Below are 134631 nucleotides of genomic sequence, written 5' to 3' on the forward strand. Positions count from 1 at the left end.
CCTCTCATTTCTGCCAGACCCATCACTGAGTGGTTTTATAGGAGGGTGGAGAATGGCCTGAGAGTTTTCAGCTGCAGTCCAGTTTGCAGTCTTTCTTGGAAGTTATGCTGCAGGACTGTACTGGGCACACAGAGTAAGACAGGGTACGGCTGCATCCATACCTTCTTCTTGTTTCTTAAGCTGTGCCTCTGGGTTTCTCTTAGAGACAATTCACTCGTTTGTTCTCAGAGAGACCTCAGACACAAACTGTCCTATGTACAGCATGGTGAATCAGTGGAGTAGAACCCAAGGGCAAACTGGGAAGTGATGGTGTTTGTTCATGTGGATCCACCCTTTTTCTAGGTGAACAAATCCAAAGGATCTTAGACCTGTAATATTTGAGGGTTGCAGTGTCCCAGGAATGGTGACTGTTTTTGCCACTATTGAGATGCATCTGCTCCCATTTTTGTTAGGATGTGAGGAGATGCCTCTGGTGTGTCTATGAAAGGTTGTCTTAATGAAATTTGAATTTTTAGTAGAAGCTGACTAATAGTATAAGCTTCATCCACTCTCCCAGCTGAGTTCTGCAGACATGTACAGTTCCAATGTAAAAACATTTTAAAATGTAATTAATCCTAACCAGAATAGCTCAATGTTAGCTGCTGTTGCTTCAGACATGCATAAAAGCATTGCGCTCCTCGGTTACCTAGATGCTTGCCTATAATTAGACTATCATACCCGAGATGTAATACTGAGATCGTTTTCTGCAAGCCACATGAACAATGTTTTGTGTATTGCATCAGAAATATTTTCTGCTTGCTTCTGGTGCAGTCTCAGACAGAGTATGACCTTCACTGTTGTGCAACCAGACTACAAGGAGAATGTAAACCCATACCAGGGAGAATTCAGAGAGCAACAGGCATGAACAGAGGTCTTGAAAATATGACCTATGAGACAAAATTGAACAAACTGAGGTTGTTTAGTGTAAGTTGAGATAAACTGAAGGGATACATCTCAATGAAATAAACAACAAAGTAAAACTGCAGAGCGGAAGGTAATAAAATGCTTTCCATGTCCACAATGGATTGAAGAGAAACAATGAGCTTAAACTGCAATAACAGAAACAGTCTAAATGTTAGGAAAACTTTCCCAGCAATAGAGTGTCCTGGTTTTGACTGGGTCAGAGTTAGTTCTTCTTTTTAGCAGCTAGAAGAGTTCTGTGTTTTGGTTTTAGTCTGAGACTCGTTATGAGAAGAATGTTGATAGCGCACTGATGTTTATAGTTGGTGCTGAGACCTCAAGGACTTTTCAGCTTGGCGTGTTCTTGCCAGTGTGCAGGAGCACAACAGGCTGGGGGGGAGAATGGCCGGGACAGAGGGTCCACAATTCCTCTTATGATTCAAACTTAGACTTAGGGTTGATTGCTAACTTGGCCAATGAAGTATTCCATATCATCTAACATCATGCCCCGTACAAAGCTGAGGGTTGACCGGAAAGAAGGGGTTTTTCATCTTCTGGCAGCTCTCACTCTTGGACTCTTGGAGTGCTCTCTCTCTCTCACTCTCTTTTCGGGCCTCTCCCTCATCCGGGATTGTGGTGTCGGGATTTATCTGTTTCAGGATTGTTAGTCTAGGGTGAGATGGGTCTTGGTCACCGGGTGGTGAGCAATTACACTGTGCATCACTTGTTTGCATTTATATTTATCATTGTACATATATATTAATATATTATTATCATTATTATTATTAAATTGTTCTTATCTCAACCTATGGGTCTCTTTCCCTTTTCCCCTTTAATTCTCTTCCCTGTCTCCAGGGGATGGAGTGGGGTAAGCCAGCGGCTATGTGGAGTTTAGTTGCTGGCTGGGCTAAACAATGACATAGTGACAGACTCATAAAATAAGGACTTAGAAAGGTTATCTAAGCCAAATATCCCCGTCTCAAAGCAGAACTGGCAGACGCTTGCCCTCTCCTGACTCAAGAAATTTGCAGTGTCCGAGATGCCATCCCATCTTTCGACAGCCTGCTCTAACACTTCACTGTCAGTGCAGTTTGCAGAAAGCTAAGCCTAATTCTTTACTTTTTATCCACGGTAAATGATTCATCTGCCCTTTTTCCCTCACTTTTGTGACATTTAGGCGCACTGTGATGTTTTGACCCTTTTCTTCAGAGCTGCTCCCCCCGGTCTGCCATTTCCCACCTGCATGGCAGAGCTGAGTCATGGTGGCATCTCCTCTCTCCACACTACTCCACTTTTTCTGGCTCATTTTGCATGCTCTTGCCGTTCTCCAGCGTGCTGGGATAGGATAACCCTTCCCATACGGGAAGAAAATAATGTTTCGCGGCCGCCACGTCGAAAGTTCCCCCCCAACGCTGCGCGCGGCCGCGCGGGGACTCGAACCCGCGATTCCAGCTCCATACAGGCCCACCGTCCCGCCGCTCGCCCACTGCGCGCCGCGAGCGGAGGAAGTTTGTCCGCCGCGGGCTGCCGTCTGCCGGCGGTGCTCTGCCGTACGGGTCCGGGTGGGTACAGTGGCCGCGGGAGCAGGAAGAGCCGCCCGCGTGCGCTGTCCGTCCCTCCGTCCCGTCCTCCCGCCTCGGCCCGGCCACCTGCCCTGCCATGAGTGAGAAGGGCGAGCTGGACCTCACCGGGGCCAAGCAGAACACGGGCATGTGGCTGGTGAAGGTGAGCAGCCGCCGCCGCCGCTCCCCCGGGCCTTGCCCGGCGCGGCCTGTGGCGGCCGGGCCTTCCCTCTGCGGCCGCATCCCGCCGCGCCCGGGGTGGCGGCGGCGGCCGCGGCGGGTCCGAGCGGCAGCGGGGAGCGGGGCCGTGCCCGGGGCGCGGGGGGAGCCGGCCCACGCTGTGGGGCCGGGGTTGCCCGCCCAGGTGTTTCCGGGCAGCGGCTGTGCCCGTTTTCCTTCTCGTGGGAGCGGGGGCTGGGCGAGCGGCGACGTGTGGCGCCTGCCCGCGTAGCTGCTGGGGTACATTACACAAAATAGCGAAAATCCTGTTACCTGAGAGCTGTCCCTGGCTCGTGCTTTATTAGAGGTAACAAACATAGTAGCATAACTTTTATTTTCTCAATTCTCTGAGAGCCTGAGAAAGTTTGAGCACTTCCATAGAATCATAGAATCATAGAATGGTTAGAGTTGGAAGGGACCTTAAAGATCATCTAGTTCCAACCCCCTGCCATGGGCAGGGAAATCCTCCACTACACCAAGTTGCCCAAAGCCTCATCCAACCTGGCCTTGAACACCTCCAGGGATGGGGCATCCACAACTTCTCTGGGCAACCTGTTCCAGTACCTCACCACCCTCAATGTCAAGGATTTCTTTCTTATATCTAACCTAAATCTGCCCTCTTTCAGTTTAAATCCATTACCCCTTGTCCACATGAATCCTTCCAGATTCGTGTCATTGTTTAAAAAAAAACCAACAACAACCAAACAACCACACAGTAAGGAAAATGAGCACCCGTGTCTGGTCGCTACAGCTCAGCTTAGTGCTAGAATAGCACAGCTATAACAAAGGTGCTATGTAATGTATAAAGATCATCAAATCAAACCCAAGCACACGTCGGTGCAGGGCCCTTCTGTCCACATGTCTTGGCTGCTTCTGCTGGCAGCAACAAGCATTGGCTCGGGAAAGAGGAGACTCGCAGCCAGTGGGGGAGTATGTGTCCTGGCCCCCTTCTAGTCCCCTCTGGGTGTGCCCCTGTTTTTCTAGACTTGTATTTGTTCTGTCTGGGAAGAAACAGTAGTGGCCTCCTTTTCCTCCTTTAGGGACACAGATCAGGCTCAGACCATCAATTTGAAAACCTGCAGGGGCAGGGGAGAACCTAAATACTGATCCTGGGTGGTGAGGGGGTGTGACACCATCATACTTGAACTAACAAAACATCTTATTGTGGCACTTGAAAATGGTGGGGAACTTCAGGAAATTCTACACAGCAAAGCGAGTCTGATGGTGGGTAGGTCACTGCATCTGGCTTCCTCTTTCGTACTGACACCTGAATGTCTGGTTTCATGAAACCTTACTGAAAACTGCCTGGTGTTCTAATTGTAATAGTTTATCCAGAACAGTAAAAATGAAAGCTGACAGCAGAAAGCTGCAGAAGTGTAGCGTGATCCTGAGTGACAAGATAACAAAATGGCAATTGAAGTTCAAAATGGAAAAATCTAATCTGATGTGAACAGAGAAAATGTATCTTAATACTTACACAGTGGTTTGGTCTTTGCTGGTTGTTGTCATTAGAAAGGACGTTGAATTTCACAGTAGATGTGGATAACCATGAGAATGTCATGTCAAAAAAGCAGATTCAACATTGGACATGATTACAAAAGATACAGAGAACAAAAAATATTACTATACCATCATATTCCTTGTGTCCTGAATACTGTGTGTAGTTATGATCTCATCCTCTATCGTGGAAAGTATACAGTAGACCTAAAAACAGTACAGAGAAGAGCACCAGGGATGATCCGGGGAACAAGAAATGGTGGCCATGGAGGAAACTCCTAAATACATTGTTATCGTTCAGGCTGGCAAGATGATTGATTTGGAAATCTTGTAGAGGTCTGTGAAGTAATGAGTAACATCACAGGTGCATAGAGAAGAAATGAGTAGGGAAGAGTCAGTTCTAACACAAGAATTAAGGGTGTATCAAATTAATTCATCTGGTGGGGCTCAGAGAAAACAAAGCACGTACCATTTTGCACAATATGTAGTTAAGTTTTGGAACTTCCTGCAATAAGAATTTGTGAATGTCGATGCTTCACAGAAGCTCAAAAAGCCATTAGACAAATTCAGGCAAGAAAATCAGATTGAGATGAATAATAATGAATATACTCCCATACCTCATGGCTGCTGAGTCAAAGATCACAGTAATTAGAATAGTATGCTGGGGAAATACCTTTTGTTCTTATGTTCTCCTGCCCTTCTGTCACTACTGCTGTTCGTGGCATTTGGAGACAGGACACTGAACTTACTTGTCCTTTAGTCTGATACAGCTTGGTGGTTCTTGAAGCAAGCCAGGAATTTTCATTCACATCTGTGCTTCTAGTTGATGCCACTCTGTCTGCATAGGGTGCTGCCTGGTTTAATGGGAAAACTAGACTGAAAGGAATGCTTGAATATTCCTCTTACAAGTAAGTGTTAATGTAATCTTTCATGCACATGATCTGAATTTATAATTTGACTGTCTTCTTGTATAATAAAAATTTAAAAGCATTACAAAGTTGCTAATGTTGGTAGACCATAGCAAGAGATGTGCAGGATTTTATCCTGAACTTGGAAACAACCATCCTTGTTACTAGGACCTTCAACACACTCAGAGACATGACAGTGTGTAGTACCTGTACTTTTTATCTTCACTAGCTAGGATAATGAGGCTGAATTTATTCTTCCATTGAGGGAGAGAGCAATCTCTTCGGCTGGAATAAAAAACCTGACTTATTTAATTTCCTTTTAGCAGGTATTGTGCTAGCACAGGAAATATTCCAGAGAGATTAAGAAAAAGTAGTGATGAGTGCTTTAGAAGCCTGAGCAGTAAGGGGAGGTACCATAAATCGAGTGAGTCGCTTTACTACAAACCCAGACAGCAACTGAAATAATTTCTTCTGTGTTTTCAGTGATAGCTAAGATAGGGAAATGTTGTAAGAACTGTTGGTTATGTACCTGTGGTAAAGCAAAGCCTATTTAGTGTTAGCCATTAGAATTATTAATTTCTTGTTTCCTGTGTGATGGTTTGTTTTTTTTTTTCATTTAATCTGCTGCATTGTTCTATATTTAGAACAATTATATCTTTATATAATTTCTTTTTTGCATATTCAGAGGAAAACGAAAACATGGAACCTCACATCAGTCTTATCAGTTTCTGATGTACGTACTGCATACATATTGCTAAGTAGAGAAAGAGCTAATTTAATTTCATACAGAAAATTGGGAGTAGTTTATTACAGCTAGGGGCTGTTTATCTGTTTTGTTCTAAAGGCAGACAGGAAGCTGTGAATAAGCTGAAAGACACATGGAGCAGGGGCCCTTGTGTCGTACACTACCCGCAGGGTGCGTGTGTACTGGAGCCTGGGTGTTTGTGTGATGTGAGTAGCCAGAAGAAAACGGCAGTGTGAAGAGGTCTTGAAGTGATGCTACTTAGTATGTCAGATTTCTTCTCCTGATGAAATTGTATGTTCTTTGGAGAGAAGAGTATTTTTGCCTACGAATCCCAGAGTAAATGCCACTTGTCTTGAAAACGTTCAGTAGCCTTTCAGTATGGCAGATAGTCTGTCCATAAATCAGTCTTTCTGCGGATGTATATTTTCCAAATCCTGCTGTGGGATCTTTGAAAGTTCTTTCTGGTCTATAAAAGCAGATTCCTCTTGTTTTCTGTACATTCTTTCAAGGAGTGTTAAGAGTTTGAAAACTGACTGTTCACTGTAAGTTAAACTTTTATTATGCTAAAGTTAAAAGAAAGTGACAAATTAAGACATCTACAGTGTGTAAGACTTTATTTAATCTTTCCTGTGATTGTTTGTGCCATTAGCATGGAGATACAGCGTTTAGCATGAGTACCACCTGGTTTTAACTGAAGTAACTGTGTATAGCTAGAAGTAATCCTTTGATCACAGTCCTTCATAACCCTTTTTCTTTCTCTGCATAGCCCCTAACTGCAGAGAGGCGAGCAGAAAGATAATTAATTGCACTCTTTGAGACTGTTTCCCATGCAGCTGAAAGAAGTGTGATTGATCTGCAACCTCTTAATCTGAATAAATTCCCTGTCTGATTATATTAGATCGCAAGTCAGTGATTTTAACAGCATGAGAGTCCTTCACTCCTTGTCCACTCATACTGAATGTGTGTCTACCTTATTACCTGGCAATATAAATTAGATACGGATTAGCTGTGAGCACGTAAATAATATTTCTATCAAGTCACCTGGGGCACATGTCATAGCATTTATCTTGGCTTTAGAAAGAAAATTATATCTGGTCTGGCATGAATAGAAAACTACCACTTTGAAAAGCATGGAAAAAAATATATATAAGTAGATTGTAGCAATTATTGGCTTTCTGTTGTGCATTGTGGCATTTGTGACCCAGTGTTAGGACTTCAGGGAAAGCTGGACTGTCATTTAGTTTGGCTGAGCAGTTGGAGGATATCTGGATATTCTAGCCATTCCTAGTACTTGATGAAGTGCTTTGAAACTAAAGGAAAGTGCTAAGCACCAGTACCAAGGTGTTTTCTGTTTGTTTGTTGTTTTTTTTTTTAAGAAAAGGTAAATACAAGGTTAATGTTAAATTCATTTGAGCTTTAGGAAGTTGACAGGTTGCTGTTTGTCAGCAAGTTCCTGCAAGAGGCCCTTTGCCTTCTCAGCTGTGCAGTGAAACTTGGCTTAGTTTTATTCTATGCAAGGCAAAAATGAGACTACAGAGTGCCTCTGTGCTTCTTGAAACGGAAAATGCCACAGGCGCTTAATACATTTCTCACTGGCTGCCCTTTGTTCCAGCCGTGCTCCCCCCAGCCTGTCGTGCTCCTGCACACTGGAAAAACAAGAGAAGCTGAAAAGTCCTTGATGTCTCAGCAGCAGCTATAAACATCAGTGTGCTATCAACGTTCTTCTCATAATAAATCCCATACTAAATCCAAAACACAGAGCTCTTCTAGCTGCTAAAAAGAAAACTAACTCTGTCCCAGTCAAAACCAGGACAGTCTCGCACCATTTTTGTACGTGGCCGCAGATGTTTTCAGTAGCTGTGGATTGTGTGAGCTAGAATAAATTTTACTGTACCAGTAAAGAACATTGCTGCAAAATTAAAGAATGAAGATTTGTCCTGATGTGTCATGAGCATATGAAGAGAAAAAGATATAAAATTCCTATATCAGAATACTTTAGTACGTGACACTGGAACAGTAGATGATTTTTCCTTTAACAAACCACTGTTTTGCTAGACACTGAGTCTGTAAGTCTTTAAGATGATGTTCTCCCCGCGACTGCTGCATCCTTATTAGGAAGAAAGCGATTTATAGGAAGTAGTAGCTTCTATTAGACTGCTTTCAGCTCTTTCCTTTTGAAAAAAAATTGATAATTTTCATGTCACTTGAGCATCTCATGGTTAAATAGTTGGATGTGAGATTGTCCTTATTGCCTTGGGTCGGTATTCCATCTCTTGATGTGCCACAGTACTTCTACTTCTCGTGTGTAGGGGGGAAATTGCTCCAGTTTCACATTTGTTGTATTAATGTGTCATGTTGAGTCTGTATAAAAAGCCATCACAGAAAAGACAGTCGTGATTGCTGAATGGTGGGGGGAAAAAACCCCTGTGATCTGCAAAACATTGCACTCTGCGCTTCTAACCGATTGAGTTGGCTTCTTGCAAGAAAAGGTAGATATGTCTGGAACAGATGCCACGTGGTGGGGCAGAGAAAGTAGAGAAGTTTTTTATTCCTCTGGGGCTAAACTGAGAAGCTCAAAGTACCTCACTGGGGCTGAATGGACGGGCTGGGCTGGGAGCCTCTGAGGCAGGGCAGTGGCAGCCACCAGTGTTGTCCACCTTTTGAAGTCCTGGGAAACTGTGCCCTCATACGAGTGCTCAGATGTATAGGTGTTCATCGGCAATAGCACTATATATCGAGATAAACACTTAACCTGTTGATTCTGCAGAATAAATGTTGTTTGTTGTCTTTAAGCTTGCTTTGTGTTTAGGGAGAACTGAGCTAACTCTGCTGAGAACTGGACACCTTCTCCTGGCATTACTCTCTCCAGAAAATGAAGTGCTGTTGCTGCTGCACACAAGCGTGCATGCATCGTCACATCTGGGACACGTTCTGGGAGCCTGAAGAGCGTGGGTGTGCAGCACAGCACCAGCAGTGAGGTGTTGAGACTGGCCATGGAAGTGCCAGCTGTTGGGGTCTAGTTTACCTGGCAGTAGTTAGCTCGTACTTCTTTGGCCAGAGAGTGGAGAGGCAGGCTGTGATTTCAGCTACATCTGTGGGAAAAGAGGAAAAATGGGTCTACTTGGAAAGCCATCTTCAGCTTGTTGGTCAGTACGTAGGTACCTTTACTGTCCATTGTAAGCCCAGGCCACCTGAGTTTGCAGATACTAAAACCTTTGTAACTGAAGGAATGGTACATAGGTGAGTCAGCATCACTGAAGCAGCTTTTATTCCTTGGATGTATCAGGTTGAGCACGGCTGCATGTTCCTATCCCTGCACTGGCCTTTGCTTTGTGCAGTTGTTCGGGAAGCTGGCTTGGGAACCCGGTTTGGTTGTTGCGTGTGTCAAATATAAAATCAGCACAGCTAAACCATAGAAGTCCCCCACACCTCCCAGCCAGTTCGGTTTGCTCTTTCTGTGTACTGACCAGCTGCACAAAAACCCTTCTCAATAGAGTGGAGGGGTGGGAATGAGTGATGGAGGTAGATCTGCGTCGGGTAGTTCTGCTGTTGAAGAAGTGGACGTCTGGTGGGAGTAGAGCTACGATTTGCTGCTGAATGTGTCTGAGATTCCCAGATTCTAAGCCTTCCCTTCACAGCATCTTTTGGTCTCTGAGTTTTTGTTGCCTGACTTCTCGTTGTTGGGTCTGTTGTGGGTTTTTTTTGTTTGTTTGTTTTTTTGTCTTCATAGAGAGATGAGGATTTCTCATGAGTATTTGAAAGTATAGTATTACTTGATAAAGTTATTTGGACTCCTTAGTTTAAAAATATGATCCTGATCTTTTTTACCTTTCATAATTGGATAAGTATTTGAGATTAAAGATATTCTAAGATTTTTTCCTTATTGCAAATTTGGGACTCTACACTGGCCTTATTTTTGTGCTACATTGTACTCTTTGCTCTCTCTAATAAAACATATTGTTTTCTGTATTTAGACGGCACCGTATTTTGAAATGGTCAGGGTAAACACATTTAAAGTATACACATCTACATGATTTATGTAGAATTTTAAAACCTGCTTTTCTTGAAATCTGTCTTCTTTTTTTAGGTCCCCAAGTACTTGTCACAACAATGGAATAAAGCTTCAGGAAGGGGTGAAGTGGGAAAACTAAGGATCGCCAAGTAAGCCTTTACTGTACCTTTATTGGTTGCAACTCTTAGAAGAAATTGCCTGCAGTAACACAGATTATGTTACACCTTTTATAATACATAATCCAGTTTCTTGCAAACATTGTGCATATTTCTCTGAAACGTGAAAGGTTCTTGCTTGTATAGTGATTATCAATATAAATTATATGAAATTATACTGGGGATTGGCTGTATCGCGTTACATGATGTTTGATTTCTTCAACCCAAGAAACATGCACGTCTAACTGGAGAATGTTCTGTAACTTACCTATGTGCTATTTTGCTGCTTCTGTTCTCACCTGCTGACTTTTCCCATTTATTCTTGGGCATCAGCATCAAAAAAATTTGAGCAGCTCAGGAGTGAAGATGAGTAACAAAATTAGAATTTGAATTTGAATTTTTATCAGGAAAGCTAAACTTGTGGAATTAGATTATGGAAACTAAAACATTAAATATTTTCTTTTGCAGAAATCAAGGAAGAACAGAAGTAAGTAATTATTAAATACAAAGGCTGTGAATGTATTACATTTTGAATTCTAGAAATTGTTTAGAACATGTTGATTTCTAATGTCACAGATTTTTTTGTTACACCGGTAGTGAAGCATTGTACTGCAGAATGAGGAGGAGAGAATTCTGGTCATAGTTCTGCCCATAGGCTTACTGTGGGACTTTAATCAAGTCTCTTAGTTTGTTTACGCATCTGTAAGCATCAATCATAGTAGCAACCTTCTCTCTAAACGTTTTGAGATGTGTTAGTGCAAAAGGCTGTCTGAGAACTAAGGAGGATGATGATAAAGCAAAAGAACTTGGAGATGGAGGGTTACAATTTCAGAAGGTACTCTGTCTTATATTTGGAATTTGATTCTACTAAATATAAAGCAACTTGAAGGTTTTTCTGTGTGCAAAGGTAACTGCTTTTATTAGCAGCATCAGTGAATGATAGTAGCTTCCTGTATCTTTTACAGGAGATAAGGAAAGTTAGTTAGAATTACTTCAAATACCACATAGGTCTTTCACTGAATTGGAAGAAACTCTGGACCAAAAAATGGCAGGGAAGCAAGCTGCGTTTGCCGTTTGATCAGCTGGCCTAACTCCTTTTACAATAAGTGGAGAGCCTTCTACTGGAGGTTTGGATGTTTCATTAAACTCTTCTATGCTGGAATATGAGACAACCTCCCTGATTTTGTGAGCCCCACACCAAAATCTTGATGCTAATGAGAGCTTTGGCACATTTTGCAGGCCATGTAGAGCCAAGCAGTGAGGAACCCTGTGAGAAGGGGTGGCTTCCTGGGAGCCCTGTTGCTGCATGACAGAATGAGGCTAAGCAGACTGTATGGGACAAGCACACAGTGCAGCTCTGAAATGTCCATCTTCAGGTTTCCTGCTGTGCCGTGCAGCGAGGGATTCTGATCACTTAGTCCCCACCAGTACCTCCTCAGCTCCTGTATTGAGCATACAATGTAAACCCAGCAAAGGAGCTGTATTTGAACATCTTTTGAGCTGCAGGCAGTTCAGGAGTCCCCTGGCCAATGACACTTCTTGTGGTACATTAGCACTTTCTCTGGAACTAAACTGGCTGTGTGAAACATTGTAAAGCACTCCTACTGAACAGTGTCTGAAAACCTATTGTGCCTTACATTTTAATAAGTAAAGTCAAATTGTTCTCTAATTTCTAGAGGAGGTAATTTACAATTTTTTAAAAGATGAGCATGTTTTATTAAGTACATGAAAGCTTTGAGTTCTGTATTTCGACAACAATATAGTAAGACACCTATCTCACTCTTTATGTTTTTGAAATGGAAATGTGCTATACTTCTTGTGTTTTGTCTCCTTTTGTTTCCCCATAACTCGTAAAGCTGTGTAGTTGAGTCTGTTTAGTAACACTGTGGTAATTGTGACTGTTAGGTGTCATTTACTTTGAATGAAGAGCTTGCAAGCATCAGTGATATTGGAGGAAAACCTGCTTCAGTCAGTGCACCAAGGGAACATCCATTTCTTTTGCAAAGCGTGGGAGGACAGACCTTAACAGTGTTCACAGAAAGTTCAGTAGGTAAGTTGGAATTAAAGTTATTTGTTACCAGTCCAGTATACATGATTTCAATAAACTGAATGTTGTAAAGGCCAGAAGATTCGGAAGTCAGATTTTGGCTCTGCTGTGTTGTTATCTGTGTACATATCACTGTTGTACTTTTTTTGTGTCTGTCTCTTTTCTTCATATGATTGAACCACAAATTTAGGTTCTCCACATAGGGTTATCATGTGCATTTCAGCTGTGGGTCTGCTGAAGAGAACAGAGAGCGCATGGGGTGCAGTACATTGTACATTCCTTTTTAGGGTTTTCACTGAAAAAATGTTTTTATGTTCCCATGGACTTTGGGATCAACTAATTTTTTTTTTTTTCTGCTTGAATTGGTCTCTGCTGTGAATATAGTTTTATAAGAATGCTGATTCTTCCTCTGCCCAGTTGAACAGATCCATTTTAGCAATAAACACATCTGTTCACCACGTTTTCTTGAAGTGTATGTATGGCTTAAGTGTATTAAAGCTTAATAAGGTCATAATACTAAACAGTGCAGCAGTAAGGTTATCCTTTTTCTCACTGGATTTCAGCTGTTTGGCCTGCCTTAAGTTCAGCTCAGTAGCTGCATGAGTGATTAGGATATTCAAGATCGATCATATGTCCTAAATTGCATGTTAGTCTTAAGGTACATGGTAGTGTACACTGTACAATAAGTTCAGCAAACTGCCTTGCAGGTAACTCCCGTGTGCTGTAAGGTTTTCTACTAAGGTTAGAGTGTCATGTTCTGGATGTTAGAGAGAGAAGGAAGGTGTCTGCGGAGCATATCTCATTGTCTGCAGAAGGTATCTCAGTTTCAAGCACCTAGGTTTTCGTGTTCCCAGAAGACCAATAATAGTAAATTTTTTTTGATACCTCTACCTTCTGTGGGGCAGAAAACTACAGTGTGACCAGCTACTGATGTTTTGGTGTTCATATGCTGGCAAGTAATTGCTGTGATGGCAGTGTGATGCTTTATCGAGTAAATGAAAGAGGGAGAATCATAACTCGCAGGACAGAGTTAGAACACTTAGTAAGTTTGATCACCTCCTTTTTAAAATCTATTTAAAGATTTAATGGCCGAACGTTGAGATACCAAGGTATAAGTGGCCTCACTGTCACAGTTGTGTTTAGAAATACAAGCTCTTACAGTACAACTCGGGCGCTTTTCAGTTATTATCCCTTTCTCTGAAACTGATGTAGTCATGATATCGTTTTTTCGCTGTCATGGTTTAGCCCCAGGCAGCAACTAAGCACCACGCAACCACTTGGTCACCTCTTTCCCCCGGTGGGATGGAGAGGAGAAAATATAACAAAAGGCTCAAGGATCAAGACAAGGACAAAGAGGGATCACCTGCTAATTATAGTCATGGGCAAAACAGACTTGACTTGGGGACAAAGCAATGTAATTCATCACCAATCACATTCAGAGGGGGTAATGAGATACAAAGCCAGATCTTAAAGACACCTTTCCCCACTCCTCAGTTCTTCCCAGCTCTACCTCCTCCTCTGAGTGGTACAAGGGGACAGGGAATGGGGGTTGTGGTCAGTTTGTCACGCATTGTTTTTGCAGCTCCTTTGTTAAAGGGGGAGGACTCACACTCTTCCCCAGCTCCAACCTGGGGTCCCTTCCCACGGGAGACAGTTCCCCAACCAACTTCTCCAACATGAGTCCTTCCCATGGAATCCAGTCTTTACCCATCAGACTGCTCCAGCACAGGCTTTTCCCATGGAGTCACGGCTTCTTTAGATACAGCCACCTGCTCTGGCTTGGAGTCCTCCATGGACTGCAGATGCTTCTCTGCTCCACTGTCAGTCTTCAGCAGCGTGGAGACCTTTCCCATCGGAGAGAGTCCTCTATGAACTCTCTGGGCACAGCCATCCACTCTGGTGTGGGATCTTCCACAGGCTGCTCCACTGTTAATCTCCATGGGCTGCAGGGGAATCTCAGCTCTGGCACACCTCCTCCTGCTCCATCTTTGCTGACCTTGGTGTCTGTGTAGTTGTTTTTCTCACTCCTGTCTCCGGGCCTGACATACCTCAGCAGTCTTGGCAGATGAACTCCACCCAGCAGGCACACTGGGAGCGGCATGTGTTGGGGTGCTCCAAGCCACTGTGCCGTGGCCGTCTCCAGTCGAGTGGTGGGGGCCCAGCGTGGGCAGCTGCCCGCCTGGGGGTGGGCCAGGCCCCCACCTTCCCCCTCTCTTCACTGCAGGTCCTTCTTGATTAAATCCTTCATAGAGGCTCTGATGGGCTCAGCCCAGGGCAGAAGCGGGTCCAGCCTGGAGCCAGGGAAGCTTCTAGCAGCTCCTTACAGGGACTATCCCTGTAGCCCCTCCTCTGCTACCAAAACTCACCACATAAACCCAGCACACTTGCTTGAAATAAGCTGTTGTGTTTTCATGTGTGTGACTTGCAACACTTTTAAAAAATACTTGGTTTTGTCATCCATAGATTTAAAATGTGGAAAGAAATAGGGAGCAAGTTTTCAAGAATGTCGTAAGTGTTTTAGCAGTACCTCATCCTTTTTCATTTCTCGGTGCTTCAACCTCAGAGTGCTCGACAGAAGAGAGAGATTTCAGATATGAAGATGTGTTTAGAATATACATTCAGTGATTTTTGCATGTTTGCTGCAAATCCCATGTGGTTTTGCTTCCCAAGACACCTCTTTCTACAAAATATTGTTTCAAAAACCTCTAATGGTAATTTAAGCTGCAGTGAATGCAGATGCTTAACTTGAATATGGAGTATTTGTCATCACTTAGAATGGAAGTCATTAGAACGTGATAGCTAGAAGATGCCCATTTATTTCTGTTTTACTATCTGTAATACCAGTGTCTTGAAACATTTAGGTACTTAGAAGCTGTCCTATTTTTATTTAGTCAATTAAAAATTTGGCATTTCTTAATAACTACAAATGTTATTTGAGGACCATGGATCTATTGAATAGATATTAATGATATTAATCAGGAGCAAAGGGTAGTTACTGAAATGAGAAATGTTTGGAGTGAAGCACTGAATAAGCATAGACTCTGTCAAAATTGTTTTTGCTTGAGATTAGCAAGCATAACATGCAGTCAGTGAGCTTTCATGATACTCACTTAAATGCAAAATGGCTAAAATATGTTGCTTGTTAAAGCTGGTGTTGGCAGTGCAACCAAAAATAAACTTCAGTGTGCTTTTCTTGCATGACTTTTTTTGGTTGTAAAGATGAATGTGACACAAATATTCCACATTCCAGCCAGATTTCTTACAGACACCATGTTCCCACAGCCACACTCTTGTGTTTGGACGTGTATCACCAATATGTTTTGAGCTCCAGGGACAATTTCAGCAAATTTCGTAGTGAATTATGGCTAGTGTGAAAACAGGTGTCTGAAGAGTGGAATGAATTATACGGATACCCCAACCAAAAGAAAGGTTGCTACCCTATTTGATGCCAGAAGGTCCAGAGGAAAAAAAACACTACATGAACCATGGAAAAAGACTCAGTAAAAGCTTACATATTTGCACATCTCTCAGTCTGCGTTAAGACACAATCATAGGAAATTGAAATTCATTCATTCTTATGGTCACAGACTGGTATTTGTCTTCAAATTATAATTGGCATATTTTTGTGAAAGGCTTTGGTGATCTTGTTCCTTTTTCTTTTGCAAAATGCACCACATAACAGAATTGATATGCTGGTTTGAACTGTGGGCCAAAGATTAAGCTGCTATGGAACTACAGATGGTGTTTCTAATGTTGCATCTGGAAGGATGCATTTGAGGAATTACGCAAATGAAATATGAGTAAAAGAAGTGCTTCATGCACTGTTGCTCTCAGTCACTACCTTTCTTGAGGACTGAACTTACCTAAAGTGGAGCAAATTGCATAAAGTAGTTGGGTTTCTTTTATAAAGGGTGGGTTTTTGTTGTGAGTTTTGTGGTTGTTTTTTTTTTTTTAATTTGATTTTTATTATGTTTCTGGAGCACATTAAAAGCCCTAAGATCTATTCTGTGTGCTGTCCTCTATTACTGGGATCCTTATGTTGTAGTGATCATCTTTTTGATGATCTTTCAGAAAATGAATGCGGAATGACAAAGCTGCCTCTGAAATATTTTATAATCTTGGAAGATGCTGCAGGGAGTTTACATACTTTGGATAATTCAGCACTTCACATTGACATATCAGGTCACTTAGAGCAAGCAAAGAGATGAAACTTAACTTTACAAGTAATTTAATAGTTTCTGCATGATGTAATTTCTAGACTTCCGAATGGATTTTCTGTGGTTTTGTTTTGTTTTATCTTAACTAAACTTGCTTCTAATACCTGTTGTAGTGGGAAGAAATCCTTTAGTTCTTACATGATAAACCTCTGCATCTCTGTCTCTGGTAGCCCCATATTAGTTAATGGACAGCGGTAGGCTCTTCTGAGGTGCCATTTATTATGTCCAAAGTCTAATTAATTGCAGTTTCTTATTCTTCTGCAGTGTGTGTACTAGATCTGAGCTAATATAAAATTTGAGTTTATCTAGTTTGAAGAAAAGGAAGCTGAGGGCAACCTTGTTGCTCCCTTACAGCTTCCTGAAGAGAGGAAGTGGAGAGGGAGCTGCTGAGCTCTTCTCTCTGGTGTCCAGACACATGGGAATGGCTTAAAGCTGCACCAAGGGAGGTTTAACTGGACGTTAGGAAGCATTTATTTACTGAGAGGGTGGTCCAACACTGTAATAGGCTTCCTAGCAAGGTGGTTGATGCCCCAAGTCTGTCAGTGTTTAAGAGGTATTTGGACAATGCCCTTAACAGCATACTTTAACTTTTGGTTGACCCTGAATTGGTCAGGCAGTTGGACTAGTAGGTCCCTTCCAACTGAACTCCTCTACTCTACTCTACTCTACTCTACTCTACTCTACTCTACTCTACTCTACTCTACTCTACTCTACTCTACTCTACATGTTCAATACAGCTAATACATAAATTCAAACACAAATTAAACCCTCTTCTAATAGAAAGCTGGATAAAGTGAATCTCATCCTAGATACTAATTAAAAATCTTGTCTATACTGGCTTTCACACATGGTGTACTTTTTATTTAGACTAACTCCGAGGTTTCTTCTGTTTCTTTTCTTATTTCTGTGTTTTGATATAGCTCTAATGAATAATACGGAGTAGTACAGAGCACTCGACAGTCCTAGTTGCAAAATACCTCCCTGCTTCCTTTGCAAAGCTGATTGCATGTGTGAGACATTGCATCGTCTTCATTGCTGGGCAAATCACTAAGACCTGCGGTGGTCTTCCTGAATGTCAGTTTAGCAAAGCTGGCAAGAAGTGTGGCTTCTCTGATGACTGCAGAGGGATCCAAAGGATGGTCGTCTCTTGCTGTCTAGGTCTTGCTGTCTAGGCTGGTTTCAGTATTATTGCTACATTAAATATGAACTACATTCTGTTCCATAAACATAACCATATGTACATCAACAGTTGCTATGCAACAATGCTATTTGTGCTTCCAGTCATTTTATCCTATCTTTGTCATCAGCTATCATAGCTGTAATTTTTTGGGCGGGAGGAAAGGAGAGCATTTTGCATATATTTCAATGTGTTGTATTGAACAAAATGAATTTTGCTTATGCTTGTATAGCTAAGAACTATCTAGGGGCAAGTCATAGGCTTGATATAGGGTGTGTTTGGTTGAAATTGGTTTTTTCTGAGCTTGCTACTGGCAGACAGCCTGGCGTAAGGAAGTGATATAATTGGACAGTTTCTTTCTTGGTTGAAAGAATGGGAACATGCTTTTGTTAAACATTTAACAGCAAACTTTTCTGATTCTGAATATAAATTAATTCCCTTTCTGCTTAAATTGCCTGTTGCTTAGTTTTTCTGCCAGTGGGTAGTTTAGGATTGCTGGCTCTAAATATTAATAAAAAAATGCAGCTATGTTATGGATAACAATAGAAGTTTCTTACTGAGCTAGTTCTTGGAAAAATGTGCTACTAATCAGACGTGGGAAAACACAGACCTTGGCAGACAATTGCATCTCTGACTGTAAAGGACTGATGGGTGGAAAGGAAGATTTTACACTGTAGGTACAAATAAAGTAGAAGATATTTCTGTAAAGTTGGGTGAGATGACTCATTTTACTAAAATTTTGAATATATCTTCACAACACCCTCTTCATAAGTGGGATTGCCTTAATGCCTATTTTAGTGACTTTAAGTTCCTTCATGCCCGTTCCATCTTGCTGAAAGTAAGTGTTTAGAGAATTCCACTGACAGAATGACTACCAGACCTTTGTCTCTGAGCATCATTCATGCATGGATCATTTCACTGTTTCATGCTTCACAGAAGATTGCTGGCTCTCAGCATTGCGTTCTTCTCCACTTTTCTGAGTCTTCTCTTTCAGAATCTCAGTTCATGAAATCTCAATTCCTGTTCAAGAATACACGTAACTCTGCCTATGTACCTTAGAACAGCTCCTTTATTCCCCTACTCCTTGAATATTCTCCCCTTGTTTTGGTTTTTTATTTTTTTTCTCTATACAGCTTCTCATATATGAAAGGACCTTTTCTGAGTTTGTACGTGAATCACGCCTGCTGTATAACTTCCAGTGCTTGATTGTATTCCAGTGAAAATGAATATTCAGAGGTTTGTATTTTGTGTATTTATATTTTGAAGTATCAGAAATATCAGCCATTTAAAGACATGTGAAGGGAGGAAACACTAATAAAAATCCTACAAAGATGTTTGTTTCTTTCATTAAAGCAGGTAGTCCTATAATTACATTTAATTATTTCCAGTAAAATACATAGTGCTCAGAATCTTGATGCCTTGTGATACTGTTTCTGATCTTATTAGATGAATGTTTGACTTCTCAAATATTTCGTCAAACTCTTATTTAGGAAATAAACGCCCTCCGTCATCGTTCTGCTGTCTTAGCTCTGCCTGCTGAGGAGTTTTGACGTATACCTGTCTACTTTAACAGTACTTTCCAATTGTCTCTATTTGTTCAGGCTGTCACTTAACCACACATTCTAGTCTCCAAAATGCTTTGAGGTTTTACTTAATGCTTCTTTGTTCCTTTCTGTACTTCAGTCTTTTATGGACTGCTGTTAGCAGAAGAGGAAAACCTATCAGCAGCCTCACGATCAAACGAAATAGAAGCAACAGCAGCCTTTCAGATCTCTGGCATTTACGCAAATTTCCAAATATTTGTAAGGATCGTAAAGAAGATGCAACCCCTGATCAGAAAAGCAGACTGTGTGACTCAAGCTAGTCTAATTACAGACAGCATTTTGACGGGTCAAGATTTCATATGTATTATTGTGACATACAGTCCATTTAGAAATCAACTGCTACTGCTTACTTCACCTCTCTTCTCCATCTCTAAGAAATGGAAATTATGTTTATTTACTTACTTCATATGAGTGTTGTGAGGATTAACAAATTACTGAAAAGTGGGTTCAGCTGGCCGACGGGGTTAAGCTCCTAATTTTCTTTTCATTCTTGTTATTAAAACTATAGACTCTTAATTCCTGTACAGATTTAAACAATTGAGGATATAATGCACAAAATAGATGAGATGTTAGAAAGGGCTCGGTGTTATTGGAATAGAATCGGATTTCTACCTACTTCAGTGACTTTAAATTTCTTTGTTTTTTCCAGTCTCACTGATGTATGTGTAAAAAAACAACAAAAAAACCCCAAACTTAGCCTCCCGCTCCGAAAAAAAAAAACCACAACAAAAAACCAACCAGACAAAAAAGACAAAACCCAACCAACCAAAGAATCCCAACCTGTTGATATTTACCTGTGAATCTTGCGTATTGTGGAGGAGGCTCGGTAGCTGTAGTCAGCATTGGTAAAACATACTGAGTAGTTATAGTGCAACTTCCTTTACCACCTTCATGATATTAGTAATGAGAAGATTTTTGAAGCAGAGACTTGTGACCTACTCATAACAATAACAAATTGTCTAATGATGAGGAAAAAAATGCCACTTTTTTGCAAGGCTTGAATTTTGTCTGGTTTTTTGTCTCTGCTGTTGAGGGCAGATTCTGCTACACACAACACACACACACTCACCTTGTAGACATGATACACATTTATTGTTATTTGAATCAGAGATGCCATTAACAATTTTTAAGTGTGGTGTGTTATGCAGTAGTTTTGGCTAGGCATCTAGTCTTTGTGTTGAAACAGAGTTAAAAAGAAACAGCTTTAAATCCAACTGCTCCTTACGTTTCAGTCCAGGCAGGGATTGATATCTTAGTATGTTTGCACGTTCTTCATTACATCTTCTTTGCTTCTTGTATGTGTACTGAATGTTTCCTTAATTAGGTTACAACGCAGGGTACTGGTTGGGTAATAACATTGTGCTGTAAATGTGCTAAATACACACAAAAAATGTCAATGAGAAAATACAGGTTTTTCTGCAAACAGACTATCTTGGATGTATATCTGAAAGTTGACAGGGATCTTAACTCACTTTGTTCATGGGTGGAAAGAGACCGTCCAATGATGTTTTCTCAGTGAGAAGGCACATGCCTTCAGCTGCTAAGACTAAGGACAGCCACTGGGAAAGAAAGAAGGATCTATGAGATACTGCTTTTTCCATTTGCATTAGTCCTCAGGCTGTCAGCCATCTCAGTGAGTAAACAGGGACATCAGCTGTGGAAGAGAGCGAGAATCAGTGGCAAGAAAAAGGTTTTGTAAAATATTTCATGTTTTCGATTCTGTTGATACCAAGCCTGTAAATGGCAGAAATGATCAAACTAACTGAACTCAAAAATTACTCTCTGAGTTATAGCAGTAATTCACTCTTGCCTGTAAGCAAATAGTCTGTAATGATAGCTGTGACATGTCCGAGTTGAAAGCTAAGGACAAGTGTATTTTACCATTTTTAACTGTATTTCAGATAAGTGAAAATGTGCTTTTTATTCTCTACCTTAGAAAATGCGTAAAAAGGAGAAATGCAGGAGGAGCAGTCAAATTTTAGGTTGACAGTTTTATGTAGGGTTTTAATTTCATAGGACTTTGTAAGTGTTAGAACTCGGTTTACCGAAATACATCCACCCGCTGCCATTTCTTGAAATATGGGATTGAAATTTCATGCAGAAAGCTGTTTCTGTATCTGACACTGCCCTTCGCATGAGTGATAATTTCTTGGCAAGTCACTTTGCAACACTTGTGTCTAGGTTTTTTTCTTTGTACATGCTTTGATTCTCTTGCTCTGTGGAACAGGAGGTGTCTTTCTGATTATGTGTATTTTTTGTACCTAACAAATTGTGCTATAGTGCTGTTTGAGGGCCAATGGTCAGAAAGGGAAAAGACTGAAGAAATAAATCCTTGCATGATCTGCAGAAAGGGTAGAGAAGAGGTTGCTCAGCTTCAAAAATTTACCTAATGCCAATTAAGAGCATTCTTTTGCAGAACATCGATTATTTTTTTAAATATAAGAAAATAATATTCATTAGTCTAGAGTGACCAGTGAGATAAATGGACACTGTTCATTGTTTAAGTATAATCCTACTACTGATTTTCTATAAACATGTAACTTCATTCCTTCAGAGCTCAATCAGAGGTGTAATGGAGTTGTCTCATTTAAGCTGTGAGTTTGGGCACTAAAGGAGATACTTTTTGTTGCTCCCTGTGGCAAATGATTCTTCAGAAAGTAGATTTATAAGCATTAATCAAACCTAGTGATTGTGGGTTTTATCATAATTTATCATTCTTTGCTTTGCAACCCACTTTTTAGATGTAATTTCAAATAATCAACACAGAAACATTACGTTTCCTTTTTTTGCTCATTTGTTGTTTTTTTTTTCCAGAAAGCCAACCAGAAGAAAAATCTGAAAGCAGCAGCACTGGTGAGTGTGGACACTTTCTTTGAAACACTTAAGAAATTACTTATGACTGCAGCTTTTCAGTTTTACTTTTCAAAAAATTGGTAGATTAAAAATAAAAAGGAGTCTTTTTTGTTCTATGTCTAGGGTGGAATATCATAAAATTGAAAAATTACTTCATAAACTGCAAACAAAAGCTTAAATTATTCATATTTTCTGTTTAAATGAAGGGGGAAAAATGATGAGGGAGAGCTTTAGAAATGTAATGAAATGTTATTTTAGAATTTTTTTTTTTATTTCTCAGCTCTTTTTTGTAGGTTCATTGTATCTTTTAGTTTGAATTCTTCTTGATTGGAAAATTTGTAGCAAATTTTGAAATCTTTTGTTATTTAATTTTAATTGCACAGACTCAGCAGTCAGAAAAATAGTGTTCTAGTAGTATTCTTTATTCAGTTTTTCTAATGAAAAAATCTTTCTTATGAAAGATTTATAAATTTTTTGGAAGGAGTCAAAAATGGTTACTTCGCTGATAGTACCTACCAGGTAACATGTTAGTCAGTTCAACGATGTCTTAAGTACAGTTAAAATTTCTAAGGGTGCTTCTCAAACTGAAATTGATAAGAGTAAAAATGTTTTTTTTTTTACACAGTTCTGAGTAGTAAATAAAAGTATTGCCCTTCAATTAGTGATTTTTTTGTGAAATGGGCAACATGCCTATATCAGATAGGATATCAGGTAGCCTAACGAATCTAAAGATTTTATGTCAGGTCTGAGCTGGTCTGTGCAGACTTTCTTTAAAGGCACTGATGGAGACTGTTCCAGAAAGTCTTATTCTAACATAGGTGTGTGCAAGTGCTGTTCTCCAGCAGCTTGAGCAGAGCTCTCTTGAGGCTGTGTGCTTCTAGCCTGCTCCCTTCTCTTCTGCCAAATCCTTTAGGCTTACGTTACTGAAATTCCTGGAAAGGTACACGACAACGTGAGACTCTTACAGTCTTAAGTAGTGTTTCATAAAAATCCCCTTTTCTGCTTTTATTAAAGGAAGAGATGTTTCAAAAATACCGTTAATGTACCAGCGTAAATAAGTGCCGATGTTGGCAAGAGCCTGTGAACCTGGGAAACTAGACAGAGCTAATACAGAATATATAGACACATCTCAGTTGTGTTAGTAGAAGGATTACCTCTGATGCACACAGATTAAATAGTGCTGGGACTGGGATGGCACTTGCAGTGGTAATGGCAGAGATAGTACATGGACTGGAAAGAGTCTCACGCCCCTGCCTTTCTTAAAAAGCAATTCCTAAACATGAGACTAATGCTGGTGGGTTTTCAAAATGTCTTCTTGAAAGTAATTGTTCAGATACTTTGACATGGAGATGTCAGTTTTTTCTAGTATTTGGCTTTTATTTGAATTGCATTGCAGCATCAAATGTTATCAAAAGTGTATACTTTGTGTCTGGCTGGGAGTAGGGCTTGGAAATCCTTTGTAACATTGAGATATTTTTATTACAATTGCTTAAGCATATCAAAAGCCTAGTGTTTGAAATGCTATAGTCTACAGACTTGTACTGAATCCAAAGTGTGTTTTGTAACTTGCAATTTTTCTCAGTTACTTGTTAAAACCTGTTCGCTCTGATTATACATTAATTGTGGTGCGGCTTTTAAGGTTATGAAGGGCTACTTTCTAGAGATTAGTACTTTACACCACTTGAAAGCTGAGACTCACTGCTGTGGGATGTCACATGTAAAGCAGATCTTGAGGGTTTAACTGCTAAATCGAGTCAGAATTTTTATATTTACATTGTATTTCTCTGGTGTTCTTCAGTTGTAGGCATGCACACTTGGTTTTGCTTGGCTTTTGGGGTTTTTGTTTTGTTCCAGTTCGGGTTTGCACTTGAATAATTGATTTGTCTGCTCTTCACTCTTGGTGTCTCCTCCTTGTTCTGTGAATATTGTATAAAATGGCCACGTGCTTAGTTGTTTGTATTTTTGCTTTGGTCAGAAGAATGAGTTACTGTGTGCTGGGGGCTGTTTAAAATATGCTGACAAGATGAAGTGCTAAACCCATTTGATGGAATCACTGTTTGGAGAGTCAGTTTCTGAGTGATGGTAGTTGGTTACACTGGGGCATTTAAAGGACAACTCAGCCATCAGTTGCACTTATTTGCTTATTTACTATTTTTTTCGAAATCATTGTGGAACTTGGATGACCTTTTCCAAACTGCCTCTCAAGTAATTAAGGTTATTGAGTGCTCCATTTTGCTGTTTATCTACCTTATCTCGGCCTACAGTAAGTACTTTGGAGGCAAAGATGATGTCCTTTATGTATTTATGTAGCGTTTTAGCATAACGAGACCCCAATGATTGCTTTTAAGTATTACTGTAATAAAAATATGTAAGGTTTATCTGCAATTAGAAAGTAAATAAAGGAGGTGAACAAGAGAAACAGTCAGAAATCCTTTGGTTTACATCATTAAAAAAAGTTCCCCCACATTTTCACATTGAGAGGGTACTGTCAACCTTCAGCATTTCTTATGTCGCAAATTGTTAGGATTATTTATAACATTTTTAATCACATTTATTGTTGGGCTCATTGTAAACCACTTACCAGAAGGCAAGGTATTACCAGCATTGCCACTCTGCTTGATACCATTCAAAGAGAGACAACGTGATACTGGGTCAGACCAAAGATAGTGTAGGTGGTATCCTGTCACCAGTGGTGGTCAATAGCAAATGCCTCGAGAGGAGCAGAAAAAAGCAACACAGAAGCATAGTGATACCTCCCCAAAATACTTCTTCCAGCCTTTAATGATTGACAGCTTAGAGAGATCCAAAGCCAGGGGTGATGGTGTCTTATTTAACAGATACTCGTGAATTTTCCTGCTATGAAGTATCTCTGTTGGTTTTTGAGCCCATGTAAACTTTTAGTGTCCTAATATCTTGAATGATGCTATGGTTACAGTTAAAATAATCAGGAATTAAAGCATATCTGAAACAAGTTTACCTGAATTAAATTTGAGCTCCTTTTGCATATGCCATTTGATAATTTTAGATCACTTTTTCCATACAGAAGTCATATTTGATTAGTGCATGTGATAGTACTTAGGGATTCCACCAATGTTGTTTAGTGCCTGAAGGCTGTTTTTTGTTAGATGCGAAAGGATGGTAGCAAATTACACACTCAGCTAAAGGAAAATAGATGTGAGAATTGACTGTGCTTATTCCTGTGTGATGCTGAGCCAAGTGATTTAAACCCAAAAATGTGTATGTAGCTCCTGTTTACTTAAAGCTTCTCTTGCACCTAGCTATAAGTGCCGTCAGTGGTGACAGAAACTGTGAAACCCAAACATTTCTGCCAGTTATTTCTTTCTCCCCCCTGCCATTAAAAATACCCAGAAGCTGCTGCCCTGAGCCTGTATAGTCTGTTGAGAATTATGTAGTGAAGAATCTTTGTCAGTAACATGAACGGTGGGATTGAGTGCACCCTCAGCAAGTTTGCTGACAACATAGAATCATAGAATGCTTAGGGTTGGAAGGGACCTTAAAGATCATCTAGTTCCAACCCCCCTGCCATGCACAGAGACACCCTCCACTACACCAGGTTGCCCAAAGCCTCATCCAACTTGGCCTTGAACACTTCCAGGGATGGGGCATCCACAACTTCTCTAGGCAACCTGTACAAGTGCCTGGAATGAAGCTGTGTGGTGTGGTTGACACGCTGGAGGGAAGGGATGACATCCAGAGGGACCTTGACAGGCTGGAGAGGTGGTCTGTGCAAACATCATGAAGTTCAACAAGGCCAAGTGTCAGGTCCTGCACATGGATGAGGGCAATCCCAAGCACAAGTACGGACTGGGCATAGAACAGATTGAGAGCAGCCCTGAGGAGAAGGACTTTGGGGTGTTGGTTGATGAGAAACTCAGCATGAACTGACAGCTTAGGTGTTTAGAGACAGGACAAGGGACAATGGCTTTAAACTGAAAGAGGGTAGGTTTTAATTAGGTATAAGAAAGAAATTTTTTACAATGAGGATGGGGAAACATTGAACAGGTTGCCCAGAGGAGTTGTGGATGCCCCATCCCTGGAGGTGTCCAAGGCCAGATTGGATGAGGCTTTAAGCAGCCTGGTCAAAGGAAGGTGTCCCTGCCCATGGCAGGAGGGTTGGAACAAGATGATCTTTAAGGTCCCTTCCAACCAGAACCATTCTATGAAGAAATGCGTTCTCACTTATGTACTTATGTACGTTCTCACTTATGTACTGTCCTTGTGGAAGTGCATTAAAGGAAAGTTTCATGGGCAGCAATTGATTATGATGTTGCCTAAGCTTCAAGAATGTAATTTTGAAAACATAGTATTTTTTTCCTGATGAGTGGGGGTGGTGGTAGATGTATCAGCTCTGTACACAAACTACAGATGCACCTGTTTCTTCAAGAATGTGTACATCAGGGACTGTTACGTGCAATCTATTAGTTTAAATTCCTGAACCTGCTTCAAACCAGATTAACTCCTGTTGTATCCAAATTTCATCTCTTAAAGTCTTTGAGATAAGTTTATAGTAAATAGCAGCTTTCAATACTTAACGTGCTTTTGAACCAGGTATTAGTAATCTACCTAAACCTGCCAGTGAGTAATACAAAATGCCCTCTAGTGAAGGGAGAGGCACCATTGGGACCATTTCTGATTGGACTTTGGATAAAAGGAATAAATTGTCTGAGCTGCTGCAGGCAATATGGTGTGAATCTAGCATTAAAATTTTGCCAGTTGTGAATGTACATATTTGACAGCAGACCCGATTATACAACACTTGGATTGTCTGTAGATCACATTTGTTTCATTTTTTGGTGTTTCAATAAAAAGAAATCAGGTGTTGATTACAGATGTGTTGGAACATTTGAAATTCAGTGTAAGCACTTTGATACACTGAACTGCATGCAGTGAAATCAGCAATTTTTTGTTAAAGGCACAGAGTTCTTATGACACAGAACTGCATAAAGCTGCTAAATGCACGTTTGATTTAATCTACTTTAGAGCAGTTAACATATGTTAATGTGTTCAAAGATGAAGCTCTAACTGAAAAATCATCATCAGGAGAAATAAGACAGTAATTCTTAAATACTAGCTCAAAACTCAGTGTTGAAGATTAACAGATACAGAATCTGCCATTTTCAAGCTACCGAAACAGTTTTTGTCTTAGAAATATAATTGATTTTGTTGGCAGATAATGCAACAAAACTTAAAATGCAAGCTTCCTGGTAGTTTTCCAGGAGCCGTAATCAGTAATGGGACACCATTTGTAGCTGTTAAAACACTCAAAGAAGCAACAATTCCTGCTTTAGAGTATATGTAGTCCAAGTCTATCATACTGGTTATAATAAATATCGTGGGGAATCAGGGAAGGTGCACTGGTAGAACAGCAAAAAGGACATGGATTTAATGTAGACCAGCACTAACTGAAGTTAAACTCTTAAAGAACTTCTATAAATGGCCTTAGTGTCCTTAGGGTCTGGCTCTTTCTTTTAGTATGCTGTATGAATATTGTAACATTTATGTTTGCCTGAGCAGCACTGATGTATTTATTGTCATGCAGTCACTATCTTGAGAACAGAACCCCATATAAAATGGTGGGAGTTAATCCCATGAGCCTATTCTGTCCTTCAGCAATGTCCACGTCCAGCTTGTTGAAATATTGCACTAAGCAGAAACATGCTTTGGCTCGTATCAGGATTCTTTGTTTTCCCTTCTGACTTTCCAGAAATCCCAGGAATTTCAGCCTTGCCTGGCATTTCAGGTCGTGACTCCACAAATTGTGTGTGTCTTCTGTGAGGGATTTTGCTGATTATTGCAGTTCATTCACCTACCAGCACGATCACATTTGATGGGTTCAGACCTTTGCAGTATTGCAAATTAGAGCCTTGAACGATGAATCAAAGGGGCAGAGGGAGATCAAATGCTCGCTGTCTTGGCCAGTACAAGACTGGTGTGTAGCAGATGTAAAGCTAGCAGGAAGCAGTTTCAAAGTAAATAAAAAGAGGTGGTTCTGCACTCAAAATGTAATTAAGCTATGAAATTCCTCACCAGAAAATGTGGATATGAAGGTGGTATTTGCTAAAGGCTTACATGACCTTAGAGGAGACCAAAGAGATATATGAAAGAAAATCCACCAAAGGGTACTAAGATTGAGAAGACATCTGATTGAAGAGAACCCAAGCCACAAAAGCCTGGTGGACACGGGGATGCATAGCCAGTAGGAGAATCATACAGGGCTGCTCTGTCCTTCAGCTTCTTCATGAATATCCACTTTTGGACACTTTACTGGAGTCAAGATGCTGAGCAAAGCAGACGTTTTAGTCTGATCCAGTGCTATTACTCTCAGGCTCTGCTTTCCCCTCCCTGCCTCTTTTTTTTGAGGGTGAAAGCAATGAAGACAAAGGCAAGAGCAGCTTTTCTAAGGTTGTGTGTAGTCATTTACTTCTGCCTTTGCTAACTGCAGCTGCAAGAGCTCTGGAGGCTGCAGCACTGTAGGACCTGAGCTTTCTGTATGCTTGAGCCTGGAAACAGTCTAGCAGAGCTCATTCCTGAGCTATAAGGCTTTTCCAGCCCCAGCATCTTGCCAACAGCTGTGGTGTTAACGGGAGCAGGAACAGCGTGTAGCTGTGCTACAGCGTATTGTCTTACTCATGTGGTTTGACTTAGGATTTCTGCACCGTACTCTGTGGGGAAACCCTAAAATAATCATCTGTGCATAGCAGAAAAAGTCTTACAGAGGTGGACTTTTATCATATGAGAAGGCATAAAATAGCCTACATGTTAGATTTCCGCCCTGTTGGGAAAGAACGTCATTTGCTGTTCATTTTAGAAAATGTGTTGGCAATATCACAAGACCTGGTAATGCTGCAGGCCTTAGATAAAGTTAGTATTGATAAGACTCCTAACCCAAGAGTACCTTTTCCTCTGTTTAGCTGATTCTTGTCAACCTGGTTTGCAGGACCTTTAATTTGTCACCTTGAGATTACCCATTTCAGCATTGAGAAAATGTACTCCTTTATCCCTAATAGTTGCCAAAGGCTTTATTTAAGTAGTAGAGAGGCAATAAATGACTGGGTTTGGTGTTACAGTTGCTTGTTCTATTTACGTTTTTTGATGCTTAGCCTGTTCATTGCTAGTTTGTTTGCGTAATTTTTTCTTCCTAATTGAGAGAGTTTGTACCCACCTCTGACCTGTTCTTTTTTTTCTTCATCTGTTCACTATGGTACAAAATCAAGAACCTCCTTTGAGATAACAAGCAGCTTTCTGTGGAGCTGCAGCAGTAGCTTGAGGTTTTCTGTTAACAAATTTTTAAAAAATTGACTCTCTCAATTCCTCTGACGTCTGCTGCAGAAAATTACCTTTCTGAAACCTCACATATGAAAAGCCAAAATAGATTTTATTTTTTAATCTAGTAATTTCAGGGTAATTAGATATAACTTGTGTTGTACAACCTCTGTGTTGGCACCTGTACCTTCTCCATGAACCCACGGTCCCCAGGTGACGGTCACTGTCAGAGTCCTTTGGCCCTCCTCTTCATGCCCTGGTGCCCAGGTATTGCAGACTTTCACACCAGTGCCCTGACCAGACACCCCCTTACCCAGGGTGCAAAATCTCCCTTCAGGAAATGGGAGCAAGAAAACCTTTTAATGTCCAGAAAGATTGTGGGTTTCATGAACTCCGTAAACAGAGGTTATGTCTCCAAAAGTCACACCACCAGTAAACAAAGCAATACTGTAGTCATTTTTAGCATTGTCAGGAGAAGTTACAGACCTTCAGGATGGCTCGATTTTTAACAGTCATCTTCTACCTACTTGATTTTGAAACCTTAACACGTTGAACTTGCATATCATCATGCCCTAACAGGGTTTTAAATGAGTAGCTGCTGTTTACGGCTATAATTACTGTGCCAGTTTTGTGAACGTTTTTGTTTCTGAAGTAGCAGAGAAGTATTCTTTTCTGAAGCTTAAAATGAACAAACATGGTGTTAAATGATAATGGCAATGATATTAAACTGTAACCAGTGCAGATAGAAACAGCTTTTTGGGAAACTGTTGCTTTAGCTCTCTGTGGTACTCCTACTACACACATTTTTATGAAAAGAAATAAACTATCTGGTTCTACAAGATATTATGCAATTTCTTTCAGAAAGAAAGGCAACTGCACTTTCTTTTTCTGAGTGCTTGCTCATCCGCATTCCTCAAGTGTCATCATACACCTCTCTCCTACCTTCCCCAGCTCTTGCCATGCTTCTCATTTTCTGGCATTTTATTGTGAATTATATTGATTTATAGAGGCAGTGTTTTGAGACAATGTTCTGTGTGATATACCGGTACATCGGACTTACAGAATGTCTATTTCAAAAGTAGTTCAAAACCATAATGTTAATTTTCTGATCTTAAATTTCTTGTACCTTGTTGATTGCTTTTGTTTCAACCTAGTAAATTATGCAAGCCTGTCTCTCCATGTGAAAATATCTTTAGTTTTTTAATTAGTAGTTGCTTTCCTGTTAATCTAAGATTTTTCTGCTCTGTGTTGCAGGCCAGGAGACAAAATTAAGGTTAGGCAATAGTTAGCTAACAAAAATGAAATCATACTACCCTGAGAAAATAATAATTTTGTCGTAGGCCCAAGTTAACTCGACCCCTTCATCCCTAATCGTGATTCATTAGTCAATAGAATTAGGGCAACATGACCCTTCTACCCAAATGGATTCATGGATGAGGCACAGATGAGGCACTGTTGTTATTAAATTGCAGTATTTGTTGCCTGCCCTTATTCTGCTTGTATACTAATGGGGAGAGAAGGAGGAAGATAATTTTCTGAAGCTGTTCCTGTCTTATTGAGTGGAAACCTTGTAATGCTTTTAAGTAAAAGGTGAAAATAACAATGCCATTGATTGCTGCAAATGGTGATGTATTTTTTTTTCGCCGTTAGGATCTAAAGAAACATTAACTGCCATAGAGAAGTGACCAGTTGTCACTTACATAGCTGTAATAGGTATGAATGCAAAAACACAATTAAAAATAAGACATGAGTGTTTGAAAATGTCAATAGTGCAATTGTGATGCTGTGAAACACTGGTTACTGAGTGAGCAAGTACTGAAGGTGTGGCATTAGAGCCATAATTTGACCTTGTTGCACAGCCTGTGTATTTCACAGCATCAAGACTACCTCCAAGAAACCACATCTGGCTCTAGAAGTCATTGGGCAGTAAGTGGCTGGAGACCGAGGAAATACCTCAAGGGAGCATCATCGTGTATGTTTTTCTCTGGTTCTTATGTTCTTTCCTAGGCATCTGCTTTTGGCCTCTGTCTTTACTGATTTCTCCTATTGAATCAGGCTGCTGCCCAGCCTTAACAAAGCCCCACAGCCCTCCTGGTGAAAGGGAGGAGTATAGTGAAAGAAAAACGAAAAGTAGTTGTATGATGTGAGGGTCAAAGTATCAAAAATGGGGATTCTCCCTAGAGATGTGAAGGATCAAGGGATGGAAACAGTTCACAGGGGACACTGGGCTAGACAGACCGCAGTCTGACGTAGCACAGCCACTCTTAGGTTTTGTCCTTATGTGGAAATAAACCCAATAGTTGGTACCTATGCCAGCGTACTGCCAAGTGTGATAAAAGACCCTTTGGCTTCTCCTCCACCTGTGGAAAACATGGGCATACAAGCATGGGAGGAAGCAATACAATGGGTATTTTGGTCAATTTGGCACCAATATATATATTTTTTCATGAGCAGTCATTCAGGGAACATACAGGGTCAAGGATATTCTCTTTGTAGTGTATGAGAGTCAGACCTGCCTTCAGATCCCTCTGTCCTTTCTGCTTGGTGGTCTTTTTTCTCACCCAAAAAGATGGATGAAGAGGGAAGAGGAGCTGACTGAGTGTGAGAGCAGGTTAAGTGCCTCCTTGAGGAAGAGGTAGGAGGTTTCTTTTTAGTCCTACTCTAGCCGTTGAAGATCATCAGAGAAGTTACAGAAATTGCTGTTTCTTCCTCATACTTGTAGGACTGTCTGATAAGTTCATTGTGATCCAACTCTAAATGAGAGAAAGATGAATAGAAATACTTTGCATGCACATCGTACTCAAAGTAATGTTGTAAGAACAACTGTTAGTATTTCTGACTTAAGCACTTGATTTTGCAGCTTTCTGCTTGTCATAGTAGTATTAAATATGCAATTTCCAACCTTAAAGAAAAGACGGAAAAGGTAAATGGTATATAACTTAGTACCTTTTCTGGCACGGACTACAGTGGTGGAACAGAAGCATCTACCTGAGTGACTGAATGTATGCAAAATATATTTATGTTATATTGCATATATTTGTGGAGTAAAAAGGAAACATTATGCACAGTATGGAAGTTTTATGTAGTCTTTTTTTTCTTGTACCGAAGCAAGACACTTCCCCACCCTGGTTTGAAAAATTATTCAGGTTTATAACTAGTTTGAAACATCTTGATTGTAGCTGATAGGGTGTGATTCCGTGGAGTTATGGATTTGTTCAGTGTGAACAGGGAAGAAAATGATTTCGTCATCCTCATCTTTCTGTTTCTGCTGTATGCAGTCAAGCAGCTGAGTGACGTGCCTTCGATCAGAGATGGCATGTAAAAGTTTCAAACTCTGACTCTTCTAGAAATGCATGAGTGCTCATGAAAATGAGAAAAGAAGACAAGATTGAAGTTGGTGTTACAATGGATGACTTCACATGTATGGCATAGATGCCGATGTTATATACACAGAAATAAAAAAAAATATGCAGTGAAAAGTGTTTACATTAAATCATTAAGTTTTAAATTATAAAAAACAAAGCAACACAGGAATGTATTTTTACTAATGATTAGCGATGTACATTTTTCACTTTGAAAAAAAAAAAAAAAGGAGTTTCAAGTCCTCTTTCATAGGTTAAGAGGGAATTAGATACTCCAAACCAAAGGCCTGGCAAATAAAAGCTTTCCAGTTAGTCTTTTAAGAATAGCTATAGACTATTCTTAGAAGATGTTTCAGATGGTTTGAATTTTATCTGTGATTATCAGTTTGTGAATAGCTTATATTCCAAAAGTATTTTCTAAAACAAATGCAGAACCATCAAATTCTCTACTGCTTTTTCATGAGTAAATTCATTCCATGATGAAAAACTGTTACCTAAAGTGCCAACATTTTCTTGATACTGGACATACTAAGAGCCCAACTGAAAGGCAAGCAGCCACATAAAAGTGTGTTAATTGTTTGACATCAAAATTGATTTTTGCTATTCTTCTTTTTTCTTTTCAATTGCAATGCCATTTTAAATCTCAATCAAAGATCTATTACAAGTGAAGGTTATAACCAAAAGCTTTTAAGTGAAAATGGGTGATTTGACATCCTAGGAGCAACAGCCTCCTCCAGACTTAGTGCTTATCCAGGCTGTGTATTGGACAGCACGGAGAGCATGCTTCTTTAAAACTGGTAGATTAGTTATGGACCTTTTTTAGACTGTCTTGTCACTCTTTCTTGCTCATGTAGAGAATTGTATCCACAAGGGGCTTTTCATGTAATTCTTCTGTGTGATGGTGTTTCTAGTTCTTGTCCTAGAAGATCAACAGGGGATTTCTTGAAGGAGAGCTTTCGTATTTACTTTTCACAGAAGTCCTAGAGATTCTTCTATGTACAAGGATAGTGGTTAATGAGGATTTTTTTTGGTTAAGCTATCCATTTGAAAATAATTTGGAAGGGGGAAAGAAGAGAGGATGACACAGTGATGAGAGTTCCATCTGGGATGGCCTAGCAGTATGTAAAAGAATTGTGGTTTACTGTGTATCTTTTGCTTGTAGATAGTTAATGCATTTGGACAAACTCGGAGAAGTTTTGGGATACATCAACAGCTCTTTGGCTTGTATGCCTGAAATGTAGAGTGATCTGATTTTTAAACAGTTCAGTTTGGAAAAGTTCCACTTAGAACCACATCTTTTATCATCTGTAGGTCTGTAACATGGGGACTGGATAGAAAAGTTTGTCATTTCTAGACAGTGAGTTCATTCTGATGGAGTATTCTAGGGAGGTTGGGTTCCCCCATGTGATAAAATAATATTGGAATATGTTTCAGTCACTGCTGCCTGGTCTGAAGATGTAGAGTCCCTCTCAATTCATCTCTGGCAAGGGACCTAGTTAACAACACCTGTTGTATGTTACAAGTGAAACAGTTTCACGCTGAAGGATAAGCGGACCTTGCATTTGCATTCCCAGTCACTACTACTAAGGATGGATTTGTTCCCTCTAAGATCTGAAAGAAAACTGCTCTCAGCCTGTCTTGTGTTAGCTGTTTTCCTCGGTCGTAACTTCTAGTATGGATTGTACTGCATTTTGTTGACATTCGTAGTATTTTTTTCCTATTCAAAGTTGATGTTTTGAGAAAGTTGAGAAACTACTTGGTTGTTTTTTCTTTCTTTAATAGCATTTTACTTGAATTCATATGGGCTGTGAATGATTGTTGGGTTCAATGATGGGCAAAGCTTAAACTTAGAGTTAGTACAGCTTCTTTTTCTCATTTCTGATGATTTTTCAGTCTGCTCTTGCGGAGTGACTGGTTTGTAATGCTTGTGGTTAAATTAGTTACAGTTCTTCCATAGAAGCTGTTAAAACTTTGTGTAACATATAAATGAAAAGGTTTGATAAATAGTGGAGATGAGGAGAAAGAAGGTATTTATTCTGTTTCTTAGAGTGATGCATTTTAAATGCCAGCAGGTGATCTATTCAAAACTAATAGTACTAGTTGCTTTTAGTAAGCCATTGTGCAAAGGCTCTGGTAATTGCCTGTCCTTATGGGCACAAATGATTAATAGGAAATAGTGACTTTAATGTTGTAAGATGTCATTACTGGAAACCTGTTACATGAAACTTTATGTCAAATATTTTTATTAGCCATGCAATATGTATATAACTATATATATATAAAATTTAACATTCTGTGCAGATTCAACTCATTTCCCATAATAGAGCATCCCCCCCAGCATTATTTTGTTGGTTTACATGTTTTTGGCAATTGTTATTAATGTAGTAACACGGCTATAAATTTGGTTTTAAGTGAGTTGAGAAATCGTTTAACTTTAAAATCAAGTTAATTTTAAACCTTCTTGCAGTCTCGTTTTTTGCAAATTCAGTACAACAGATTAGCATAAACACTAATGAACATTCAAAATCATTTATTCCAGTTAAAATCCATTTTGAATTTGATATAAGCAAAGCATATTTTAAGCCTGCTTGTTATATGAAAATACTCTCACTGCTGTTCAGCAGAGCAGTTAGGTGTATGCATATTAGTCATACAAGTACACAAAAATTCAGCTAGACCCTCCAGTTGACAGACAGCATCGAGAAAACATATTACAAATAGCATAAAGCATTCAGTCTGTGTTTACAATGTTTAGCTGGTATTTTTTTATTCAATTCAGGCATAAAATTTTCATTCAGCTGAAGTAAGCCAGAGATGGATGTCGTTATGAGATTTACATACCATTAGCTCACATCAGTTGATGAGCAGCCGAGCTCTGTGGTACCAGGCTAGTTAGAGACATTATTTGTGATGCCAGGAGGCTGCAGGACAAGGAGGTTTACTGGCTGCATGCTCGTTTCCTTTGCTTTTGTGATTACTTGATAAAATGAAGTGCATCGCTGTGAACAATTGACCCTTTTGAACAATCCAGGCTGGTCAGCAGTCTAAATCCACATTTTAAAGCCATCATTATAGCCTCAAACTTAAGAGTTTCCAGGGTGCAGACAAAGGTGTTGTCCTCCTTCAGTACCAGTCGTGTACCGTTTTCAGACTTTATGAAGTACTTGAATTGAATAATATTTGAAGATACTGAGAACTCCTCCGGAAATCCGTCCAGCCTGCTTTTGGACACCAGTACAATTCTGGATTTTATTTTTGCGATGAAATCAGGAGCATTACAAAAGATTCTAAGTCCTTGTGAACGGTCGTGGCTGTCAGTTATTTCCAGGAAAGTAGTTTCTCGAGATGCTAGCTGTTCCTTCTCCCACCTTGATTTCACTGCATCTGAGAGTACCTTAAGCTGGAAAAAATCTGCTTCTTGTGCCAAAAGTTGATTTTCTCGAAACCCTTCTGGTAGAAGAAGTTCTCCATTTCGTAGGAAGTTGAGAATGTGTCTGAAAAGGAGTCCATCTCTGTCTATGAAGTAATGACCATCTGCATCGAATGGGCACATTATTTTTCCGTTTATGATCCCTTCCAGAAAAGAATCTGGATACTTGGTTAGTGTCTGTTTTTGTGTGATATATAGATAGCCACCAACATTCAGAGTAATCAGAGACGTTTTATAGTCTCTGTCTTGCTCAGAGCCATCGGAGTTGCTGTGGTTTTCTTCGCATTCCTTTTCTCTTCTGTTTATTTTTCTCTCCATTATCGAAGCTAGGACAAAAAGCCTGCTATCTTGCTTTGTTCTTGTCAGCTTGCAGAGAGATTTTTTTTGTTTTTAAAAAAAGCACCTTTATTCAGCTCCAGCACGATGTCAGAATGGAAATGCTGCTAGCATTGCTCCGACCGTCGGCTCGGGTTTGCAGTAGGTGGCGTATCAGCTGTGTATGCAGGGAGGTATCAGGAATATGACTGTAAAGGAGAATTTGCATTTAACTGTGTAAGGGAAGAAGGGTATAAAAGCTGTTTGTCTCTTTCTTTCCTTTAAGTCTGAGAAGTTTACATAGTTTTGGGGGTTATTCATAGAAATCCGTACTACTATTCTAAATGACACCTTATTTTTAATACTTTAAGATGTATTTGTAGTATCAGCTGGCCAAATCCTGTTTAGTGCAAATGGTGTTACATAGATAGCTTCATTTATGTTTCAAGGATTTTAGTTTTCACAAAGTGTTTTTTCATATTTTTTTGGTACCAATTACAGTACCTGATGCATACAGCAGGACAACACTGAAAGGAGAAGCATCATGTCTCTACAAGGGGGGTGTCATCTATGGGGTGCGTGTACATACATATTCCTCATTTATAGGACACGTGCACAGTGGTAAGCTGTTCTTGCAGAAGATACTCTGGAAGTGATGCTGAGGACTTGTTGGTCTGAGCGTTTTAAGTTTGTGGTGAAAGCTTTCATTTGCAGTCGATGGGAGTATCTGCACCAATGCAAAAACTGCAGCCTGATCAGGTTTTGCTTTTTGCCTTTCTCCGTGTCACAGAGAAAAAACATTTTAGAGAGATTTACTGTTTCCATCAGTGATGTTTTTTTAAGTCACCAAGGCTATCTAGCATCAGTTTGTTCTTTCTCGATAGAAACAACTCAGCTGCCCTGCAGAACAAAGGGTTAGTGTGCCTACAGATAGCTTTGAACATCACATAACATTATAGCTTAGCAACACTTCGGTACGGGGAGGGGGGAAACATCGGCAGAGCACACTTGAATCAAATGGCTGTCTTCTCTCCCTGAATCTGTGCTTTGAGGCTCACTCTCCATTGCCTCTTAGATAAAGGGTTCCCCTTTAAACATTTGCAGCTTAGAGCAGGAAAAGGAAAGCCCTCCACACATCTCTGTGTGCGTTTCCTTGGGAAGCGGGTGGGAGCTGCAGCATGCATTCCCCAGCACAGGCGGGAGAAAGCACTTACCTTGGGCTGGACCTGGAGAGAAGGTCCCATCTTTTTCAAGACGGATTTTTCACTATCCAGGTAGAGGTCTCCTGCTTTGCCCAATTAGCAGAGTCAGATTATTCTTCTGTAAATTCTTCCACTGTATTTCTAAATACTTTATTCCTACTGCTCCTGCTGGCTCTAAGGCTGTTTATCGATACTGTAGAGTCATCACTATATAATATTTTATTGATTGATAACTGAATCTAGTAGAAATAAGTGCACTTTTTTCCACTCTCTATTCTCCTTGCCAGGGTATCCCTAGCACTGATGCGCTATTTTTTCTGCTGCTGTATGTGATATATTAAGCAGACTTTATTCATTAGATTTGATTTATCAGGAATTAGTCATGATTTTAATTTTAACTCTTTGCTGCCATTGATATGCCATTAGCACAACTTCAGTTTATAATTTTCAGATTTCAACCAGTTTATAATTTTTAAACATTTGGACTTTTTTCAGCATTAACTCCTTTCATAATTATTGAGTGAATAATTGAGAAAATGAAAGAACCAATTAGTTTCAAGTATGCTTTTTTTTTTTCTCTATTACAGGAGACTTCCATTCAAATTTAGTTTATTGTCAAGTGATGGAAAATTCAGTTAATGTGCTTAGATCGTGCATAGCTTCATTGTTGAACCATCTTAGTGAATGTTAAACCCTAAGAGAATGATTTCTGTGGTGCTTTCATCTTACACAGTGATCTTGAAATACTTTGAAGCTGAACTAGGAACGTCCTGGCACAAGTAAGTAGGGATTTCCAAGGAGAGCTGAGATTTGTAAAAGATACGAAATTTTTCACGACCAGCTAAACTGTCTGCATTTTAAGAGACAGTAGCTCACTTAGTTTTTCATGCTAATCATCTTCTGAATGTTCTAACGCTTGCAGTTAAAATTTTCCACTTTTGTGAACGAGTAAGTATTCTTTGAAAGATCATGCAAAATCATTTTAGTGGCTTGTATGATGAAATATTCAAAATTGATTTGATGTGGAAAATATACTCTGTGGAGATCATGAATATTTACATTTAAACCTTCAAGACTTGAAAAATGTAGAGCTGCTGTAAAATTTTTGTCACTACAAACCCGTGTAACTTTACTTCACTGCAGCTGACAGTCATCTGTAACACGAAAATGAAGGCTGGCACATCTTTGTGAAAATTTTCCACTTTCTGTGCTGTACTACAAGACAACTTTTCCAAATAGCCCTGGTTCTTCATATGTGCTTGGTGATACATATCATAGAATCATAGAATGGTTAGGGTTCGAAGGGGCCTTAAAGATCATCCAGTTCCAACCCCGCTGACACAGGCAGGGACACCTACCACTAGAGCAGGTTGCCCAAAGCCTCATCCAACCTGGCTTTGAAGACCTCCGGGGATGCGGCATCCACAGCTTCTCTGGTCAACTTGTTCCAGTGTTTCGCCACCCTCATTGTAAAAAATTTCTTCCTTATATCTAATCTAAATCTACTCTCTTTCAGTTTAAAGCCATTACCTCTTGTCCTATCAATATGGTATTGCAGTGCATGTAGTTTTAGTGAGGTAGGAACTATTTTAGTGGTTTCATATAGCTCAGTGTTTTCTGAAGGTGTAGCTAGAAGAATTGGATTTCCGTTTTTTCTGTATTTTTGTCCATCCTCTGGAAGATGATCTGAAAGTTTGTTTTGGTAAAGGCATGCAGGTATTTCTTGCAATCAAGACTGGAGACTTAGACAGCTCTTGCGCTCAGAGAGTCTTTGTGTTGTGTGCCAGGCACGTAATAGCTGAGATATTCCCAGTGTGTCCTGGTTCTTCTTCCTTCCCAGTGGGATTGAGACAGAGCAACTTGCTATGTGCTCTGCTATGCCATGAGCGAACTGCCTCTGTTTCTGCCCTGTACAGCTGAGGTATCCTGCTTGCCGGTGTGGGTAGCTAGCAACCCTGAAATGACTGCTGCTTCACAAATTGTTAGTGTCACCTGTTTGCTGGGATTGGCCATTCAAGGGAGGAATTGCACTGGAATCCAGCAGTCGCAAGGATATTGTTTTGGTTGCAGATTAAGTCAGAAGATATACTAAGCACTCTCACTCGCCCACACTGAAGAGAGTGGCTGTAGGAGTACTCCTCCGTTTCCCAGTTGCTCACCCTTTGGGCTGTACCAGGAGGGCAATCCCTGGAGCTTTTCCATTTCTTCTCAGTCAGACAAGCGGTCCTGGAGACAGTGAAAATGCGGTGCTGGCTGTCTATCAGTTACACAGGAAAACAAATCCAAGGAGGAGGGAGCTAGGCATCTACCTCTCATTCTATCCTACATGTTTCCCTTTGGAAAATAACCTCAGTCCTCTTCAGTTTCCATCCTCCTTTTGAACCTCCTGGTCTAGAAGCTTGAGCGTGCCATGGAGCTGAGGTTCAAAACTGGAGCACACTACAGAAAAGCTGTTGCTTTACCTAGGGTTCAGCTTACTCACATGTCCGAAGAGCATCAGCTTCACTGTGAGTCTGCTGTCAGTGAAAATGACCTGGGTTACAGAGAACAGCTACTTTTATTTATTACAGTACAAAAAGACAGGAGGAGAAATCTCAGCTATCTAAGAGGCAGAAAATTTTTGACATGTACTAGGAAGTCGTGCTAATGAAATCTGTTTGGGTTATCGAGGCAATTTGCTAGTCATTTAATGTCATAACACAGAAAACTGGCCAGGTGGTTGGGCAATTATTCCATTCAATAGTTACTATCTCACAGTTTTAGTAGCATAGACATTCTCATTCCAATAATAACTCCAGGATGTTGATTAACTAACAGCTATTGAAGACAAGCTTTACACACTAATTGAAATTGAAGATTTTTCAAATCGTCAAGTCTGAACAATTTGCATTCAAGAGTTTTAAAAGAGCTATCTAAGAAACTCTATCAACAGTTGCTGTTGATATTTTTAATAATTTAATATATAATTTAATAATAAGCACTGCAGCTCTGCAAGACTGAAAAAGAACATGCTTTGCCAGTATTTGAAAGGTGAAATGGATGGTCCAGGTATTTAAAAACAAGATTTTTTTTTCTATTAAATCTTCAAGTATGTCCCATTTTTCATCTTGTATTAGAATATATACTGTATTAGTTTCCTTCTCATTTAACTATACAAAAATTATTTGCCAGATTTCAAACTCACGAATATTAAGCAGAGAATTATCACTAAAATGTTGCTGTGATTTGGTTCTTCGTCCTATTTATTTTTAGTCAGGGATCAAGAAGGAGATAGCTAACTGATGAAGTTTGGAGATGATGCAGACTGAGAATGTAATCAATAAGGAGATACATTGCTGATGCAGAACCATTTGGGTAGTTGGTTAGGTTAACATTTTAATAAAGCCAAATATGAAGTTTATATGCCTAGGAATATACTATAGATGGGGCTTGCAGTACATATGCTTGTGGGAGGGGTAGGGCAGAGGCTCTGCCCTGCGTATCGTGCACCATCGACAACTGAACATGAGGTCATTGTTCTGTGCAGTGGTCAGTAAAAGAAATGTACTCTTGTGTTTTTGCATGCCTAAATAAGGGTGGTGTGCCAAGTGAAGACGGGACAATCCTCTTCTCTAGGTGCATTGCTGCAGGGGAAGGATGATCTGAGAAGGGCACGAGCTTCAAGTCTACCCTTTAAATGGAGGAGAGGTGCCACAAAATGCCTGTAGTCTGGAAGAGATGTAGGAGGTCTAGTGTAGGTGGGTGCTGCTCCTTGTCCAGCCATCACATGCAATAGCCTGGGAGGCTGCACAGCGGTATAAGTGGGCAGTGGGAACTACCGGGGATTCCAACTTGGATGCTGGGAAGCAACAGCCCAGCTTCTACCTGCTGAGGAGCTTGGAGGCACAGCACGCCCATAACCTGTGATTACTGCACTTTCGTCTACTTTTTCCTGCTGCCTGGGAATCGTGTGTCCTGAGACAGATCTTCTACTCCCTCCCTGGCACCTCTCACAAAGAGCAGGAGCTGGTCAACTCCAGATCCTGTCTCACGTGCCATCAAGTCTGGCTGTGAGGCCCACAGCTCAGGAGAGACATTCATGAACTGAACTTTCTCAGGCCAATAAGAATGATTAAGAAGCTGAAAAATAGGCCTAATGGAAGATTCAAGAAAACATGATTTATTTTTATTAGGCTTGATAAAGGTGGAGAGTACATAAGTGCTTGGATGGGCAGAAATGCTTTCATAGCAGGCTCTTCAACTTAGCAGTCAATGATCTAACAAGACCAGTGGCTGGAAATTGGATCTGGGTGCAGTCAGACTAGAAAACTAACACATTAAAATCTCCATACCAGTCCTTCTCTCTCAAAAAAACCCAACCAACCGCTATCAGACCATCTTCTGCACAATTCCATTAAATTTCCCCAGTGCCTGTTTATTAAGATTGCTGTAAGCCTTTTAACCACATTCTGTTCAGTTAATGGTGATTATCAGCAGGATTTGCAGCTGGAATCGACGTCTCCCCAGCGTATCTTCCTATCATCTCACTGAAAGAGTCGACAGTTGAAATTCCTTTATGAATTGGCACCAGGGCATTCAGGCAGGAAGGCTGGGGTGAGCACACATTTGGCAGCTAATGATGAAGCTATGAGTTTATGTAGACCAGCCTGTCTGGAGCTGCACTCCAGTTTATTTGTAACTGCCACCCCACGTAGGACAACTGAGAGCCTAAGACACTTGGGAAAATGTCTATTTTCCCTTCTAATCACTGGTCTTAGCTAGTCTTCCAGACCTGTTCATTTATCTTGTACTATCTGCTTTATTTTGAGTAGGTATTTTTAACAGGGAATTGCCACTTCTGTGCCTTATTCATCCTTTGGCTTCTAGGCTGATGGGACTATGGAAGTATCAAGGCAGACATGTAGCACTTTGGATGTCTCTTCATTGGAGCTCTGGTCCTGCAACAAGTGAAGACAGACCCAAGTCTCTGAACTTGAGTTTGGTGGTTAAGGGCTAATTAGGTTGCAAAGGGAGTAAAAACTATGTTCCCCTGCTACAGTCTGCTTGCATCCGGAGGTTTACATGCATCTTTGCAGATTTATTCTGCTAGGCTCTCTGGATGTCTTAAAATCCCCAAGAGGGTCCAGAGAAAGTGGGACATAAACTTTGACTTTTAGAGAGTGACTGAGCTTTGAGAGCAGACTAGCTTAGCTGCAAGGTGGTGGTCTTCGAGGCTGTGGACAGCCTTGTACTGTGAAGCGACTATAACATTGAAAGCCAAATCCGGATAGTGGTAATTAAAAGAGAGTATTAGCCAAGACATCAAAGATGAGATATTACTAAGTATAAGCAAGTTTAATTGGCAGGTTCATTTCTTAAATAGTTGGTGTAGGGGAGCTATCTGGTTCACTGATCCTAATTCTTAAAATTTAGGAATAATTTGAAAATTGTGCAAGGGGCGGAGAGATTGATAGTGGCGTGTCAGTGTTCAAGCAGCCGGGCTGGATGGCTCGGATGAGTATAGGCTAGATAACCTTCAACCTGTACCATAGAAAGTAATGGAAAAGATGTCGTGGAGTTCAAAAGGCAGAAAAGGTCAGAAATATGATGAATACTAGCAAACATAGCTTTATGTAAAGGTTTTCTGTTCAAACAAACCTAATTTTGTTTATTTTGGGGATTGTGAGTTTGGTAAAATAACAGCATGTTTTTTGCAGCCTGCTTAACATTTCATATTGCACGTAATTTAGAATCTTGTGACATTCTGATCTATGTCAAAAAAAAAAAAAAGTAGCAAGCACAGAAGAAGATTTAAAACTGGCTGACAGCTATCAGAAAGTAATTATCAGTAGGCAGCCACTCGGGTTGTAGTTCGAAGGGCTTCCTCCAGGATTAGCAAGAGGGACAGTGCTAAGTGAGAATCATTGCTTATAAAATGTGTCGTGATTGGCACAAATGCTGGTCAGACAGTGCATAACTCTGACAGAACTGTCACGGCGTGACCGGGATCACTTAGTTCACAGAATCTGTTTCAAGATAATGCATTTTAACCAAGCCAAAGGCAATTATATACCTGGGAACAGGGAACGTGGAGCACATAGGTAAAATGTGAGGCTTAGAAAAGACTCAAAATAGATGTATTAGTGATATAATAGCCAGTCAGTTCCATCAACCTCTAAAAGTTGATTTTTAGAGACAAATTGATCTTAAGCCAGTTTTAGCCATCTAAACATGAAGCACAGTCATGGGATGCAGACACACACCCCCCTATTAAAAAAACAAAACCAAAACAAAAAAAACCCCACAAACCACCAGTACAGGGCAGATCATTGAATCCTAAGTCTCTCTTCCTCCCCCTCTCAGCTGAATTCAGAGATTCTACTGAATAACCTTTTGATGCTTGAAGTGAGGTGACAGAAATTCCAGCTCCTGTATCTGTTATTTTACCTTCATAAATGGTTTTAGTAAGACCAGTACAATAGTATTACGTTGATTTTCTGATCTCCATATTCTTAAAACATCATTGCGAGATTGAACAAGGTGCAGGTAAGAGACCCAAAGCTGATTTAAGTGTGGCATAAAATACCTTGTGGTGAGATAATGCATGAGCTGGAATTAGTTCATTTATTAAAAAGATGGTTGAGAAGTGACTTGATTACAATGTGTAAGTACTTTCAAAGGGAGAAAACACCAGGTACTAAAAGGCTCTTTAGCATAGTATAGAAAGACATAAGAAAAACAATCAACTGCTAGAAGCTGAAGGCAAATTCATATTAGAAATCAAGCAGCGATATTAGTACCGCTTTAGCCACAAATAAGTTATTAGGTTCTGTACAGAAGAAAGAGGATAAAATTTATCTGTGATACCCAGAATGTCAGGCAAATTTGCCAAGTTGTCTCTCCTGACCATAAACCTTACGAATCTGTAAAACCAGAAGTGTTTTAATACAAATTTTCTTTATTTCATTCAAAACTACCTGGAAAAATATGGCGTTCTTACTCCACTCAAGGATTTAGTTTAAATCGAATCAAGAAGTTTTTAGATTAAAAGACTTTAAAAGACATGGTGTCAAAGTAATCGCTCTCTGCATTATTCAGGGAGAGAAGACTCAGATTGCCAGATTTAATAATATTTCAGTCTATAAGGCAATGGAAAAATTAGAGGCATCTCAAGAGTGCCTTACTTTACTTGGCATCTATACTTCTAAGTGTTTCTGTTATCTTCTGTGACATTTGCTAGCTGCAGGTGACAGTGGCAGTGTAGTACCCTACTCCAATAGCAAGACGAGACTCTGTTGGAAGGACATTTTAAATAATGAGAGCTAATCAAGCCGTTAAAGCTCATCCTTTCTTGTTATGCGGCTGTTCCAGAGGTGTGTTTTCCACATATTGCAGACTGTGCCCAAAAGAGATGGATAAGTTGCCATGCACACACTCCCCACACACACTGTGCGCTACAACATTGTAGTAGAGAAGCAGGTGTTTGCCCACCATCGCGTCTCTCTTTCTTTCTACATCAAGTTGCTTTTAATTTTTAGGCTTTTCCACCTTTCTGGAATAGGCTGGTACAGTTGCATTGCTCTGTTAGTCTTTTAAGTGAAAAAAATGTTCACATTGGATTACAAAGTCGCTGTGTTACAGAGGTGAATGTACAGAGAACAGTATTAACTAAGACTTAGTATGTGATCTCCTAGATTACTAACTGCAAGTTTTTATTTCTTTTCCCTGAGTATTAACATATGTAGTTTTATTGCTTTATTGCATTATGTCCTTTTAGTGAACTTTTTTTTTTATTATAATAAGGTGAAAATAAATTACTCTTTTTTTTTCTGAGGATAAGAATAAAATTAGCTCTCATTTTCTCTTCCGCTGATTTTGGATACTTTGATGATCGGGTTCTCTTTGTAGATTGTTTTTTTCATGGTCACTGACTGTATTCAATGCACATTTCCAGAAAGCAGTTCCTAGATAAGCTGAGTGCAACAATCTAGAGAAAGGAGGACCACACAATTACCATCTCTTATTTAAAATTTGGTCTTTGTGATTCATTCTTAATATAGAAAACATCTGATGACAAAATAAGGAAGTCTAGGGGATATGAGCTGTGCAAGCATGTTTTGGCTACTTATTTCTTTAGTGTCTAAATAGAAGAGATTTTAGAACCTAATTTGAGAACTTGTAATTACATTGTATTTATTAAATGCTTAATTAGTGAAAAATAATTAAATGTTGACTATGTTGGTGAATCTTATTTTAATGTCCAGTTTCACTTTGTTTTTTCTATTCTAGATAAACTTTCCTTGGAAGGAATAGTGGTGCAACGTGCTGAATGCAGACCTGCAGCTAGTGAAAATTATATGAAACTGAAAAGGTAGGAGTGCTCTATTACAAACGGATACGTGATACCTGACTTTGATGCTCTTATTACTGCCTTACTAGGGATGGATGTCTTCAGCATCATTATGGTCTTACACAGGGTTTATGGAGGATCAGAACTGTTCTTGCTTTTGAGGTGGATTTACTGTAGGGAAGGAATGAAGACAGATGAGGGGCTTGTACCTCCCTCTGGTATTGTCTGGTGGGATGATGTAGACTTCTGCGTTCCATCATGTGCAAAGCTCTTAGTAGAGCACACATTGTGCCTCTTCATACCTGAATGTATGAATGTATGGCTATTTGCAAATGTAATTAAAGCTGAATTTCCTGAGGACTTAAAGGTTTACATTGGTGGGGTGAGGACAAGCTTCTTGTGTGCGAGTTTCTGTGTGGATTGTCCAAATTTAATTCCACTATCCCATGCACCTCTGAAAAGATATTTTAAGTGCCCAAATAGGAAAAAGTTCAGGGAAAAGCGCAAGACCTACACTGGCATGCTTGTTAGAAAAGGTAATGGCTGAAAATGTCACAAGTGGCATGGGAACCACAAGACATAAATTTTACAGAATCATTCAGTGACTTTTGAAAATCAAATCTGATACATCTAGAATTTACCATGCGACTCATATATCATATGGATAATTAACTTGATGACGTTCTCTAGTAATAAATCAGATTTTGAATTGAATTGTGCATTATGTGAAATATAGTTATATATTTTAAGCATATGGGTTTTAATTAAATCACCCTTTTATATTGTGAGTTTGTTGCAAATAGAGAAATGCGAAGCAGGACATTTCAGGAATAGAATCGTCTATGACTAGTTTTAGAATCATCAAAAGAAATGCAGAAAAGGCAAAGTGGTGTTTTTCCCCAACTCCTGATCTGTTTTCTTTGTATCATATACTACATTTACAATATCTTATGTTTTATTAACCTCCTCTGTCATCTAAACTGCTCCAGTATGTCCTTATTGTGTTCATTCAATTTTGAGACTTTATGGTCTAGCTGCTGGCAAATCATTACCACAAGTTTGCTCATGTACAGTGAACTACTTCATTTCAGACTGTGTTCTGTGATTGCTATCATGATGTTTGTCATCAGTGTGAAACAGAGTATGAAGCAAATGTGATATTGCTAGGAAAGGACTCATTTCAATCTGGCGCTTTTGAATATATACAAATATAGTCTGTGGAATGTATTTGCTTCATAATTGTTTTAATCACAGGTTGCCTGATCTAAGTGCTTTTTTACATTTTGTCTTCCATTAGTTGATCAGATAAGCTGCTTCTGGTAGGTCCCCAGCAGGAGACCGAAACAAACCTGATAGCTTTAATGGCATACTTCCCAAACTTTGAATTTTTCAGCATGCTACTTTCTGTCACGCACGCATGCATGCAGCCTCTCCAGGTCTTCGATTTTGTCATGTTCCGCTCCTGTAGGAGCAACAAAGATACAAACACAAAGGCAGGTTTTGTGTTTGAAAGCACTGGCAGCTGAAAACTGATGGTACCATTGTTTTTTCTTTCCTGTAGAAAAATTGTCAGACTGTGTATGCCTAGTTTCTGACTTTCCATGTTGTTAAAGATTTTTTGCCTTTTACCAGTGAGTTTAAAAAAAAAAAAAATCTGGTGAGAATCAGCATGAAATTTCGCAGATCTAGCAGTCACAGCCTCAGAAGAAATTGGTTTATGTCCAAATACCGTCTGTGGTATTTGAGTAGTAGGATCTAACTTTTCTCTTCACTCTTTCTACTCTCCCACCCTCAGCATGCTGCAGTCTGTATTTGTACTTTAAAAAAGTGACAGCATTGAAGATAAAACACATAAGTTATAGAACTCTGTTATATTAAACCATTTTTATTCTCTTTTCTATTTACTATTGTGCTTTACATAAGAGAGACTCTCTAAAGGTGGAATTGATAATATTGATAAAACAGCAAGTCTGTTGTGTAGGCTTTAAGTGCTACAATAGTAAATTGAGTCGGGAAGGAAATAAAATTAAAAGATAAATACAGTTGCTTCAAACCTTGAAGATCTAGAAAATGAAGTTAAGCTGCACACTCCAATAACTGTAATCATTTGTTTTCTGAGAGCTGACAGTGACCAAAAGGGATTATATACCTCCCGGGCGTTAAAGGTGGATACAGATCCCCTCTATTTTACTATCTGGGTCAAGGAAGTTGGCTGCTGGGTGCGTGATATTTTATTTCCATGCTGCTCTGTAGAGTTTCAATGAGAGGACAGAGTGATGGTCTTACGATGGGGCTGCCAGCAGTAAGGTGGGAGATCTGTGTGACATGAGGGTTTAAGGATGGGTAATGAAAGCACAGAATTTGGTGACAGGTATGGATGAAAGCAAATATAGCAGACGGGAGGGTTTTTTCCCCAGGGAGCAGCTTTTGATTTCATTACAGAAAGGGTGTAGATGGCTGATGTTCAGAACACTTTGAATAGAAGGTACAAATGTGTGTCTAGGGATAACTAGTCAGAAAAATAAAACAAAGGTTGTGTGAGCTTCACTTGGTATTTTCCATTTTGGAAGTTTTGTTGTTGGCAGTTTATTTATTTTTTCCATTTTCCTGAACTTCAAGTCCTAGAAGGGGAACAAATACTATGAAACACCTGCTATCCTGCACTAGTAAAGCTTCATGCTATTGAATTTCCTAGAAATTTTTTATTAGCAATGTATTTCTTCTTTATAATACCTTAATGATTAGTTGTACATTTGCAGTTACTGCTGGTGATGTTACTGCAGCTAGCTGGAAAATAATATGTGGTTTCCAAGCACCTGCCCTGATTTCTGTCTTGTGGGAGTGGATCTCATGGTCCCACTTAAAAATATTTGGACCATGTGGACTCTGTTCCCAAGTGTGGACAGTTTTACTGTGTGATAGGCACAGAAGATACTGTCCCTACGCTACCTGTTCTGGTTGATACTTCCCTTCTGTTGATACTTCCCAAACCTGTTGGATGTAGGAAGATGGTGGCGTGTGAACTGTTGTAGCAGAGGGTGTGTATCACAGATGGGGTTACACACATGGCCCGTTGTACAGCATGCACTATATCTGCACCGGTCTTGTGCACCCACCATGCATGTCACCTTAAGTAGGTGACCTTTCCCGTCTGCCAGGCTGCCCTAGGCAGGCTCCACATCCACCCCAGCCAATTCCATCCAAACTAGATTATTTTCTTCATCTCACTATAGTCAGCTTTCCACCATAAGTAGGCATTATCTGTCCCTTAATTTTGTTTTTCTGAGGCTTAAAAGATTTTTATTTCTATGACCTTCATTCCATGGTCCCAGTGTTTAATCATCTTGGGGTTAATGACTCCCCAGAGAGGAAGGTCTTCCAAGAGTGTAGTCTGCACTGACAAGGATGCGACGCAGGGAGAGATGAGTCCCCTAAACATTCAAGATCCTCTCAGGCTATAGATGACTGGAGAGGAGATGAGAATAAGATTTTGATACTCCCGAGGGGCTTTCACTGTGTGCAAAAGAGAGAAAATGGAGGACGGACACGCACCCCATCTCAGATTCTCTCTGCCAAATTACCTATTTCCATCTTTGCACAGGTCCTCACTTCTGTTCTGTTCATCCCTCTGACCACAGCAAACTCTCTTCTTTCCCAGTTCTTTCTCAGTCCCCCTTTCCCATTTCTGTTTACTTCTATTTCTCCATTGCCTCACAGAAATAATTTTATTTTCAAAAATAATTTGAACACATAGGTATCATACACTCAAACTACATTTCATTTTGAGGAAAAGTTAAGAAGGAAAAAAAAATATCTCTGGGAGCAGCTTCTGCAGTGCTCCGATTCGAACTGACATTGTCAAGATGAATAGCTACATCGAGGTCTCCAGGATTGCTCAGGTCCTTTGCAACGAGGTGGCTGAACACTGGGCTTGCAGTTCTCAGGGGAGGTTTTGGAGGCACCTGCAAAGCGCAGCTCAAGCAGTTGTGAAATGCAGTGTTTGATAGCACGTCTCCAGCAGTAGTGGATGGCAGGCAAAAACTGGGATAAAATCAGAACCCTTCTTTCATTCTCAGATGTGCTGGTGAAATGCTGGTCGCCTTTTGAAATGGATTTTGGGAGACTGTGATTCAACTGTAAATAATCAGAATTACTGAACTCTCCCAAACGGTATACCAAATGAAAAAGAAGGATTCCCAGGATTTCAGAATCTGAAAGTGAGATGCAGTGAGGTTGGTAATTCCTACAATTCTCATATGTAGCTTTAAAATATGTCTTGAAGATCATTAGTGAAAATGGTAGTTGCCAACATGGCAGCTTGTAACAAGGCTGTAAGAATGTCTTCTTGCTTTTTCTGTTAAGAGTTTTCTACAGAGACTGTAATTAAAATCCTTAGAAAGAGCTCCTGGAAGAAACACGCATGATAGGCTTTTAGGAGAAATGGGTTGTAAGCCATTCTACGATAACTAATGAACTTCCACATTTGAAAAGTTACATTTCTTTACAACCATATTACGGAGGCCACTAGAAGTCCTGACACCTGGTGGTCCAGACCAAGCAAGTGAACTTTAATTAGTACAGACTAGTCGCTCATCTTCTCTAAAATACTGTGAGAGTATTGACTGACTGACAGTTCAATATATTGCTGAAAATGAGCATTATGCTGTATTTTTCCCCCACATGCCCCTACTAGCAAAAGAAAATGAATAATTTGACCCGCATGCCACATCATATATATTTTTGTAGATATACTCAGTTGACTATGAATTCACTTTCAAAATAAATATATATGAATGCATAGGAGGCCGTTTTTACACAAAACTGAGATTGCATCTGCCTGTCAGTCAATGCAACCTTGATTTTTCAAGTATCTAAGATCAATTTCTTTGTCTTGAAGTAAATCTCAGCATGATACAAAAAGACATTTCCTAGGAGGTTTTCAGTAACCCATCATTAAGTACAAAAAAAATTATGTTTTTTTCCATGTGCTAAAATATTTCCAATCCCATTTTTTCCTGGACAATAATGTGCAATTTGTAGAAAATTATCCAATAAGCACGTTCATAAGGGTTAAACTGTACTGTTGAGAGATGTAGTCTATATTTCCCTTATGTTCCTGGACACCCACCAGTTTTTACAAATCAAGAAAACACCATTCTACTTGTGAACAATTGGACCGCAATGTAGCAGGCACACTAATACTTAAGTTTCTTGGTCCATTTTTGGTCCATTTTTCACATTTTTTGAATAGAGTAATGGAGAGGAGCAAGTAAGAAAAATAAGGTTAAAGTGAAATGAGTTCAGCAGCACGGAGGAATGGTTATTCCTCATTTCAGAGGTCGAGAGAGTTGCTTTTGTTGGTTTCGTATGTATTTCTTTGTGATCTTGGACTCTTTTCTCTGTGTCTTGTCTTTTCCATTTTGTCTGTTGTCTTTTACTGTTCTTTCAAGTGCTGTTCTGAGACTGGGTTTTGATAGGTCTTTTATATTGCCGTGCTTTTTTTTGTTCAGTGATATGAAAAGGACCTAATTTTGGTTGCTGCTTCCAGCCATCATAATAGTGCTAATAAATATGGAATAACCTACTGTTGGTAATGTAGCAGGTGTTTTATGATGTTTCTCTTAAACCTGCAGCTGGACACGGAAGGTTACTATATCCTTTTTGCCCTGTTGTCTTCAGCTTCTAGCAGCCAGGTGTATTAAGCTAATTTAGGGGCAGTAGGAAAAAAAAAAGGGAAAAAAAAGAGATGCATTAAACATTCTTTATTATTTTTTGCAATATACTTTCTATTATGTGAATCATATTAGCTATGGAAAACTGATAGACCTTTGATCTGAATGTTGGATGCCGGTTTCCTTCCTTTTGCAAATGCCTGGAGACAGAAGAGAAAAAAAAAGTTGGCTGCTTTGTTGGCTGACTTACCATTGTCCTTTTGTTTCACCTTAAAATGGCTTAGTTAGAGCGTGGCATGAAATCTGCTTTCTTTCCATCTTTTAAATATCATCGTTTCCAGGTGACAGGCACAGAATCACAGAATGGTTGAGGTAGGAAGGGACCTCTGGAGATCATCTGGTCCAACCTCCCTGCTCAAGCAGGGCCACCTAGAGCCAGTTGCCCAGGACTGTGTCCAGACACCCTTGCATTTCTCTGGAATTGAAACCGTGTGATAAGATGCTGCTGGGATGCTTTCATGTTTCTTAATAGTGCCCATACTGAATGCGTTCTGTGCTTTTTAGAAAGGCGCATTGTTCAGAGGAGGCTAGCGTGAAGGTCGTTTTCAGAAAGAAGAGAGACGCTTAGCGATGCATATTTAAGAAGAGTTTATGGCAAATGTTGCATGGATTTTTCCTTATACCCTGGGGAAGGAACTGTAGAGTTCTCATTGTCCTGTTTCTTTTAACATGAAGTTCATGAAGCACTATTCCTCTTCTGCTGATTACACTACTCTGTTTCCCCTGCTATCAGAGGCGTTGCATTTAAGAACATATCTAGTTTGCCTTTGTGGTAATTAGCCAAAAAGCATCCCTTTCCTTTTTATCTGCTGTAAGGGGTGAGGCTAAAAATAGTCACTCTGGAATATGTTTAGCTTTCAGTTGTAGCCAGCTCCTTCAGGCTGAAAAAAGCCCTATTCAATACCAGTGCTCAGCACCAGAAGTTCTGGATGCTTGTATTTCCAGTAAACCTAAATATCAGTGGCATGGATTCCTTCTCTTGAAACCAAAGCCTTTGGTGTCGTACAGCGCAGGAGGTCTTTAACCTTACTGCTACCACAACTGCAATAATTACAAAGGTGTCTCTTCCGCTAAGGTCTGTTCCAGATTTCAATGAGGGACTTGTTTAGCACTTAGGAACATCCTTCCTGTTCCCAGGGCAGCACCAATTCCTTCTTTTCATCTTCTTTTCCATCTGCAGTATGAAGGTCACACTATAATGAGTGAAAATACCTGAAAAGGAGTACAGTTTTAACTGTCATGACTTATCCTGTGTTAGTAGACATAGTAACCTTCCGTTCTTTTTGTTTACCATCATGCCTGACCCTGTCAGGGAAGGTGGTATAGCTAGCTGGTATACAAAAGGCCATTTCTACATCAGTGTGAGAGTTGGGATGTAAATCTTCGTTTTCTCTGTTGCAGAGCAGAGCTCACTGAAGCTCATGGATCTCTTCCTAGCCGCCATGCCAGATGCTATAGTCATGCTGAGTACTGCCGGTGTTCTGGGTTCTGCAAAACTGCTTTGGCAACTGACAGGCTGACGAGCTCAAATTTACACAATATGTAGAATGTCAGAACCACAGCACATCTTCTATTTTTAAGCAACTTTGTTCACATACTACCGATGATATTTGCAATTTGTGAGAGATCAGTAGACGAGTATCGTCCAACAGTTACCCTGCTGCCAAGGAGCTCCAAAATTGTATGATATCACTGAGTACTAAAAGTTATTTTTGTGCAAAATCAAAGACAATTGTCACCAGGTGGCAAGCTCTGTTGATGACATATTGATTTCCTGGCTTATTAAAATATTCCAGAAATTCTTGAAACTGCAGAAAGGCACTAAAACAAGGGCCTGAAGGGTAACAGGGTATGTATGTGTCCATCCAAATAGCACTTGTTACTTGGGACATTGCCAAGTTCAAACAAGTTCTTAGTTGACAAACCATCCATCCTCTATTTCTCTTTTTTGTTTTTATGGAGTGTCTGTCTGTAGGGCTCCAGTGCTGCTCAAACTGGGGTTCCCTGTGATCGGTGAGTGATCTTATTCCTCAGGACATGACAAAATTCCAGTGGTAGCCTAATTCCTAGAGTGCCACAGGGCCAGCTACGCCATGGGGGAAGCAAACAGGGGTATCTCCTGTGCTCCCGAAGGCTCTGTGGATGAGAAAGATCCCAGCTTTAGAAACCAATCACAGCATTCCATTTTATGGGAGAATCTTTCAACCTCTAAATACCTCAGATATTCATAAAAGATACTGAAGTACTGCAACCATCAGTTAATACTCAGATGCAATCCTGAAACTTTTTCCAAAAGAGAGGATATTGTGCAGCCTTCTGCCAATGCCTGAGTCTGGTACATTTTTGAAATGGCTTGGAAGTTGAATTCAAATGAACACCATAAAATGAAAATAATAGTAAGAGAGAGATAATGTAAAATCCTTTGAATTTCAGTCATGTAAATACTTCAACTCACCTTTTTACCCCTTGAATTGTCTGGATAGAGAAAATGACACTGCCAGTATCAGAGGGCAACAAATTATACTGAAGTTGCAAATACAGTGAAGGAGCTTTAAAATCCTAAAGGTTTTATTTACATTTCAAAACAAGTGCGAGTCATTTTTGTATATTTTTCACAAAAGCTCCTTTACAGAATGTTGCTTTCCACAGCTTGAAAGAAGCAGAAATGAACAGAAAGAACCATTGCCTAAAATATTTCTTACATACATTCACGTGCATTCACAAACCTAACATTACTATAAAAGTGATGGTTTTCAAATTCTTTGTATTTTCCATGCCTGCATTTAAGTACAGACACATCTGCTTATTGCCTTGAGAGAAATGCATACTGCTATTTTAATTCTGTTACCATTGCAAGACCAACATGGCTGTGAGAGGAGAGGATCATTTCTCTTTGAAATGGTATTTTATCAGCAGAATGCAACTTAAATGTCAGTGCTAGTAATGTGCAAATCATGAAAGTATTCCTTCCTTTTGAGTCTGCATTCGGTTTGATATTTGCAAGTTGCTTTGTGCTTTTTAATGAAATACGTTTCTGAAGTGAACCTCATAGACAATAATCATACATTCCCTGGGGTTTCTGGCTATGATCTATTATGATATTTCTGCGAAGCTATTGCCTCCTTTGTTTGCAGTTTATGATTTTGGCTAGGATTTAATCATTGTCAGTTCAGTATCTGTGATGCTTCACCAAAAATTTCACGTTATACGTTAAGCAAATACCATCAGCGGGACTCACATGCATGCATCTGCAGGGTGGAAAGAGTATTACAAGTCTGGCTGTAAGCACGATTATTGAATAGTACAGTGTCCATGTGAAACCATTGTAGGACTTATGTGCTTTATCCATACCTGAGATTGGAATGGGAAGATTTTTCTGAGATAACCTTGTCCCTTCCACGCTGTGATGTAACCCGGCAGGAAAGCGTGAGAGCGCTGTGGACTCTGCACCACTCAGTTTCTTCCTTCCCTGGTGCCCATGGCAGAAAGCTGGAACTGAGCAGTTTTCTGAGAACTACCTGTAATCATTAAGGTTTAGGGTCAGTGTTACTTTAGTTTACGATTTTGTTTGAGTTTGTTCTTGTATTATATGGTTGTCTTCTGTAGCACACGCATGTATGGTAATACACAAGGTCCTGCACCTGCATCAGGGCGGTCCCCGATATCAGTACAGACTGGGTGATGAATTGGTCGAGAGCAGCCCTGTAGAGAAGTACTTAGGATGTCGATAGATGAAAGATTGAACATCTCACTGGGGAAGTTCCACTGAACTGGAGGCTGGCAGATGTTACCCCCATTTACAAAAAAGGGCGGAAGGAGGATCCGGGGAACTACAGGCCTGTCAGTCTGACCTCGGTGACGGGCAAAGTCATGGAACAGGTTATCTTGAGTGCTATTAATGAGCACATACAGGTTAACCGGGTGATCAGGCCCAGTCAACATGGGTGTATGAAAGGTAGGTCTTGCCAATCAAACCTGATCACCTTCTATGACAGGGTGACCCGCCTGGTTGACGAGGGAAGGGCTGTGGATGTAGTTTTCCTTGACCTCAGTAAAGCCTTTGATAACAGTTTCTCATAGTGTTCTGGTTGAGAAACTGATAACTGCTGGCCTGGATAGGCACACCCTCCTTTGGGTTAAAAACTGGCTGGATGGCTGGGCCCAAAGAGTGGTGGTAAATGGGGCTAAATCCGGCTGGAGGCCGGTCACCAGTGGGGTTCCCCAGGGCTCAGTGCTGGGTCCAGTTCTGTTTAACATCTTTATCAATGACCTGGATGAGGGGATTGAATGTACCCTCAGTAAATTTGCGGACGACACCAAGCTGGGAGGCTGTGTCGATCTGCTCGAGGGTAGGGAGGCCCTTCAGAGGGATTTGAACAGACTGGATTGTTGTGCTGAGGCCAATGGCATGAGCTTTAACAAGGCCAAGTGCAGAGTCCTTCACTTGGGGTATAAAAACCCCAAGCATCGCTATAGGCTCGGGGAAGAGTGGCTGGAGAGCTGCCTGGCGGAGAAGGACCTGGGGGTCTTGGTTGACTACCGGCTTGATATGAGCCAGCAGTGTGCCCAGGTGGCCAAAAAGGCCAATGGGATACTGGCATGTATCAAGAATAGTGTGACCAGCAGGAATAGGGAAGTGATCCTGCCCCTGTACTCGGCACTGGTGAGGCCGCACCTGGAATATTGTGTCCAGTTTTGGGCCCCTCGCTTTAAGAGAGATATTGAGCTCCTGGAGCGAGTCCAAAGAAGGGCGACCAAACTGGTCAAGGGGCTGGAAAATAAAACTTATGAGGAGTGGCTGAGGGAGTTGGGGCTGTTTAGCCTGGAGAAGGGGAGGCTGAGGGGAGACCTGATTACGGCCTATAAATACTTGAGAAAAGATGGTGGGGAGGTAGGGGAAGGGCTCTTTACATTAGTGTTGGGTGATAGAACAAGAGGAAATGGGTATAAGCTTAGTCAGGGGAGATTCAGGTTGGATGTTAGGAAGCATTTCTTCTCTGAAAGGGTTGTCAGCCACTGGAATAGGCTGCCCAGGGAGGTGGTTGAGTCCCCATCCCTGGATGTGTTTAAGAATAGGGTGGATGATCTACTTGAGGATATGGTTTAATGGGGATTAGGGATGGTTGGACTCGATGATCTCTAAGGTCTTTTCCAACTTAGAAATCTATGAATCTATGAATCTATGAGCCGGCAATGTAGACAGGAAAGGGGAAGTGGTTTTAAAATGACAGAGGGTAGATTTAGATTGGACATAGGGAAGAAATTTTTTACTCTGAGGGTGGTGAGACACTGGCACAGGTTGCCCAGAGAAGCTGTGGATGCTGCATCATTGGGAGTGTTCAAGGTCAAGTTGGATGAGACTTTGAGCAACCTGATGTTCCTGCCCAAGACAGAGGATTGGACTAGATGATCTTTAAAGCTCCTTTCTGACCCAAACCGTTCTGTGATTCTATGAAAGGTATACGTGGATGTAAGACTGGACAGTCAGTTTCATGCCTAATGCAACTGACTCCTGCCCATGCAGTGAAGGCAGAAATGCCATGTTGCACAGGAGTTTTGCCTTGGAGGCAACTGTTCCAGGTGACGGCCCTGTGCTTTCCCAACACCTCACAAAAAGCCTGAGATGTCCAAGTACAAAGTTAAAATGGATGGTGTGGCACCTGAGAGTTGTCAGCTCCTTCTGTTTTAGGTGCTTGGAAGGCATGAGTTTGGAAGCAAGGTGTAGCATAAAGTTAAACCGAGGGAGATTATATGCTGGTATTTGAAATTAAAGTTTCCAATAGAGTGTAATTAATATAGCAAAGCCATTAAATGGAAGTAACAATTAAAAAAAAAAGAAGTTTGCTCATCTTCACTCAAGTTTCTGACACATCTGAACGCTGATAATGTTCTGCACTAAAAGGGAGTCTACACAACTGAATTAATATCCTGTTGATACCCATGTATATCATACCAGTATATAATGATATATGTCACCTGCCCTATCACAATTCTTTCTTTTTTTCTCTTTGGGATCCATTGTCTTTACTAAGGTGTTGTAATATAGCCATCTAAAGCCATTTCTAATTGAGCCGTCTCTGAACAATTTAGAAACCACTGCGTGCACAGACCAGAACTTACACTTACGAGGTGGAGCAGGGCAATGGTGCCTGTGGCAGCAGACTGACTGAAGTTGGGATCTTTTGGAGGACAAACTGTTTTTTTCAATTGCTCGCTCTGTGCGTGTGCCCTTTCCATCCCTCACTTCTCCTTCCCCTCTCATCCAGCGTACTTACCTCACTCAAACTTTTAAGTGTGCCAGATGCTGCTGGTGTTGCCAAGCACTGCCGAAGATTTGCCGATTGGAATTTAGAGTGGCCCTTTCTGACTGGGATGAAATTGCAAGTGAATTTATCCAGGGACCATCTTCACCAGTGATTTTAAAACCTAAAGCAATTGAATTCTGTGCTCAACTCATACAATGTGTTCTACTGACAATTTACATTTGACTTTACAAATAACTAATGCCAGAGATGGCAAACTTCCAACTTTATTAATGTATTAGTCCATCGTGGCAGACATTTCACAGAATTCATTCTGCTGCAAGTCCAAAAAGACCTGCCGGAAATTAACAGGTACAGCACTATCTTGCAGGTCCTGGACACACTGAAACAGTAACTGAGAGAAGTGTGAACAGATTGGGTCATAACCAAAATTAATGCCAGTGAAGTGTCTATGTTAGGCCTTTGAATACTTAAGTATTTTTGCAGGAATATCTGACTAATCCTTTTTTTAGTGCTAGTGGCAGAATCAGGAGGAACTGTACCCTGCGACTTGTAATACAAATTCGAATTACTGTCCTGCTGTTCCCTCAGATTGTGTGTATGAGCTTGAGTGCTGACTGAGACCTTGCCAAGGAGGAAGATAAAGAAGAAATAGTAACAAATTAGGAAAAGAAACAGCTCACCAAAGAGCTTTCCTCTGCTCCTTCTGCTCTTGGACTGTATTCAGTTCTGAGGCTTTGCGTAGCACTCCCATTAACAGGCATAGGGAAGTTTGGGATTTTACAGGATTCGCTTCTGTGAATAACATAAGGGTCTAGCTTCATGATTCCAGTCTGCAGACGGTGGAGATGCATGGGCTTCTGTCATTCTGCAGAATTGGTTGAACCGTGTTAACTCAGGTTAGAATAAGTTAGGAATGTGACAACAGCTTTAAGATGAAGAATCTAAATGTAAAAAAATAGTCTAACACAAGTGCTTAACTTCTCACAAACGTAGGCTCTTGTTAATCCTTAGACCATCATGACCATGACAATGCAACTGCTTAGGTTTAAAAGCAGAGGGAAGTGAAAAAATCACTTGCGAAATCGTTTTGATTAAAAAAAAAAAAAAGTTTAGTTGGGGCTAGCAGCAATGAGATGCACATTCTGGCTGCTAAGCTCGTTTTTAAAGTTTCCTGTGTCATATCTGAAAGAAGGAAAAGAAAGGATCCTAACTCTCCGACAGTGTTAACTGTAACTGTTTCTGAGCTTAAAAAAAGCCCTATGTTCAAAACCTGTTACAAGGCTGAACATTATCTGTATCGTAGTTCACTTTACTTTTTCTAACTAGAAAGCAGACAGGAGAAACGTGAATGCAAAAATATCCATGGCCAGATTTCTTTATGTGAAAACGGGAAGATAATCCTAGCTTTCAGGAATATTTTGAATTGAGAAGTCATCCTGAAAGAGAAATTTCACTGTACGTGTATGTAGGTGGGAGTATAAAAATGTGTGATAAAAATAGCAGACTACATGGAAATCAGCACTGATACATGAGTGCATACCTGGAGATGTTACATGATAATATCTGAGAGAGAAACATGCATTAGACCTGTATTTATAGAATACTTTTTAAAATGAAAAAATAAACACTTTCTATAATTTTCAAATAGTGTTTCAAATAATCACTTTGTTTTGAATTCTAATTTCAACTCAAACATTGACTCCTGTTCTCACTTTGGGAGATAAGAAAGATCAAGATCATTTAACTAATTTGCAGTCAGTGGCGCATGTTGAAAAGGGACTTTTCAACAGAGAGTACCTACTTTTCAAGGACTTTCTCAGAAGTAAAATACAGGGAATAAACATTGCATCCTGAAAGTTTGAAACTGTGATCAAAATGCTTAGAGCACTAAGAAATGGCTGTATGACCTTTTAGTTGACAAGAGGTTAATTGATCAAAATCATGATTCTCAAAACAAGCGGGTGTTTTTGTTGTCTCTCCCAAGGCACAGCTAAGGGCACAAAACCTGAGAATTTTCGTGCACGGTCTGTTTGGTATCCAAAGCAGAAGATAACATTTTTGTAGATTGACAGAATGTATAACTTCATGAGGTAATTTGTTTATACTGTATGAAATAAACTTCCTTTCAAGTGGGTATTGGTAAACCAACTGAGAAAACCATTGGTACTTTTATTCAGCACTATTTAGTGATTCTCTTACTGTACCTAATGTCTTCAGAAAAACACTTTTCAGATGTGCTTTTAAGTGTCAGTTGGTCTTTGTCATTATCAGCATGATGCGGTAGCAGCATCTGTCTATGGGAATGCAATTTATGATAAAATACAGCTAATTAAATCCGTGGAGGATTTATATTCACTCATGCTGTGAAACTGAATCACACAAATATTTCCTGTTAAATTGTAACAGAATTAAAGTATCTGTTTAATTTTTAACTTCTCTGCACCTAAATCCTTTTTCCCTGTCTTTCTACCACAAATGTAAAGTCATGTGAAAAACACTTTATTACTGCATTATTGACCAGGAGAGATACTCGGGGTAACTTGCTGAGAAACACCTACAGCAGAGTTATGCTGCCGCATAATGGAGTAGGAGTAATGATGTAGGTTTTACAAACTGACACCTGAATCACCCCATCTGAATACATTATTAAAACTGGTTTTATTGCTATTTATTTGTTTTAGCTCTTTTTGTGTTAGTAGACAAATATCCGATGTAGTATCCGCTCTAGGAGGAAAAATGCTTCCCACAAACTGGTACAGTACCATAGCAAGGATAAAGCTAGCAAATAGTTCTTCCAGATTTGAGCCATTTTATTACAATCACGCACAAATATTTTTTCCTCTTCTCTATCCTGAACTCTTAGAGTTGCCTTGGTGTGGCACAGAAAAAGTTATCAATTAATACATTCTTTTGCTGTTTTTTAAAAAAAATAACTTTGAATGTTGCTTGGATATTAGTTTGTACTCTGTGGAGGATTTTTATTGTATCACATTTGGATATTTTTATTTTTTACTATTTCATTAAGCTGTATGTAAGTGAAATGCTAGGCTCGTAAATGATACATGTTAGCAGTAGCGTGCATATGCCAATTTTTGTTCCTCAGCATGCCTAAGAACCAATGCTTGTGGAAAATGAGCTGTGGTTTTGTGTATTCAAGGAAGTACATTAGTTTCTGCATAACTTGTGCCTGTGTAATCAAATTTGTTAGAACATGGATTGGAATATGGGAATTACTTGGTTTAATTACTTTATAGGCTCTTATAACCTAAGTTGTTGTTTTCTCTTACCCTCTACCCTACGTTTCTAAATGTGCATAGTACAACTGAAAGAGAGGTTTCATATGCTTGATTACCTAAGCATATAATTTGTGGAGGATAGGATAAAGTTTTGGGGAAATAAATAAGATTGTGTTTTTATCTTCTGTGTGTGTTCTGGGACTTCAGCTGTATGAAAGAAATTAAGATTTGTGAAGGCTGCTTGAAAAGCAGCTGCTTGGCCTAAACAGGTGCAGTCATTCATCTAAATTGATGAGAGAAAAGCAAACAACTCATAAACTGATCTATTGATACTATTTTCCAACAAAGATTTCAAACAGATAAAATATACATTTCTTTTAATACACTTTTTAAAAAATACTGTAAAACAGTATATAAGGAGTCACAGGTAAAGTGTTACTAGCTTTAGTGAATCCAAGCTGGTATGCATGCCAAAATGGCATACATATTTTACTTGTAGTTTTATTCCTCTGAAAGGGTCAGTAAATTCAAATGAGTTTGTACACCTCAGGGACTTCTTGGTCCCTGAACATCTGGGTGATGAGGCTGCAACAAGGCCCTTGTAAACAATATCCTCTCTTGTAGAGGAACACAACCAAATTAAACGTATGTAATTCGTGATGTGTTCCAATCTGTACATGGGCAGCTGTATGATTGATGCTGTGTAAATATTACAGAGATAAACATGAGCAATGAAAAACAGGAAGTGCCTAATTATGCATGGAGTAATTTGGAGTTACATAGATTATGGGCAGATCAATTTCAGAAACTAATGAGTGAAGCGCAAGTGTCCTATGTATCATCCAGAGAAGATGAAGAGGATTTATAAGCATATTTGCCCAAATGTTGCATATGCCATTACTTTAATAAAAGAATAAACACAGAGTTCAAGTCTGGGATTTCGGAAACCTGATGAGTGCAAAAGAGAAGTAATATTTGGTAGAGACATTCAAAACTTGCTAGAAGGTGCACGCATGAGCTCTTAACTAAGTTCAGAGAGACCCGTGTCATTTTTAGAAGCAAAGGAAACATTACACAGTCAGCTTTGATGTTTGTATGGGCCTTTTGATGTGTTTGTGTGTCTATATAAAAAATGACTGATGTACAGGACATTTATTTGGCAAAATTTAAAAGGCAGAAATTAAATGATGCGTTGAATTCATGACACGCTACACCAACCAAGTGGCTATTAGGAGCTTTTAGAGCCTGATCCCTAAATCCTATCAAATCAAGGATGAAGACTTCCATTGACTGCAGCAGATATTAAATCCAGCTCTTTAATGGTGGTGCAGAATCCTATATATTAGCTATATATTGTGGTCGTATAATACTTGGGTTTGCTTTTTAATTATTTTTTTTTTTTTTGCTTTTCTCACTGGTCTGCCTCTACTATGTAAGCAAAGAAGATACTGTTATAATGGTGGGGTTTTTTTTCCTGAAACAAAATGCGAGGTCAGGGCCACCCATTCTGTAACACTGACTTCAGAATTATTAAGTGTTGCTTTTTCAGCCAAGTGCTCTTCAGATAACCCGGCTTCTCACGCTGGCTTGACAGTTGCATCTCTTCTCTTCATTAATCACTGTGAACACAAGCAAGTTCCCTGGACTCGGTTACTGTCTGAATAAAATAAATTGAACCCGGCTTTGTCTTCGATTTTGAGTGTGAATTGAAAGTCCCCTGTAGAAGGAATTGAGGCTAAAAAGGGTCATCTGCTCTGAGCTCTCAGGGACCAGGTAATTAGCACATGCTTCCTTTTTGCCTTGTATTGAGATAAATCAGTAGTTTTCATTCAAAGTATGAGCATCTTCCTTAATTTAAAAAAGTAATGTTTTTAGTTTTGTTCAGAATGTTTCTTAAGTTAAATTAAAAAAAAATAAAAATAGCATTTGGCAAGATGCGGAAGTACTTCCAGTTCATGGCAATATTAATAAAGAAGAGAAAGAAAAGTCGGGTTTGGAGGATTTAGCTATATAAAAGCCAACTGACAAGAGAGCCATCTTGTTTGGACATAGCTTCTGACTGCAATAGATAGGAGCCTTTTGGAAACAATTCTGTCAAAGTAAATGACTCAAAACAAGCAGCTAGTAGCACATCTCCAAAGAAAATGAAGCTGTAGACTTTTTTTTTAATAAACAAGTTTACAAGAAAGAAATACTTGAGTCCATCAACAGTTTCTGCTGCTCTTTGAAGTAGCCTCAAAGATGCTCTATTTTGACTTCTGGATGGAGTTTTTAAAAGGCAATAGCTCCATCTAAAAATGGATATAAATGGATGTGTTTCTCCGAAGAACCTCTAGTGTATGAAAAAGATTCTGTCTGATGTCCCTAGTCTCCTATGTGAAGTACAGAAAATTGATATCTTATAATGGCTGTCTATTGGCCCTCTTTTCTTTTTGTTGGTTATCTTTTTTCCTCCATATTGTGCCTTTACTTCTTTTTGAAGAAATCCTCTTTTGTGGATGTAATTGTGGCTTCTTGGTTATTTAAAAAAACTCTTCCAAAAAAAATCCTAATTTTCTGTAACATGTTTCTGTCTATGTTTTCATGCTTTGTTTTCTCTAACTTTAGGAGATGGGCCTATCTGTATGCCTGTACAGATGCATAGTGTTCCCTGCTTGAGACTGTCCTTATCAGGTCATGGCTATGTTAGTTTATCCTACCTAAATGTAGTAACTCTCAAACTTCTTTTTACTTCGTTTTAGTTCATTTAGTTCTTTTCTATCATGGGTGTAAATACCCAGCTTTGTTGTGGATATCCACGTTGAACAAGTAATTTTATTTCTCTGCAGTTTCATTGACCAGCAGGAATAAATGTTTCTTTTTTTTTTCCTCTTCTGCCTGTTTTTGGCTTAATTCTTTAGCCTGCATGTTATTCCAAAGTCGTACCTCTGTGTTTATTTGCATGTCCAGGGCATGGCCCAGTGGGATTTGTTAATACTCTGTGTAATATACTCATATCCAAGGGTCATGAAAGGCATTGCATTTTAGATGGTTGATTGTATGCCGTGTTTTCAAGCAGGAAAATAGATGTATGAAGAAGCTGACTAGTCCAGATTTGGTGAGTGAACTGATGGTGATTGTCTGCATGTCCTGCCAGAAATGCAGTGGCAGGGTCACTTCCCAGCTTCAGGCAAAAAATCAGGTTCATCTTCTTTTCCTTTATCTATATGGGTCACATGAGAGGCTTCTTCTCTCCAAGACTCTGAAGTCAAAGCCTTACTTTTGAAATAATACTTACTCAACTCAGAAAGTCTTCCTTTCAGTTTTCCTTCTCTGTTTTAGGCTTATTTCCAACAATCGAATTGCAACAATGTATGCCTTTGTGTCCTTGTATTGGATCCCATCCTTCTGTGAAGAGGTACCTTTGAGCAGAAGCTAATTAAATCTACCACACATTTGGAATGACATAAATTTTTTTTTTTTTCCTCATCTACTGTAGCTGTTTATGACATTTGATTACTGCCCCAGTAATTAACATTTCTCAGGGTTGTCATTGGAAGTGAGTGAGAAGAAATCACAACAACGTCTGATATGTTTTCTCTTTCTGGATTGTCCATTTTATTGAGCTGGAGTGAGTGCTTAGCGCATCCAAATCTTCATCTGTTTCTTACAGACTTGGGTGTAGCTATGCTGTAGTTAGGAGAGACTCTGTGACTGCTCCGTTTTGATATGCCATGGAGGGCATACCTCATGCCTCAAACTCTCAGGGGAAGAGGGGAGTGCAGAGTCTCTTCAGTTTTCCTGCTAAATCCAGCACGTCATGCTTGTCCTGTTATACACATAATGTTATATTTGGTGCATATAAGATGTTTCATGCCTGAATTTAAGACATCTCTTACTGGATCAGAGCAAAACCTGTCTCACCAAATGTCACAAAGAGTTACCAGTAATGGGTGGCTTAGAGAAGACTATGAGAACAGGGCAAGCACCTGCTGGTGCTTCCTCAGCACAGTCCTTGAGTCTACAGCAGCTCATACCTCAAGGACTGTTGGATTATCCTGGAGTTTAATCACCATCAATACAGTTATCTTTTGGGAATTTATCCTTTTGAACCCATATGTGCTTTTAGGATCTGTAATATCCTGCAGCAAGAAGTTCCATCATTTCTTCACAAGTCGCTTTCCTGTGTTTGCTTTGAATTTTCCTGTCTTACAGATTTAATGCCTGCTAGTTCTGGTGTTCAAACCATATGTTTGTTCCCTATTTGTTGTCTTCCTGGACCAAATGATTTTGCAGACTTTGGTCATATCTTCATCTTTCATTTTTCTCTTGTCCAGCCCTAAAGAGTCCTACTCTTTTGTTTTCTCTTACAACATGACTTGTTCCATACTTCTTTTAATTTATACTGGGATATAATAGTGCCCCAATAGTTCTTGTTTCTTTTACTGTCCATTCAAAGAAGGGAAGACTGCCATTTTTAATGAAATTCTGTTTCATTAATTGCAGTATCTTACTGGCCTGGAAATAGTCATCCTTGCTGCTGTGGATGCATAGAATGATAATGCTGAAGTCTGACCTGGGCTTCTCAAGCCTTTAGCTCAGGTTCATTTTTGCGGTGCCAGCATATCAGCTGAGCATCTAACCAATGTGTCAGCCTCACTTTTCAGCTGCTTGGAAGAAAGGGTCTTGTGTATGAGATGTCAGCATTTCTGAAGTCATCTGGCCAGCTGCCCTGACAGTGGGTGGTACAGGGAGCCGGCTGGCCTGGGAGTGCTGGGCTCTGACGTTCCCGGGCAACTCACATGGCTGGACTGCCAGACAAGGCACCGTGGATGCTCTGGCAGCCGCTGGGCTGGAGTCCAAGATAGTTTTTGTCAGATTTGTCACCACAGCAAGCCATGGAAATGGCAGTTGTGAAATGACAGGAATTGCATTAAATTCAGTCAGCAGCTGCTGAGGATACTGGGAAAGCATATTTTGTTTTGAGAACATCATATTTGGGTTTCCAAAACAAAATTTTGAAGGATGTCTGTTTCATGAAAACTTTAAATTTTGGCTTACCTCCTGATTCAAGGTGGTTTTTTTTTTCTTGAAAACACAAAAACCATGTAATAAAAATTCAGATTTCCTACTTACGCTTCGGTTGGAAGATTATTTCTCTTTTTTTCTAAATGTTATTAGTAAGAAACTTTATTACATCTATGCTTTTTGCATTTGTATTTCTCTCATCACTGCAATGACTGTTAGTGTCTCAGTGTGCTGCTTTAATTTTCTTTTGCCTAATTTCATTTCATTACTTAATTGCACAGCCTTCAGATAACCTAACTGCTTTTTTGTTTACACCCTTGACATCCACAAATGATGATGCTTTTCAGTTGTTCTGTAGCTCAGCTCTACCTATTTGTCTCTTAGTCTTCTGATGACAGAGTAAATATGCAGCTATGGAAAATACACGTTCTTTAATGTATATTAGTAGAAGCAGATGGTGCAATCTGTTCATCGATGGAATTCAGTTTCTAAAACTGATTTAATCTGGTTTGCAGCAAATACCGCTCTGGTACCGTCTGTCATGGAACACGTGCAAAGGGAGAAGACCCATTTCAGGTTGTTTGTATTTCATTGCAGTAAGGTGTTTATTTCATGTGTTAGCTTGGGTATCACATACCAGAACATCTATTGTAAAGGCATGTTGTTTAAATCCACAAGACTACATTCTTTGTAATTTGATATTTTCATATATTATTATTTTTCATTACTGTTTTTATTTAAAGCTGTGTACTGCTGGTCTTTTTTGCAAACCTAGCTTTCATGCAGCCATTAATAGAATTTGCACTCTAGAAGCAATGATGGCAAATTATTTTCTTAATTTGTGAAGCGGAGAGGAATTTCAAATTAATAATAACAGCATTTTGCATAAATTGGCATTTTTCCCGTTGTAAAAAAGAAGTTTCCTCTTTTCTTTGAAATGGAAGATTTTCCAAAATAATCAAGACCAAAAAAGCTGTTTGTGTTCTGTTTCTGCTAAGCCAAATGCAGAAAAGAATGAAGTGTGTAGTATCTGTTTTCTTCAGCTCAGACAGATCCTGTAAGCTCTAGAGCAGGAACTACTTAGGCTGAAATAATGAATTGCCATGGAAGTCTTCAGTCTGTGTGTAGCTGAAAAAATATGATAGCAGAGACAGCTTTCTTCTCCCTGCTTACCACAAACACAAAATGTTTGCAGCTCTAGATACAGATGTTGCAAGCAATACAAATGAGAAAGCAATAGGTAGTTTATATTCCATTTCCTTCAGCACTGAAGGATGTGGGAATCCTCCAAAATCTTGTGGAGTCAATAACATAAAAAGTGGAGTAGAGCAAGTCGTCCAAAAAATATTGCAGAAGTAACATGATACAAAAGCATCCATTTGGAATAAACCTGTTAGGCTTCTTACCTTTCTGAGTAATTGCTTGACTATTCTCTGCATTTTGAGAATTAAATATTTGCTACAGCTGTTTCTTTCTTTTAAGTGATTCTGTTTCCCAGTTCTTTTCTCTAGGGTGACCTCAGCTCCTTTGGACTTAGGGCTAAAATTTAAATATCAATCTGCCACACAATTTAAACACTGTCCACCAGCACCAAAACTGTCCAATGTCATGACTTTCACAAAAGATGATTTATTTCCCAATTCCCTTTGAGATGCTTGTAACTTTATTTTTGTATAAAGCTAGTAATAAATACACCAGAAAAATTAATACATATACTTCAAGGTGATAGTATTGTGTAAAAAGAAAGGAACTTGATAGGAGACATGTGAGTGGGGAAAATAAAACCTGCCTTTTTGTGAAGTAGTAAGGATATGTGATATACCATGATTGTTCCTAAAAATATAGCACGTATGCCCCTGAAGAGAGGACAGATACCCAGCAGTTCACATCGTTCTGAGATGACCTATATTTACTGGTGCATATCCTCTGCAGACAGCGGTATAGGTATTGTTTAGTGCAGAGTACTGATCACATCAGTATTCAATGTTTTTTAAAAATTTACAGCTCTCAAAATCTGTTATCTCAAGGTAACTTTTCGTAAAGTTACAAAAGCGTTAACGTTTTGAAGTGTGGTGGGTTGACCTTGACTGGCTGCCAGGCACCCACCCAGCCGCTCTCTCACTTTCCTTCCTCAACAGGGCAGGGAAAAAAATATGGTGAAAAAACTCATGGCTCGAGATAAAGGCAGTTTAATGAAAGGAAGCAAAGGTGGTGTAGAGAAGCAAAGCGAAAACAAAGGAGATTTATTCTCTACTTCCATCAGCAGGTGATGTCCAGCCACTTTGTGGGAAGTAGGGCGCCAGTACACATAGGGGCTGCTTTGGAAGACAAACGCCTTAATAACGAATGCCCCCTTCTCCTCTTTTCTCTTAGGTTTTATTGCTGAGCACAACATCATATGGCATGGGATATCCTCTTGGTCAGCTGGGGTCAGCTGTCCCAGCTGTGTCCCCTCCCAACCTCTTGCCCACCCCCAGCCTGCCGGCCTTTGGGTAGGGGGTGTTGGAGAGACCAGACAGCTCCGATGCTGTGTGGCACCGCTCCACAGCAACCAACACATGGGTGCTACCAGCACCCTCCTAGCCACTGTGTGGGCTGCTGTGGGGAAAGTTAACCCCATCCTAGCCAGACCCAGTACACTAAGACACGCTGTTTTACGCTACCATTTGATAACATATGCACAGTGAATTAAAAATTGTAGAAATTTTTGGAAAACCATGCTCTTTTCTCAATAATAATAGTTTCACAGTGTATTATATTTCATGTTTGGATTACCGACTAACAAATCCAGTTCCATGCAGGTTTATGACAAACCACTGGAACGTACGTGGAGCATTTCTTCTTGTATGTATTTATTTTTTTTAATTGCAACCTTAGGTGTAATTAAGAAAAACTGTGCAGAGCAGGCTATAAAATATAATGGTCCTGAAGCTGCTTTCAAGACTTTTTTTTTTTTTCTGTGGAGGATGTACTCAACCAGATTACGCATGCATGGAGTCTGCTTTCACACAGATCTTACGGACAGACCCAATTACCCAGCTTCCTATTAGGGAAGCTAGGCAATGTTAGTGCTTCAGCCACTAACTGGTTTTGGAATTTGTCATGCCAGGCGAATCTATAATCAAATCTTTGGAGTTTTTTATTTAATAACAGAATAGGTATGGCTTCGCAAAGTCTGGATGAGTTTGTGTTATAACAGGCACTCTTCTGAAAATCTGTAATTAAGAGGAGAATACTAATGTAGCAGAGCTCTGAAGTGCATGGAGGAGCTAAGTTTATTTCTTAACAAATAAGCTCTCTGGTGAGTGTTCAAAAGATAACATTCTGAGCTACCAAGCTTATATCGTTGTTTTTTTCTCCAAAACAAAGGCAAAGTTAGTTTTTACATTATTTTTTTAAAATACAAAATGAAATCTTACACTTTCTGGCCTCAGTTGTCTCAAAGCCTAGCCGTTGTGTTCATCGGTGTTTTTTTAAGAGAGAGATATTTTGAAATAACTTTGAGAATTGTTAGTTTAAAGTAGCAGAGCTTGAAGCTGAGTCTTGAGCCTCAGCCTCCAGACCCTGAAGGTGTTTTCCAAGTACTGAGTGAGAGCTCTTATCGAGGGCTAACAGTGATACACCTGTGGCTGTGATGAGCACTGAACGCCCTGAAGATGATGTACAGAAGCCAAGTCAGGCTTTTTAAGAAAATAACGCTCACGTTTGCCCTCTGCAGCAGGATTCCAAAGACCAGACCTCGGAGAAGGTGACTCGAGCCAGGCTGAATGATGCAGGGCTGATGTAAAGCCATCCTTCACGCAGCCTGCCGAGTGGGAGGTCTGCAATGGATGGCCCCGCAGTGGCTCTTCTCTCCCCACTGCCATCACCTTCCAGCCATAAAGCAGCCCAGCAGCTCCCATCCCTATTCTTGCTTGCTGAGCTCCCTCCACACAAGTGGTTTCTGCCTCTGGCTTTACTGCAGCCATGTACCCCCTTGTTCTGCTTGTGGGAGCACGGTCCCTGCTTGAACAATAGCTGAGGGATGTCGTAGCAGTGATTTTCAAGCGGAGGTGGGCAGGTATGTAATGTATCGGGAGAGGGAGCTGGGGAAACACTTGTTTTGCACAATAGGGGGAGGTAAAATGTAATTAAGCTATCTGAACAAATACAGCAGAGCAGCAGTGCTGTACAATTGGCAAAGGAAAATGCAGTTGGCTGAAAGAGTGATGATCAAACTTGAAAAAGAAAATCTGGTTTATGCTTTAAGTGATACGTCTTTCAGTCTGCTCTTCGGTTTGCTTTGTTAAATTTTTTTCCGCGGCTTGCAGGAGTAACTGGTAAGTTTTCCAGTTGGAGGATAAGCAAGACTGCTTTTTCACATAGATTAAGGAGAAATACAGGTTTCTTTCCCTGTTTGCTCTGTTGTTTATAGCGTAGGGTTCCTAGGGTTGCTGAGCTTACACAGCTTTTCTTTTTAACTTAATGCTGATTTTCTTTGGATTCTGTTCTCAGAGTTCAGTTAACAACAATTTGGTTCTCTTCGCTTGCAGGAGAGAGTGTTGGGTAGGTTAATTCAGCAGTTCAGTGTGAGCTAATTCAAGTTTAGTGCAAGCAATTTGAGCTATTTAACAGCAGCTGAACTGAGCAAGATTACCTCCCAAACTGTCAACAGCGGTATATAGTCATCAGCACATGAACACATAGGCATGGGCAGTGCTTTCTCCCAGCGGTTTTGTTTCTGTGCCCTTTGCAGCAGTCCCTCACTGGTTGTTTCCAAGTTTATTTGAACAGGAGGGAGGTAGATGTCCTCAAAAAGGCATTCCGCTATCTGGCATTTTAGGTCTGCAGGCTAAGGAAGGAAGAGGCAGAGAAAAATTCCTCAAGAATTTGAGCCAGCTAGATTTTCTAGGGAAGCAATCCAAATGTTTCCCAGATTGCCACAAACTGTTAAATTGTTTACGGTAAATTTTAACTGGAAGATCCCCAATGGAGCCAGATGCCGTGGCTGTTTGCAGAGCTATCGGGGGAGTGGTGAGGTATCTGGGAAGTGGAGTTTTAGAGATGGAGTACTAGTTGGAGGCAGAGTGCTGGCAGCTGTAACTCCGTAAAAACATTTTGCAGGAGAAGAGGAGGAGAGGTTCGGACTGAGGAGAGTTAGCTGAGATGCTATAGAGGGTTTTTTTTTTCATTTGAGGACTTGTAGCCAACAGTCTGCCTTTCTTTCCAGCTTCTCTTCAGCTACGTGAGTGGTTTCATCAAAAGAATTGCACAGTGAATTGACTGAGCTTGTAAATCATCCACATTTTTACCAATAATTCAAGACCTAGGCCTTTCGGGGTAGGTGAAAATAAGGCTTTTCCGTCTAAGAGACTTTCTCATTCCCATTAGCAAGATGTTACACCATTTCTGGATCTGCAGACACAACAAGTGTTTGACTTTGTGTTGCCTGAACTTACAAGTCCCCATTATTTGTACCATTGGTTTCAAAGCAGCAACAAGCAGTGCAAATTAGTTTTGGCAGGAAAATGAGGATTATGTGATTTTGAGACAAGTCTTTTTGTTTTATTTTTAGAAATAAGTAATAGCTGAGAATTTAAAATTCCTCTTCTAAAATCTAAATTGAAATAGCATCTAACAAATAAATCCATTTGTTATGCAGAAATTTGAGGTCTGAGGAAAATGGGAGCAGGAAAGGAAACTGCATCTTTGAACATGGAAGTGGGAAAGGAGACTTTATCTTTAAAAACATGATAAAAAGGCATAGGCGTACAATGATTCTTCATCATTTTTGGTTTTTTGAATCATGACAGGATGTTTTTCTGTAGATGATGTAGCATAGCAAAAGTGAAATTGTGAGCCTGAGATATCATTGGATACTCTTCAGTACACCGGATAAAAATTTAGATATAATTTTGTGATTATAATGGTCATTTCTGTCTTTAAAATATAGAAATACCTGAAGGTAACTTCATTTTTAAAAATCTGTTTTGTCTTGGTTTTTACGTTAGGATGTCAGATCTTTTCTTCCCTCTTATCTCCTCAGGCATTCAAGTATAATATTGGCACTAATTGGTTTATGATATCAAAGAAAATATTCAAGATGAAATTTTTCTTAAACATGAAACAATTTATAGCTGCAAGTTCCCAGGTACAGGTACACACACTTAAAACCATGTCGTTTATTCGTATTAATGGGAGAGTGGGCAACCCAGGGTAGTCAGGAAGGACCTTAAATATAGAACCTGATGGTCTCCAAAGTTTAGATAAGAATAGAGCTCCAAGCTGCATGATTTTCAGAAAGGTGTACATAGTGTAACAGGGTGCAGAGCTCAGAACAGGGCTTGACTTTAAACATATCTTATCCCAGGTTCCTCTTCAAAAATCTCAGGGGCACAGACATCATTTGTCACCTAGATCAAAACTCACAGTGCTCAGCGCTTGCACAGTTTAACCCTTTCACCCATGCTGTCGTTTTTGGCAATCTGCATTTTGTCAATGGTGTTTCAAATACTTTATTTCCTGGTTGTTTGGTTGGTTTTGTTTGTTGCGAATTTAGAATAACCTTCCCTTTTAGTAGGAGGCAAGAGATTTCCAAACACCTGACTGTGAAGCAAGAAAGTCTTGAGCCAGCAACAGGGGGGAGAAAACTGTTCCTTACACTTTTGCCTTAAAAATAAGTACACTTCTTAACATGTTTTTGCACGTATTTAAGCTCACTTGTACATTTTCAAGAAGTCTGGCCTCTCTCCAAAACCATGCAGTCTTTATTTTCTTTTCCAACTTGCCTTCTAAACCATCTAGTAGCATAAAAGAGGAAGAAGTGATGTTGTATAGTTGTTTCCTAAAGGATCTTTTTTGATAGGAATTGAAATACATGTGCATACATAGTTAAAATTTTATGTGGTCCTTTTGAAAGGAATTAATCTGGCTTTAATTCAGGAGGATAATCTTCATGTTAAAATAAAAGGGCTGGGTTTTTTCTATCCTGCTTAGATTGCTAATGAGTCACTTTTCCTAAACGTCCAGTCTTTGCCTTCATTAGTGTTAGTAATGGGCTTGTGAGATTCCTGGTGCTTCTTCTGAAGCAAGGAACCGCTTTCACTGGGTTTTCATTCCTACTGTTATTTAAGACATGGACTTCTGCGTGTGTTGTATGGGCTGCTGTATAGACAGTATCAAATGGTTAGCTCATTGTAGATCTTTGTGTGCATGTCTTAGCTGAACAAACCCAAAGGGAAACAGAGACTTTTTCCCCTTCATTGCTGTTTTTCTGGAGTATGCCCACCAGTCTCTTCCCTGTCTGGCCATTCCTGTTGTGTCATGCTTCTTTTCCAGTCTCTCTGTCACTTCCCCCTCTTTTTCCATGCGGGACTGATACGTGTCATGTACATTTGCATGGCTGTTGAGAGGTCTCTTCAAAATTTCACCTGCATTCCCATTTCTTCCGACATGCTGCCTAATTTCTTCTGCTCGGCATACCTTGTCACTCTGCCAGTCTTACACCTCATCTCGTGCCTTGTGCTCAAGGTTCCCCACATGCTCCAGACAACACAAAAGGACATCCAGATTTTACTTTACCTAAGTTTTAGACCTTTCTGTCACTGGAATAAGCCACAATTGTAAGCATCCTGGTATAAAAATGCACTGTGTCCTGCAGTTTTATCCACTTAGAAATTAAGATGAGGTGCCTCATATAGAAATACAGCATGTAACGGAGCGTGCACGGATGCACTTGCACCCTGGCTTAGTCCTCGGAGAAGACTGTCCCCTCTAGCTCTGCTTTTGTTTATTGTTGAACTTGATCATTTCACTTGTGTTGGGATTTGTGTTGGGCTGAAAACTGGGCAGAACAGAGATGTTCGTGGTGTGTGTATTAGTAAGAAAATTTTGAAAGTGTGGTAAGAACCAATAATGGAAGGTTTATTTCCCTTCTGGGCATTAATTGATTGAATACGATGACTGAAGGATGGAAAGGACTGCAAAATCCTGACATTTGCAACAACTGCAGAGCTGCAGACTTCTCTGCTCTCCAGAGTACATGAATTATAATAATGGAACATTCATTTCTTTGCAATAAGTGATAGGACCATAGGAAACAGCCTCAAGCTGCACCAGGCAAGATTTGGATTGGATATTAGGAAAAATTTCTTCACTGAAAGGGTTATCCAGCATTGGAACAGGCTTCCCGGGGAAGTGGTTGAGTCACCATCCCTGGACGTATTTAAAAGACATGTAGATGTGGTGCCTAGGGACATGGTTTAGTGGTGGACTTGGCAGTGTTAGATTAACGGTTGGACTCGATCTTAAAGGTCTTTTCCAACTTAAATGATTCTATGATTGACTGTGCAAGGCCTTTCCATCATTCCACGGCATGACAGTGGTGGAAGGACCTTCTCACCGAGCAAGAGGGCAATGCTGGGTTGACCAAAGTCCCCCTGGAAGAGCAAGGAGAGTGCAGAGTCTGCCTTGCTTCACAAGGGTGAATGGACATCAGTGGCCTTAAGGTTAGCTGGTCAAGGGCCCTTTTTGGTGCAAAAAGGGATGTTGAGTAAAGGGGGGAGGCAAAAAACAAGATACATAGACACACAAATCTGGACAGACAAGCCTAACGGAGGCAAAGGCAAGAAACAGACTTTGTCAGCCACACTAATGGATGGGCTCCTTATGACCTCTCTTAACAGTCCCATTGCATAGAAGATATCTCTGAGTTATGACTCCTTTTTAAGCTTAGCCTTGGATAACACACTTCCACCCTGTTCCCAGTATGGACGAAGCACCACCAGAGCCTGACTTCATCAGCATCAAGACACTTCTGGAGGAAGTATCCATTAGACACATGTGAGCTTAATTAAAAATATCCATGATGTCAAGCAGATCTCGTAATTTTCTTCATGCTGATTGCATTAGGGAATCACTTAAAATGTTTGAAGTTGGGTATCAAATAATAGGGAAAGTTATTGAGTTATATCACTCTTAGAACGCTAAAGTCTGTCTTACTTTATCTTTACGTTATTTATCTTCACAACTTTGACGCAAAAGGTTTTTAATAATTTGCAATACTAAACTCGGAGAGGAAAAATGGGAGCTTAGTGGTTTTAATAAATTGTTCCCATTTTATTAAACCAGAAAATAAAATGCATACGAAATTTTTGCTTACTGTTGAGTTGCCATTCTTATCATCTTTTGTTCTATACTGGAGAAAGATAAGTAGAATTGGAGTCTTCAGTTATGACTGTGGTGCGTGTCTCAGCATTAGACATGAAATTATCTTATATTCATATGATTCATTGCTCAGCTTTCAACATATATAGCTGAAGATGTCAACTTCAGAAAAACCTAATAGGTTTCCTGAACATAAAATAATTACAGCACTTTTCTTGAAATGCCAGGATTTCAAGACTTGAAATTAGTTATAAATCATATTCTATATTAATAATCTGAAACATTTCATTATTTAATGCTGGCAAATACTCTGCTTAATGCCATTTTCATTCAACTTACCCTTTTCTCTGTCTGCCTGTCTAGTCTTTATAAATGGAGACGGACTCACTTTGTTCTGACAGGGTGTGTGTGCTGGAGTAGCGTTCAACATCTCAAGGAGAATAGCAGATTCATCCATGCAACAGAGTGCCGTCATCCGCCTCCATTTAACGTGAGACAGTAGGACTTCTTACAACAAAACAACGTGCTGAATTTGCATGTTGCTAGTTCTTATCTTTCAGAATATATGACAGATTGCTTTGTGTAGCAACCGATTGTCATCATTGTTACTAGATAATGTGTATTTTTACCGATGTGCTCATTCTGGTAATTTCCTATGTTGTATGTGGTTGGGTACTACCGTGGGGTTGTTTTAGCAGGATGTGCCCCACAGGGTACTGAGTTCCCTTAGTTCTCACAGAATTACAAAAAATTTTAAGTTTCAGCATTTCACAGGAGTTTTCATCTTTTGTCTGTCATCTGCTCACTTCTTGTGTTACTGATATTCTACCTGAACCTCAACAAGGTGCAGTAGTCCAAATGAACACAAAAGAAGGAGGTGCGACACTATATTGTTGCATTTATTTTATTAGCTTGTTTTGGATGAAATTTTGCAGGAGGTACCTATCTCTATCATGTTTGGGATGCTTAGAAGCGAAGAAAAAACTTTGTTGCCGGTATCAGGTATGGTGAAACTGTGAGTCATACAGCTGCCTGTGTCTGGTTTTCAAATACAGAATTACTGAGTAAAGGACTAAGAGAGCATTAGTTCTTGGCTTTCACTCCTGTGGTACCGGGCTGGGAACTTCTGTGAGGAGTCAAATGAAAGGTGCAAAACTGTGCAGAGCTGGAGAGTTTGTGTTTCTTCCCCTCCAAAGCTTTTGGCAGTGGGGCCTGCTCTTTTCCAGTGCATCTCTGTTGGGTGATATTGCAAAGAGAGGAGCAAATCAACTTTTCCTTTTTTGCAGCAGTAAGGTTGGCTCCTTACTTACTAGTGGCCTGTGTAAGTTCAGTCAAGTACAAAAAGGTGAAACTTTTCACTCCAGTCAAGCACAAAAAGTGAAACTTTTCACTCCAGTCCATACAATAATTTATTTAGAAATGTCAAGAATTCAAACCCTAACAGCATTTCTGATTAATACCTGCTTCTAATCTTTGAAACATTTGTTTTGTGGCAGAAGATTAATCACAGGACATCATCTATTCTAAAGGTCTTTGATTTATTTTTTTATTGCTGAAAGATACATATATTTAAAAGCCATTGAGGATCTCCTCCTAGGAATGTGCATATTGCCTTCATCTGTCTCCTTTTATGAGCCTACTGCATGTTGACAAGTCCTATAGAATTATTTCCAGCCTGTTCGAATGTTTTTTTCCCCTTATTCAACTGTAGGCACAATGACAAATCAGAGTTGCAGCATAAAATGTATTTTGCTGGGAAACGACCGTGGTGAATTCAATGCCGTGCTGGTTATTTGCTGTATTTCAAGGCAGAAGAGCTATATTTGATCTTGGGGGTGGAAGAGAAAACCACAGTGTGCAGGCTGGTGACTGTGCTGTCGCTAATTTATTGGCAGTTTGGGGGGAAAAAAAAATCTGCATTCTCCTTTTATTTTTTAGGCCAAGTATTAGCATGAATTATAGTGCTAGCTATTTCAGCAAGAGTCAAGTGGAAAATTTAACTCCTTGGAGAGTTGTGTGTAGTTCTGAGGCTTTTAACAACTGTCACACTCCTGCGAATCATAATAAAGAGTAATAGGTAAAAAGCCACTGTTCCTTTAAATCAGTGTCACCAGTGACTCAGAATATCTATTGATTTTTTTTTTCTTTATTCCCACCAACAGTTTCAATTAAGATTCAGCGGATCCATTCTGAGAAAACCCTGTATAAAATGCTTCATAATATTTTGGTTTAATACTGCTTTTTTAATTCAGTTTAAGAAATAAGCATTTAAATTGCAGATAAGTATATCTGTAACATATTAAAGCATCCATTTAAAAGGCTAGTATAATACCTAATTTATAGCTTTTGTTATAAATTTTTGAGTGTATAATTACTAGAATGTATAAATACGTATTTCATCAACTTTTTTTTTCAAATAACAGCTATAGAAATTTAAAAAGTCAATTATATTCATGCAGATATACTACTTGGCGAATGAGAGAATTAGAGCGTGGTTTTGAAAAAACACCCCACACCATATTTTCCCTGCAAATAGTGTCTGTACCAACAAATCAGCTGGACAAAATGATTACAGGCTATTTGTCTTCATCCTTTGTAATGCACTAAGCAAATTTCAATGCTTCATCCACACATGAGACATTTGCTAATTTGGGGTTTATAGCACATCTGTCAGACCTTTTACCTGTATTTGTGTGTTCTGGGGAGGCTAACTCCAGATGTGCAGCAGCTGTTGTTCCACAGAGGTTTGTGTGACCGTATTCCATATGGAAGCCCAGTGGCTGCAGAAAAAGTAACGAGAAGGGCAGCCATTAGGGAGAAGAGCGAGATGCCTGTGTAGAATAAATGCATATTAATAAAAACATTTGCCTCCTGAGTCACTGTGCTTCCCATTTACATTTCCATATTGGCATGTGGCAGCTGCTGTAATTGCTTGCATTAAAAAGTAATACCAGGAATGTAATATATCTTAAGTTCTCACTACAGCAATTTATCAACTAGAAACAGAAAAAAAAGTTAACATTGTATTATTAGCCAGTTTTCTAAAAACCATCTGAGATCTGTGGATCACAATTTAGAAACCTTTGGCAAGAAATCTTGAAATACAAGATTAATATCTCTGAAATTTTCAGAGACATAAATTTATAGCTGATATATCTGTTAGTTGGTACATTTAGATCTTTCTGAAGTCTTCTGCCATTTCACAAACAAACTTAGATTGTCCATTTCCATTTTCACATGGTAAGCTTCCATCCCATTTCCTAAGCAGGCAAGAAGTTTTTCTTTGCTTTCAAGGTCGTGTGCTGGGGAACTTTAGATGTGAAACGTAACTTACTGTCATCAACCTTTGGAGGCCTCTGAGAAGTGCTCTCCTACACTACACATTCAGTTTTCTACTGATTTGGAAATTAGCAGGTTAAAATAAAAAAGCTGAAATGCATATTCTGCATGGCAAATGAAAAACGTTAAGAAATACATTGCTGGTGTTTTTATGCAAAGAAGGGTTAATTTATAGAAGCTGAACTGAAATGGGTGATGAAATTTCCTGCATTGTAATTTTAAAATACCAGAACAGGAAGAGACCTTCAACACTGAGTGGTGTCCAAAGTTCATCACAGGCTGTAGGCTAAAGAGCTATCGATTGTTTGCATGCTTAAATATCTGATTTATTAAGAAACTGGAGGGGGTTTGACATCACCGTTCTAAAGCTTTTCCTTCTGAGGACAGTCTGAGGTGTTCAATCCATATTTTCAGTGTTCTGGCATTTCATCATTGAAGGGCTAATGTTCTTTGGCTATTTTCCTGAAGAAATGGAGGATATTGTAAATTTACGTTGTGAAGAGTAATGAACATAAAGCCCGGTGCAAGGAGGATTTAATCATGGCTGAGTGCCACAGTTGAAAGCCTAGTGCTTCCCGAAAACATGAGACCATCTGATATATTTTAATATTGTTGGGAACTTTGTCTATTGCTCACCTGTGCTGCAGCTGTAATGAGAAGGACTCTGGAACAACCTCACAAATCTAATATCTAAACCTGGTCCACATGAAGGTGGTGCAGTGGCCTTGGAGGGAAAAGCAGAGAGAAGAATTCCCAGTTCATCTCCAGCAGCCACTTTCTCATGAACAAGAGCAGTATCAGTAAACAGGTTGAGCAGGAAATCTTTATGGAAAGGAAAAATGTGAGAGGGGAGAAGTGAGATGAAAAATAGCTACAATGGGGGAGAGGAAGGACTGGAAAACTCCTCAGGTCAAAACAATAGGAAAAATGGCGAGGAACTGCAAGAAAAGACTTTTAAAAAAAATTAAAGCCAAACTATTTAAAAAAATAAAAGTCATTGAGAACAAAAAGAAAAAAATTAAGCAATGAAGAAGTGGAGAAAAAACAGATTTGGATAAAAGTTACTGATTTAGCTTTAGTCAGTGCCTCTGTGAAATAAGAGTTTAGAAGACCTTTGGTAACTAGATCAATAAAATCTTTAAAATCATTTAATTAGATTGAAGGCCAAAAGGTAACCTCTTGTGATAAAAACTTCTACCTTTATTTGCCAGAACAGGGGTAAAAAGTGTTCACTGCTTGTTTACCTTCCAGTTGATTTTCCTTCAAGCTAAGAAAAAACGTGCTGCGTTTGGACAGCAGGTGACATGGATATACCTTGCTTAATTTAGAAATGTAGAATACAAGGCAATGGCGGCTTAAGGGTAATTAGAACAAATTACAAGTCTGCAAAGATTCAAGAGGAAGCAAGTTTTTATCTATATATGAGACAAAACTGCTGTCCGGCAACACTAGCTATGAAAGATGACTGGCTTTATTTTTAGTTGCCACAACTAGAGAATTTGTTTCTTAACTTAATGCTTACTTCAGATTGAATTTATTTAGGTGGTTCAGGTGTTAAATCAGAAGCATGCTGAATTTAAATTTAGCTTTTTGAGTGTACGTTATATTTTTACAAACAGAAAACAGTGATCTCAAACACTGTGTTTTTTAAAGCTCTGTCTATCGCTTTTGTGTGTAAACGTGTGATTATTACTTGCATTAGTGGCACCGTATTAATTTTTCTTTGGAAAGAAGCAAACATCACTGCACATTTATTGTGCTATAAGTCTTATATTGTGTTTAGTGAAAATTGTCTCTTCTGCCTGTGAGATACACCTTGGGAAACAAAACATCACTGATGATGACTTAATTTTGTGTGCCAGTAAGCTGTTTTCTCTGAAGGGATGTTGTCCTGCACCTTTCTAAAGCTTAGTTTCATGCATCTTCGTTTCAAGTAGTAATTGAGTGTTAAACCTGAAGTAAATGGAGCACTCCTTCTACACCATCACGCGTAACCTTTAAATTACTTAGGGATGAGCTTGACAAAATGTGTTCAACCTCTCACCTTCTCAGAGTCCTTCTGGAAGAGGACTGAAGGTCACCTATTGTTAACTGTATGGTTGAGACTTGATTATACATTGGTTTGACCTGGGTGGATTTCTCTGTCTTCATGTTTTTAAAAGTGCCTGTAAAAGTTATTTGTGCTCTGATACGGTACTGTAATACCAAAAGAAAGGTCACAAAAATTTATATTTTTACATTAAAATAGCTAAGTGAAGGTCATGGAGTCTGATGGTCACTGTGCTCTGGGAGTCAGCAGGGTAGATCAAAAGCTTTTTCAGCCCTCAGCTGAGTAAGCTGGGACATTCTGGGTTCATTTGGGTTGGGTTTCATCTTTTTTTAAGAGCATGGGTTTTTCTTCCACCTGAGCATCAGGCTTTTGAAATAAAATTTGTGTTCAGACATGATTTTTAGTATCTTCCCTTCACAGTTGCTTGGTTTTTAGTATTTCAGTATCTTTTATAGCATATAGTGTCGTAATAATCCACAGTGTCCTTGAGCAAAAATAGAGTAGGAAAAACTTAATTCAGAAGAGTGCATCTGTTTTGCCTTATGATTTATTTGCAGCTGACCTTTGATAAGGGCTGGTTCATACTTAGAGATTTTTAGAATTCATTTTGAGTGTGTGCTTGTCTGAACTTTTTATTAATGCTCTTCTTTTCTTTTGCAGATTACAGATAGAAGAATCTTCTAAACCTGTAAGGCTATCGCAGCAGCTGGACAAAGCCGTCACCACAAACTATAAACCGGTGGCTAATCATCAATATAATGTAAGTAGCTTTCAGTATTTTCCCTTATTCTGCTAGCCAGGAGTCTGGCTCAGGGCTCCAGAATCGTTCTGCTGCTGTCCTGGAGTCCTTTCGCTCGCAGTTGGCCACTGTCTTTGGAAATGCTCCATGTTATCTGGTTTCTCTCTGATTTTGTCTTCTGGGGATCTTCTCCCTTGTTCTCTCAAGACCAACATCACCCTTGGGGCTAAAGTCTGCCAACTCTGACTCTCTCGTGTTACGTGATGGAGGGCAGACCTCCTTTACCCAAGCCTTTTCCAGTGTCTTTATTAGGTTCTTCATCTAGTCTTTTTTTGAAAGGTAATTTTGGAAATTTGGGGATAAAAGGCAGTTCTGGCTTTGTGCTGTGAGATGTGGAAGCACTCCTTTGAGCCAAATAAAATATCATATGGAGGTGGGTAAAAGACTTGAAAAGAATCATTAATTTTCAGTCCTTTGCAGGAACTGACAACAAGTAGAAAAGAATAACAGCTGATAATTTTTCACAGTTTCATACCTTCATAGTACATGTTATTTGCATCATTAGCTTTGTCAATATTACACCCACATTGCTGTTCCAGATCAGTTGATGTACATACAAACTATAATGTCCTTTTTCTTGAAGATCATCTTTGAGTAATTTGTATGTATGCATATATAATCGCTGTTACTGTTGGATGTGAGAAACGTTAAAGTCATACTGAAAATGAGTCACTGTGTTAGTCATTTAAACTTTTACACTTTTTATTAAGATTTTATTTACATAAAACAAATGACAATATACTGGGTGATATTTAAGCATTATTCTGAAAGGCAGTCTATTTCCACAGAACCAAAAATAATCGTTTCTCTCACATGGGACTGTTGTGTAGTAGTTACTGTTCAAAGTCTGATCTCTATACATAGATGATCATACCAATACAACTATTTCAGCTAAGGGAGTGACATTTAACCAAAATAGTCACACTGGTATATCCTGCTATGCAAATGCAATTTTATATGAGTGTATTGGTTTATGATGCTAGTGTTACTCTCATTCTTTAATTCTGGAATAAACTACAGGGATGTATAGCTTCTCTTTTTAGCAGGATTCTGTGCCATTTCCGTGACACTGGCATATTTACAACAGTATGACTTCAACCTGGAGACAATTTTCGAATCTTTATTCCAGTTGCACACTACTGTTGTCGTATCGTTACAGAAATTTAAGTCTTATGTGAGATTCAGGGGCTATAACCAGGACGTAATCAGGCTTCTTAGAAGTTACAATGCTCTTGGGTCCTAAGTGTAAAGTTTTTATGGGTTACATAGCTGTCCATGCTAATGGAAATCCATTGGCAATGTGTTTACTTTTCATGTCTACCTTAAAGGTGTTCCGATGGGAAAAATCTAGTAGGAAATACTTAGACCTGAGTCACTTTTGGCCATGCCTTGACTCTGAAGGCCCAGGCATCACTACTGTTTTCAAGCAGCAGTTGCTTTCCTAAAACTTGCTGCATTGCTTGCAATCATATGACAGCTCCGTTGGAGACAAAGCTTTTCACAAGGAAGAAGGAAGAAAAATGTAACGTACATGCTGGTGCATTCGGTTATCTTCCGAGTTTCTGAGCTAAGAATAGGATCTACTAAATAAGAAAAAAAAGGGCAAAATTTCCTGAAGGAAGAGATGATAGAATATTGAATGGGGCTTAAGTGTGACTGCTCCATGTACCTCTAAATTAACACACAAGAGGAAGGAGGAGGGAAAGAAATTACATGTGGATGGAAAATAGCAACAGCTTGTTTGAATACCAATTTTGCCTTCAGTAAGGACAGGGAAAGTGATAGTGATTTTTTTTTCCCCAAAGCAATTATATTAAACACACCTTTTTATGAGAAGAAATTGCAATTCCATTACGATATATGCCATGATTATAACTTAGCTATCTTCTCTGGGAAAGAGACCTTAATTTTCTGTATATCTGTAAATACTACGTGGGTTTACAAGGTTGCAATGTTAATGTTTTTGCAGCTGGAATCATCAGAGAAGTTCTCTAGCGGTCCTGGTTACCCCTTCAGAGGTTTCTTTGTGGTCTCCTCTCTTCCCACTGTCCCGTACTATAGAGGCTGATACCATGCTTCAGAGGTTGGGAAAACCTTTAAGCCTTCTTTCAAACATCTTCAGATGAAACCTTAGATTTAGTCCCACTTCGCTATCACCTTTGTATTAGCTATCTACCAAAGCAATGTATTAGCTTCAGTATTAATGATACCTTCAAGAGGCAATTTTGGCAGCTTTTCAGCAAGCTCAGCAACATACTGGGAAGGTAAACAAAGAGAAATTCTTGCAGAGATAAACTCGCAACTTCTTCACTCAACAGCTTGTTCCAAAATGGTCCTTCCTTGAAATCAAATCGTATTTTAATGCTTTTTAAATTTAAAAAACACACCGTTTTAAAGAAATCGTATTAGTTTACAGTGTACATGCATTCTGTAATACGACTCTCAAAAAGTGCTTTAAGCCTACTGCGTAAAACATCCTGTTTGCAAGGAAAACAGGAAGGAAAAGAAATGAAAGGCTGCATTGTAACTTGCTATGAGCAGTGTATTCACAAGACAAAAAGAAGAAAACAGCAACACATACCGTGCTTTTTTTTATTTTTTTTAGATAGCACTTCACAATGCGCTCCATGTTTTTAAACAACAGTGGGAGCTGTTGGTGAAGTTGGAGGGAAATGCTGGACTGTTACTAATTAAAATGTGGGCAACTGGGATGCCAGCTGCAAGTAACTTTTCAACAAAGGAAGGGTTTGGTATTCAGTTTTCTGTGTAAGTTGCTTTTATACATTAATGAATTAGAATATTAGAGTCGTCACATGTCATTTGTATAGGGAATACAAACACTCCTCCTTGATTTGCTTTAGCTCATCCTGTAAAGTAGAAACTCCTGGGGAGAGTGTACCAAGGCACTAAAACAATAGAGAAAGAAGACTGCTGGGCATTACAATTTACTAGCAAAAAAAAAGATGGTGCCATTTCATGTTATTTTTCAGGAGGCTGTTATTTGTATAATTAGAATTTTATACCCAGTCATGAAATAATCCTGTCAGAGACCTAGCATCAGTGAAGATTATGTTGAGAATTTCTTTATTTTTCCTTTGTTCCTTTGTGTAGGAAACATCAATTTTAAAGCAAGTAGTTTTTTTCTCCACATGGAGAGAGTTGTAGCTATGCTAGCTAAGCACATTTTTGCTATATGTCATTTGAAGAGATATAAACAGTACCACGGACTTTTTATTGCTGTTCTCAGAGATTGTCTTGAGAGTCCCAGTAGCTTTTCCCATTACGCCCATGTTACATACCTATTGTTCCCATAGCTCTGCCACGTACAGAAGGAATAATCTCAGTGCTTCGTTCTTTTCCTTGCTCCTTAAAAACAAAACAAAAAACAGAAAAGGAGATCAGTTTCTTCCATCACTTCAGCTTGACCTTCCACCTGAGAAGGTTGCAGTTTGTTTCTGTTTCTGTTTTTCTTCTTCGTTTTCATTTTGTTTTTGTTGTTTGGGGAGGTAGAAAATTGCAGAAGGGTTGGTAAGAACAGGCATAATAGCTGCTGCTGTGGTGAAGTCATGCTGCCTGTGACTGGCAGTCTTTATCTTTCGCACCGCATCTTTCAACTGGTGTATTTTTGAGTCACAGACAATTGTTAACCTCAAAAACAAATGCGTAGGTCTTTACACTGAAAAGTGACCTCAGATGTTATGCAGGAACCCAGAACTCAGTCAAGCATTGCAAATAGAGACACTGTCATTCCTCCTACCGTCTTCTGGACTTGACCTCTAAAGTATTGGAGGCTTTTCTGGCAACAAATTAAGGCTGGATAATCCATCTCTTCCTCTTGTAAAATGTTAACATGTGCATATATTCAAAACATTTTTAATGTCCCTAGTCCTAGTGTCCCATAAGCCAGTGTCTCAAATGTAATAGAGTTCTACTGAAGTTTGAGACATCAGAGGCAGAACGACTCCCATACAAAATTATCCCACTGGCAGCCAGGCGTATGTCCCTTATAGATCACGTGCATCTCTTCTGTATGTTGGATCTGCGCTGCTTGGGATCCACCCATGGAACTTGCCTGAAAGCACTTGCTGATTACATGAAATACATTACCTTCTGGGTCACCTTTGTTGTTCCAAGGAGCTTGATGGTTTCCTGTTACAGAGGGTGGGTTTGTGGGTGGATGAGATGATGTGCTGGCAGATGCTACAGTTGGTGCTCTGTGGTGATCGGGGCTTGTTTGGGGTATGCTGGTCTGCAAATCTTGCTTCTGATGAGCAATCTGAGGAAATGCAGGAAATATTTTTGGAGGCGATAAAAGTTTCTGCAAAAACATATGATCATCTTGTGCAGATTATAATAGTTAAGTACTTTTTAATATACATTTTGAAATAGGGTGATGAGTGGCAATGAGAGGCCTCTGCTTACTTGTGTGGGTTTTTTTAGACTATCATAACTTTGTGTGGGCTACTCAGGTTTCTCCTGAAGAGATACCATCCATGTCCTCGAAGCATGTCTTCACTTGGTGAACGTTGGTTTTATATTGTTGGAGTGGTTGCCTCGAGTGCTGTTTCTGGAGCAGATGAGGTAGTGTCCAAGGGCCATTTGAGCATCCTTTGGGCAGATGGTTGTTATGATTGTGGATGTGGCCATGTTGGTCTGTGGATTTTCCCAAATATGGTAATTTGTAGGTTGTTTGGTATTTGCCATTATACTTCAGAAGTTGTCATCAGCAGAGGTGGAGTAAAAACACTGTCTCAGTTCAGAATCCTGTACTAATATTAATTCTCTCTCCAGGTTTGGGCACATCATGCAGGCTTTGTTTCTGGGTTTTTTTACTGGTTAAAGCAGAGATACATAGCTGAGAAGCTTATTGTGCTGAGGACAAACTGCTTATTTTATGTTCATAAAAGAATATTTGAGTGCTCAAAAGAAAATTTTCCAGATGAAAAGCACTGAGTCATTGAACAGTGTTTTATTAAATAGAAGAGGTTTTTTATGTCTTGATGTTCAGCACTGAGATTTATACAGTGTTACATATGAATGTCTTTAAAATGTGTTTTGTATCTGATAGATCGAATATGAGAAAAAGAAGAAAGAAGATGGAAAACGGGCTCGAGCTGATAAACAACAAGTGTTGGACATGCTTTTTTCAGCCTTTGAGAAACATCAGTATTACAACATTAAAGACCTGGTGGACATAACCAAACAGCCGGTGGTACGTACTAGTAGTCTTGTAATATAATTGTTTTCAGTAGTTATTATTGTGTATATTTTCCATATCCAGAAAATAGTTTAATATATGGTATGTGCCTTCGAAGCAGCTCTCTAAATGTCTTCTACAACAAATGGAAATTATCAAGTTTTAAGTTCACTATTGTAGAATGGTGTAGGATACCAAGCTTTGCAGTGGGCATGCTTTTTCTTGGCAGAGGTGATTTAAGTAGCCTAAACGGTCTCTTATTTAGGTTCTCTTTAATGCTAGAAGCCAAATTCTGTAATGGTTTGATGTCTCCCACACTGCTCCCGTCCTTACTGAAGTAATAGCCCAGTTCTGTTGATGCCGACAGTAGAGAGCTTGTATATGTGGCTGGTCAGCCCTTCCTTCAGACTCTTTATCTTGGCATAGCAACAGGGGTTACTCCTTGTTTGTGGGTCTAGAAAATGGCATTTCATGGAATTAGTATTAAATGCACACATTATCCATATTAGGAGCTCAGACATCATGTCAATACCCCCAGAAACACTTGATTTCCATTACAAATAGAATAATTTTTAGAGTCGGAGTTTGGTGGTTTGATACTTGAGTTTTGGGGTTTTTTTAAACACTGTTTTGATACAGAAACAAGGAAAGCATGAAGACATGTGCTCACATGGTGGTTGTGTTATCCTGCAGTGTCTGCCAGCCTCTTCAGCTGTGAACCCTAACTTGCCAGTTCTTTCCCTCTTCCCCTGTTCAAACTTCCCTTGAGCAGACCAGGCGGGAGCAGGGAGAGATAGAGAGAGATAATGACATGTGAAATATCTTTGGTGCTTCTGATGTTTTTCGCTGCTGACTTCGATATCCCTCCTCAACCCAGCTGCAGTTTTCAGAAAACTTAAAGGGATTTAATTATATTTGAGTCTAAATGGAGCAACAATTTCAAAAGTTGTTAGTTATAAAGCAGAAGAAGGAACAGTGACAGCTGGGTTATGGAAAAAAACTTCCTCTGTAAAAGAGGGGGGAAAAATGGAGATGCTTAACAGTTTTGCTTACTTAGCATTTAGAATTCAGTGGGTCCATATAAGAGGATTTGTATAATACAAGGTGTGCAATCTCTTCGGCTAAGAGACTGCACAAAGGTGTTAGCCAGTTCAAATACATGTAGGTTCATGGTGTTCTGGTACCTTGGAAGAAACTAGTTGGATAATATATTCGTGTCTTCTATTCCATTCATTTATTTAATGAAGTCAACTCCTTATCTTGTTTGGCAGAGAAGGTGTGTGGATCGTGGGAGCTGAAGGAGGAAGGAATAGGAGGAAGCTATGGAGGGAGTAGCAAGAAAATTTTAAGATTTTTTTTTTTTAGAGATACATGTGACAGTCACTATCTCGATCACTTTGAATGTAAGTAGGTGCAGATTTATCCCGTCTAACATGACTTCAGCTAGAAATAGTCGCCTGCAACTCCCACCTAAGCTATGGAAGAACAAGTTTTCTTCTTCCTGTGATGATGTGATTTGCCTCTTGAATGTACCTGTCTCTCTGCATCAGCTCAAAGGAGCCTGGAAAAGCTGTGCTTCTGACATAAGTTTGTTCAGTAAGCACCAAAAGTTGGGCAAGATTAATCCAGTTTTTGTCATAGTCACTACCCTAAGGATTAGATGTACAGGGTAGTTTTGTATTCTGTGTTTGCAAATTACCTCACATTAATACTTCGTTACATTTATGATAAATTTCTATGCCTGTCTATATGTCTCTGCTGTCATTGTATGCTCCTGAATATATTCTGCCCATAGCATAGTGGATCTGTGCCGTGTACTTTCATCTCAGCAAATCTAGCCTTTGTTTTTTTCAACTGTTGTAGTAATACAGATACATTAGAGGGAAATCATAAACTAATTTGACCCAACATCATGTGTTATTTGGGCTATATCTTTGCATCTGTATTTCTTATTTGAGTCTCTACTGATGGCTAAAAGTCCCACAGGGTTCCTAAGATTAGTCAAACTGTTAAACCCTCTTCTCCTGAGAGGACTGCGCAATCTCAGTTTTGAGCTGTGGGTGAGAGTCGGGGGTTTCGCGTTTACTCACGGCTGGGGTTTTGCCATAGATGTTGGTGCCCATCCAGCTTCCTCACACCCAGATATCCTGAGAAAATAAATGACCAAAATCCTCTTCCTGATGCCTTTCTTCATTGACTGGGTAGCCAGTATGGTGATAAACTGAAAACTATATTTTGGTACGTCATCTACCCCCTCATCTAGAGCTACTATAATTTCCCATCTGGATTCCCATTAAAAACTTCTATAGGGAGTTGCTGACGGCATCCATTTCCATTTAAAAATACTATCCCTTGTTTCCTGCTGCTCAGCCGGTGTTCGCTCTCTGTGTGAGCATCCCTGATGCTGTGGACTTCAACCTCTGGTGTGCAACTTTTTTGTTTTTTTTTTCTGAAAATAAAGTACTTGTTCCTAATGCCCACTGTGACTTTATTGTTTGCAGAGCAGCTATATCTGACATAAAAAAAAAGTGAAATGCCAACAGGTGAATAGGCATGCTTTCCCTGTGCTGTACAGAGGTTGGCTGCTAATTAATCTCTGCTGAGTGTTCACTGCTTTATTTTCTGTCATAGTGTCTAAGATTGTCTGGGTATGTAATTTCTCCTCCGAGTTTCTAAATGTTGAGGTTATTTTCAGACGCGAGGGAAAAAATGCTGCTGCTGCTGTCTCCTCAGCTCCCGTTAAAATGAAGTTCTAGGTGCTTACCTCACTGGCTAATAATATTTAAAATACATTTGTCTAAGGGAATTAACATCTTTGTTAGTAAAGTAACAAATAAATAAGGGTATTTTTTTTACATAACAGTAAATGTAAATAGTAAATTAAACCCTTGCTAAAGAAGATGTTGCATGTTACACAGGAAATTGCTGCCCTCTCTATTTTGCGATCATGAAATCACAAAGCAAGTCTATTCTGAATGCAAGCTACTGTTATATTAGGGAAATTTTAATGAAAAATAACCATTTGCAGTAGTAGGCAAATCTGTTGCCACCTACCTAGATGTAAATACTGAGTGCTTCCTAGAAATTCTGCAGTAATTCTAGATTTGGACTTCCTGGCTGAGAACATAATATGCTTTTTATGTAAGCAAACAAATATTTGTGAAGAATGGAACCAGTGTGGAACCAGTGGTCCAATATGAACTGTATTTTTTCAAAATGGGGTAGATTGTTTGCAGTTTTTTTTCTTTTATTTCAATTTTAAGTAATGGTTATCCTAAATACAGTGGGCTTTTTTTCCCCCCTCAAGGTTTCAGAAGGGTTTTCAGAGCTTGGAAGTTAACTCCTCTCTCAGAAATTTTTGTCCCATAATTCTATAATAACATTTCACTTTTTATGGAAAAAATAGGAGGGAAGGTGTAACAGAGTAGACAATGCCTTCAATGTACAAACAGATTACCTATGGATTAGCTTCTGATTTAGAATTATATGTATATAAACATGTTGAATCCCTTTCTGAGAAGAAATTATAGGCCCCTGATTAGCTTTCACCAGGCTCTAAAATTCAGTGTTTGGCATCATTGGAGGAAGCAGGTGGTTTCTCCTGATGAAATATTATCAGACTGAGTAGTATGCTTCAAGATGTATAGGCCAACCTGGCACAGCGCAGACCTGAGTGGAGGGTCCTGGTGTCTGGAAGGAGAAGTGATCCTGCAGGAGAAATCATAATGTCCCCTGTACTCCTCTTATCTAGCCACTTGCTCTCAAGTACAGTACAATAGAGCAGGATTATCCCTCATCTGTAATCGTCTAAAAGCTCCAACAGTTCAGTGTTGTCTGTCCACACAGAGTGATTTTTTTGGGTTAACGCTCTCAGCTGCCCTCCCCAAAACCACTGCTGCTTGTTTCCCCCCCGCAGCGGAGGTGGCAAATGGGAACATGCTGGAATATGTCCTCAGTTGCTCCAGTTCACGGTCCCAGCTTGAAGTGCTTTTACTTGTGGCAGAACCATTACCATGCTGTTCAGTCTGGGTTGGTTTTGTTCCATTTTGTTATGCTGTTGAATCGAAACTCTTGGAAGTTTTGCCCAGAGAGAAGCGGAACTGCCTGGAGAATTGGGTCTGAAAATGAGTTGAAATCAAAAGTAACCTTCCTTGAACTGAGTGGGTGGTTCGGAGGCGTGAGCACGTAGTGAGAGAAATGTCACCCAAAGATACTGTCGCCAGAGAGCAGCGAGCCGCTGGGAGCCATGGACCGTGCAGCCCTGGTGGTTTCATTCTGCCTGAGCCCTTCGGCATCGTCACGCCTTGTGACCCGGCTTCCCAAATGCAGGCTGGGTCTCTCAGCCCAGGAACTGCATACATATTGGACGCGGTGCAATTTTTATTTTTTTTCCCAGTTCTCATTAATCTGTCCTTGTGGTCTAGAGCAGAATTTAACCTTGAATCTGAGTGGTTTTCTACCCACTCTGCCATCTTTTGAAGACCCCTATCAGTGACACTCCTGAAAGCCACCTTCTGTGCAGGCACAAGGATTGCAGACAAAGCAGTGGATGTGCAGGTATGCACATCTGCACAAACTCATGTAGAAATCACTTTTTCACCTGCTTTCATCACCTTTTAAAAAAATGCCTTGCACAACAGAGGTGCTGTCGTACAAAACCGTTTGCGCGCTAATTGCCGCTGTAGTGAGTACATTTGTCCTAGACACCTGACTCTCAAATAGTGACAGCATCTCTGCAGTAGAGGAGATGTGGAAAGGTGTGTTAAGAGATGTATATTGATCTCCTGCTGCCACCTGCTGGGGTTTGCATCGTGCACCCTCCAAAACCGAAGAGCCGTCATCGCGGTGCAAAATAAATCCTCTGCATGCAGCCGCTCTGCTCAAAGAAAAGACCTTGAGAAACAAGTTTGTATATGCAATTTGTTACAGTCACCTTTCTTACTTGTTGGACAAAGTCTTGTAAACACATTGCTTCGAGACAGGTTTTTAAGAGCCACTTTGCTGCATGAGTCCAAAGGAAGTATCGTTGTTAGTGTGGGATCTGGATTTTTTTGCTTTGGAAATTTCTGATGTGTAGCTGAAGAGAAACAATTGGTTTCTCTAAAAGAGACTTTTTTTTTTTTTTTTACTGACTGAGAACATACTTTTTATTTATTTCCCAACTTTTAGTAAAAAGTGGGAAGAGATCGGGCAATCGGCCTTTCATTTTTTCCTATGTCATCAACAAATACTGGCTTTTTTTATGAGTTGTAGTGTGTCGCTTTTTTCATTTAGTGGAACTATAGAGACAGAAAATACAGGGCTCCAGTAACTCTCGTTTGGCAGATTTAGATTAGATATAAGGAAGAAATTTTTCACTCAGAGGGTGGTGAGGTACTGGAATAGGTTACTCACAGAAGTTGTAGATGCCTCATCCCTGGAAGTGTTCAAGGCCAGGTTGGATGAGGCTTTGGGCAACCTGGTGTAGTGGAGGGTTTCCCTGCCCATGGCAGGGGGGTTGGAACTAGATGATCTTTGAGGTCCCTTCCAACTCAAACCATTCTATGATTCTATGATGTGTACTCAAAGAGGATTAAATTGCCCAAACTAAAGCAATTATGAATTTAATGTGGGGATCCTTAAACTGTGGTCTGCAGTTGCCATAGCAATCCACTGAAGTCAGTCCAGATGAATATTTAAACAAACAAGCAGGCAAACGGCTCTTTAAAAAAATGCAACAAATTACCGGTGTTTATTATGAAGGGCAAAGGAGGGTGATATTAGTGAGCTGTCCATGTCGAAGCTTATACTACTGGTTATCATAGCGTTGCTTGTTTTTTTTTTCATTTTCTAGCCTTAATATTTGAATGTATTAGAAAATTCTCTGGCACCTACTCAGCTCTCCTCTAAAAACGAGGCCATAATAAAATGCTTAAAGCTTTGCATAACAGCATGAAAACCAACAGCTTGGGGCTTTGATGGGGTCTGAATAAGGGAAGGAGTTCCGAGATGATCCCAGCCCAAGAAAGCTGAAGAGCCAAGAGCTTCTAGCTCAGCTGGAGAGATTTCAGCAGGAGGAAGACGTGTGAGGTAGCAGCGATGTACAGACCTGCGGAGCGGCTGTGTCCCACCACCCTGGGGAGCCCCTCAGGCACAGCGAGCTCCTGGGGCAGAACGCCTGCCTGCACCCCTGTTCCTCCACGGTTGTGTGAGAAATGTGACAGCGCACAGATGTTTAGACCAGCTGTGTGTCTAACGTTCGGGGTACCTCAGGCATATCTTTGCCTTTTGATTTTGCAAGCCCCTTGTCTTGAGGTGGGAGCTGAGGAGCATCTCCGTGAGCTCACCCGTGGGTGGGTGCTACTGCTGCAGGTCTGCACTAACCTCAGCATCGCCCTGCCGGAGGCACTGGGAACTTCATTTCGGCAGCCCATGGAGCATCCATCTAGCCCATACTTCCCTCTCCATGCCCAGCAGGTCTGCACAGGGTCTGCCCAGGACCTGTCACCCCTGGGGCTCAGGTGCTCCCTGCTGCATCCCTGGGGCTTGCGCTGGGCAGTACACCCAGGCTGATCTAATCCCTGTTGGTGCCTGGGGGTTGAAGTCTGTCACAGAGCCGTTATCACACAAATTAGTGCGGATCAGCCAACGTGGCTGTCCACCAAGTCGTTTCTATGAACCGAGGCAATGTGATTGAGCAGATCGCGTGATGTCATGGAGGAACCGTGGCAATCGTCTGCCTGTATAATTTGAATTTTTGTTTCCTTTCAGATATACTTGAAGGAAATTTTAAGAGAAATAGGCATCTACAACGTGAAGGGGACCCACAAAAACACATGGGAGCTGAAGCCAGAATACAGACACTACCAAGGAGAAGAGAAGAGTGATTAACAAAAGCGTTTACAAAGGGAGAATTAGAGTGATTGCACTGAGGGAACCATGGTGGGTTTACAGACAGGACTGAGTACAGCACAATTCTGCAAGGTTCAAGTTAAATTAAAGCAGCTGATACTTTGTAATTTTCCATAGTTTCATTTTTTTTCCAAGGAATATTTCTTGTACCTTTCTATAAGTGTTTTGTCTTTTGACAGGAAAAAAAATATTTATAGAATAAACTTGTATTAGATTTTCTTTATTAGAAATCCTTTGAGTTCCGATCTTACTTTTTCTTGATAGCTTTGTGGCTTTTCCAAGCCTCAATGACTTTGAAGGAAAACGTGTCCTAGAGGAACCCATAACTTTGTGGCTTTGCATTCCAGTAGAACAGGGTTAATATCCTCACTTCTGCTGGCATCTGTCAGGGCTTCGTCTGGAAGGCCACAAAGATGCACAACCCTTTGTGCAGTGTTTGCGTGGAACGGACATGATGCTCCTTTTGGGATCAGGCTTTAGGAAAAACAGCCACAGCACAGCCGTGGTGCTCATCACAGTCCTTAGGCTCCATGGGAACAAATCAACACAGTTAAAAAAAACGTGAAGCGGAGGCTGTTTCATACACAGGTCAGTGGGAAAACGACAATCCCCTCCAGCTGATTACTGAGAAAAAGCATGAAATGTCTGTCAAACAGGTACATCAAGGAACAGATTTATCTTTTGTTTGTTTTTTATGATGTTACCTGTGTTTTATGTTTAAGCATATCAATAAAAGCATTATTTTAATTTTTACCACACAATGTTCTGCATTATTGACTGAACACGTTGTGATTTAGATAACATAGGTGTGAAGTTTTTTTTCAAACCATGTTTTTACTGCTGGCTTTGCCATTGGGTTTCCAGGTGTTTGGGGGAAGATTGTTTCATGTGTGCATGTCTCTGTTCCCTCATTTTTTGGGGGGGAACATGGCAAGGGTTGTCTGTTCAGCATCCTTTCTGTGAGGGAGCAGGGAATGAGGTGGGACAAGACTATTTAATTATATTCTCAAAGTTTTTATGTTAAAAAAGAGCAAAGAAAACAGAGTGGAAAAAAACTCATTAGTATACCTGTAAATGAAGCAGAAGGTGAGATTTTATAGCACAGCTTTCACATTCCCTCAGGTCCTTCAGATAATGTGCATAACTTCTGCTTATAATAATAAAATAATTGGTGTGCATGAAAAGCAAACATTCCATTATTAGTCCGCTTGGAAGCAACGAAAGGTTCAGAGGAGGGTCAAATGCTTTCAGAGGCTTGTAAAAAAACTCTGACCCCTTATGCATAAGTCACACATTTTAATTTTGCTCGGTTCATTTTTTTTTAATATTGTTTGTGTAAGTATCTCGCTACAGATACACTTCCTGCTGGTGCTCAGCTTTCCATGGCATGAAGTGTCCAGTTCCTAGGAGGTGGACAGCTGAGGCTTTTTGAAAAGCAGATCACGTTCCAGGGATGTGTGTGTGCTTTCATAAATATTGCCATTGGCTCCTGTCTCCTCCAGCTCTGCGAGCAGGACCCAGCTTGCCGATGGCTGCAGGAGATATCTGAGGATGCCAGGAAGAACCCAGGAAGTCAGCCTTCGTGTCTTGCTGTGGTACATTATGTGCTCCCCAGCGATAGCCAGAGCCTGCACACACTGCTGTCCTCCTCATGCTGTTTGAGCCTCCAGAGACTTGCATTCGCAAGCGTGTAGGGTGAGAACTCTTGCTTTTCATGAGCTGAGCTCCTCTGCTGCGTTCATGTCCTGTTTGAGCAGCTAAGGTACCTAGAAAGTCTAGGTCAGCTTCTCTCTTGTGTTGCTCCTCATGTGGTCTTCCAAAACCATGCAGGAGAATGCCGTGCAATCCTGATTTATTTATGTTGTACTTTAGTGCCACAAGTAAAAATGTCTGTGCCATTTCAGAGTGAAAATGTTACCTTTAGTAGGATCCCCAATAGGATTAGCTTAGCAGGAAGGTATTTTGGATCTGCTTGTATTTTTGGTTCCATGTGAGTATACTGCGTCACAATTTGTCTCCAGTTGAGAGTGAAATCAGCGTGAAATGCCAGAAGATCTAAGTAAAGTAAGTATTTTATTGATCTGCAGAGTGCCTTTGGACAGGGTAAATAGGCTCTACTTAGGAGTAATGGAAAGTGCACCGAGCACCATTTCTTATGGGTTTTCTGTTTTTTACAAAAAACTGATCTTTATGGACATCATTAAAAACATGCAGAGCGGCAGAAGTAAAAACGAGCAGTGGAGTTAGAATGATAGAATGGTTTGGGTTGGAAGGGACCTTAAAGATCATCTAGTTCCAACCCCTCTGCCATGGGCAAGGACACCTTCCAATACATCAGGTTGCTCAAAGCCTCATCCAACCTGGCCTTGAACACTTCCAGGGATGGGGCATCCACAACTTCTCCGGGCAACCTGTGCCAGTGTTTCACCACCCTCATTGTAAAAAATTTTTTCCTTATATCTAATCGAAATCTCCCCTCTTTCAGTTTAAATCCATTGACCCTTGTCCTATCACTACACACCCTTGTAAAAAGTCCTTCTCCAGTTTTCTTGTAGGCCCCCTTTAGGTACTGGAAAGCTGCTGTAAGGTCTCCCCGGAGCCTTCTCTTCTCCAGGCTGAACAGCCCCAACTCTCTCAGCCTGTCTTCATAGCAGAGGTGCTCCAGCCCTCGGATCATCTTTGTGGCCCTCCTCTGGACTCGCTCCAGCAGCTCCATGTCCTTCTTGTGTTGGGGTCCCCAGAGCTGAACGCAGTACTGCAGATGGGGTCTCACGAGAGCTGAGTAGAGGGGCAGAATCACTTCCCTCAACCTGCTAGCCACGCTTCTTTTGATGCAGCCCAGGACACAGTTGGCTTTCTGGGCTGCCAGCGCACATTGCCGGCTCATGTTGAGCTTCTCATCAAGCAACACCCCCAGTTTTCAACCAACACGCAACAGAAAGCCAAGGTGCCCTGGTTCACTTACAGCCTTCTCTGGAGCAGCACCTGTCTTCAGGGTAAAATGGGGAACGGGATAGTACGGAAATTCCATTTCAAAAATGGAACTAAGAAATGGAACTAGGAAACACTACACCAGGATAAACTAAGAAAATATATCCAGTGGACAGTCCAGAAGCCAGGCAGCTCATGAAGTACTTTTTTGTCTATTTCCTACATGATTTTGAAGGCTTTCTAGCTTATTAGGCTGCAACTGGAATTTTAGCCTCAAGAGCAGCCACAAAATCCACGTGGCCCGAGAGACTGGCACAATGAGCTCACAGGGATGTTGACCTGTGCCAACACCGAGACCTGTGCCGTGCATTCAAGGACTCTGCTGGCTCCTGCCTGGTGGGAGCGCATGATAAAGGTGGAGGTGGAGTTGTTAGGTGCTGTTGGCAGGTCATCATCCGGCCTGCAGCCAAGCCACAGGGTCTTGCAGCATGCCCCACCCTAGAGACAGAAGCAACAGGGTAGACATGCTGCAACAGGCACCACGTTCTCCCTTCTGCAGTAGCTCGAGGCACTGGGGGACTGGTCTAACTTCATGCGAGGCTGCGATAATGATTTAGCATTTGGAGCAACCTCATTTGGATCCAGCATGTAATAACCAGCAAAAGCTCTCCAGCTCTGCTCCGCTTGTTCTTCAGGGAGACCTCACGCAAGTGCTGTTAGCAGGATTGCCATCTGCCAAAAGAGAGGAGGAGGCGGCTCGCAGGCGTTCAAGTCTGATTCCCCAGCCCGCACGTGGATTAATTTAAACTCTGAACTGGCAGCAGTGATGAACACTGATTCCCTGCTGGTCTTCCCATGCGCTGCTGTCCCTGCTCGCTGCTGAACAGTCTGCTCATACAGAGGTTCTCAACTGTCAGTGGTCAAAGCATTGGTCCGTGAGCGGGACCAATAGACACTAGCAGAAGTATCGATGTGCTAAGTGCCATTAAATGAAATTAAAAGCGCTTCTCATCTAGCATGACTTCTCCCAAATGATCAGTTCTTTGAGTCATCAGGAATGTCATACTCAGTAAGCCCAGTGGGTAGGGGCATGGGCCTGAGCTGATGCCAGGCAGCAGTGATGCCCTGGTAGAGCAATCCATGTGCCAAGAGGCTGGGAATGGGTGAGAAGGTGCGAGCCTGGAGGCTGCCACTGCTACAAGAGGAAGCAGGGTGGATTTGAACCCAGCATGGGACAGGCTGGTCCCAGTGCTGCCCTGCTTCCCTCCCCACCAGCTCGAAGCTCTAAATATCTGCCTGCCTCCTCCGCAGCCCTGCCTGCAGCCAGCCCACAAGCTGCAAGTGGGACAGGCAGGACTGCATGAGGCATGGGAGCAGAAAGCACCAAGTGTGAATATTAGCTGTGGGCCAGCAGAAGGTCATGTGGCTACAAGACCTCTGCTGCTGACACATGTTTCATACAGAGCTTGGAGTGGGATCGGAGCTCAGTGGCTGCTGCAATCCCAGTGGATGCTAAAAGTCAGCTGTGCTTTGAGCCAGCTACATACCATCTTTACCAGCTGCTTGGAATCAGCTCCAGCTGAACATACCTCCTGCGCATGTCAACTGTGCCCACCCACGTTCACATGTCCCTGTCGCCAGGATGGCATTTTCATTAGTCACTGCATTTATTGACTCCTAACAAATCGTTTCTCTCGCTAATGCAGTACCATCAGAGCTGAGCCTTTGCTCCAGGCACACCTGGAAGATAGCTCTGCTTCTTGAGCTTTTCAAAGAGCTGTGGTTGGGTACAACCTGCCCTGTTTCTCATACCAGTGGCAAGACTGGAGGACTTTTTCTTGGCTCTCCTAACCAAGACCGTATGTGGCTACCAGGCTGTAGGGTCAGCCTTTCCCTTTCTGGAAGAGTGTTTAATTATTCACACAAGGATGACAAACTCCAGGAGGAAAGATCAAAAAAGGCCCTTTCCAGAAGAGCTTAGCACCCAGGTGTCTTAAGGTTCAAACCCTTTGTCTGTCTCAAGCAAGTCAAACTCTTCTACCTTCAGCTCTTACCAAACTCAAAAATTTCAAAGCCCATCATGTTTCAGAGTCGGGAATTGGTAAATACCTTTGGATGTGGAGCAAGGGTCACTTCTAAGCCAGAAGGGTCAATAAACACAGGTACCATTGAGCATCACTTCAGCTCCTAGGTCTTGTGTGATGAGCCAGATCTGAGCACCAGCAGCTGAACTTAGAGCTGCCCGGTTCTCCAGCCCAGCTCAGCAAACCCCAGCATGAGGAGCTGCTTGGTACTGGTCATACTGGTCTTAGGAGTACCTCAGCCAAAACACATCCCTTGGAGGAGTGCAGCCAGCTGAGATGGGCTTTCTGCTCCTGACGGTGTTGGACAGGGGGTTGGGCTTTTGCAGCTGGTGTGTATGCAATTATAGACAAATAAATGGGAGCGGGGGGGAAACAGAAGTGTTCGGCTTTCAGTCTTGAAATTAAGGGAATGACTGTTTCTTCTCACCTCTAATCCATTAACTAGTTTTACCTCTGAAGCTCGTTCTTGAGAGTGAGATTTCCACAGGGACCTGCACGCCTCCAGGAGGCAGGGAAGGCTTTCAGCAGCTGTGAGATGGATAATCAAGTACTGAGCACCAGAGGTACAGGCAAAGGCAAAGGTTTGATTTAAAGTGATGAAGGAAACCACGAGTCCTTCCTCACCTGCCTGGGTCTATGACTGCACTTCTCCAGCCACTCCACCAGTCTGTGTTTGGAGGGCTGATAGCACTAAGGAAGGAAAATGAGACCAGCGTGCCCTGGGCTTCACACGTCTAATTTAAGGTCTTCCCCCACCCCAGAGAGACTCACATAAAACCCAGCCTGGATTCCTGGAGAGCCTCCCTCTACCACCCAGCCAAGCCCAGCCCTGGCAAGAGGCTATTTATACTCCAGTGACAGGAGAGGCTACAAGCAATGAGGGCTGTATCTGTGTGGGGTCCATCACCAGGGATTTTCCTCCTGCATGTCCTTCCCAAACCCGCCTGGCCCACAGGAAGCAAGGTGGCCATGAAGACAAAACCCTTCTACTTGTGGGCAGCTGCTACCTTGCTTGTTCTGTTTAAAAATCAGGTGGGTTTATGAGGGTCAAAGCACTCTTAGGCCCACCATGACAGATGGTCTGGATGGCATGTGCTGCCAGGAGGTGGCTGCTGGACCAGGGAAGCCAAAGCTGATGGGTGAAGGCCTACACTAGCCCGCTTAAACACCTTTTTATGGGCAGCTTGACCAAGCACCAGCAGCTGCAGCTGGTTTTATGGCCACAGCCCACAGCAACCACACAGCTGCAGGAGGCAGAGAAGTCATCTCTCCCTGCCTCGGCTGGAGGGGCTGAGGGTGCCCAGCTCAGGTGCAGACACAGTTGTAGGTAGAGGAGATGAACCTCAGCCCTTGAAACAGACTATTCCAGTAGCAACAGCAGAGTTTCGCTAGCTGAGCATCCACGGTGAGCAAGGAGAGAGCAGCCAGCTTTACATGTCCTTGTACTCTATTACAAAGCTGCTGGAACGAGTCCAGAGAAGGGCTACGAAGATGATCAGAGGGCTGGAACACCTCTCCTATGAAGACAGGCTGAGAGAGTTGGGACTGTTCAGCTGGAGAAGAGAAGGCTCCGGGGTGATCTTATTGCAGCTTTCCAGTACCTAAAGGGGGCCTACAGGAAAGCTGGAGAGGGACTTTTTACAAGGGTGTGTAGTGATAGGACAAGGGGCAATGGCTTTAAAGTGAAAGAGGGGAGATTTAGATTAGATCTAAAGAAGAAATTTTTCCCTCTGAGGGTGGTGAGGCACTGGAATAGGTTGCCTAGAGAAGTTGTGGATGCCCCATCCCTGGAAGTGGTCAAGGCCAGGTTGGATGAGGCTTTGAGCAACCTGGTGTAGTGGAGGGTGTCCTTGCCCATGGCAGGGGGGTTGGAACTAGATGATCCTTGAGGTCCCTTCCAACCCTAACCAGTCTATGATTCTATGAATTTGGGAAGCTAATTCTTAAATCCTCTTTGGACATCAAATTTTTGGACATTCTCTATTAAAAAAAAAAAAAAATCAAGCAGTTGTGTTACTTTGGCAGGGCTGCCTGTGTGCCCGTGCCTTGCTGAGACTGGGAGGAAAGAGGCTGCTCTCCACAATGCCAGCAGTGCTCTTCCCACTGCTGCTGGTCACAGACGGGGAGGTGAATCCAAGCAGCTGGCCCACAGGACAAGAAGAGGGCTGCAGAGAAATGATTGCTCATCATTTTTCTCACTGTGCTCAGCCACTGCCTCATTGACAAGGCTGGTATCACACCAAAATAGTCTACGAAGGCCTCCTAGCATCAGTTTAAGAGTGTTTTGGCTCCTTTCTGCCAGAGGTGGAAGGTGATGAACGCAGCTCTAATGGCTCAAAACACCCAGTAGCTAGTGCATCCTCAACAACATCCTGCCATGCTCCTGCATAACACACTTCTAGGGTTACCAGCATTTGCTAGCACCAAAAAAAGTTCCCCCAGGCCCCCAGCCCTGGCCACAGCTACTTGGCTCTGATCTTTGCACAACAGCTTCCAGCTGCAGCTTCAACCAAAAGCCAGCCAAGGTGTAGCAACCACAAACCAGCACAGTTGTGCTCCTGGCAATAGATTTGGGGCCATTTATGGCAAAGATTTTCAGGCTTGGCTAGGTTGGTTTTTTTTTTTTCATCCTACAGACACTTTCATCTCTAAGCTAAACGAAGGCAGTGTTTAACTGCTGCTCTCCTGCTGTGCGCTAGCAGCAACATGGAGATTTACTTGCTGGCTAGTGGAGGGTGAAACATCCATTTACAAATGGCAGCTGCAAGCCTGGGGAAGTGGCTGCAGAGCTAAAGGGCCACTGGAGGTCTGAGAGCGGAGGGAGGTGTCTTACCTGCTCCTAGCCAGCAGCAGCATGCGAGGAAGCAGAGGTATCCTGATGCAGATACTATTGCTGTTTAATAAAAGCTTCTTCCCTAGACAGCTGTTGCTGAAAACTCTGCCAGGACTGCAGGGGGCTGGTCTGAGCCAGCTCAACAGTCAAGAGACTTGCTAAGGGAAGGAAGCAAGTTGCAGCTTTTTAATTTTTTCTACATTTTTGGTTGGTTTTTTTTTTTTTTTTTAAACAAACAAACAAACTAATTTTACTTTTCTAACCACCATGTCCTGAGCTTATGGCAAGTCCCTCCTGGCCTTGAGCTAAACCAAGTGAAAACAAAATAGACCCAGCTCCGTTCCCTACATCTATTCATTTAAAATTTTCCCTTTGCTTCTCCCTCGTTGTGCTGAAGCTGAGGGCTGCACAAGTCTACAGGACTGTCGTCCACCCAGGCTCTGGCATCCACCCCCTTGCCCACAATGAGTGGGCAAAGCCAAGGGATGGAGCCAGGCTGGCTTGGCTGGGTACCTAAGAGGGGGCAATGGGGGTATCCATCTCCCCACAACCCCACCAGCACCTTTCCCAGCACACTAGACATTCGCTCCGCTGCATGAACGTCCCCAAGTCTGCAGCCCTCCTCCTCAGAGCCGGTGGCCAAGGGGCAACAAGCTGCTGCAGCAGCACTCCGATGTTTAACAGCACAGTCACCGGCCTGTGGAAGGTGGGATTTTTTGCTAGTGCTTGGCTGAACCCCTGCGCACAGGCTGTGGGCTGGAGACACTGCGGGGATGCTTCGAGAGGACAAAAAAGAGCGCATTTGTAGACAGGGCAAGACTCAGCTGGGGTAGCAAAACTGTGAGACAAAGAAAGGGTGTTGAGGGGCAGCGGTGGGGTGGGAGGGTAAAAGGCCAAGGGGACTGTGGGACACTTGCCCACCACGGTAACCGCTTCCTCCAGCCCCAGGACATCACTCACTTAACCACAAAAGTATGAAAGTGAAATGGGAGGAGGTTTTTTTTCCCCCCTCTTTCTAAGCCATCAACCAGGCTGCCTTCCCCTGCCAGCAGCAGGGTGCAGCCTCTTGGCCCCGTGCGGGGCTGAGACCTGAGCCAGCAGAGGAAAGGTTCCTACCTATCCAGCCACTTAACCTCCTCCCTCAGGCTCAGGGAAAAAGCTGTTTGGATCTTCTCCAGCTCCACAGCCCTTCCAGCCACAGAAAGTATCTTCCCAGGAATGCAAGCTACCAGGCTGATAAGCACGTTTTAAAACAAGATGGGGATAGATTTTAAAGCTGTCCTTCAGGTCGGGCTGTGTTTACGCAGCATCCCGATAATTTGTCATGATGAGGGATTTTTATCTAGTTAACTCCAAAGCCGTAGCCTTACAGCAGTATGAAGCCTTGTCTTCTCAAATCACTTCAGCTTTTCAGCCCCAGAAAACAGCTGCTTGAAATGAAGAGGGGCCAGAAGAGGAGGAATCGGGTTACGAGGAAGTACGCTGACTTCATTTCCAACGCAGAGCTGCACCATAGACTCGACAAGTGCATTTACCAGCCATGGGCCTCCCACTTAACAGCGTGTACCAACTCCCAACACAAGGAGCTGGATCCCAACTTTATCTTGCCCTGCCTCCACTGCAGGCAGCTACCACAGCAGCGTGGCTGCGAGATGCTCGTCACCACCACTAGTGAGGCATGTTTGCAAATGCCAATTAAATATCCCAATTAGCCTGCAGTGCAGACAGGACAGCATGCAAGTTGCCATAAGCCACTCAGCCCAACAGCAAGGCTGGGCTCATCATGCTTTCAAGCACCTGCTTTTCAAAGCAGCACCTCATCATGCCACCACACAGCAACTTGCTCCAGGCTCATGCCCAGGGTTCCTGGCCCCAGCATAACCAGCCAAGCAGCCATGCAGGGGGAAGAGCCATTTCCACATCACAGATCCACTCAGTTTTAAACACTCTGACTCATTGGAAGTGGGAGCCAGGGATATTAGACTCTACACAGCCAGACCAGGGTCTGCACAGCCACGTAAGCCCACAATAAGCTTACTCCACTGAGAAGCAAGAGTCTCAAACTAAGGAAGTGCTTATTCTCTCCTTCCTGCAAAGCTCCCAGTTTTTAACAAAGATGCAATGGGAAGATAACATCCTCACCCGGCCCCGCTGAACAAATCCTCCACAAGGAGAGGGCGAACTGGCTCGCAGTGATTTTATTTAGGCTTTGAACCTGGCCCCCTGCCTTTCAGCCCTGTTGGGTGAAGGCAGAGGAACATTAATTTACATTGCTCATGTTACACCAAAGTTGCACCTCAGCCAGAAGCGCAGCTGGCCCAACTCATTCTTCAAAAAGCTACAGAAAATATGCATGCAAATGAAGTTCCCACAGAACTAAAATAGGGTGTTTAAACCAGGCAAGAACCTCCAAGATAACTGGGGCATGCTCCACTCCCACCTCCGCAGACAGTATCTCACTCCTCCCAGCCCGCTGCCACATCTATCTTACCCCTGCAGAAACCTACCTCCACCTCAGCCCTCCGGCTCCAGGGGCCAAAACCTGGCACAAGACAGCAAAGACACCAGAACTGCTCAAGGGGAGGGCAGAGGCCTTGCAGATCAGCAGCAAGCAAGGGGGTCATGCCCTCCTCTCCTTTTGGGCACCTTAACCTCCTACACCTGCAGCAGTTAATGACTCGCAGTCTGAGGTAACATCCCTGGTCAGGCACACCACTGGTGTCAGCAGCAGCAAGATAAACCCCCTGGCCGCAGCTGGGGCTCCATGAGGGCACTTGTGTTCCTTTATTCAATCCAGACTGCCACGAGGTCAGACAGGTAGAAAGCGCAAGGAACCTGTTACTGTTGCATCTTAGCAAGAACCAGAGAAGCAACACTTGTTTGCTCCAGGTCTGTCAAACAGATGCATTTCCTAAATACAGCAGGAAGAGGAGTTACAAATACTCCAGTAAGTCTCAAGCCCAGCCACACACCTGCTCTGGAATAAGCTTAGGATGGAGCCAGGCCATCCTGACATTTCTCTCCCCAAGGAGAAGGCAAGTGCAGAAAAACCCAAAATCTTCTGACTGAGTTTATCTGCTCCTGAGTAGCTGTCAAATACAGAGGAGCTGGTACCATAGCCAGGCTTTGCTGGAAAACCAAGTAATATCTCCCCCTCCCCACCATGTTCCCACTACCTGGGCTCAGACAGAGTGCTGGTTAGACTAGTGCTCCATCCATCCTCCTGCCTTCATCTTGAAGTCATACTACAACTGAGGACAGACTCAAGTATCCTTGTCTGAGAAAAGCTCAGCCAGTGCTCAGCTTGAGTAGCACATACTCCATTCTGTTGGCTTTCTTTTTTTATTAATTTTGGTATCTTCCAGAGATGGAAGCCTCTGTGCAATTGTGAAAGATGAAGGTCCACTCCGCTACGATGACATTTCTTGAGCTTTGCCTTATTCCCCTCAGCCTGCTCTTCCACTCCAATGCCAAAGGGAGAAACCACATGAGGGCTGTCTGGAGACAGTCGAGTTGTAGCATGCAAGGTCCAAGCTGTACTACTGACAATACCAAATCCTTGGACAAACATCTTGCTGCACCCACTCGTAGTCACCCTAGAAACACACTAGACACCAAAAGGCATCACCTAGAATGGGTTTAAATGAGTTTTATTTTAGACAACCTACATGACAGATGTTTGTTTTTTTCTTTTTTTTTAAAACAATGCCTCCACTCCAAATCAGGGTCAAAATTAAGTGAATAAAGCTCAAGATGACATCAGTCCAGTTAGACATTGCCAATTCCTGGTGTTGTGCCGATGAAGAAACAGCAGCCAGCTATGAAGACAGGTGATCCAAAAACCATAGTTTGATTTGTTACTGAAACAAAAGCAGCAAGTGTTAGTTCAAGGTCATGACAGTCAGGGTAAGTTTCTGTAACTTAAATTTTGTGTTTTCCCTAATTCAATCTGAGCTGCCACAATCAGGCAGGCAGGAAGCGCAAGGAAGTTATTTTTGCATCTTAGTGCAAACCACAGAGCAACAGGACAAGTGCTCATGGTCTATCAGAGGATGCTGAGCATTTATTTCTACCATCATACAGAGCAACTGGCACCAGCTGCTGAGTGAGCCAGACAAGATGCTCATTCACACCCTTTTTGCTTGACACACCGAGTTTCAGATTTCCTCTCCAATAAGAGCATGTCCTCACAAAGTACTAAGGCTTACAACGCATGTGCTGCCTCCTACAAGAGCCATACCAAGAAGGTGGAACAGCTTTTTGCCCACCAGAATGCCCTGTTATTATTCTTTTGCCCCGTCTGGAAGTAGATGGGGTTATCAGAATCACACATCCGAAAGGTCCGCCCAAGCAAGGAAGGTCCATGCGAGCTTCTGCTCAGAGGAGTTACTCTCCAGGTGACCACCTGTTCTAGGGTCCAGGACACACACACCACCCTTCAGTCAAGCTGCAGGAGATGGTGTGTCTGGGCTGGTAAGCGTTCCCCTAGTTGGGCTACTGCTCCACACTAGAAGTTGGTTCATCTTTACATGACTTGCATACCAGAGAGCCTGTAAGAGGCTTCCCAGATAAATTTAGACAGCTATAAACAGGCTTCATAAGTCCGCAATGACTGGGCAAAGCAATTGGTGATCCCACACTGCTCGTCTGCAGGGAATTCCACAGCTCTCGGAATAAGCCAAAAAATGCAAGTGTTGGGATTCAAATACTGTTTCCTTACAACCACATTCCAAGATAGAGTAGTTAAAGATAAAGCAGTCCACAGGAGCTGCCTGAGCTCAGGCAGTTGGAGGTTCCAGACAGAATAACCTTAAGTATTCAGTCAAGTATTACCATGTTCCCAAATTCAGGGGAATATTTAGACAGACAGTTGTTGCATAACAAAGGAAGGGCATCAGATTAAGTGAAAAGATGCAACGTGACCATGTAAGGTACTTCAGAATTAACCCTCGCAGAAGGGGTCCAAAGTAGAAGTGCTCCACTTCAGAGGACACTGTCCTTAATCTAAAAGTTTAAAACCATTACCGATTACACACATCTCAAAGCAATTCCTTCATTAAGTCATCAAGAATCACTGCAGTGAAACTATGTCCCCCTTTAACACAACTGAATAGTACACAAGAGAAGTTTCAGCCACTTCGTGTAATAGGAAGCAACAATTAGGCTCTAATTATATGAACTTCAAGCTCTTAAACTGGCAGCTACTGTTCAGCTTTAACAGGGATATGACAGAACTGATGCACTGAAAGAGCTAATCATTCATTGGGCAATTCACCCAATTCAGGTCAGTACTTACACACTTCTCAATTTCTAAGCCATCCTTAAAGAAAATCATATATGGGGTCACACCATCCTCACGGAAATCCAGGAGAGCCACCATACCATCTGGATTCATGTTCTCTCCTACAAAGAACTTCAGAAAAACTTGTTACTGAGACACTTAATGAGCTACCACCAGAGGAAAGTGCCTTTTCTACAAGAAAGCTGTAACATCTACTAGCTAGTCTCCCCGACCAGTTGCAGGGATTTTGCTTTCTGCAGCTTTTCCATTTTAGTACCACGTAACTTTTCCACAGTGCTATGAACAGCAGTCAGACACAGCAGGGGCCAAAGTGATCCCTCTTTCAAGTCTTTTTAATTAAACAGTTCCTAAATGGTAAAGTGTAGCTGTGCCTACAAAGTGTAGCTGTGCCTACAAAGTGTAGCTGTGCCTACAAAGTGTAGCTGTGCCTACAAAGTGTAGCTGTGCCTACAAAGTGTAGCTGTGCCTACAAAGTGTAGCTGTGCCTACAAAGTGTAGCTGTGCCTACAAAGTGTAGCTGTGCCTACAAAGTGTAGCTGTGCCTACAAAGTGTAGCTGTGCCTACAAAGTGTAGCTGTGCCTACAAAGTGTAGCTGTGCCTACAAAGTGTAGCTGTGCCTACAAAGTGTAGCTGTGCCTACAAAGTGTAGCTGTGCCTACAAAGTGTAGCTGTGCCTACAAAGTGTAGCTGTGCCTACAAAGTGTAGCTGTGCCTACAAAGTGTAGCTGTGCCTACAAAGTGTAGCTGTGCCTACAAAGTGTAGCTGTGCCTACAAAGTGTAGCTGTGCCTACAAAGTGTAGCTGTGCCTACAAAGTGTAGCTGTGCCTACAAAGTGTAGCTGTGCCTACAAAGTGTAGCTGTGCCTACAAAGTGTAGCTGTGCCTACAAAGTGTAGCTGTGCCTACAAAGTGTAGCTGTGCCTACAAAGTGTAGCTGTGCCTACAAAGTGTAGCTGTGCCTACAAAGTGTAGCTGTGCCTACAAAGTGTAGCTGTGCCTACAAAGTGTAGCTGTGCCTACAAAGTGTAGCTGTGCCTACAAAGTGTAGCTGTGCCTACAAAGTGTAGCTGTGCCTACAAAGTGTAGCTGTGCCTACAAAGTGTAGCTGTGCCTACAAAGTGTAGCTGTGCCTACAAAGTGTAGCTGTGCCTACAAAGTGTAGCTGTGCCTACAAAGTGTAGCTGTGCCTACAAAGTGTAGCTGTGCCTACAAAGTGTAGCTGTGCCTACAAAGTGTAGCTGTGCCTACAAAGTGTAGCTGGCTGAAATGAGATCCCTAAACATCAAAGAGTCTTTCACTGTTTCTCCTCCCTGACTCTCAGAGCCCCTAATACTCAGAGAAGGGTAAGTTAGATGTCCTCACTACAAGGAGCCCTCAAAACTCTCCACAGGCTAGTTCAACATAGGAACAACTTGCAGCTTGGATCACTGCAATGCTGCTGTAAGGAGACAAAAGTTTAATTACCTGGTAGTTTTTGAAGTTAGCGAGGATGTGTTTGATTTGTTCTGCAGCCCCTGTCATGAAAGGCTTTACTCTCTCTGGCTTGTGTTCCTCAAGTCTGGCTTTGATTCTGGAAGAGAAAAAAGCTCTGAAAATACGTTCTAGCCTAATACCTTCACGGTGCAGAATCACATCATAGCAGGAAGTTACTGCAAGTCAAACTGTTTGATTCTGCTGCTTCTTCCCCTCTCCCTCTCAAAGCCCCCAGATTTTAACTTAATTTTGCTACTGAATTAGCAGGACAGTGCCTGCCACTCATATCAAGCTCATTTTACACTAGGATAGTGGTAGACAAAAATCAGCAGGCCATTTCCACAGCATCGAAGGTACTATCCAGCAGTATCACAGAGAAGGTGTTTTCACCTTTAATGTCAACCCACTAAACACTAAGTAACATAAATTATACCTTGAATTAGCAAAAAGTTCTGTTCACACGCATTATATTTGGACATTTAAGCTGTCAAGTCTGAAAAGCTTCCTGAAGGTTTCTCCACCACCCCACCCCCGTCACCATGAAAGTTTGGCATAGAGCAATCAGAAAGAAAACAGCAAGTTTACAAATAACGTCCAAAGCACATGATCAGGTCCTCTACCTCAGCCAAGATAAACTTAGATATTCCAGTATCAATTCTTTAGAGTTTCAGCTTTGCCAAGTATTAAGACATTATTGAAGTCCACAGCCAGTCTGGCACCTGTATCAGATCTAACACATACTAGGAATAAAGTTCAACACTGTTTTTAAAAATCTCAACGACCTAACAATTTTGCAATCTCATTTCACGTAAAAGTCTACCAACACTTACGCTTTCATGTAGTCCTTGATGTACTTCTTGTAGGATTCTTTTGTAAAGCTGGTTTCCTGAAGGTGGTGGTTTATTACTATATCAACACCAGTTATGACCGTGGCTTCTGTTCCATCTCCCTCAGGACCTTCAGCAGAGGCATTGCCACCAATTAGAGAGTCATCAATTTGACCCTCTGTCCTGGTGACCATCTAGATTTAGAGACATCAAAAAACTTAACGGCTCTGCAAAAAATCTTAATGCTACCGCTCTTACACATCTATGACCTGACAGCAGGGCATGATTTCAGAGCCACAGTTAAGCGCAAGGAATCTGACTGCAGCCCGAGCACAGATTTCTCAATCCAGGCTCCTTTCCCAGTGCCTGACCACAGCTTCATTACACCACCGCCATTCCAGCTCGGCTGCCCCGCGCCCTCTCACACAACACCTTCGGCAGCAGCCGGCTCTGCCCCGGCCACAGACACCAGGCCGCGGCTGGTCTTCCCCTCTCGGGCTCCTCGCAGGGAAGCCTCCCCTCCCCACACACACACCCCCTGCCTCCGCCCCCGGCCCGGCAGGCGCGGCTCCACGCAGCGGCCGGGCCCCGAGACGCCGCAGCGAGGCCTGCCTCCCCCCGCGCTTCCTCGGGGCGGGCGGGCCACTCACCTTCCCCTCCACTTCCAGGCACAGGCCGTTCGCCACCTCCCGGATCTTGTAGATGTCCGAGAACATCTCGTCCTCTGTGGGGGGACAGACAGACACACAGGCAGGGGCCGCCGCGTCAGTCTCCGCCCTCCGCCTCCCCGCGCCGGCCCGCAGCGGCGCTCCCCTCACCGCCCTTCCGGGCCACGCTCCGTTCCGGCTTCCCGTCACCGCCGCGCCAGGCCCAGCGCTCCAGCCCGGGCCCCATGGCCTCGGCCCGGGCGGTCCGTTCCGTGCCCCCCCCACCCCCCCCCCCCCGCTCCGCTGCCGCCCGCACTGCACATGCGCAGCACCGCCAGGCCCAGTAGCCGGGCCCAGGCCGCGGCCGGCAGCTTCCCCCGGCCGACCGAGCCACCGCCCGCCCTTCCCTTCCTCCCTCCCGCCCCCGGCGCCCTCCTGCGCGGCGCGCCGCCGCCCTTACGGCTAATGCAGTCCCGGTAGATGATCATGGCGGCGGCGAGGGAGGGCGGCGGCGCGGCTCTCTGCGCAGCGACCCGGGAGCGGGCGGGAGCGAGGCGGAAAGGGCCGCGTCAGCGCCTGCCGGAGCTCATATAGCGGGCACGGCCCGGCGCGTCACCGCGCACGCGCGCGCTCCCCCCGCCCCCCGCCCCCGCCCCTCTGTCCCCGCGCGGCCGGCGGGGCGGGGCGGGGCGGGGCGGCCGTGGCGGGCCCCCAGCGCGGCCTCCTGAGGGGAGCGGGTCAGGGCGGTCGCGGTCCGTCGCCGCGGTTGGGCTTCGCCTGTGCCGCGACCGGCAAACCTGCCCGGCGGCTGCGGCATGCTTCCTCCGGCTGAGTTTTTCACTGACCCGGGCGTGACTCCTCAGCTCTGGCACGAACTGGGATTTCAAGGAGAAATGCTCCGAGCCTTTCCCGGGCATCTCGAGGAAACGCTGCTGCGTCCTCCACCGCGGTCAGGGGTGCCGCCATGTCACCTGTTGTGCTCACGCCGTGAACAGGCTGATAACGTGGCGGGGAGCGACTGTAACTAGATGGTCTTCCAGTACCTGAAGGGGGCCGACAGGAAAGCTGGAGAGGGACTTTTTACAGGGGCATGTAGTGATAGGACAAGGAGCAATGGCTTTAAACTGAAAGAGGGGAGGTTTCGATTAGGTCTAAGGAAGAAATTCTTCACTGTGAGGGTGGTGAGGCCGTGGAACAGGTTGCCCAGAGAAGCTGTGGATGTCCCATCCCTGGAAGTGTTCAAGGCCAGGGTGGATGAGGCTTTGAGCAACCTGGTATAGTGGAGGGTGTCCCTGCCCATGGCAGGGGGGTTGGAACTAGATGATCTTTGAGGTCCCTTCCAACCCAAACCATTTTGTGATTCTATGACTCTGTGGGCTGTCCCGACCGCCTCCAGCTGCTGCCTTCCCACCTACGGGGTGCCTCGCTATGATCTCCATCACCTGTAACAAGCACTGCAATGTTGGCTGTGCTCAGTAGCTGCTGAGGAGCTCCTGACACCTTGTAAGGGCCATGACATGTGTTCACTGTACTGTGTGCTGTGCCTTCTCCAAATAAATGATATTTTTTAATGGACAAATAATTAGGAAACTGTCAGACTCTTCCTGTTGTTACTCCCTCAGATAAATCGAGTTGGATATGCTCAGAGACACCATTTCTGTGCTTGTGGAAAGACTGACTGGGGCAGATATATTTTTTTTTCTGATTTTTCCACAGATAAGTGAGATTAAGCGCAGCAGTCAGGGTCAAGATGAAAGGTAGAAGGACAGTGAGGACAGTAACACCTAGGCCTCTGTTTTCCCCCTTGCACACACATTTCTGCAGCAGCTTGTCACAGTTGAAAGAAATGTGAACCCTCATTCTTAGGGGACATTGATGAAATACCTTCAAAAGACATCACAGGACCTAAAACACTTAATGCTGCTAACGATCTCGGATTTGACAGAGACACCAGGGTGCAGGATACAATTCCCTATCCCTTACCCCCCTCAGGCAGTAAATTACTCATTGCTTGCTTTGTGTGTGCCAGAGGAGATGGATCTGTCAGTTTTATCTCCTTCTCCCCTGCTATCCCTTCCTTTGCTCCAAATATCAGTGTCCTTCCCCCCGCCCCCGCCCGCCATGGTCTAGCTGCTTACGTAATCTAATTAAATTTATAAGTCGTTTTCTGCTGGTTTTCGCTTTCAAGACTACTGCTGCTCTTTCAGACATGAAAAAGGGGCTCCCACCCAAAAGCTTATCTGTTTTTGTCAGTGGCAGCTGGCCTGATAAAAGATAGCCCCTCTTTTTACAAATCACAGTGGAAAAAGAGCAACTTACATCTTCAGCAGTGGGTTGAGTGACAGGGGAACATTTGGCTCTCTCTCCGTAGTGTAATATGCAGCTAAAAACATCCAGTTAGTAGGTGTGCTTCAACTTGGTTTTATTTTGAAGAGATTATTCTAGAAAAAAAGAATATTTCTGTAGTCGTATTGAAACCTCTTATGATTTCAGCAGCTGACTCAACTTACTGGAGTCAGGGAAGAAACCCTTTGGCACAACTGTTAAGGTAGATAGACCTTCAGGTTGCTTGGCTATACTCAGAGTTGCAGTTGTGAAATGGAAGATGTTATTTAAAAATGTGTCTGTTAAATAGGTCAAAGCTCCTGTGTGAACATCAATTGGATGTGGAGTTAAGCAAAATCGATATCAAGTTTAAAAAGCTTTAAATGAGACTAGGAATGTTGACATGACAAGGTTTTGCATCCTTTTAACTCTGTTTGCTTTTAAAACTGATTTAAATTCAGACAACCCTGAATAAATCCCAGGACTAAGTTAGTGATGTTTTAATTGGCATAGGCTTTGCAAGAAGCACTTCACTGAGGTACCAGTGCTGAAAATTTCCCGTGATGCCATATAAACACATAATTATGTCATGTGCTGATACTATGTGATGAACTAGATTAGAAAATGCACTCATTTGAATTTTTTATCCAGAAAACAGCATAGTTTGAAGAAAACCTTAGTGTTCCTTGCTTCCTTTCTATGCAGGTTAATACGTTCCAGAGTGGTAGGTTGAAAAGGTGATCCCTCCACAGCAGGGTTCTTTTAGGCACCAACTGACGTTTAAAATGATGTGACAGGTTTTCCTGACAGTGCACCTCATCTTTGGAGAAATGTCAATCCTCGAGGACTGAGGAAGTCCTGTGTTCTTATAGGTGAGGCTTTTAATATCATTTGAGGAGGATTTTCTAGGCAAGTGCCTGCAGAGTCTCACAAGAAGCCTTTCTCATGGGAGATACCTCTCAGCTAGTGACGAATTATTGCGGTGGTACTCACTTCCACCACGTATTAGCATCTGGACATGACTGTGCTAAACCAATCATTTGTGTCTTGGATTAAAATAGCAGATGAGAGTTGGTACTTTGCCATCCTTTCTCTAAGTAAACAGTGAGTTTTCAGCCCATCGTGACAACTCCCATTGAGCTGTGTGAGAAGGGAGAAGATCCTGCCTCCAGCTAAGCCTCCTGCCAGGTGCAATGTGTGGAAATAAATGAGAGGTGAGGCTGGGCTGTGAAGTAGGGGATGGGACCGCTGTGTTCTCCTAACCTTTAAGGAGGCTGCAGAAGTCACATAGTAGTGATGATATTTTACATTGTTTACTGGATGTGGGGGAGAGGGTCCTAAATATATAGTCCTGTATGTATATGTATTCTCTCCTGGTAGAGAGAAACTGAAAAATTGAAGGCTAAATGACTGAGCGAGACCTTGCACTGCAGAGTCCTTGCAGGGCAGTCTATGCTCAGTGCCCCCTTCCACAGCACATCTCCTGGCACAAAAGCTCTTGCACTGGGAGAAAGGATACACAACAAGTCCGTGTCCACTTATGTCTTCATAAACCTGGCTGGAATTTAGGACTGAAACAAGAGCTGCAACTTTGTAGTCCTTCATGTCACCCACCCAGATGGAAACTGTAGCTTTAACCAGTTTTGTTCAAGTTCCTTTTCCAGGTGGGTTAGGGCGATAAAGATTTGATCTCTAGATGCTAAACCCTTTTATTCTTTGGGAATTGACTGTGGAAAACCAGGCTGCCAATTTGACTCTTCCAGGTGTTAGGTTACACAACACAGCCAGCTTTTCAGTCCCTGGCAATCCTGGGAGACTTCTAGATCTAGAATTCTAGATCTAAATCTTCTAGAATTTTGAAGACAAAATTCGTCATTTAGGTTTACGTTAGCAGACCACTAAGCCAGAATCTCATATCCCAAGACTGGCACTTGAAAGCGTTGAGCTTAGATCATCAGTGTAGCTTATTGGGTCTGATCTAGTCACAAATAGTGGAAGACGTTAGACTGGACTAGATTAAACCATCCCAGACAAAGGCATCACTTTTCAGAATGCAAGAAAGGTCTTCAGTTCAGCAACAACCCCTCCTGCCCTCAGGAGAAATGTAGATGTTACTACCCAGCCGTTCACAGTATTTACAACTCTTCCTGAAAATCCTCTGCACCTTTTCCTTGGCTGTGCACCCACAGCTCGCTCGCTCTCTGACGGCTGGCTGCGCTTCTGCAGGCGGACAGAGAGGTCACTGCGCAGCAATAAAAAGCCTCTTTATTTGCGACACCGCACGCACCACTTCGGCTCACCAAAAATCCTGCCGGTGGGAATGTGTGAGGGTGTCGGGCTGCGCTGCAACGAGTGCGATTTCAGGAAACCAGGACCGGAATTGCTAAGATGTGAACTTTAAGGCAAGGTGCTGCCCAAAGCCGCAGTCGCGTTTTGGGCTTAGTGACCTTATTGTCGTGGTTTTAACCCCGCCGGCAGCCAAACACCATCCAGCCACCCGCTCACCTTCCTCTGCCCCCGGGGGGGGGGGGGAGATAGTCAAAGGGGTAAAGGCAAGGAGACTCCTAAGTCAAGATAAGAACAATTTAATAATTGAAATAAAATAAAATTAATAATGATAATAATAATTAAAAATAATAATAGAATATGCAAATGAGTGATGCACAATGCAATTGCTCACCATCCGCTGACCAATGCCAGCCCTGTCCCCAGCTCGTGATCCAAGAGGAGAGAAATCCCGAAATTGCAATCCTGGAAAAGAAAGAGAGCTTCCTGGCCAACCCTCATCTGCGTACTGAGCATGACGCTGCATGATATGGAATATCCCAGTGGCCAATTTGGGCCCAAGCCCAAATCCTAAGCCAGGAATTGTGGGTCCGTTGCTCCAGCTATGCTCCCTCCCAGCTTGTTGTGCTCCTGCACACTGGCAAAACATGCCAGTCCTTGATTTTCTTAGCAACAACTGAAAATATCAGTGTGTTATCAACGTTCTTCTCATACCAAATCCCACACTAAATCCAAAACACAGCGCTATTCTAGCTACTAAGAAGAAAATTAGCTCTATCCCAGCCACAACCAGGACACTTACAAACATCCATGTGACTAAAAGAACTACAGTAGAAAGGTCTGATCCTGTCTTGGGTCTGCTGCCATCCGGTGTTTCACTAATGTGCTGAATGCTGGAATAAAAGGTGCATTCATCAAAGTTACAGACGACATTAGGTTGGGAACTACCACGAGTGTATTGGAGATTGAGAATAGAATAAAAAAAGTTATTTTGGCAGATTGGACAAATGTCCTGAAGGCACTTGGACAAGGCCAGCGGGTCAAGGAGCATTCAAATGAACTTACTAAAGGAAAATCCGTGAAAGGCTTTTAAACACAAAGGTGCAACACGAGAAGGTTCAGGCAAGCTCTGAGCCACACACTGCTAGAAGCTGAGAGGGTGTATGGGGGAAGTGCTGCCTCACACTGGCCCTGGTCCCTCCCTCCCTCTTCCCCTTCTGCTGCTGGCAATTGCCAGAGGACACTGAGCTGATGCTGTACTCCATATGGCTGCTCTGACGTCGTGCTCTTGAGTGCAGAGCAGAAACGATCAGCTACAGATCCAGGACAGAGAACCTGGCAGCAATTCTGCAGAAAAGATCTGAGGTACTGGTGGATCCCAAGCTGAACCAGAATCCTAGAATCATGGAATCATTTAGATTGGAAAAGACCTTTAAGATCATACAGTCCAACTGTTAACCTAGCACTGCCAAGTCCACCACTAAACCATGTCCCCAAGCACCACATCTACACATCTTTTAAATACCTCCAGGGATAGTGACTCAACCACTTCTCCAGGAAGCCTGTTCCGATGGTTGACAGACCTTTACATGATGAAATTTTTCCTAATATCCTCTGTCTTACCTGTTTTAAAAAAGCCCATGCCATATTGGACTATATAAATGGTGATGTTACATGTAAGAAACTCCTGCTGTCTTAAAGATGTGAGGGGCTGAGCTCTCTTCAGTGCTGCTAATACTGCTGGAGCATGAACTCCAGCTCTAGCACGCATTTTGAAAAAATTATGGACTAATCGGCAAGGGTTCAGAAGAGCAGCGGGACTGTGTACAAGGAATATGAGTTGGTTTATTTTACTGCAAGGGAGTTTTAGATTAGGCATTGGAAATGCTTTCCGGTACTGTCAATAGAGAAGCAAGGAATAGGCTGTCTACCTAGTTCTCTGTTCCTGCAGGTTTTTGAGAACAGGCCTGAAACCTGCTCAGGTGAGATCAGAAAGCATGTTAGATCCACCATGAATGATACAGGTAATAGCTGATACTGCCCCACAACAGAGGGACAGACTAACTCTAGGTCCTTTCTAGCCCTGATCTGTGTCACTCAGTGATTCTTAGATGAACTATGTGCTATTATTTACACCTATTTAGACTGGTTACACGATTGAGATAAAAATAATATCCTCATATCCCTATTCAGAAAAGGGATGCTGTCAGAGAGGAATGTGTTTGTTGTCCTGCATGGCAAGATGGGTCTGCGTGGAAATCACATGTGCGTGGAGGGAGAAGCCTTCAGGTCCCGCAGTGCCCAGAGCTTTAATCCTGGTACAAGTCCCTGCTTCAGTCCTGTTTAAATACAATGTGGTACAGTCCTTTGGTGCAGATTAGAGATACGCTGCAGAAAGGGCTCCTTCCATTCCAAACCTAAGGGAAAGGTGAGCAGGAACTTAACTACTTGTGCTTGCTGCGATTAGACTCTGCTTAATCTGCAGGCAGTGAGCCTGGATCTCTCTGCAGAGAGATCTGCTCTTACAGCAGAGGGGAAGATTTATATATTCATCCACAAAAAAAAAAAAAAAAAATCAGTGCACGCCTGGCTGATTCAATTGCTTTGCAAAGAATGAGGGTGGAATTCATCCTATTTAAGCTCCGCAGTAGAGATGGCTCACCACTGGATCCCTTTGTTAAGTGAGCTGACTCTGACTTTTCGTGGAGCAGCAGGGTCTGCTCCTTAAGGGGAGGGGAGCTGGGAGGTCTGGTGGTGGTGAGGCCGGTGGGCCAGTGTCCTCCCCAGCAAGGCTTCAGTCCCACCGTGCTCCAGCCAGGCCAGTGGAGGGGGACCAAGGTCTAAGTCAAACCAGGGCTGGGATGAGGCTGCAGCCTCACGAGGATGGGGAGCGAGGGAAGGGCCTGAGCGCAAACGCAGCTGCTGAGACGTAGCGGGAGAGGGTCCCAGCGAGGCCACTTGTGGCTCCATCCCACACCACACCGTTTTACTACAACTTGAGCTAAGGTTACAACTTCTATCTACAGACACCTCTCTGAAATTGAACAGCTTTGTTTTAAAGCCAAGTAACCTCTCTGCCTATTTTTTCTCCCTGAAGACCCTGAGCTGAACTGTGTCCTCAGTTAACTTAGCAATCCCCATGGAGAAGACTCAAAGAAGACTTTCCCTGACCTAGATCTCTCTGTTTGTCCTCCAGATGTAAGACTTCATATTGGGTGCCTGTGACGTACGGAGACACCCCACTAGATGGCGGGACCAGAGGCAGTGGATGGCAAGCAGGGCTCTTATCGCCTTGGTAGGATGCCAGAGCTTTTTCCACTGGTGTTGGCATCATTCCCATATCACCTGAAATGCCCCAGGACCAGTGAAAGAAAAATTTGATCTTGGGCCTGTAACTGATACAACCGCTCTGGGCTCCTGGCCAGCTGGGTGCTGCACACAAATACCATTCTCCCCAGACACACAGCATCCCCATGTGATGAGCTTGGGTCTACTGAGTTTGTGACCATTAGAGGGGCTAGTCCTGCTATGCTAAGCTCACTCGGTTGCCATTTTTCAAAATGGCATTTGCTTCACCAATGTTTTGAAGCCTGAAATTGAGTTCTGCCATTTTAATCCATCGCTGCATGCTTTTTAGTTCATTGTTATGCAATGTGAGCTCTCGGTTTTGTCAACAGAGAATAATCATCAGAGCATGCAGCATGTTAATGTTGTTTTTCCTAAACTTCTGTCACTGGATTTGCCAGCAGGTAGTAAATAAGGAACACCCTCGGTTATGTATATAAAGCAAACTTTGCTGTAGATGCTCCAGGAGAATGGAGGGAATAAAGGTGGCATTACAGTGAAATGTGTAGATCAACCTTTTGATGTCCCAGTTGTGGAAAGCACAATGCCACAGAGGAAAGCAGGCAACGGGACTAAAAGACTGCATTTTGGAAAACAGCTTCCTAAGCAGCAATCCAGTAACTTGAGTTTATAACATTTGTCAGCTGCAAATACAAACCTGCTATTATTTTCAAAGATCCCAAGACAGATTTGTTATTTACTCTTTTCTGATCCAGATTTTATGACTTCTATACTCCCACCTTCTGTGAGAATCAAAAAGGGACCTGAGCAACAAAGGATATGTTGGAGGGTTAGGAGGTATCACTCAGCTTCTGAGAGATTTTGAATTGCTCTGGTTTATATTGTTTTAGAAACATCTGGCAGTACTGAAGGAGACACTGTGAAATGCAGAATTTTAACGGAAGGATGGTAGAAGCAGCTCCTTGCAAACTGTCCCCCACAAATGTTCCCTGAGAAAATAAGAACTGATCTGTTTGTCTACCCGTGAGACGGCTGATAATCTTAGGTACTTTAAGATTAAGGTAGGAAAGGACCTTGAGAAGTCTATCAGCAAGTCTTCTTGCGTCAGGGGGATTAGTTAGACATGCACCACTCTGGAGAGATGTTTGTCTACCTTGTTTTTCAGATCTCCTGATGATGGAGATTTTTGGTCTCCTCTACAGAACAAATATTTACTGAAAAAGGGGCTGGAGGCTCCCATTCCCCCGTGAGTGTTATACATATAGGATGGATCATAACCTGTATTAAAGTGAATTTAGGGGTCTGTCTGTTGCTCAGATCCTTATGGAGCTCAGCTTGCCTCATTCTACATTGACACCTGGCTGCACAGTTTCCGTATTTATCTGAAAAATTGCTGATCAGTTGACAGTGCTTTCACACAGGATGAACCAGGATGTTCCTCACTGTTTCGTTCCTTCACTGGGCCAGTGGACACATGGAAGTCTATCTGCAGCACTGTGAAACTATAGGTAGAGAGAAGAAATGGAGGAACCAGCTCATCTCATGTATTTCTACCAAGAAGCTTTACATATAAAAAGCAGTTTAGCTAATGAATACAATTCAGTGCAGAGTTGCCTGAAGTGATAATAGATACTTCTGTGAAAAGATAAGAGCAGTTCTCAGTGCTGATCAGAAGACTAAACTGTCAACAAAATTTTAAGAAAGAAATTGAGATTAAAACCAGAAACATCCCTGCCATATATATGTTTGTATACACACACACAGACTAAATATCTGTATATACCTACATATTTTATATATAACTGTTGTATGCCCAAATGTCAAATGCCATGTGCAGTTCTGGTCTCCCCGTGTCAAAAGGGTATGATAAAAGTAGTAACAGTACCAAGAAGAGAGGAAGGATCGAAATAATAAACTGGAATACAACACACCGGCTTTAAAAAGACGTTTCTGGGGTGGTGGGTGTGATGACAGTCTTTGAAATTAAAAGTAACACTGAGAAAGTAAAAAAGGTCAATTATTCACTGCCTGTCAGCGTACAGGAACTGTGGGAACATCAAGAAAATTATGAGGTAATAGGTTGAGAAGAGACAAAAGAAGGCTCCTTTTAGCACTCTGTGTGTAGTTGCACTGTGGAACTTACTGCTCCAGGATGCTGCGGATGCCAAAAGTTTAGATTACTGCAAAAGCAATTAGAAAGAGTCATGGAAAAAATGCAGAAAGGGCTATTAAGCACTTCTGGCTCAGGAAGAAGCCCTTTAGCCAAAGACTGCCCGAGGCCAGGGAATTTAATGCTACAATGTTCCTATGTGATTGTCGTATTCTTTTTTTTTTTTTTTTGCCTTTATGTATCTGCTGTGGGACACTGTGTGAGGCAGGAGACTGCATCAGGTGAACATTTAGGAACAGCAGGGAGTACAGCAGGGAGTGGAGCCTACAGAGACCACCGAATTATGGTCTACAAGAATGCTTGTAAATGCTACCACGGCATAAATAAGCTGCAAAGGGCAGCTGCTGCAGTTGTAGCAGTCGTGCATGAGGCAAACAAAACACCTTCCTCTGCATAGGTCTGTAGGTTTTGTGGGATAAACAGATTGGAAGAGATCTCCAAAATCCTTGAATCCCCTTTATTAACTTACCGATCATGTGCATCCTCAGAGAGACACATTTCCAGGAAGGGTGAGCAAGAAGGTGGCAAGGAGGCTAGGAAATCATCTATGGCTGTTTCTCTGGCCTGAAATAACCCTTGGCGAGCTGTGGGGCCACGCTGAGGTGAGGGAGGACCACTGCCCGCTCTGCCTCACCAGCTCCCACCTATTGCCTTAGCTGCTGCCCTGAGGATTTTTCCTGGTCTAATTCTGCTGTCTCAGAGCTCTGACCCAGTTTTGACCTTTGAAAGAGCAAGTAAAACCCTCACATGTGTCAGGTGGTTTTAGCTGCCATCAGCTTCCTCGCTGTCGAATGACCATGCCCAAGTGCCCAGCTAAGGCGGTGTTGGATATCCCTGGGTAAGCGAAGCATTACGGAGGTGCTGCGAGGTCAGGCTGCTTTGTTTCAGCCCTGCCAAGAAATCACATCCACCCTCTGCAGTCTTTTGGGCAGCCACCAGGCCCCTCCATCTGCCTTCTTTTTGAGTTGCTCCGTAATGTGGTCTAACCCTGTATTCCTCTAGCTCATCAAGCATTAAATGACAGCAAATTTCCCATCTGGGATGTCCTGACATACGTGCGCACCTCAACCCACAAACATGTACACGTGTGCAAGCAAGCAAAGTGTGCCGGGAGGTAGAAAAGACATATATGTGCATCCAAAGTTGGGCACACGTGTTTTTCTGTTGTAAATGAAAACTGCTGTGGCCATGATGCATGCCGTGCCTGTTAGGTTTGGGTTTGTTCCCTTTTTTCCTAAAAGGTTACGCCGTCCTTCGATTTTGAAAAGCTCAACCGTGTGGGCAGGAGCACAGTACGCACCTGGGAGGCGACAAAGAAATTCCTGTGTGCCAAAACTGGTGTTTACAGCCTCTTTTCTCTGTGGTAGCAGTCAGCGCTTAACCCTCCTGTCTCAGATTCTCCATGCATGAAATGAGGCTGGTAATGTTTATCCACCCACTGTGAGGGTTGATAGAACAAATCATTATTACTTTATCGGAATAGGAAACCAGGAAGAAATTCCATTGAAATAATTAATATATACAGGAGCAAGCGAACGTGGAGAAAAGAAGGAGGCTCGGGGGCGTATGCACAAAGCAAATGATTCTCCACTAAGAAGAACATGAATATGGAAACCATGCAACAGATGCACTATGCTGAACGTCAAATGCATATAAATTATTCTGCCTGCCTTTTGGGTGCATTTCCGCACCATTCACCAACAGTTTCATGCTAAACATCCAAGAGAGAAGCTGAGGAGTTGTTTTTGGTTACAGTGGTGTCCTGGTTTCGGCTGGGAAGCGTGCTGGGCCCGTAACCCAGAGGTCGATGGATCGAAACCATTCTCTGCTACCACAAAGGACTGTCGTGGTTTAGGCCGGCCAGCAACTAAACGCCACACAGCCGCTCGCTCACCCTCCCACTGGGGAAGAGAATTAAAGGGGAAAAGGGAAAGAGACCCGTGGGTTGAGATAAGAACAATTTAATACTACTACTAATATATGAATATATACATATGTATAATGATAATAATATACACAAACAAGTGATGCACAGTTTAATTGCTCACCACCCAGTAACCAAGACCAGTCCCATCCTGGACTAATGATCTCAAAACAGGTAAGTCCCGACATTGCAATCCCAGACGAGCGAGAGGCCCAAAAAGAGAGCGAGAGCAAGACGCAGCACTCCGAGAGTCCGAGAGTCAGAGGCCCCAGAAGAGTAAACCCCTTTCTTTCTGGTTAACTCTCATTTATACTGGGCATGACGCTGCATGGTATGGAATACTTCATTGGCCAATTTGGCCCTCAATCCTAAGTCTCAGTTCAAACTATAAGGAGGGTCATGGACCCTCTGTCCCAGCCATGCTCCCTGCTATCCTGTTGTGCTCCTGCACACTGGCAAGAACACGCCAAGCTGAAAAGTCCTTGAGGTCTCAGCACCAACTATAAACATCAGTGCGCCATCAACATTCTCCTCATAATGAATCCCAGACTAAAAACAAAACACGGAGCTCTTCCGGCTGCTAAAAAGAAGAACTAACTCTGTCCCAGCTGAAACCAGGACGAGCGGGTGTCGCAGACACATGGTGAGAGGGTGCAGGGGATGTTGTTCTGGTGCTGCCCAGAGCCATGATCGGCCCCTAAGGAGCAGTATAGAAACCGGCCTCTGTTTTCAAACCCCTCTGGGGTAAGGCAAAGGGAGTGAGCCCCGGCCAGGCACTGAAGAGCAATGCCATGGAAATGGGGACAGTTTTTCTTTCTTGCTGTTAATCTGAGTTTATTATCTACTGCTTTGGATGTCTCTGCCAGTGGCCAGTGCTATTTAAAGACTTGGCTTTTATCCAGAGCCCGGGCTCACACGCTTCATATAAGAAATAGAGACAGAAAAAAAGCAAATTCTCCCTCGGTTCATTGAACAGGTCTGCTGCTGCTGAACACAAAGGGCACCGTTTCAGTTCCTGCACGCAGTCCTGACTTAGAAGTAAGCTGCTTCCCTGAGGGTCAGCTTTGCCAGAGGAACAACCTGACCGCTTGTAGGTGCAACATCTCTGTACGAATTTGAGTTTCTCCCAGGCAGACCGAGGCTTGGGGCAGTGATTTTTACTGGCAATTCTCTTTTTTGAGGCTTTCACATGAAAAGTACAAACACAAAGGCTAGATCTTCTGATTGTTGTGGCCCACTGAAAATTAAGGGCCATGAAAATTCTTCATCGTCATTTCCTTGATTTTCGCTGATATTCTCCATTCCTGAAAACAACCGTGACAGTTGGTAGCTGTACTGACCAAATGTATTTCTTCATTAATAGCCTCTCTTCCGATTTAATGCACATGTGACAAATTATTACATTTTTCCATAGGGAGGGAAACAAAACTATAGAAATCATGGATATTCAAGAAGGATAGTAAAAACCTGAGATCCTGCCATGACAAAATATTTCAGTGGTGCTGATGTAGAAGTTTGTTCTTCAGGGAGCCGGACAGTTTGTTTTCAGTGTGGCATTTCATCTTACAAAATGTTAACTCTGAAAGAGAATGAAAAAGGTCTGAGTTTTGGGCTGACAGCTGGGAAGTCCCATGTCCCAGCCTTGCTGGAGCAGTGCCACTTTCTAGGGCGTTCAGGGCTAAACTTGAAAATCTGTATTTAGGAGTCAAAGTAATTTTATTCTGATTCTCAGAGGAGGTAGGAGCTTCCTGTGATGCTCAGGTCCTGCTCTTGGTGCTCAATTTGGGCTTCCATCTTTTGGTTTCAGTCCCTTTATTAATAATGTGTACTTGTGGGCAGTAACTCTGACCATGCAGAAGTACCCCGAAGACTTGTTACTAACTGCTCAGAAGTGCCGAGTATGGGATGAAATCCCATCCCTTTAAAGCCTCGAGGAAGAAGGCTGAGTATTACAAAGCATGTAAGAATTACAAGCCCAGTTGCAGAGAGGTGAACAGCAGCAGGCACTGCTGCAGCCTCTTTTCGCTGTCAGTGCAATTTCAGTCACATTCAGAATTTTGAAGTCCTTTATCTACTCTTTTATACTATTAATATGAATCATAGACTCATAGAATGGTTTGGGTTGGAAGGGATCTTCAAGATCATCTAGTTCCAAGCCCCCTGCCACAGGCAGGGACACTCTCCACTAGAAGGTGAAGGACCTACTAGCTTAAAAACTGTAACTAGGAATAGCTATGGATTTACCAGGAGCCACAAAGGGGAGAAAGACAGATTTGTGCTGTCCCCCCAGTATGTCAACAATACTGTTATCATCCATATATCTATCTCAAATAATTAAAATTAAAAATTATATTTACACACATACAATGTTAACTACTGTTAGCTAATACGTAGTTTTTTAATATTCTTCCAGTACCTAAAAGGGGTCTACAGGAAAGCTGGAGAGGGACTTTTTACAAGGGTAAATAGTGATAGGACAAGGGGCAATGGCTTTAAACTGAAGGAGGGTAGATTTAAATTAGATATAAGGAAAAAATTTTTCACTCAGAGGGTGGTGAGGCACTGGCACAGGTTGCCCAGAGAAGTTGTGGATGCCCCATCCCTGGAGGTGTTCAAGGCCAGGCTGGATGAAGCTTTGAGCAACCTGGTGTAGTGGAAGGTGTCCCTGCCCATGGCCCTGCCCAGAGGGGTTGGAACTAGGTGATCTTGAAGGTCCCTTCCAGCCCAAACCATTCTATGATTCTATGAATATGAAAAACGTGAAAGCTACAGACTGCATATACTGCACACATGGACTTGCATATAGATTTCATGGAGAACGTACTGCTGATCAGTTGAATTTAGTCTTTCAGTGCAAATGTCCAGTAGAAATCTGAGAGGCAAAGACTTGATTATATGAGTTCAGGTTCTGTCTGGTGTGTGATACAGCAGTAATATTAAGATGACTGTAGTTGTGATGTTTTTTAACCATGTAGTTTGCAAGGAAAGAGCTGTGATTTACAATACAAAGTTTTATTTTCCATGCTCTGGCAAGTGACAACATGGCTTTGTTTTGACTTAGTTCAAACACAAATTCTTATGTTAATAGTGTATAGTAGCAGGAAATGAAGCCAAACAACGCAGACTTGCAAAATTTTAGGTACAATTCTCTTACGATTTCCCACTTGTTTTTCAATGCTTGCTCTGCAAGGAAGTGCATTTGAGCATCTTCAAACTAAGAAAAAGGATAGTCTGAATTATTACTGTGTACGAACACAGTTGGCATAAGATTTCAGCTGATGCGTCATCATTATTGCCACTGTTATTAATTAACATGTTGAATGTCTTGAATGTATTAAGGCACAGTAAATTCGTATTCTGTAGACAAGGTTTATGTTAACAAATGTTTGTGATTAATTTACAGTCGATATAAAATATAGCGCTATATTACCAAAAGTCATGATGCATTTGCTACAGGATCTTTTGCATTCTGTACAAATACATAAACAGCTTTAATTTGCACTACTCCTCCTAGTTTTTCTACTTTCATTTTTTTTTTTTTCTGCTTTTTTCTACACTTCTATTTTGTAGGTGCTGTGTTTTCTCGTTGCAGTAACTCAGGCATGAATCCATTAAGGTAATTACAGAAGCGTAAAGCAGAAAGCAAAAAGCTTACTTTTTAATACACAAGCACAGGGTGACCCCGCAGCAAGGTCATGCTGCTTGCACTGGTCTGTGGTCAGGAGAGGTCCCTGGGAGCCAGTTTTGGAACCTGGCACAAACTTGCTCTGTCATGTGCTACTCGGGGAAAAGTTCAGACATCCAAATCTGGGCTCAAAGCACAGGCAGTGAGAGCTGAGATGCAGTTCTGAGAGAGGAGATGATTTATTATATATTTTTACCTGTCCCACAGAGCTCTTGACTGCCCTTTGAAGAGCGTACCTTTTAAAGTTCATGTTTGGAAGAACCTCTTCAGGTATGAAGTAAGATTGGGAGTGGAGTGGAGGGTATCTATATCTGGGTATGTTGCGTTCAGTGATGAAGACTGAGAAGATTTTAAAATGGAGACATACTGGAGCCAAGATGGACTAATGCATTAGTGCAAAAATAAAACCAGCCCGCCTCCATCATCAAAAATTTGAAGTGACTACTATTATGCCTTGCCATCTGTGACTCCTCACCTCAATGGCCACAGCCAACTAGAATCAGCAGAGCGAAGCCTGTATAAGCTCAGAGCAAAATCTGAACATACATCTCTGTATTTACAGGGCAATACTTAACCTTGGTGCCACGGCATGTCTTTAGGCCTAACGGACACTGAAGAGGATCATCTGCTCTCTAAATTCAGCTGCACCTTTTGGGGCAACACATGAAGCATTTTAACATTATCATGTCTAGCCTAGTATTGGAAGATGTGAGGTTAGACCCTTGGTTTAAGATGAGCAGTTGTTAGCACCTTGACAAAAATCTAGGGGACATATTTTGCTCTTGATTTTCATTCAAGACTTTTTTTCCCCACTCTCACCTCCGAAACTTACACTCTGAGAACTTTACAAAATAATATTTGGCCTCCCACCACTGCCCTTGGATATAATCAAAGCTCTGGCTTTCTAAGCATTTTCACAGTACACTCCTCACAAAGCCAAGAGAGATCAGCTAAAACTTGGAGGCAAACTTACGTCCATTTAATGAGCCTATCATGCATTAACATTTACATTTCCAGTTGTTTCTGTGCATTTGAAGTAAATAAAATGGGGAAATTAAAGGAGAAAGAAGTAAATGTCAATGAGAAGCTCTAGGGCCCAATCCCATCACCACTGATCAGCAAATGGCGAATACTTCCAAACCTGGCAAGTGCACTCCAGGCTTGCTGAAACTGTTGGGAGAGCAAGCACTGGACGAGAGGAAAACTGTTGAGGCCTGTCTGAACAATTGTTTTCGATAGAACTGATGTATTTTGCAGTGGATTTAGAAGAATTAAGACAAAAAAAGCTGTTCAGCTGAGCTTTCTGGGTAAACTGATTTTGACCAAGAATGTTATTTATGAAAACACAAAAATGCTCTCACTGTTTCTAATGAGAAACAGCAAAATAAAAAAATCTGTGGCACAGAGAGAACAGCTTTGATCATAAGAGTCCCAATTCCGATTTCTCCTGCTACAAGAAGTGCTGCACTTGTGACAGCGTGTCAAGTATTCCATTCCCAATGTTGTCTTCCTGCAACATATGAAGGAAGTTTTGAAGGTCTCACTGCTGCTGCAGCTCTGTCTCATGTCACCGTAGGTAGGGGATCACAGCGCTGCACAGAGCCGCTGCAGAGGCTACATGGGCTTAAGTAAAATCTTAGAACCATTTCTGGGCAGGTATCCAGAGATTAGAGAGCTTTTCAGACACCACTAATCCGATACTTGGCACCCTCGAATTTAGAGGTGTTAACAATTAGATTGAGAAGACTGACAGGTTAACATGGTCAGATGAGAGGGCAGCTCAGTTTGGGAGCTGTATCCTTCTGCAGTGGTTAAACTAAGATCTTTTTAGCTGATTAGAGACTTGCTGAGCTAATTGAATGAGCTCTGTTTGGATAAATCAGATGGAGCTGCAGGAGTCTGCATACCACTGTGATTTTTCCCCACCTAGTCTTTAAGCACATCATTTAAATGTCTCTACGATGTGCCAAATAGTATGGAGACAGTAAAACTATCTATATGGTACACTTCATTCCACAGTCTTTGCACCTCTCCTGTTCCTTTCAGATGCTGTACACTTACTGATCAAAAGCCATCTTGTGGGTGTCCCCTGCTTCTGGAACTGCTTCTGTACTCCAAGGTTTTACAAATACAGAGCATCTTGTTTATAATCTCCAAAATTCAGTGTTACAATGGATTCTGCAGTGACAACCAACATCAGAAAAAGTGTTGTCATCTGCAGAATACTGAGAAGCATTTGAAAAAAAGTTGTGTAGCCTCTATAGTTACTGCATTTTCATACACATACAATTATATTCATGATAGAAGCCTTTCAGGTAGAGACTGTAGTTTATTATATAAAATCAATAAAAACAGTGGATATACGTCTTTTGGAATCATATAAAATCCAGAATACGTCAGAACCACAAGAGCTGGGCTAGTTTCCTGTGAAATTTACAGATATTACAAACCTCAGAGTTTATTCCACGCAGGGGGAAGTATATTGCTGAGTCCTGCTTTCCAAGCAGCCTGAAGGATGGCTATGCTGGATCTCCTGAGGTGTGACTGCATGGTGCTGTGGCCTCCCAAGGTCCCTCAAGACCTCCTCCAGGAAATTCAGCTCAACCTCCAGCCACTTTCCTTGGAACATTTGGGCTCTCAGACTGCTCAAGGTGTCAGAAGTAGCTTTCACCAGTAGCACCTTCCTCTGGAACAAGCTGCCTAAATGCCTTAATCCTCACAGCAACTATTGCAGAACTGGCAGACCATCTGTTTTCAAAGATCCCTTACTCTTTTCACTCACAAAAAACCTCTTGTCATTTCAGACAGTCTAGCACCAGTAAAAGCTTCTGCACAATTTATACATGCCTGTTCTCCGGATGCCTCTTGTTTCAGCCTTCATTTCCACTATCTTCTCTTGTTCATCTATGTCACTCTTAATAGCTTTTTTGTCTCTCTTCTCCCAGTCTTCTTGCTGGCTTTGCATTTGAAATGAAAAGCAATGAAATTTCTAGGCTGTTTTTTCGAGTCTACACGACTGGATTCCCCACAGCCTTAGAGCTGAAACAAGGCCAACCCATCTCCTGCGTGAATAAACTAGACTCTGACCGCATTTTTGGCTGTACTGTAGGAGCCCATCTGAAGTTCTTAGATCAGCTTTTACCTGTGTTCCAGCTGGCAGCCTGCAAAGTGGCTCTGCCTTGTTTGCAGTCTCTGCTCTCCGACCTTGAAGAAGGTTGGAAAAAGTTGTTAGCGCACTGTGTGAAGTCCAGTGGTTAATGCCACCTTGTGCTCACACCGCAAGCCAGACAGGAGGCCAATGGTATTAGGATGTGGCTTTAAAGGCAGGATGCATACTTCAGCCCCTCAAATATCTTTGCTGTACAGGTACTTGTGGCTAAGTCCTGTGAGATGTTGAGTCATTCTAGTAGTTCAAGGCTTCCAAAAAGGCTGAACCTACTGCAGGTCATGCACTCCTGCTGCTTCTGTTACACTGGTGCTGGTGTCAATGTAAAGCCAATTCAGTTCCATCAGCTGGCAAAAGACTAGGTTTTCATCGGCGTGTTCTGTCAGCGCTGCCATGTTGCAGAACACCCTTGTTGCAGGCGCGAGGCACGTCGCTGTGCTCGCTGGTGCTGCCACCTAAGGCGTGAGCGAGTCAAAAAGCCGGCATCCACTGAACCCCATGTAGTGGGGAGGACAATGATGGAAAATGGAGGGAGGTGTTTTAACACATCAGCTGCCACGTTTCCCCAGAAGCCCAGGGTGTCTGTCACTGCAGTCCATGCCTGTTCAGCCCCTGGAAGACCACCGCTTTCCCACTCTGTCAGGCTTTGTTACTGGAAGCGAGTGGAGATGTGAATTTCTACCTGTGGCTGCTGCTTTGCAGGAGTTTGACATCAGCAGGAAATCCCAGTGTGCACAAAGAGATCCTGAGTGACTTGACCAAGATGTGTTTTTCATGACAGATGACTACCATAAGGACAAAATCCTACAGCTGTTTTCCCCTGCTGTGCAGAATAACTCGTCTTGCTTGAGGTTAAGAGCAATCCGCTCATCTTGGCCAAACACTGTTAGTTCTGGGTCCCTGGTGTTCTCATGCTGTAAATCAGCAGCCCTGCGAAGCAAGAAAGTGCTTCTTCAGAAAGCATCCTGCCTTTTCAAAATCTTTTAATTTAAAAAAAAAAAAAGTGATGTTACTTAAATGCTTCATTTTACAAAATTGTGTACAGTGCATTTTTAAATTTAAAAAGAAGGAAATGGTATTCAAACTCTGATAGGAAAAGCTGGGTTACCCAAAGCCAGACTGTGGTAAACCAAAGAAAAGCTGGATTATTAGGGTAATGATTTAATGTAAAGTATTCTATAGGCACTAGGGGAAAATGATCAAAACCTGGGAATCAGGAAAGAAAATAGTGAGGCTCCTTTGAAAAGTAACAGCACTGAAAGTTTGAAATTTTCCTACATAGGCATTTCTATGTTTCAGTGAACTTAAATCCTGTACAGTGGAGGACATGGCTTGGGGTCACCTGCCATCACATCTCACTGTCTATTGTCTTGTGTGAGTCACATTTCTGTTGCTGTAGAACTACCTCAAATGTAACTCTGTTTCCACAGGATAGTCAAGTGCAAATATGTATTTCCCCCAGCAGATGCTTCCTACTATCCCTGGATATTGAGTACTGCCAAGTAAGGGGTGTACTTAAAGTGGCAGAAAACATACCGTGTGTACCATGTTGTTTGGTGCCACACCGATGTCTCTGTCCTTCGTTCAACATTGAATCATCTCCTCTTGTGGAAAAGGTTAGGCCATATCTTACACCACATGCTGCCTGGGTTTTAGTAGGGCATGGAAACATGTTTGCTTTTCTTTGTGTTGCATCTACTAGCATTCAAATTGGCATAATTTCTTCCAGCTGCTACTTGTTTAGCTGCAGTGCCATGTTGGACAAAAGTCTCTGTCAAGCAATTGTGACTGATCTTTATTTGGCAAGCAGTCAGAGGGCAACAGCCTACTTCTCAGGTTGCCTGTTGAGGTTGGGAAGTATTGTAGAGTAGCGAAAAGCCTTCTGTAGTGCCTTTCTATCTGAGAATCTGTTACAGCTTTGCATTTGCTCATTCAAATAACATCAAATCCAACACCGTGACATACATAGGAATTATTATCACTGTAGGGAGTCTCAGAAATGGAGAGAAATCAATTTCCCGGAAACTGTTGGAAGATTGCAACACTTTCAGAAAATTTTGTCTGGATTACGGGTTTACATTTACTAGAATTGCCTTGCTGGGAACTCATGGTGTACGACTCTCGTCCACTCAAAGCCTGGAACTACCCTCAGTTCCTTCACCCTCAAAGCCTGGAACTGTCCTTTGTTCCTTCACCCTTTACACATTAAAACCAAATAATATGGTCCTTTTATATTCACAAAACTAGGATATTATAAAGACCTTTGCCGCTTGCCAATGCCAGAGCCCAAATCAGATTATCGTCAATTATTTATTAACAAAAAGGCTACAAAATAACATTTACTGTTATTCCTGCTTTCACTTTCCTTTCTCCTTGAACTCTGCACAGCAGAGTCTGTTACTAAGTTAGAAACTGTAAGATATGTTGTCATTGTATGCCTATATGACATATGCTAGAAGCTGGAGCAGGAAATGTCATTGAATAATTACAGAAAAAAGGGCTGGAAAGATCCTTGAGAGTTCATCCTGATGCTTGGGCTGGATCATCCAGACTGAAACTACTCCTAAGAAAACAGCTGCTTAACAGTTTTTAAAGCCTTGTGATGATGAAGGCTCTGCAAGCTCTCTGATCAGTCTCATCTACCACTGTCCATCCCACTAGAAAGTCAGTTCTAATGTCTAATACAAGTGGTGGAGAACAGGTAATGTCTTTCCTCTGTATGGCCACCTTTCAGTCTTGAAGATTATGTTATCCTCAATCTTTTTTAAAAATAAACAAGTCTACTTCTTTCAGTTTTTTCTTGTGGATCATGTTTTGTGTCCTTAGCCTTACTCTCATAACTCCTCACTACAGCCCTCCTGAAATGCATCACACATGGTGCTCCGGCTGAGGAGCTGCCCCTGGCAAACACAATGGAAGGACTATTTAATGTCTTACATTTTTACACATACCAATAGCACGTTGAGTGTTTATTTTTTCCAACAAAGTCATCTGCTGTGTGACTGAGGGTCACATTAACTCCTCCTCAGATAGAAAGTGCAAACACCAAAGATGGGAAGGCTTTGCCAGGCTAGGGAGCAGTTGACTCCCAGATGCCAGACTTGCTTTTATCATGCAGCCAATGGGATGTGAACAAAGCAAATGAATTATGTGACTAATAATTATGAAAGGTTCCAACGGACAAAGGACTCTCTCCAGCAGTTACAACTAGTGACAAAACGACAAGGCAGTTTGAACAATGCCCATAACCATCTAGGTCACTTCACTAACCATTCATTTTAGCAGTAGGATACGAGGCAAAATCGTCTTCACCACTGCAGAGACCAGAAGAGAAACATTTTCCATTGTAAGTAGCAGTGGAAACAGTGAAACAAGAATCAATGCACAAACAGTAGAGCCCTCAGGTAGAATTGAGGGTGGCACTCTTGTTTAAAAAAGAAACACAAAAAATGTGTGAGGAAACTCAGGAGCAGTAAGGTTAGGGATCTGGGAACTAATTAATTAAACCTTAGCCCTACACAACCCTGCAGGAAAGAACTGGCTTTTGGACAAAACTACAAGACTGTGTAACCAGTAACACACCAGCAGCACATGGATCGTTCACAGACACGTGAAAAGGTGCTGAGCACCAAAGTCAACCTCTGATATAGCACTGATGTCAGATTCAAGGCAGCTTGCCAAAAACAGTCTATTGGCTGTTGATAAAAGCATTACGTATCCTGTAGTATGAATTGAGTTGAAAATACAAGAGGTTATTCAGAGGATCCATCCAAAAGCTACTAGACGTAACAAAAGTTGGCCTAAATTCCTATTTATTCAGAAGTACGGGGTCGAGTACTAACAGATACTTAAGAAGTGTGATCAGGTGCAAGCTGTAATGTGTGAGCAGGAACCGGTTTGCATCAGAGATAATAAAAACCGGCTGCCTGCGAAAGGAGCTGGCCAAACTCCAGGGACAACTGAAGGTCAAACTGAGACTAAAATCCATCTTAAAATGAGACAGAAGTTTGGGAAGTTGAAAAACAGAAGTGGCTGTCCTGCAAAATCACTCAGCGTTAGAATGAGTCCAAATGACCTCTGTGCAAAAAGAAAGAAAGGAGCCATTCAAAGTTTACCTTAAATAAGATGCCCCCAGTACAGATACAATACCTGGAAAGCACTAGACAGTTACTAGGAGTTTCAGGAGAGGGTCTGAACATGAGTACCGATTCTGACATGTGAGTTTGTACCTGCCTTCCGGGAGGCCCATCTGCAAAGACAACTTTGCCACGCTGCGATTGGAGCACGAGCTTTGTGGGCTGCCTGTGCCACAACAACTGAAGTGTAAACTTTCTGGGAGGTCTGTATTGGACTTGGATGGTTGTAGAGAAATATTTTCACTGTATGAAGCATTTGCAGCACACTAGGACCCAAATTTTGAATTCTTTATGTTTTACTGACAGATTCATGTAAGATCACAGCCAGCTTCTTAATGAATGCTGAACAGGCATTATCCCTTTCCTCCACCAACCAGCAAGCTTAAATAAAGTTTCTCACTGGCCAGCCTTGCCCTGAGATTAGTGAGGGGGGCAATACCACAGGATATTTTGACCTTTCAGGGGTAAGGCATGCCATCCACTTGCAAGGCAGCAGAGTGACAGCGGCAGCAGGGCTGCACCACTGGGGTAGATCCTACAGGCACATGGAGGTAGGTCCTACAAGGACGTCTGGCAGCTCTTCAATCAGGAAGAGAAAGTGCTGAGTTGCCAGAACAGGCTGCCTTTAGGGTCAGAGAAAGACCTAATTTCAACTATTTCACGGGAGTCCTGGGCTCCGAACCAAGAGAAGAGACTACTTCTGGTTCTCACTCAGTCTTTGTGGACTGCTCACTGCCACCTGTAGAGCGGCTGAGACTTGCCCTTTTGGACAGCCCCTGTGTTCCTCTTCTGGCCAGGCAGCATTACGGTGGGCACAGCAAATGTCCTGTACAGCACACTGTGATCCTTCTGGGAGGGCATTGGATGTACATTTACAAAGCAATGCAAAGCAGCATTGGTAACGCAAAGAAACATAGTTAGCATTGCACAAATGCATAATAACAATTTTTAAAAATCACCTGGGGAACTATTTTGTCAAAAATATTCAATAGGGTATTTTGAAGAGCAAAATAGCTAAACCCACCCCGCCCCTTTCTGTTCCTCCACAGAGCAAACATCTAAGGTTCTCACACTAATTTAAAGAAACTTAACCTAGATATTGATGAGAAGCTCAACATGAGCCAGCAATGTGCACTGGCAGCCCAGAAAGCCAACTGTGTCTTGGGCTGCATCCAAAGAAGCGTGGCCAGCACGTCAAGGGAGGCGATTCTGCCCCTCTACTCTGCTCTTGTGAGACCCCACCTGAAATACTGCATTCAGCTCTGGAGTCCCCAACACAAGAAGGACATGAAGCTGCTGGAGCGGGCCCAGAGGAGGGCCGCGAAGATGACCTGAGGGCTGGAGCACCTCTGCTATGAAGACAGGCTGAGAGAGTTGGGGCTGCTCAGCCTGGAGAAGAGAAGGCTCTGGAGTGATCTTATTGCAGCCTTCCAGTACTTAAAGGGGGCCTACAGGAAAGCTGGAGAGGGACTTTTTACAAGGGTATGTAGTGATAAGGGGTAATAGCTTTAAACTGAAAGAGGGGAGATTTAGATTAGATCTAAGGAAGAAATTCTTCACTGTGAGGGTGGTGAGGCACTAGAACAGGATGCCCAGATAAGTTGTGGCTGCCCCATCCCTGGAAGTATTCAAGACCAGGTTGGATGAGGCTTTGGGCAAACTAGATGATCTTTGTGGTCCCTTCCAACCCAAACCATTCTATGATTCTATGATTCTATGATTCTATGATTGCTGTCGTATGGTTAGGCAGCACAGGCGGCTATACAACTGTAAACCGAGGGACAAAATCAATGTCGTTATAGTTAATAACGAGGAGAAACTCTGAAGGGTGAGTGACCTGCTCATTAACCGAGGAGCACAGAAATAACCTGACATACCTCTTTCAGCCTCCTGAGGCGCGACTGCTCGTGGCAAACACCCCCCTGCCCCGCTAGCCATTAGTCTCCCAAGGCCAGCGGCGAAGGGAGACTTCTGACTGGAAGGACAGGGCGGTTAACCTTTCCCCTCGCTTTAAGAC

At 41.9% G+C, this 134631-nt stretch overlaps 3 protein-coding genes and 2 non-coding genes across 6 annotated transcripts; 1 reads left to right on the top strand and 4 right to left on the bottom strand.

Annotated features, from left to right (window-relative positions):
• The first annotated feature begins 2565 nt into the window (after positions 1-2565).
• On the top strand, positions 2566-94185 carry GTF2F2 (general transcription factor IIF subunit 2). 2 transcript variants are annotated; one of them, XM_086611942.1, is made up of 9 exons: positions 2566-2664; positions 9958-10031; positions 10506-10524; positions 11943-12087; positions 21897-21935; positions 45797-45878; positions 81292-81391; positions 86499-86642; positions 93378-94185. In XM_086611942.1, the coding sequence occupies exons 1-9, from the start codon at positions 2599-2601 to the stop codon at positions 93495-93497; spliced, it is 789 nt and encodes a 262-aa protein (XP_086468068.1). In that variant the 5' UTR covers positions 2566-2598; the 3' UTR covers positions 93498-94185. The 2 variants fall into 2 exon arrangements, with proteins under 2 accessions (XP_086468068.1, XP_086468077.1); XM_086611951.1 differs by lacking the exon at positions 21897-21935.
• On the bottom strand, positions 35556-36329 carry KCTD4 (potassium channel tetramerization domain containing 4). The gene has a single exon (XM_009991919.2). It carries the CDS (start codon positions 36327-36329, stop codon positions 35556-35558), a length of 774 nt encoding a protein of 257 aa, XP_009990221.1.
• Positions 94186-104138: 9953 nt separating the features above from the next.
• On the bottom strand, positions 104139-104274 carry LOC147529439 (small nucleolar RNA SNORA31). The gene has a single exon (XR_015222682.1). It is a non-coding gene; the product is annotated as a small nucleolar RNA SNORA31 (small nucleolar RNA).
• A 726-nt stretch (positions 104275-105000) lies between these two features.
• TPT1 (tumor protein, translationally-controlled 1) lies at positions 105001-110172 on the bottom strand. The gene is made up of 6 exons (XM_086611959.1): positions 110077-110172; positions 109620-109693; positions 108973-109163; positions 108134-108239; positions 106663-106779; positions 105001-105226 (listed from the first exon to the last, which is right to left on the bottom strand). The coding sequence occupies exons 1-6, from the start codon at positions 110102-110104 to the stop codon at positions 105224-105226; spliced, it is 519 nt and encodes a 172-aa protein (XP_086468085.1). The 5' UTR covers positions 110105-110172; the 3' UTR covers positions 105001-105223.
• On the bottom strand, positions 105295-105424 carry LOC147529440 (small nucleolar RNA SNORA31). The gene has a single exon (XR_015222681.1). It is a non-coding gene; the product is annotated as a small nucleolar RNA SNORA31 (small nucleolar RNA).
• Positions 110173-134631: the final 24459 nt, after the last annotated feature.

This window comes from Tauraco erythrolophus, chromosome 1 (genome assembly GCF_009769465.1).
Source record: "Tauraco erythrolophus isolate bTauEry1 chromosome 1, bTauEry1.pri, whole genome shotgun sequence".
NCBI lineage: Eukaryota > Metazoa > Chordata > Aves > Musophagiformes > Musophagidae > Tauraco > Tauraco erythrolophus.

What these genes read in the sequence shown, in the direction of transcription:
- GTF2F2 (XM_086611942.1), top strand. Translation starts at nt 2,599, where the DNA reads ATGAGTGAGAAGGGCGAGCTGGACCTCACCGGGGCCAAGCAGAACACG. An exon ending in CGGGCATGTGGCTGGTGAAG is followed by an intron (nt 2,665 to 9,957) that starts GTGAGCAGCCGC and finishes TTCTTTTTTTAG; the next exon opens with GTCCCCAAGTACTTGTCACA. An exon ending in GTTCACAGAAAGTTCAGTAG is followed by an intron (nt 12,088 to 21,896) that starts GTAAGTTGGAAT and finishes TTTTTTTTCCAG; the next exon opens with AAAGCCAACCAGAAGAAAAA.
- TPT1 (XM_086611959.1), bottom strand. Translation starts at nt 110,104, where the DNA reads ATGATCATCTACCGGGACTGCATTAGCC. An exon ending in CTACCGGGACTGCATTAGCC is followed by an intron (nt 109,694 to 110,076) that starts GTAAGGGCGGCG and finishes GTCCCCCCACAG; the next exon opens with AGGACGAGATGTTCTCGGAC. An exon ending in GCCTGGAAGTGGAGGGGAAG is followed by an intron (nt 109,164 to 109,619) that starts GTGAGTGGCCCG and finishes CTCTAAATCTAG; the next exon opens with ATGGTCACCAGGACAGAGGG.
- KCTD4 (XM_009991919.2), bottom strand. Translation starts at nt 36,329, where the DNA reads ATGGAGAGAAAAATAAACAGAAGAGAAAAGGAATGCGAAGAAAACCAC.